This window comes from Amphibalanus amphitrite, unplaced genomic scaffold, assembly GCF_019059575.1.
Source record: "Amphibalanus amphitrite isolate SeventyFive unplaced genomic scaffold, NRLGWU_Aamphi_draft 000252F_arrow, whole genome shotgun sequence".
Classification (NCBI taxonomy): Eukaryota; Metazoa; Arthropoda; class Thecostraca; order Balanomorpha; family Balanidae; genus Amphibalanus; species Amphibalanus amphitrite.
Window position 1 is genome coordinate 317,659 of NW_024881747.1, and position 121,896 is coordinate 439,554.

Consider the following 121,896-nt stretch of genomic DNA (forward strand, 5'->3'; position numbering starts at 1 on the left):
ATTTCGAAAAATTATTTTCAAATCGATTTTGCCAAAAATTTCCACGTTAGATTTTGAAAATGTTCCAATATGTTGTGCCCCGGGGTGTCGGCTACCACATGATATGGGTCAGATATGGGGCGATTGAAAAGCACGTGCCACGTGCAAACGTGTTTGATGGGGTAACCTCCGGGAAAATCCGACATTGGCCAACTGGGGGTCCTATGGCGTGGAAACGACTTCAACTAGCGACACCAAATCAGTGCAGCCGGTGAGCAGATGAGTCCAGCTTGTCGCACTAGTGATCACGTGTCGCACGTGCTATTGCACGTGCCGTGGCACGGGGTCAATTTTGGTGCTTAAATATACTAGCATTGTGAAATGCAAGGAATGGGGGAAATATCCGTCAGACCGTCAGTTTTTATGATAGGGTCGATCTTAAAACGGGTTTAGGCACAGAATGAAAGGGGCTAAAAAACTGCTATCTCGGATTTTTTGTAAAATGAAAAATTTAAAATTCTGGGGAAATTATATATTCGAAAGGTGAAATTTCCCTAAATTTTCCCGTTTTTCGAGTTAAGCCGTCCACTGTTCAGAGACGGTGACACCGGCCGGGGTCCTCTTTTACATGCTGATGGCCACGTCGATGGGTCATCACGTGGCGTTAACGGTGAAGCTATCCGAGGTCCGGCACGTGCCACGTGGCCACGTGTTTGAGTCGCGTACCTCCCAGATTATCGTGTGTTTGCCGATTTGTGGCCTTATAGCACGAAAACAGCACAAGCCAGGAACGCTGAAATGGTGCAATCAGTGAGGGGACAAGTCCTGCTTACACCACCGGCGGTCACGTGGCAAACGTGCAAATTTGGGCACCTCCGTTGCGGAGATATTTTATAGTGAAATATTCAAATGAACATAACTTTGTCAGTTTAAGTCCGATTGGGCCAGACTTTGGTGGTTGGATGAATTGTTAAGCGACAGGAACGAATGCGCCACGTTTGTCGCAGTGCGCCACGTTTGTCTCAAAGCGCCATTTTGCCGCAAATCACAGAATGTGCTAACTTTATCGAACATGGGACGATCAGGATGCGCTTTGATTAAGGGATGGCTGCTTAAACGGCAAATATGAATGCACCACACTTGCCGCAAAGCGCCATATTTGTCTTAATGCGTCAGTGTTTTCGTTTTGTGGACGGCATGCGTTTTTTTGCGGCGGTGTTTGCGTTTTTCGGTGTTTGCGTTTGCCGGCGGTCGGCCGTTTAGCGTTTTTTTTTTGTGGTGTTTGCGTTTCGCGGCGGGCGGCCGTTTTTTGTGGCGTTTTGCGGTTGTCGGCGGGCGGGCGTGCGATGAAGGGGCGTTTTTTGCGGCGGTATTTGCGTTTTTTGCGGTGTTTGTGTTTGGCGGCGGGCGGGCGGGCGACGCGGGTGTTTTGCAATGTTTGCGTTTAGCGGCGGGCGGCCGTTTTTTTGCGGCGGTTTGCGGCGGGCGGCCGTTTTTTTGCGGCGTTTAGCGGTTTGCGGCGGGCGGCCGTTTTTTGCGGTGTTGCGGTTTGAGGCGGGCGGCCGTTTTTTGCGGCTGTTTGTGGCGGGCGGCCTTTTTTGCGGCGTTTTGCTATTTGCGACGGGCGGCCGTTTTTTGCGGAGTTTTGCGGTTGCCGGCGGCCGGCCGTTATTTGCGGTGTTCCGGTTTGCGGCGGGCGGTCGTTTTTTGCGGCGTTTCGCGGTTGGTGGCGGGCGATGCGGGCGTTTTTTGCGGCGTTTCGCGGTTTGTGGCGGGCGATGCGGGCGTTTTTTGCGGCGGCGGTATTAGCGTTTTTTGCGTTGTTTGCGTTTTGCGGCGGACGCGCGTTTTTGCGGCGTTTTTTTTGCGTTTTTTTTGCGGTTTTCGGCGGGCTTGCGATTGTTTTTTGCGAAGTTTGCGTTGGCGTTTATGGCGTGCGTTTTGCGCGTTTTGCGGTGTTTGCGTTTTGCGGCGGGCGGGCGGTTTTTCACAATTAAAGTCCCAACCTTCGGATCCGCAGTGCTGTTCGACAAGCGCTGCCCGGGCCTATCCGAAGGTTGGGACTTTTCAATTAAGAACAATCACTATTCTTTAGAATTGTGATTTTCTATTGAAAATCCCAACCTGAGCTACCTCTCTAGGGGGGTGTTTAGCGTTTCTGCCGCGATTTGGGTCATTTTGATCGCCGCCGAAACGGCTCGGTAGATTTTCTTGCCATTTTCAGCGTTTGGTCCCGTGTGGGGGAGCTACCGGCTGGTACCGGTCGCTTGAAATATAATTAACCCGTTTTGGGGTAATCGGCACGTGCATTTTCCCATAGGGTTAACATGGGGAAAAATTAAAAATGCGATTTGCGCAAAATCTGTTCAGTAATATTTGTCCACTTTTTTAGGGTCAGTTCTTGGGCTGGCACCTCACCTTCTGGGGGTAATTATTTAAAAATCATAGGGTACAGTTTCGGGTAATCGTGACGGACAGTTACCCCATGTTGAGCCTATGGCGATTTCGAAAAATTATTTTCAAATCGATTTTGCAAAAAATTTCCACGTTAGATTTTGAAAATGTTCCAATATGTTGTGCCCCGGGGTGTCGGCTACCACATGGTATGGGTCAGATATGGGGCGATTGAAAAGCACGTGCCACGTGCAAACGTGTTTGATGGGGTAACCTCCGGGAAAATCCGACATTGGCCAACTGGGGTTCCTATGGCGTGGAAACCACTCCACCTAGCGACACCAAATCAACGCAGCCGGTGAGCAGATGAGTCCAGCTTGTCGCACTAGTGGTCACGTGGCGCACGTGCTATTGCACGTGCCGTGGCACGGGGTCAATTTTGGTGCTTAAATATACTAGCATTGTGAAATGCAAGGAATGGGGGAAATATGCCGTCAGGCCGTCAGTTTTTATGATAGGGTCGATCTGAAAACGGGTATAGGCACAGAATGAAGGGGGCTAAAAAACTGCTATCTCAGATTTTTTGTAAAATGAAAAATTCAAAATTCTGGGGAAATTATATATTCGAAAGGTGAAATTTCCCTAAATTTTCCCGTTTTTCGAGTTTAGCCGTCCACTGTTCAGAGACGGTGACACCGGCCGGGGTCCTCTTTTACATGCTGATGGCCACGTCGATGGGTCATCACGTGGCGTGAACGGTGAAGCTATCAAAGGTCCGGCACGTGCCACGTGGCCACGTGTTTGAGTCGCGTACCTCCCAGATTATCGTGTGTTTGCCGATTTGTGGCCTTATAGCACGAAAACAGCACAAGCCAGGAACACTGAAATGGTGCAATGAGTGAGGGGACAAGTCCTGCTTGCACCACCGGTGGTCACGTGGCACACGTACAAACTTGGGCACCTCCGTTGCGGAGATATTTTATAGTGAAATATCCAAATGTACATAGCTTTTTCAGTTTAAGTCCGATTGGGCTAGAATTTGGTGGGTGGATGAATTGTTAAGCGACATGAACGAATGCGCCATGTTTGTTGCAGTGCGCCACGTTTGTCTCAAAGCGCCATTTTTGCCGCAAAGCGCAGAATGTGCGTAACTTTGTCGAACATTGGACGATTAGGATGCGCTGTAATTAAGGGATGGCTGCTTAAACGGCAGATATGAATGCAACACATTTGCCGCAGGGCACCATATTTGTCTTAATGCGTCAGTGTTTGCGTTTTGCCTACGGCGGGCGTTTTTTGCGGCGGTGTTTGCGTTTTTTTCGGTGTTTGCGTTTGACGGCGGGGGCCGTTTTTGCGTTTTTGGCGGTGTTTGCGTTTGGCGGCGGGCGGCCGTTTTTTTTGCGGCGTTTTGCGGTTGGCGGCGGGCGTGCGGGCGTTGCGGGCGTTTTTTTTGCGGCGATGTTTGCGTTTTTTTGCGTTTTTTGTGCTTGGCGGCGGGCGGGCGGGCGATGCGGGTGTTTTTGCTGTTTGCGTTTGGCGGCGGGCGGCCGTTTTAGCGGCGGTTTGCGGCGGGCGGCCGTTTTTTGCGGCGTTTTGCGGTTTGCGGCGGGCGGCCGTTTTTTGCTGCGTTTCTGGTTTGCGGCGGGCGGCCGTTTTTTACGGCGTTTTGCGGTTGCCGGCGGCCGGCCGTTATTTGCGGTTAGCGGCGGGCGGCGGACGGTCGCTTTTTGCGGCGTTTAGCGGTTTGCGGCGGGCGGCCGTTTTTGCGGCGTTTTGCGGTTCGCAGCGTGCGGCCGTTTTTTGCGGCGTTTCGCGGTTGGCAGCGGGCGATGCGGGCGTTTTTTTGCGGCAGCGGTGTTTGCGTTTTTTGCGGTGTTTGCGTTTTGCGGACGCGCGTTTTTTGCGGCATTTTGTGCGTTTTTTTTCTGCGGTTTTCGGCGGGCGGGCGATTGTTTTTTTTTGCCAAGTTTGCGTTGGCGTTTTAGGCGTGCGTTTTGCGCGTTTTGCGGTGTTTACGTTTGGCGGCGGGCGGGCGGTTTTTCACAATTAAAGTCCCAACCTTCGGATCCGCAGTGCTGTTCGACAAGCGCTGCCCGGGTATCCGAAGGTTGGGACTTTTCAATTAAGAACAATCACTATTCTTTAGAATTGTGATTTTCTATTGAAAATCCCAACCTGAGCTACCTCTCTAGGGGGGTGTTTAGCGTTTCGGCCGCGATTTAGGACATTTTGATTCCGAGAAAAACGGCACGGTAGAATTTTTTGCCATTTTCAGCGTTTGGTCCCGTATCGGGGAGCTACCGGCTGGCATCGGTCGCTTGAAATATAATTAACCCGTTTTGGGGTAATCGGCACGTGCATTTTCCCATAGGGTTAACATGGGGAAAAATTGGAAATTTGATTTGCGAAAAATTTCGTCAATTATATTTGCTGATATTTTTAGGATCGGATCTAGGGCTGGCACCTCAACTTTTGGTAATAATTATTTAAAAATCATAGGATACAATTTCGGGTAATCTTGACGGACAGTTACCCCATGCTGAGCCTATGGCGATTTCGAAAAATTATTTTCAAATCAATTTTGCCAAAAATTTCCACGTTAGATTTTGAAAAAGTTCCAATATGTTGTGCACCGGGGTGTCGGCTACCACGTGGTATGGGTCAGATATGGGGCGATTGAAAAGCACGTGCCACGTGCAAACGTGTTTGATGGGGTAACCTCCGGGAAAATCCGACATTGGCCAACTGGGGGTCCTATGGCGTGGAAACCACTCCACCTAGCGGCACCAAATCAACGCAGCCGGTGAGCAGATGAGTCCAGCTTGTCGCACTAGTGGTCACGTGGCGCACGTGCTATTGCACGTGCCGTGGCACGGGGTCAATTTTGGTGCTTAAATATACTAGCATTGTGAAATGCAAGGAATGGGGGAAATAGCCGTCAGGCCGTCAGATTTTATGATAGGGTTGATCTGAAAACGGGTGTAGGCACAGAATGAAAAAGGCTAAAAAACTGCTATCTCGGATTTTTTGTAAAATTAAAAATTTAAAATTCTGGGGAAATTATATATTCGAAAGGTGAAATTTCCCTAAATTTTGCCGTTTTTCGACCTTAGCCGTCCACTGTTCAGGGACATTGACACCGGCCGGGGTCATCTTTTAAATGCTGATGGCCACGTCGATGGGTCATCACGTGGTGTGAACGGTGGAGCTATCAAAGGTCCGGCACGTGCCACGTGGCCACGTGTTTGAGTCGCGTACCTCCCAGATTATCGTGTGTTTGCCGACTTGTGGCCTTATAGTACGAAAACAGCACAAGCCAGGAACACTGAAATGGTGCAATCAGTGAGGGGACAAGTCCTGCTTACACCACCGGTGGTCACGTGGCACACGTGCAAATCCGGGCACCTCCGTTGCGGAGATATTTTATAGTGAAATATTCAAATGTTCATAACTATGTCAGTTTACGTCCGATTGGGCTAGAATTTGGTGGGTGGACGAATTGTTAAGCGACAGAAACGAATGCGCCATGTTTGTTGCAGTGCGCCACGTTTGTCTAAAAGCGCCATTTTTGCCGCAAAGCGCAGAATGTGCGTAACTTTGTCGAACATTGGACGATTAGGATGTGCTGTAATTAAGGAATGGCTGCTTAAACGGCAGATATGAATGCACCACATTTGCCTCAGGGCGCCATATTTGTCTTAATGCGTCAGTGTTTGCGTTTTGCCTACGGCGGGCGTTTTTTGCGTCGGTGTTTGCGTTTTTCGGTGTTTGCGTTTGGCGGCGGGCGGACGTTTTTTGCAGCGATTTGCGGTTGGCGGCGGGCGTGCGTGCGTTTTTTGCGGCGGTGTTTGCGTTTTTTGCGGTTTTTGTGTTTGGCGGCGGGCGGGTGGGCGATGCGGGTGTTTTTGCGGTGTTTGCGTTTGACGGCGGGCGGCCGTTTTAGCGGCGGTTTGCGGCGGGCGGCCGTTTTTTGCGGCGTTTTGCGATTTGCGGCGGGCGGCCGTTTTTTTGCGGCGTTTTGCGGTTTGCGGCGGGCGGCCGTTTTTTGGGGCGTTTTTGTGGTTTGCGGCGTTTTTTTTGCGGCGTTTTGCGGTTGCCGGCGGCCGGGCGTTCTTTGCGGTGTTGCGGTTTGCAGCGGGCGGCCGTTTTTTGCGGCGTTTCGCCGTTGGAGGCGGGCGATGCGGTTTCTTTTTGCGGCGGCGGTGTTTGCGTTTTTGCGGCGTTTGCGTTTTGCGGTGGACGGGCGGTTTTTGGCGGCGTTTTTTTGCGTTTTTTTCTGCGGTTTTCGGCGGGCGGGCGATTTTTTGCGGAGTTTCCGTTGGCGTTTTGGGCGTGTGTTTTGCGCGTTTTGCGGTTTTGCGGCGGGCGGGCGGTTTTTCACAATTAAAGTCCCAACCTTCGGATCCGCAGTGCTGTTCGACAAGCGCTGCCCGGGCCTATGTTGACGTTTCGTCATATCTATTGACATTATCAAGACTAAATACGTTGCATGACATTACAATTATAGGCAATCAAGTAACACCGGTCCGGTCATGGTACACTTAATCATCATTATCAGTTAGATACAGGTAGCAAATTACAGTAAATCCCCAGGCCAATGCGAATATCGCGCAAGAAGAAAGGAGACAGAATACCTAAGCCGAAAAACAAAAAACAAAAACATAACGTGCTTACATTGAACACGAACTTCTAACACGTCACCTCGCAATTGACAGCCCTGTTATATGAACCACTAAATCACCTGGCGCCTAGTGGCGCTCCCTCATAGAGGGCCGGAAGCCAACCGACATGGGGAGGTGCCTTAACCCGCGCCCCGTTGGGCTCTGCCGAGCAACGCGCCCGGTTGGGGGGGGGCCATTTTGGCCCCCCCTAAGATCTCGAGAACCACGCAACATAGCGACAAGCGGTAAACGGCGTTGGATAGCCCCAACGGGGAACTACCTTGTGACCCAATTTTATTGACCTAGGTCAAACCGATGACGTCACAGGTCAGGTCAAAGGTCCAATTTTCACCGTTTACAGGCACTTCAAGAAATGCGTTGTAAAATCGAGTAAAATGCATTTCATTGAAAATCATCGATGGGGAAATGTTCTTCAAACACATTTTTTGCTATTTGAGGTCACTGGTACCAGGTCAGGTCACAGAGGTCAGGTCACGGGGGGGTCACATTATGAAAGTATCGTGTGATACATGTTTTATGGTCCATTTTACATGACAAATGCGATTATATGGGTCAGGCAGCCTTTGGGGCCAGCTTAGATCACGTTTTGGTCAAGATCAGGTCAAGGTCAGGTCAAGGTCAGGTCAAATTAGGTCAAATTTCAAAGTTAATATTTTTGCATAAAATGGGTATCGAATCGATGCAGCTCGTCACGGGGAGTTCAATGGTGGTCTTTGTTTTGCCGTAAATGGTCTAGACTCGCTAAAAATTGAGTTCAAAAATTTGACGTCATCATTTTTGAACAGTTTTTTCGCTATAACTTGGCCAAAAAACGAGATATCGATCTGAAATTTGGTATGTATATAGAAGAGCGCTGGGACTATCACATATATTCCGGTTTTTTCTAAATTCGGAAAAATTTTGGATTTTTTCAAAGTTTTTCTAAAAAAATCAATTTTTTGATTTTTTTTTTGGTCAAAAACCAAAAATTTTGAAAATCCGAGATAGCAGTTTTGTAGCGCCGCTTTTTGTCTACTAGACCATATAAAGAACTTTGAAATTGCTTGATAACTGTAGATTTGGTGAGCGTTTCAAGATTGCATGTTTTTTGCTCATTTTTGCTCGAACATGACCTCAGTTTGACCTCAATAACTCCTGACCTAAGGTGACCTAAGACTTGAAATTTGGTGTGAAGGTGTCAAATTGATGCCCGGGAAGGTACTGAAAATTTGGCGGCGCTGCGCGCCGCCGTTTTCTTGCTATTCAGGAAAAACCACAGGGGGGGGCCAAAATGGCCCCCCCCAACGGGGCGAGGGTTAACCCGGCCGGGCCCGGGGGGTAATCCCAACCACCGCAGCCCGGGGGGGGGCGTTTTTCGCCCCCCCCCTGTCTAACTCCGTAAATAAGGGAGCTACGGAAACAAAAGCGATACCAAACGAAAGGTCCTTACGAGACAATTCTAATGCACCTAAAATTTTGACCTCAGGTCAATTTTCAAGGTCAGAGGTCAAGGTCAAAGGCCAAAACCGGCACATGTGTAGTGATCTCAAAGTAAGCCTTCTAGAGGACGGCAGGCTGCATCAAACCGGCAATATTGGGTGTCAAACGAAAGAAGAGAATCTGAGGATTCTGAAAATGTGCTCCAAATCAAAGGTCAAGGTCAAGGTCACGCTCAAAATTGACCTCAAACTTGGCACTTTTTCGCACATCTTGCGTGCTAACTTCCAAGATGTATTGAAATGTTTTGAGGCTTATCAGTTCCCTATTTGTGGCTCATCTTACGATACAAGGCTGCTCAAAGGTCAAGGTCACAGAAGAGTATCCCTGCTAGAGGCTATTTCACTGATTCAAGTTAGTAATAATAAATAAGACAATTTTGCCATCCGGAAGCTCTAAATGAAGGCTTAGAGGAAAATAGATGCCAGATTCGTGATCAGCGGGTACAAATCCATCATAAACGACCTTTCATGTGTCAAGGTCAACCAGAGGTCATTCGAGGTCACATGAGGTCAACATGAAACTTGACCTTTTCCGAACAAAATGTATATCATTCGACGCGGCTTGACAAGGCGAATGCGATGGTACCACTGCCGTAGCTCTAGGACCATTTTTGTCGAAGTTATTTGCGAAAAACTAAAACCACATTTCGGGGTCGTTGACCTGACCTCTGACCTCAGGTCACCAAAACTATTTTTCTATGTTTCTCTAGGTCAAACGCTACACAGCCGTGCTCGTAATTTGTTATTATCTCTAAAACTCTATTTTTAGCAGCTATTTGAAGTTTGCGTCTGTGACGCCGATTTTTGCCGTGCAGGGGTCTAGAAAAATGGACCTTGTGACGTCATCAAGGGGGCTAGGTCCAAATTTTTTACTTCAGAAAATGTCAAATTGATGGGAGAAAAGGTACTGAAAGTTTCGCCTTCCTATCCCTAAACGTTCGGGAGTTATCGCAAATATTCGCCAGGGGGGGGGCGAAAAACGCCCCCCCCCCGGGCCCGCGAGGGTTAACGGGGCCAGCCAATGTCCCGACAGATACAAGGACAGTGTAATCAAGGCATATGTGAGACGGGCTCTGACTCATTGTTCGACATGGGAGCTCGTCCATAAAGAGATGGGAAGAGTAAAACAGATTTTGACTAACAACAACTACCCTGTGCTAGCAATCGACAAACACATACGTGAAGCAGTGACAGTGTACACACAAGGACGGCAGACCCCTGTACAAGACGCTAGTGTCCATAAACTTTTCTACAAGAACACAATGTCACCGGCCTACAAAGCGGACGAGCGAGTTTTGAGGTCGATAGTACGGCGACACTGTAGACCAGTGACACAAGGTGACCAACTGCAACTGATCATTTTCTACCAAAATCCCACCACCCGATCACTTCTGATGAAAAACAATCCGACGCGTGACACAGACCTCTTGAAATAGACCAACGTAATATACAGTTACAAATGCACTCTTGGAGACTGTGCGCTCCGACCAAACTGTAATTACATTGGACTGACCACAACCTCACTTAGTCGGCGCATTACGATGCATTTGCAAAGTGGAGGCCCAAAAACTCACAGTGACACTCACCACGGACATAGGCTCAGACGTTCGACGGCTACACATCCTGGAAGCCGTTTACATTCGTCATCGGGACCCGCTCATTAACCGACAAGTTAATGCAAGGGGCACCTTGGCCCTCTATGAGGGAGCACCACTAGGCGCCAGGTGATTTAGTGGTTCATATAACAGGGCTGTCAATTGCGAGGTGACGTGTTAGAAGTTCGTGTTCAATGTAAGCACGTTATGTTTTTGTTTTTTGTTTTTCGGCTTAGGTATTCTGTCTCCTTTCTTCTTGCGCGATATTCGCATTGGCCTGGGGATTTACTGTAATTTGCTACCTGTATCTAACTGATAATGATGATTAAGTGTACCATGACCGGTGTTACTTGATTGCCTATTGTAATGTCATGCAACGTATTTAGTCTTGATAATGTCATACCTCAAGAAACGTCTTCTTGAGAGAGAATATCCTCAAACAGTAGTAGATAGAGAGTTTAAAAAGCTTGATTCAGTAAATAGGGAACAGCTTCTTTCTGACCGACCGTCCAACAAAACTGAGGGGAGAGTACCTATGGCGGGCACGTACTCCAAATTCCTACCGAATATCAGGTCGGTACTCACAAAGAAGCAGCACCTACTCCACAGATCGCATAGGCTACGCGAAGTCTTTCCAGGTCAGCCTATGGTAGCATACAAACGAGGTAGGAACCTACGTGACATTTTAGTACATGCAAAAACTAGGCGTATTGTTTCTAAGAAGGGCGATAGCAAACCAGAGAGCTGCGGCAAACAGTGTGTCATTTGCAGACGGATGTACTCAAGCAGTGATCGCGTGAGGGGACCGGGGGAGGGGCGCGTGACGACGTACGATAGGACGATAGGATGTAAAAGTGTAAATGTTATTTACGGAATATGGTGTAATGTATGTGAGTGCGTGTGCTACGTGGGAGAGACAGGTGGAAATCTGTACGGCCGTATACAGAACCACCTATCATCCGTACGGGTGAGCAACCCGACCGTGGCGCTTCCAGTGAGGCACCACTTCTGCACTCCGGACCACAGTGTGGACGATTTACGCGTGGTGGGACTGGAAAGAGTGTGGATGCAGAACGTGGACTACAGGCGTGTAAGAGAGAAGAGATGGATGCATCTTCTAGGCACGTATGATGGAACGGCCGGTCTTAACAAAAGATTCGGCTAGATAGGGTGTACATGCCCCCCCCCCCCCCCCGGAGCGCGGACTCGTAACTGTGGCCCAAATCAGTGTATCGATGTACGAGTATACTGTGCAGTCACCTGGGTGGTAGGCTGTGCCGCACGGCTCCAATACCAGTATGCCTGTGTGGTAGGCTGCACCGCACAACTCGAGTGCATATGCCTAAATCTTAAGTATGTTGCTGTATGTAAAAATGTTAGTTTAATCATTTTCAGTGCTTCGGCTAGAGATTTTATTTAGGTAGGAAGTGGAGTGGAATTAGAGCACGTACTTTTTTATCTTCTGGTGATTTTTATGTTTATATGTCGTATTATTCGGCGCAGCGGAGAGGCCTGTATTTTCTGATGAAGCCATGAATACACATGGTGAAACGTAAAGTTGCTTTAATTTCTATTTAAATGGCCAATTGCTGATCTACTATATATATATATATATATATATATATATATATATATATATATATATATATATATATATATATATATATATATATATATATATATATATATATATATATATATATATATATATATATATATATTCCCGACCGGGGCTGGGAAAATGCGTTTTATTCACCGAGGTTTTTGTGCGGAGGACCGAGTGCCGGTAGGCACGAGGTCCGTAGCAAAAAACCGAGGTGAATAAAACTGCATTTTCACAGCCCAAGGTTGGGAAGAGATTTACCACATGCCGTACCGGCGTAACAGTTTATATTATATTTGTATTTTTATTGTGGGGCTGCGTTAAGAATGAAAGATGAAATTCCACACTTTAGCTGAGGATGAAGATGGCGAAGCGCCAGAAGTTAGAACAAAGAAGTACCTACATACCTATATGGAGTCCAGCAGGAGTGAGGAAACCGTGAGGAAAACTGAAAATTGGGTGAAACGCTGAATCAAATACGTCTTGAAGGGATCAATAAGTTAGAACAAAGAAGTATATGGAGTCCAGTGCAGGAGTGAGGAAATCGTGAGAAAAACTGAAAATTGGGTGAAACGCTGAATCAAACGCGTCTTGGATCCCAGCTGGAACAATATCAAATGTTTCATTGTGGCACGTTAAAGGGACCCTCCCACCTTCAGAAAAGTTTATGAATTGGCATGAAAGTGATGTCGCTCGGTTCAGAAAGAGCAAAAACGAATATCTACCAAATTTCACCGAAAAATATTCACCGGTTTTCAAGATATTAGACTTTTACTTTTGTTTACTTTTTTGGGATCTCCGCTGTTTCTAGCGACTTTATTTTAGAAGTGCGGCGTTTGCGGCAGATGTTGCGCGCAAATAGCATATACCACCGCGTGCTACAAAACGTTTTAGTCAAACATTTAAAAATCGTTAGATATTTGCGCTGACGTCACACATTCAGAGGGGTATTCCTAAGCATTAGCCCCTCTGAATCAAAATGCTGCAATTTTGAAATTCAATATTTCCGATTTAAGGCATTTCTCGATGTTGTGAGTGCCGAAACCGGTAATTGTGAGCCAGGGACCCCATTTTGGCTATCTCAACTCAAATCTAATGTTAAGGTGGGAGGGTCCCTTTAACCCGCGAGTTGCTGGGGGGGGGGGCGTTAAACGCCCCCACTTTTTTCGCCGGGCCATAGCATAAAAACGGCGCGCCGCAGGCGCGCCAAATTATGGGTACCTGTAGGGAATTGATTGAAGTGTATTGTGACAAAGTTTCAAAAAAATCGGTCGGAAAATTTTTGAGATATCGAGGCCTTAGTGACGTCATGATTTCTGAGTTTTTGACCAAAAACGGCATATGTTCAAAAAATCATATAAAATCACAGAATAGACATACAGACATGCCGTAAACGCCATTAGACTGCCAATACCATGAACAATCAAATGGCTATCTTCGATTATTGATTATCGTTCCGCATTTTCCAAAATCTTGAACTGAATCCTGGCAATTTCTCGTGACTACTTCACGACCATGATACATGCTTTTCTTAAATTAAACTTTTTGAGCCAAACACGTACACATATGATAAAATGAATGTCACCATCGTGTTCTACGCCCCAAATTACCCATAAAACATGTGTCACAGGCTGCGCATATCAGTTTTGATTTTCGGGGATATGACACAGCTTGTCTCCCAGCTGTGTCACATGTTCTAGCACATATTATTAATTCCAGTCTGGCCTCTCACACAGTCCCGCGACCTTGGAAAATGACACTAATCCATCCTATCCAAAAGAGCCCCAGGTCCACTGACACTTCAAACTACCGGCCCATAGCTATCCTTCCTACTATAGCCAAAATCACAGAGCGAATCGTTTATGAGCAGCTCTATTCCTACTTCACCGAACATCACCTTTTCTCCACATGTCAGCACGGGTTCCGCACAAACCACTCGACAGAGACAGCACTCCTCACCATGACTGACAGGATGTTTGAGGCGATGGACCGGAGGCAGGTGGCGTTGCTGTGCATGTTGGACTTGTCCAAATGCTTCGACGTCATCCCTCACGACCGGCTACTGGAGAAACTCCAACAGTATGGTGTCGATACTCGCTGGTTTGCTAGCTATCTCGGTGACCATTTTCAACAGGTTGTGACGCGGACACCGGACGGTCGTAGCATGCTCTCTCAACCATTGGCCAACCCCATTGGCACCTACCAGGGATCCGCCTTGGGCCCCCTGTTGTACAGTGCATATGCAAATGACATGCCGTTGTTTCAGCCTGAGAGTGTCTCGCATGCCACGTGTCTAGTGCAGTACTGTGATGACACTCAGTTGGCCGTGTTCGGTAGCCCCCGGGACGCTGACGCTCTGGTGGCGTGCATGGAGCAAAATTTAGCAGCGCTCGCAGTTTGGCTTCGTAAAAACGGTCTCAAAGTTAACGCAGACAAAACTCAATTATTGGTCATCGGCACACGCCAAAACACACGGCAACTTCCACCCATCACGGTCGATTTTATGGGCGCCACCATAGAGCAGTCACCGACGGCGAAGAACCTTGGCGTCACATTTGATGCACACCTGTCGTTTGACACTCACGTATCCGAGGTTGTGCGCCGCTGTACAGGAGTGTTGAGTGGCCTCTGCCACACCAGACACTACCTACCCAGGGACACGCTAGTCACGCTCGTGCAGGCTTTGGCTGTGTCAACGATTCGGTACGCCATCAGTGTTTACGGTGTATGCGGTGTCACGCAGACCAGTAGGCTTCAGAGGCTGTTGAACTTCGGCGCTCGCGTTGTCTCGGGTCGCCGAAAGTTCGATCATATAAGTGACGTCATGAGAGAACTGCGATGGCTCTCAGCTGAGAACTTGTGGCGATTTCAATCAGTCATGCTGCTGAAGAAGATGCTCGCCACGGGACAGCCCGAGGTTCTGCGTGCTAGTATAGCGTGTCGAGGGAGCGTGCATGGCCGCGGCACTCGACAAGCCGATCATCTGGACACGCCTATGATCCGAACGGAGGCCGGCCGCCGTCGATTTCTGTATAGCGCTGTGACCATGTATAACAGCCTCCCAGCAGCACTCCGCGAGCTAGGCCTGCACAGATTTAAGAAGGAGTACCGGGCGATGCTGCTGAGGGAACAGTATGGCGATGACTAGTTCTCCCTGTTTAAGAAGAACACTGCATGATGAGGTATATTTTTACACGCTGTATGGTCGTATATCGTTTGTCTGTCCTGAATGATGTGCATACGATTCCCAATTCCGTGATTATTGGACACGACTGCCAAGAACAGCCATTGTATGATGGAAAGGACAGTCACGATGTGAAATAAATAAATAAATAAATAAATAAATAAATATGTGCTTACCCGGTTGACCTGACCTTGACCATGACCTATGCTTGACTGACCCCTACATGGAGCTGACACTCTTGTAGGCCTTATATGATGGATTGTGCACCGTTTTGACAGAGTTTATGACGAGAGGCGCCCATTGCGAAGTCCTGAAGTCCATGCTACTGAAAGCCCGATTTCAGGTGTTTGACCTGACCTTGACCCGACCCGTGACCTCAAAATTCATCTTTAAAGTACTCATCTAAAGCGTCTCGTCGCGTTCTTTCGTTTGCCGCCTCGTGCGTTTCGCTGCGCCTATTGGTTCTCGAGTTATCGGCTGGGGGCGTTTAACGCCCCTCCCCAGCAAACGGCGGGTGGCGAAATACCCCAGCAACTGCCGGGTTAAGATGCTCTCGCATTTGAATTGTTTTTTTTTTGCGTGCATTATGTAGTAATAATGACTATTCTGACCATGTTCTGCAGCAATAAATAAATTGGCAATGGAACGACACCCTTGTTTATAGTTGAAGTACGTTGCCAGCAAAAGCATGAAAAGTAAGTAAACACGCAGTCACTTACTTTTGCTGTTGCTGTTAGTGAACACACAATCCGTAAATATCTTCTTTGGAATTGGTTCTTCCGCTCAGAATATTCAGTAAAATTTTGTCTGGGAAAATCAAAAAGCCCTAGGGCCGAATCGTTTCCCAAATACCTTCAACATTAGCCGAGGCGGGCCGAAGCCATTTCCCAAATGCACGTGCTAATGTTAAAGGGATATCTCGGCATGTGGTAATATATATACAAATGTTGTTAAATGCTACAGCGTTTTCAGCGTTCGTGATTTTTCGAGATGATCGTTCGATGTTTCGTATGAGAGCTCGAGTCGATGTTTCATGTCCGGCGAGTACTTCTCCAAAGCTCATGATTGTAAGTAAATATATCCACAGTTTAAGCATCTCTTCTATTATTGTCGACGTTTCGTCACCCTTATGACATTTTCAAGACATTCATACATGACATACAATTGCAAACATATACAGTATTCATTCAAGCAATGAAGATTAACCCGCGCCGTGCTGGGGGGGGGGCGTTTTTACGCCCCCCACCCCTCAGGTTTTTCGCGAATATCTCAAAAACGGCGGCGCGCAGCGCCGCCGTTTTTGGTACACGTGTTCCTACATCATTTCCGCACATGTTGTGAAAATTTCAGACCTAGGCCGTTCAAGGTCAGGTCACCAGGTCACGTCAAGTGACCTTACCTCAGAAAAAGTTCAAAGGCTCGCTATAGCTACACCGACTGAACGATCACTTTGAAACTTTCAGCGATTGATATGAGTAACAGTATGTATAAAATGTATATCTCGGATTTTTGATATCTGTGACCTAAGGTCAGGTCAATTTTGCGACCTCTCCATTATAAGTCAATGGGAGAAAATTGAAATGCGCCTCTTTTGGACGAATATTGTTCAAAACGCTCTCAAACATCGGTTCATAGGTAAACATGACACACTGAATAGGAAAAATGCACCAGTGACCCCTCTGTGTGCCCCTGAGGTCATCTCAGGTCATGATTGGTCGCCAGCAGTTTTTTGGCTATAACTTTTGATAGAGACGTGCTAGAGCGGTGAAAACACGTCAGATGTGTTCAGCTCGACGATACGGATCGACTGATATGCAACATGACCCTTTTCGGTCAGGTCATGACCTTGACCTGAGGTCAAATTTTCAAAATGACCTTTCAAGGTCAACGAATAGTTCATTCGACGCGTCTGGACGAGAGGAACACGATGCTGGCAAAAGTAATGTCATGGCGCTTATGAGTCAAAAGTTATTGACGAAAAAACGTTTTTCGTAAAAACGGCTATTTTTGGAGTTTTTGCCCTCTGGAGGCTAAACCGTTGACCTGAGGTCAAATCTGAGAACATTACTCAGAAAGGTCTGTAAAAGGGCTATCGAATGCGCTTTTCCGCGGCGCTGTAGCTCTATCGGTTCCCGAGATAGCCGCTGGCAGTTTCCAAAATGTTGAAATAGTCAACATTTTACCTTTGGTGACCTCTGGTGACCTGACCTTTGACCTGACCCAAAAAATGACCGAAGTGTTTTCGTCCTTATTTTTGACGCTCTTTCGATTGCCGCTTACCGCGTGTCGCTACGTGGCCCAGGAGCCGAGTTAGACGGGGGGGGGGCGTGAAAACGCCCCCCCCCAGCACTCGGCGGAAAGTTCAGGCCACCAGCACGGCGCGGGTTAAACAATATTATTATCACAATTATTAGGTTTCTGATGACACGGGATGGAAAGGAAGTTCACAGGGTTCAATGTCAAATTTGATTTTTCTTGTTTAAAAACATGCACATAACAAACGGTACCTTCTCCTACGAATGTGTTACATACAGTTGTGAATAAACAATAGGGGAGAGTGGGGTGGGTTGTATCAGTTTTTACTCCGAGACCCATAACCTCGTAACTATCCGTGATAAACTCATTATTTCCATACTTCCTTGATTCTTCTGCTTTTTTGTGCAAAGTAACTTTTCCGCTACCTCTACCAGTTTTTCTTCTACGGTCTCCCGAATAGAACAATGTTTTTGATACAACTTGCCCCATGGCTTGGGTGAGTTGTATCACATGGTGGGGTAATTTGTATCACTATTTCACGTTTCAGGGAGTGTGCTTGCTACTAGTTTTGAACATAACAACAACATTAAATGGGGTTAATACAATGTATAGGTATGCTCAAAGGCTTCACTTTATTAGACCAAACTTAGGTTAATGCAATCCGAACGAAACGTCAACAGACTAGACGCAAAAGTGGCCCGTTAAGAGCAAAGAAGCCAACACATTGTGCCGAAATGGAACGAGCATTGACTAGCTACCTACAAACGCGAGCCAGGGCTTAGCTTTCGCGATCAAAAGCAACATACCCATACATACATACCTACATACATGTTACAACATACCCCACCCGGCTCTGATACAACATGTACCTAGCCGTCATCTTGGAAAAAACATCCTCGTGCTAAAAAAAAACAGCAGACAGCTGGAGAAATCCGTTTTCACTCACGCAGCCTTAGAACCTACCCTCACCACCGCTACGGAGATCTTTCAAATTCGTGCACATCTAAATGCCCAGAACACACATTTTCTTGCAACTTATTTTTTTAGAATGACATTAAAAAAAACATAAAATCGGCTCTCACCTCGAGACGCGTCCACTCAGCCACAAGACAGAACAGGGAAAGATGGCGCCCGGAAAACCTCGTCGGCTGGTCGTGTCGCGAGCGCCATCCATTGGATAAGTTTGGCACAATTCGCCCTGATACAACTTGGACATGATACAACTCTCCCCGCTCTCCCCTAAAGATGAACAATGAGCATACATATACACAACAAGCAGGGTTCTTATTAAGGCTACCTGGTGCTCTGGTCTCTGGGGAGCCTAACTTAGGTCCTCCTTGGACCTAACCGCGGCGTCCCCTCGAACAGCATGAGAGTGCCTCTAGCATTGACCTGTCGATTTATGGTGGGGTCACTGTCGCGAATGTGTATGGCCTCAAGTACATGTAGTTCTCTGACATTGTTGGATCTGTCGATGATGGTGGTGTTCTCAAGCATGAGTTGTCGAGTGAGCCGTTGGTCGAGTACGTTGGAGTAAGTTGTCGAGTGAGCCGTTGGAGAAGTACTCGCCTGACATGAAACATCGACTCGAGCTCTCATACGAAACATCGAACGAACATCTCGATTCTCGAAAAATCACGAACGCTGAAAACGCCGTAGCATTTAACAACATTTGTATTGAAAACAATCTGCTTCCGAAGTACACTGATATATATATATATATATATATATATATATATATATATATATATATATATATATATATATATATATATATATATATATATATATATATATATATATATGTGTATAAGCAGGCAATATATCTTCTTTGAGACAAGTTTGGTTGAATACGATCGCGTATTTGTTTTTTATCACTTTCTTTTGAAGCTTTTCTTTCTTTCTTATCACTTTCCGGTCAGTTTCTGGCAGCTGGTGTAAAGTATCTCCAATGTTCATACATGCATTATATTGATTTACGTTTTGCGACGCGTTTCGAAGTACTCACTTCGTCATCAGGCATTTACACTTTACACTCTCATCACATTTAACACTTACATTATATCTAAGTTACTTCATACATTTTTGTTGACCTTAAAACAAATGCGATGTGACCTATGTCAAAATTCAGTGCACGGTTGTTCGAATCTAGTTCGAAAATTCAAACGTGCTGCTTCCATCATGCAACATCTCCATCTACTACCACCGATCTAGCAGATACTAACGTATCAGAATGAACGAAATGTCTCGTTCACTATACACTGAACAGTCCCCTCCCCCCCACACACACACACTTCACCATCACCTCCTATCCTGTCAGCGTGATCCGTCCCCTGTGTTCGCGCTGATCACACATGGACGGGCAGTGTTCTAGGATGTAGGCGGCCTCGAGGATCCTCAGCTTCCACATGTTGTTCTCCCTGTCCAAGATGCTTGTGTTGTCCACCATGTCCTGTCTTGTGATGCGCTCACCGTGGGCACGCTGGGAGTGTTCAGCTGGACCACCCGCAGACAGATGGTATGAGAGTCGGCGGGACAGGGTCATCGTTGTGCTGCCTATGTAAGACGATGTGTCTCGGAGCTTGCAATCTCCTTTTTGACAATTGTATTCAGATGCCCATCAGGGAACCTGTATCGTCAGATCGACGGCGTTGCAATGGGGTCCCCACTTGGGGTGCTCTTTGCAAACGCATACATGTGTGCGGTGGAGGACAAGGTGCTCTCCAAGCTGGACAACAAGCCTGCTTTCTACAAGCGCTACGTTGACGATGTGTGCCTACAGGTTGAAGACGCTGAAGCTCTAGAAGTTGTGAAGAAAACATTCGAAGACAACTCCGTCCTCAAGTTCACGTACGAGATTGAAGAAAGAAGCAGACTCCACTTCCTTGACGTTGACGTGGACACAGCACAAGGAGGCAAGTTTGTCACGCAAGTGTACAGGAAGCCAACTGACATCGGCCGTTGCATGAACGCTCGCAGCGCGTGCCCCAAACGCTACAAGACTGGCATGATACGCACATACGTGCGCAGAGCCATGACACACTGTAGCACATGGGAGCTAGTGCACCAAGAGCTTCAACATGTCAAGCAAATGTTAGTAAACAACGGCTACTCCTGTACAGACATTGATGCCGAAGTCAAATCAACACTGGACAAATACCAAGCGAGACAGTCACACACCAACGGCAGAGAAATGACAGGTGAAGACCAGCCCAAACCCAAGTCGCAAGTTCACAAGCTGTTCTACATGAACCAGATGAATGAGGCCTACCTGAGTGACGAGAAGGTGTTGAAGAGCATTTTGAAGAAAAATGTGATTCCAAAGGAAGGGCATGAAGTCAAACTGATCGTATACTACAAGAGCCCCAAAACATCCAATTTGGTGATCTGTAACCGCCCCAAAAGAAGCTGCCTGCAAGAGACGCATGTTGTCTACAAATACAATTGTCAAAAAGGAGATTGCAAGCTCCGAGACACATCGTCTTACATAGGCAGCACAACGATGACCCTGTCCCGCCGACTCTCATACCATCTGTCTGCGGGTGGTCCAGCTGAACACTCCCAGCGTGCCCACGGTGAGCGCATCACAAGACAGGACATGGTGGACAACACAAGCATCTTGGACAGGGAGAACAACATGTGGAAGCTGAGGATCCTCGAGGCCGCCTACATCCTAGAACACTGCCCGTCCATGTGTGATCAGCGCGAACACAGGGGACGGATCACGCTGACAGGATAGGAGGTGATGGTGAAGTGTGTGTGGGGGGGGGGGGAGGGGACTGTTCAGTGTATAGTGAACGAGACATTTCGTTCATTCTGATACGTTAGTATCTGCTAGATCGGTGGTAGTAGATGGAGATGTTGCATGATGGAAGCAGCACGTTTGAATTTTCGAACTAGAATCGAACAACCGTGCACTGAATTTTGACATAGGTCACATCGCATTTGTTTTAAGGTCAACAAAAATGTATGAAGTAACTTAGATATAATGTAAGTGTTAAATGTGATGAGAGTGTAAAGTGTAAATGCCTGATGACGAAGTGAGTACTTCGAAACGCGTCGCAAAACGTAAATCAATATAATGCATGTATGAACATTGGAGATACTTTACACCAGCTGCCAGAAACTGACCGGAAAGTGATAAGAAAGAAAGAAAAGCTTCAAAAGAAAGTGATAAAAAACAAATACGCGATCGTATTCAACCAAACTTGTCTCAAAGAATATATATATATATATATATATATATATATATATATATATATATATATATATATATATATGCAAAATTCATTAAACAAGACAGCATATTGTGCATTTATGAGCTTCTTCCGAGTAGTCTCTATGTTTCTAACAATCCTTCTGTCATCTTCTGGAAAACATTGGAGAATGGTACCTATATTTACATGTAACGTTTCGTTAGTCCTGCTAACATCTTCAGACATTATAGGTACGGACACGCATAGCAAAACAATCACAATTACATAGAAATGATACATTCGAAATCGTATCGTAGCTTCGATCATAAAAGGAATAACATTCAAAATTCAAAATTGACACGTTTTATAACTATCATCCATCGTATGTGAATGGGCCTATTTTCTTGAGGCGCCTCAGATAAAAATAACTGACATCACACACCTAAAACAGAAACACCATACATGGAGATCTACAGTCTTGGCAGGGGCGGATCCAGAAAATCTCCAAGGGAGGGGCCATTAGAAACCAGGAGGCCCCCCCCCATAATCCCACCTGTTGGAGGCCCCATCTTCCCACTTGTTGGGCCCCCCCCCCAAAAAAAAACTGCGTCTATTGAGCTTATCTAGCTGTTCAGGCAACATCTCAACATCTGTGCAGGCTTGGAGGCCCTCTGTGCAGGTTAGGAGGCCCTGTAAAAGTGGTCATCTCTGTGAGTATAAGAGACCTCCAAGTTATGAAAAGCTTTACCAATCTTCTAACAAAGAAGTCTTCTCAGCTAGTCTTCTAAGAAATAACTAAGTGGGTAGGTTAAAAAAAAACTCATCGGATTTCGGCCACTTTATTTTCAGGAGGCCCCCTTTTCAGCTTTTTAACTTTTTAACTTTTTATTCTATTTTTGAAAAAAATCGGCCAAGGGGGGGCCATGGCCCCCATGGCCCCCCCCCCTTGTATCCGCGCCTGAGTCTTGGCACTAGAGGCTGGCTATCACACAGCGAGTATATATATATATATATATATATATATATATATATATATATATATATATCGATATGAGATAGCGTCGTCACTCGTCAGCAGTTGTGTTGTTATAAAATTAACAATTGTATCAAATAGTCGTTCGAATAGCCGCACAATTCCAGCGACTTATTGCAAACGGATTGAGTGACACAACCGAATGATGTAAACGAAAATTTTGTGTCAGCACTTCAAAACTTATGAAAATCGGCTATAAAATGTAATCAAGAATTAGCTAGGAACATGGAATGAATCACAGCACTGACATTTCCGAGTCTTAGGTAGGAGTCTTGAAGATTTTGGCGACTCCGACTCCGACTCAGGCTTGAACTGCCCGCTCCAAGCGGGTCCGACCTCGCAGGCATTCTCAGAAAGGTACCCCCCCCATTTTTTCTCGACTCCAAAATCTCATCAGATCTGTTTCGATCTCAGGGGTGCCGGTTCGAGGTTGGGGGGAGGGGCAAGCTGCCCCGCTTGCCCCCTCCCCGTGGCGACGCTGATGACCAGTACGGCGTGCCGATTATTCGGCCGCCCCTTCCAGCTCGCGCCGCTCCGTCCGTCTCGGATCTCTGTTCTCGGAAGCCGCAGGTGGCGACTGCCGCGGTGTCTGGTGCGCCAGGTGCTGACTGGACAGACGGTGAGGCCGGCCGGCCGGCCGGGCGCCGCCTCCTGTGGTCCCGGCCCGGCCGCCTGTCCCGCTCAGCTCACCGGCGCCCCGCCCCGCCTCTCACTCGCGCCCGCCGATCAGGTTGGGGGCGCTGCCGCCAGGTGGCAGGCACGGCGGCGGCCGTGTCGGCTCGGTCCCGTTCCCCCGCCCGCCCGCAGTCGACTCGGGATTTGATTGCGGGTGAGCCGCTGCGCACTCGTGACACGTGGCTGCAGCGGTGGGTGGCGATAGATCTACACCTCTCCCGGTGTTTAGACTGCCGGTGGAGAGACGAGCAACGGCAGCAGCCCACCGGTGTCGCCGGGACGCGGCGGCTGAACCGGCCGGTGCCCGGCAGCGGGCCGCCGGCAACCTCAAGGTGAGTCCGGCGCGGCGCGTTTGAACAGCCCCTGGCCGTTGGCCGACGGCGGTCAGCTGGGCCGGTCCGCGGCACGTGAGCCGCCGCCGACCGCCGGCGCCGCTCGCACTCGGCAGATCGGGATCACCCAGCGGGGCGGGGATGGTCTGGGGTGATCTCCACCGGCCCACACGCGCTGGCTGACCCACTTTGGTGGTCTAACTGCCGTCCGGTGACCTTGAGCGGGCCGGTCCGCCGTGCCGGTCAGGCCAGCGCGGCGATACCCGACTGTGCGGCGGACGGAGAGGCCTCAGCTGTTGTTCCTGCGGTCTGAGTTGGTGTTAGCTCCGTCACCGTCCCGAGCCATCCCACCGAGCCGGCCGCTCCGGTCAGCCGCGGGGCGGGACACGTCAGCGGATGGGAATGTGGAGCCGGTCAGCTCGGCTGGGGCGGAGGGTCAGGCGCGCCCAGCTGAGCCGGGAACAAACAGCTGACCGCGGCTGATCCGCAGTCCACAGCTGACCGGAGCTGACCGGAGCTGGCTGGAGCTGAGCCACAGCTGACCGGAATTGAGCCACAGTCCACAGCTGACCGGAGCTGAGCCACAGCTGATTGAAGCTGATCCACAGTCCACAGCTGGCCGGAGCTGAGTCACAGCTGACCGCTGCCTACAGCCTGCCAGAGCTGAACCACAGCTGACCGGAATTGAACCACAGCTGACGGCAGCTGAATCACAGCTAACGGCAGCTGAACCACAGCTGACGGCAGCTGAACCACGGCTGACCGCACGCTGTCGCAGCTCAACACAATCATGTCACTCAACAGTCACGGTCACCCACGGACGTCACATGGACGGACGTGCTCGGACTAAACTTCCGTGACGTGACCGAGCGTGACGGGCCAGACCGCGAGCTGACGTGTGGGGACGAGGGCGCCCGGTGGCCATGAAATCACGCCCCATTTCACAGTGTGACCGTCAGAACGGTTATCACTCAGTAACGCCAGCTGGCGCTGATTAATATGTATATTGGTACGAATACGTTGCGATGTGAGGCGACTGCATGGTAGCCCATATGACGTAATCGTATATATTCCATGTTTTTCTCTTTTCCTTTTAAATTTATTATCATTTTATGACTCTCCCACTCCTCGCGGCCTAGATTGATATTTGGAAATACCCATACGAATAATGAAGATGTAATCGTCAATTTTTATTTTTTATCATTTGCTCCAGATCTTTGTCGGATTAAAAGTTTGTCGGATTAAACTTCCTTTGGAGAGTTTAATCCGACGATGTTCGTGACTCTTGCATCGCACTCTACTTCAGCCTACCCGTGCCGCATGCCCCACAGAGTGCCGATAATCGATAAGTGAAGGACGATGAACTCTAAAAATGTCAGCTAGTTGGATTGCTTTATCTGTGCTAACATATATCTCTGAATGGGTCAGCCCGACTTCCAGGCTATAAGGACATGTCCAGTACCTAATTATCATTACTCCGACGAATAGATAAGATATCGGATAAGTAAAAAGCTATCATCTATACTAAGCATTCATAACCGTCGGATTGTCTCAGCGAGGAAGACTAACTTCTCCCTCAGCTGACTGCCGACAGTCTCCCCTCTCGCGTGGCTCAGGCGCGCTTGCCTAAGCCTGAGAATCCCCACGCCTGCATTGTTTTGTTCGTCGTGTCGTGTGGCCCATCTTGTGTCATGCCAACACGCGACGGAGCTCTCGGATTGCCGGCTCGTGCCGACCTGTCTGGGCTCTGCAGTTGCACGCCTTGCAACACGATACTGCACTGCTGGTTATCCCGCACGGTAGCCGAGTGGATAGGAGCACTGTGGATTGGATATAGGAGACCTCTAGGTATGGCCTGGTAGCTGAGGTGATTGGAGCCCTGTATGCGGTGATGTGCGGCCGGTATCACTGGCTCGGCAGAGTCCTGTGTGGCGTTTGGGAGCGGAATCACGGCTGGTTGTTCTGCATTAGTCGCGTCCGAATTATACTGTCTGTCAAGAATTGAGTAGCGTGGCCGTGGCGTCGTATACCACCTCGCTCGCTACTCGCTAGTATAGGTAAACGTGTGATTTGTAAGTGTAGGTTGGAATACGCGGAAAGCCGCGCTGCCGTCCGCCATCTTCCACAGTCTGCATCTCGCCCTTGGCACTCAGTGGTGCGCGCGCCCAGTTCCACCTGTAGCGCTGACGAGCCTGCGTCCATTGTGACGGCTCGAGCCAATTATCCCGCCGAATGTCTCAGATGTGAACTGACTCCGACTGTCGAAGCGTGCTGTCGCCTATCGTGCCGTGCCGCACTGTCGCTAAACCATCCGCTATCGCCTTAGCGACGCCCCGTTAGCGGCTGCCTCTGTGAGGAATTTCACGGGATCAGTCAGAGTTCACATCTTCTCTGATTGGGTTCCCTGTAGTGCGTTGTGATCAATGACCCTTTGAGGCGACTGCTGGAGGGTAGACGGCACGGCGCTGGGGTCAGACGGGCAGACGGTGTGACCCGGGCGGCCGCCGCGGTGGGACGAGGTCACCAGGTGAGACGGTCGGCCGGGAGGTCAGGCACTCAGGTGCCAGGTGGGGTGTATCGGCTTAGAGGTGAAGTGTGAGGGCTGAGTGATCTTGCCGATGAGCTTCTGCCGGGACAGGGGTATTAGACAGTCGTAACCCTTTCTCTGCCATTACCAGTGGCAACCCTCTGATGCTTCTCGATGTTGTCGGCCGTAGCGGCCTATAATTCGGCCCGTTACCAGCCGGGAAGACCACACTCACTCCGGCAGGGGCGGGGCGGGGCGGACAAGGAAGAGAGTAGAGACCGTGAGGGGACCGAGATCGGGTCTCTACCCACTAGATTACCATGGCGAGGCGAACTAGAGCTAGGGGAATGGGGATACCCACTTAGCAGAGGCGGTGGGGCTGAGAGGACGTGCAAATTGTTATAAGGCAATAGCTATATGTGGTATGGACAATGGACATTGCGACCTTGATAGGAATCCGATGTTACGGTAACGACGGTAACGTCATTGCTCACTTACTCGTTTTTATCTAGGTGTTGATTTAATGCGATAAACACACCTCGGCTGCGTCCATTAGTGAATGTTTTTGTGGAAACGCGTCCCGGCATTACAACTGGGTGAGCTGGTGGACGAAACCACGCGCTATCAGGATTCACTACATTGAGCCATTGATATAGGGCCGGAAACCCCCGGAGGCCCAATGCGGACCCTTTTCCGGTACCAACAAACACACAGACATTAGCGATATAGGTACGTACGCCGCATTTGGGATGGTGACAAGGTCTGAGGACGAGGAAAATAATCGCATTGTCCGCGCCTCGCGATCGGGGTACCATTCCACCAATACAGACGCTGCTTTTACAGGTGGCGGCACTCGAAGATAGCGGATGAAACCATGGTTTCCATCTCGTAACGCACTTCTTGACCCGTGTTGTACCCGGGCTGCTGTTGGCCATTAGTTATTAAAATGGGCGCGCAAATGATTTTAAAGTAGGAGAAATCACGATTTGCCTACTGTCGAAGGATATGTGCGATTTGCTTGTGGCTATGGAAACGTTTAAAGAGAGTTGATCGTAGAAGTAGAACGTTGCGTTTCCTGGTATCCTGATAAAGGCCCTGTGGCTAAAGAACCGTGTAGACTGTAGATAATACGCCGAAAGAACTCTGGTGCTCCAATTCATTTCACATTACCATTCCTCACGATCTACTTATTAACTGTTTTATATGCTGATTCCGCCAAACATTTATTCCGCCTTATCGCTGCGGCCCACCGTGCCGGATCGTTATCAATTATTCTGTTCGGATACTCTCTCTGCGGCATACGATTAGCGGCGCGCCGGAGGCTGGTGCCGCTCCGGCTCTGCGCTCCGTTCGCCGACCTCGCCTCTGACCCCGGACCATTCGTCCGTTTCAGCTCCCTCGGTCGGCCTCCGACGGCCGGCACCATGAGCGAGTTTCGCGCCAAAGACATCGGTCTGCGCGTGCAGAAAAAGCTGGCCAGCAAGATCAGCAACAAGGCCGTCGCCAAGACGATGCTGGATGACGCCACCAGCCAGATCCTGGACAACCTCTACAGGCTCTGCAAGAACGTGGTAAGCTGTCGTGAAGCGCTGCTGCAGTCTCCTCTGTAGTTAGCACCTCGAATTGAAGGGATGCTCGAAATGCAAACGTTCATCAGTTTTCAACAAGTACTTTCGAGAGTAGGCCATTCTTGATGTTGATGGCTGGAGTTCTTACAAAAAAATAAGTCGGGTCTTAACCCTCGCACGACCAGGCCATTTCTCATAACACGAACGACCAGGGGGGGGGGGGTTGTTACGACCCCCCCCCCTGGCGTTTCGAAACGGAAGGTCGTAGAGCTTAGCGGAAAAAACCAACGGATTGCTCTCAACGAGATCTCGCGATTGGTGGTATATTTTTTGGTCCTAGGTCAACATTTGACCTACTTTTGACCGGTCAAAGGTCAAATTTTCGGAAAAATAGACTTTTTCAACTTTCGGCGGCGATTGCGGCAAAACGGTGGGAGATATCGACTTGAAACCTTCACTATCGTGTTCCTTGATCAATTCTCTATCGTTTGGTATGTATTTCGTTTCCCTAGCTCTAAAAATGGCGCGTTGGGAGCGCCGGAAGTCGGCAAGGTCACAGTCGGCGGCAGAAATTCGAAAAATCAAAATTTAAATTTTTGAAATCTGATTGTATTTTTGGATTTGGGAGGTCCATTTGCTCCCTATAGAAGCTAATATTGCTGCATATTCCCATTGAGGTGACAAGAATTAGCAAAATAGTGGTTCGGGCGCTTTTCAAAAATAGTACCGGACGCTGTTCCTCTTGTGACGTCATAGCTCCGTGACCTGACCTGACCCGGTCAAATTTCTTATACCATATGATAGCTAATACTTGCCCCAACATGCATGGGAAGTTTCATCACGATCCATCAACCGATGTCCGTACCACCGGCAGGAAACCTCGGGCGTTGGCACTCAGTTTGTGAAAATCCGGCCGGAGGCTGTACCTCTTATGACGTCATAACTCCGTGACCTGACATGACCCGATCAATTTTTTTCGGCAAAAGATGCGCAAAGGTTGCCCCAGAGGGTATTGAAAATTTCAGCCCGCTACGACAAGCCGTTTAGCGTGCACTTCGAAAAAACCTCAGGGGGGGGGGGGTTGATACAACCCCCCCCCCCTAGGCGTTCTAGGGTTAATTCTAAGTACATTTTCGTCAATCGAAATTAGAGTTACTATGCGCTTTATTCAGCGAAAGGGGCAAAATCCAACCTGAACAAATTTGAGCCTCGCCTAACTCAAACATGTGAATTATTCCCGGTTAATTCCATCGGTACGTTTCGGGACTAAATATTGAATGGTGATGACGTCGTTTGCTGTGTAATGTATTGTATCACTGCCATGGACAGAACCGCGCTTACTCGATATTGACATTAGTGACACTGAACAACAAGGGTTTCATAACAAGCGTTGACACTTTATACCATCGTTCGGACGTTGAGTACCAGCTGCATCCAGTGATGTCATCATAGTATGCTCATTTTGGCACACACAACATCCGGGTATTTACCGAGCACAAACAGAGAATGTAAATTGTAACGGTAAAAATTTGTTGAGCAGACTCAGAAGTTGCCAAAACTCATGTGACAGCTTCGATATGCTTCAATTTGAACTTCGAGCCGAATCGCTTAAAAACGAATTTAAGTGTCATGTGGGTGGATTAGTCCGCACATATAACCGCACGTTAACTTTGTATACCTACTGGGGTTGGAATGTAAACTCTTGCAATGTTTATGTTAAAGATCAACATCTCGCCAGGCCTCGGAAAAAGTAAACTGCTTATGTCCTCTTGGATGCTCACATAACATCATACGTGTAACATCTCGACATGCAACGGTAAATGCAAAATATTCGAACAATTGATCTAAGCCTCAGTGCAACTGTGAATGCACAATATTCGAGCGGTTCATCTAAGCCTCAGGGCTCAGAACCGCGTAACACTTTGCACCGTTATCGGCGTTTATTATCAGCCGATTGCCCTGTTTAAGTGCTATCAAATATATGTTTGATGATGAGACCTTATCGGTAAAACCACTCGCTATCGTAGCTGTTAGACTCATTCGAAACGTTTCTGGATGACGAAACGTTTGAATTGATGCATGTAAACAATTGATAAATCCATCGAGTGCTAAATCTCTATGGGTGGAGACTTCCACTGGCGTCCAACTGGCGTCTTACTGAGCAGACGTCCAAGTTGGCGTCTAACTTTGCGTCCTGTTGGACGGAGACTTCCAAGCTAGACACGTCAAAAGTTAGCCGTCGCCAGCTAGACGCAGCCACCGTCCAGCTAGACGCGTCATATCGCGTCTAGCTAGACGCGAAATGGAAGTCTCCGCCCTATATCGATAGTTAATTAGGTGTTCACTGGATACTGCACTTCGAAAAACTTCACTTCCAAGCTCCAACCCTGCAATGATTCCTTGAAGGTCCTGTAACGTTTACCTAAAGATAATCAGCTAAAACAAAACTTAATAATGACATGACCGGGGCGACGGTGTTATCTTAGATATGTTTCAACAGTTTCGGATATACAGATATGTAGCTCGACCAATTTTGACCTTATCCGGTGAGGTCATGCTCCTGACCTTTCATCAAATTTTAAAACATGGGGTCTTTAGTTAGGTATCTTGAAATTATTGTAAAGTCGACGCGCCTCGACGAGAGAAGCACGATGGCAGTGAGATAAAAACCATGCAATGATGAAGTAAAGTGTTATTGTTAAAAAGAAAATAGTTTCTGCGAATATCGCCCATTTTAACGGTTTTGCTCTCTGTATGGCTAAATTGTTGACCATTATTCAATTCAATTCTGACAACTTGTTGAAATATCATTCAAGTGAAATAATAACGGGCGGCTCTAACTGAGTTTGGTAGGTATTTATTCAAACGAAATCGTTCGCATTCATTTGTTGAAACCACAAAAGAAACCAAACCAAGCATATTTTTCTTAATCGTATTTAACAGATGTCCAGAAAGTTTTACCTAATCAAGCATTGTAATGCCCCACAGCTTGAATACATCGAGGTCACTGGCGTCGATGTTCGACCCAACTTCTCCGTATGTAGGTAGATAAAAAATAACCTGTCGCTGTTTCTAAAGATGCTGAAACGGCGCTATTTTTTCTTTCTCCTCTGCACTTGAATAATAACTGATGTTTTTTTCTGCCGACAGACGGGGAACAAGAAGGAGTCTGAAAAGGTCATAAAGAACCTCATCAAGGTGGTTGTCAAGGTGGGGATCCTGAACCGTAACGAGCAGTTCGACCACGACGAGATGGTGCTGGCCGCAAAGTTCCAGCGCAAGTTCCAGATGACCTGCATGACCATCATCAGCTTCTACCAGATCGACTTCAGCTACGACCGCAGCTTCATCACCAAGAGCCTGCTGGACCTGAAGGCGATGCTCTCCAGTCTGGTGGAGCGCCACCTCACGGACAAGACGCTCGCGCGAGTGGAGCACGTGTTTGAGTTTTTCCGCGAGCCCACCTTTCTGGACGCGGTGTTTGCGCGAAACTCTGAGCACCGCGAGCTGCTCGGTAAGATCACCAAGGACCTGAACACGATACTGGAGGTGTCGGAGGAGGAGGCCAGCTAGTGCGCCGCGTCGGCCGCCCGCGAGTCAGTGTCTGTGAATTGTGCCGCGCCGCGGGGACGGAGCTTCTCTCGCCGGTGGACCAGTGACTTCGGCCCGGGTGTCAGTGTGAGACCAGTGATTTTGCAAATAGAGCAGTTGTACACTGCTCTACTGAGATTACGCATGCGGACATGACTATGTTAGGTAACAGTCGTCTTTGTTCGTTACTTGATTGCCATTTTTGGACACCGAATGACCAGCGTTGGTGTAGCCGAACTATAAGTGTACCTACCTATAATGATCACTGACTTTTCGCGAGAAGCTCAATTTCGATAGGATTTCTAAATGTTCGCTTTCAGGCGTTTCGTCGTTTCTCTGTCGTGATATTGGGTTGTCTTGCATGTATTTATGTAAGAAACAGCAGAAATACTCCGTCTTGTTGCTGCTGCTCTCCATTTGCTTACCAAGTATGCTGAGGAAGGGGTTGTGACGTAAGAGCTGGCTGACGACGTGCGATCGTGATGAAATAGTTTACATTAGCAGTTAACTGTTAGAGATTGTAATATGCTCGGGGTGTTCATGTTTGCCGTATGGGTATTGGTACGATTCGTTTCATATCAAGCGTGCATTCCTATCACACCGCTTGCCGCCCCCGGCCCTTGGTAACCATACTCGCAGCGACGCTAGGTACTATGCAGTTTATTATTACGTACTGAATAAAACGTTTTTATAGGTAAATTTCTTTTTTTTTTGTCACAGCAACATCACTAGGTATTCACTAGTGGATATGAAGTGGGTCATTGGGGGCAAATGTCCCCTCTCGATGGAACAGCAGCGCATAAGAAATCGAAATCCGAGGGGCTTGGGTGAAGAAACTTCGGGGTATGCCGTCTGGGTACGAAAAGTTTCGTGCTCATATGTCTTCGGAAAATATCAAAAACATTCGTCAGGGGGCTAAAAACTGAACGGCGAGGATCATTCAGCTCCATTTCGGTTTGAAATGCTCTATAATTGCTAAAATGTTTGGAGTGGCAGCAATATCAAATAGACGGTTTCTCTCTATCTTTTTTTTTGCAGCAATATAAGCAGACAATCGCTCTTTGTATCGTGCTCGCCATTAATGTCTACAAAATAATTCTATGTAAACAATAACATGCTTTGTACCTTTGTTTTGTGAAAATGGCCCGTTTAAGCTCCTTGTTTTACGTTTTTATGCTTCTATTTCAGCATATTGACGGATACAAAATTGTTTTTATGATACATGGAGTGATGGGTGACTCTGGGTCACTTGAATACCTATCGGACTACATAAGGCAGGTCAGAAACACAAGAAGCAACGCTGCTTTTTTCTTGACATTGACGTTAGTGCCTTTTCTGAAATACTATAATAATAAGTTTGAAATTTGATTGTATTTGGAGTCCAAACTTTATTTAGAGTATCTCACTTTTGATCTGGATTTACATTCTTTTGGCATAAATTGGCTGTGATGTCATTTAATAATTTGAATTAGTGCTATTTTTAGGTGTGAGAGAGCTTTAATAGGTAAGTACTATTAATTTATGTGGTTGACAGACTGCCGCTTCAGGCTTAATCAGTTGTACCGGTCCATAGTAGAATCCCTCAACGTGAAGTTCGAAAAACTGCACCCAGAGCCCCCGACCCCGGTCCCACACAAAGTAGATTTTATTTTTATATGTCGTATGTGCACCTTTTTAGGGTTGAGTATGCCCAGCCATGGAGTGCTCCAGTCCTGCTCTCCTACTGTCATCATGGCTCAAGGATGGCTAAACTAAGGAGAAAATATCAGTTGAGGTGACGGTGACAGCGTCACAGCCATGCAGCGCTCAACTCTTCTAGTTCTCATTAGGTTCACTAGCTGAGCAGACACCTTTCCCTTAGTTAATCGACCATCAAAGTGACCACCATTTTCACAGGCGCATCCAGGCACTGAGGTGCACAACATGAACCTGTTCCCCAACTACCGAAGTCTGGAGCGACTTTGGACGCAGGTGAAGGGATTTCGCACAGAGATTGAGCGCCTCATCAACAACAGGACTGAAGAGGTGCATTTACTTGGTAAATAACTCCGCAGCGCCGCCAAACTTTCAGTACCTTTTCTTACATCAATTTGACACGTTCCCTGAAAATTTGAGCGAAATCCGTCGGAAAATTTTTGAGAAATTGACGTTTTAGTGACGTCATGTTCGCCATTTTCGCCTAAAAAACGGCAAAATTTCAAACGCCGCTAACATCTTCATTTTTAAAGGAATCAAGACGTAACAAAAAAGGTTAAACGTATTTCTACTTTGTCTATCAAATGGCTATCTCGTTTTTTTTTGAAAATTTTGGATTTTGGCCAAACTTTTTTTCAAAAAACTGACTTTTTTGGGAAAATAATTATAAAATCAAAAATTTTGAGTGTATCGAAAAAACCGGAATTTATGTCAGAGACGTGGTCTATGTGCACCTACATACCAATTTTTAGAAGAATCGGTTCAAAAATGTGGGAGTTATTAGAAATTTCATGACGTCACGACACACAAAAATTTTGAAAAATGAATTTTTGGGAAGTTCTAGACCTCGTACGGAAACAAAAATAGCACCATTCGATTCGCCGTGAAAAACTGCATCAGATAGACACCTTTTTAGGCCTTAACAACCAACTTCAAAATTTGACCTTACTTGACCTGACCTTGACCTGACCTCGACCTAAAATTCATCCAGATGTGGTCCATATCACCTATTGAGTGTGCCCATTGAATTCTATGAATAAAATGACCCATAAAGCATGTGTCGCACATGCCCTTTTCTATATTTTGTTTTTGGTGACCTGACCTGACCTGACCTGACCTGACCTGACCTGACCTGACCTGACCTGACCTTGACCTTGACCTCTGAATGATATTGTATGCAGCGAATATTGTCTTGGTAGCCTAAGAACACGTTTTGGGCAATCAGTCTCAGTCCATTCTTCGGCAACTACGGTGCAAGGCCGATACTGTAGAAACTTGCAATTTGTACCCTTGACCTGACCTTGACCTTGACCTCAAGGCTCAAACTTTAAATTAAGTACATGTTTTTAGTTGTTCGTGATGAGATCTTTCGATTGGCGTTTGAATTTTCCAAATCGGACCATCAGTTCGGGAGATAACAGGGGGGGGGGGGTAAAATTTACCCACCCCCAGCCCCGCGCGTTCGGCTGGAGACCCCAGCCCCGCGCGGGTTAACAATCGACTCCTAGCACGATCTTCTCCTTTAATCCATTATCCTGATTATTACCGATGCCATTTCTGCTACTCTGCTTCTGGTGGTGATTGCGGGTCCATAATCAATGCGCTGGTTTCACAGGCTACTCTCAGGGCGGCCTGGTGGCTCGGGGAGTGGTACAGAGCTGGGACAACCACCCGTTCAGCAGCTTCATATCACTCAGCTCACCGCAGGCCGGCCAGTTCGGAGGTGAGAGCCGAAGGCTGGACAGTTAAGGGGTGGGAACCGGCAATTTTCTGTGTTGAGAACCGGCCATTTGGGGGGGGGGGGGTGAGAACCAAAGGCCGGGCAGTTCGGGCGTGGGAACCGGCGAGTTTGGAGGTGAGCATTGCGATCCACCGACCGGGCTACTGGTGCATCTGACTGACCTGCGGAGGAAGGTCTAGGAAGGTGGATAGGTAGGTATTAGGTAGCGGTAGCTTACAAATCAGTTTGTTGATATTAAGAATGTATCATGCAATATTGTCGTGACTCGTCAGGTATTCAGTGACGTCTGCCGGTCGAGTTTGGTGACCGGCGTACCGAACTGAATTTGAAAGACTGGAGTCAGCGACTTTACTGGACTGTAGGCCACAGTGCTCAAAGAATGCATGGCGGAAGAAATGCTGAAAGCTGCATGATTAAATACTGCTCCTACGCAGCCTTGTTTCCTTATCAAAAGAACGCTTTTTAAATGGGTTTCTCCATCCAGTTTTCCCACCCACTGACTCGTTGTAATACTCCCTCAGATGGGTTCCTGCACCTGGTGTTTCCGGGCGCGGTGCGGGACGAGGCGTTCCGACTCTTCTACAGCAGGTTCGGCCAGCTGACCTCAGTCGGAAACTACTGGAACGACCCGCGCGAGCAGGCCGCCTACCTCAAGTACAGCCAGTTCCTAGCGCCCCTGGACAATGAGGTGAGGGGATAGAGGGATGATCGGCAGAGGTGCCAGTAGAGGGTGAACACGCGTGCCATGGGTTTCCATTATTCGACGTTCAGTTTGAATAAATGTCCACACTAGATATTTACTCGCTTTACGTACAGAAAACAAGCAATGATTCGGTAAAATCTGTTGATGAAAAGCTGGTCACTATCTGCACTAATCTTTCTTACGACATGCCGTGCGGCTACGTCGCCAGGTGTTCTCGAACAGCTCGAAGCGCTACCGTCGGAACCTGCTGCGACTGCAGAGGCTGGTGCTGATCGGCGGTCCCGATGACGGTGTCATCACTCCGTGGCAGAGCAGGTGAGCGCGGCGGACCCGTCCTCATGCGACCGCTCTGAGTCCTCTGACCCTCAGCCCTCTGAGCGTACTGAGCCCTCCGACCCCGCTCAGCCTGTCTATAACACTCCGACCGTCACCAGCTGCCCAACTTTCATCACTTGCCCTCAGCTCTCCAACTGTCCTCAGTCCACCGAACCTCCTCAGTCTACCGGTCATCTGCAGTTCTCAGCTCTCCGACCCATCTCAGCCATTCGACTTTCTTCAGTCCACCTACCCTCATTCTCTTTGATCAGGCCTCCTCTGGGTTCATCTCAGCACTGATCGGCCAGTCTGCCAGGAGCCGCTGCAGGTGGCGCCACTGCGCCCCGGAGCGGTACTTTTTCTACAGAGCTAATGCTGTTTTTGTCATACGGCCTACTCACCCCGCTCTGTTGATGACTTCCTAAAGAACTCGAGCTCTCTAGTTGGGATCGTGTGCTACATGCCTCCCACATTAGCATTTACGGGGAACCGACTTGTTTACGCGCATGGGGTCAATGCGTCACCATTGTGCACCCGGCCATCCAGGCAGGGAGGACCTGCTCGGGTGCACGTACTGAGTTGTGGCACGCGGCTGCATGGTTCGACGCTCAGCATCGCGAGGCTCACATAATTGCCTCATTTCTGGGGGTAGATGGTGGTAAATTGGCTCTGCCAATATGCATAAATAGCGTGAAATTTAGGTTCAGATATTAATGATCTCGATCGAGTGAAAAATGAGGACATAAAAGATTCGACCTTTTGCTGCAAGTTTATGGCCGTGTAACTCAGCTTTCAGTCAGGCTAGACTCGATGCCAACGCTTTGTAAATGCTAGGTATATCAAATAGCAGTCAACGAAACATGACCTTAGCAATGCTATAGCAAGCTAGAATCAAGCAGACAGCGATTTTACAAGTGCTGCATTGATGCCCACTATTTCTCTAACGGGCTAACTTGATTTTAACTTCATGTCAAACATAAACAATTCCAGAACATATTCTAATTTCACCGGAATCGAGCTTCTATTTGAGGCCCCGTCAGACGATAGCAAATTACCTTGTCAAGAGTACGTAGATATATTTGACGCCAATGCACTCAGTGGCGATGTTGTGTGTCCGAGTCAGCCTGCCTGTGACGGCCCGGCCGCTGCCGCCGTGTTTCCGCAGTCAGTTCTCGTACTACGACGCAAACCTGACTGTGGTGGACGTGCACCAGCGGCACGGGTACCGCGCCGACGACATCGGACTCAAGACGCTGGACAAGCGCGGCGCGCTGCGACTGCACACGTACCCGGGTATACACCACACCAGGTGGCACCACAACATCACCGTCATCAGAGAGGCCATCCTGCCCTACCTCGACTGACCGAACGCCGGTGCCCGGGGTACGGGTAACCGGTGTACTACGGGTGCCTGCGTAAACGGGTATCTGGTGTACCCGTTCACCCAATGTACGGGTGCCCGGTTTCCCAGCCTGATGCCTGGTGCCTAGTGTCCCAGTCCGGTGTGCAGGTGCCCGTTGTACGGACCGTGTTATCCCTATGGAAGCGTGTTATCCCTATGGAAGCGCCCTTTTGCACGTGCCGACGGCGCACCCCTGGTCCGATTGCGCCCATCTTTTGATACGATGGTCCGCCCCACCCAAAGTTTGTGCCCAGTAAATTTCATGTCGATACGCGGCGCCGTTCCGGCGCTTTAAGACACATAAGGCATGACACAGCGATGATGACAACTTATAATTTATTAATTGGCACCGGGAGCTGGTGGCCGAGCACGTGCCGCTGCTGACCCCCGACCAGCGCGCCGTGTTCGAGGAGGTCGGCCGACGACTGCCATTTCCTGCCAGTCAGTGATATCACGCCTTTCCGGCGCGTACTGTCTATCGATATATGTAGACTCCACGGACCGGCTTTTCTCCGTGACGACCAGTCTTCTCTGATGAGAACAATTGGCGACAGGTCGAAGGTACGCCTTCTCACAGCTATAATGTGTTCGATTTTAGGTATATGACAGGCTGTTGGAGGGGGGGGGGAGGAGCTGGGAGGGGTGTCACATTCCGGTCAGGGTCTCATCCAATCCAGCGAAAAAATATGCAGTGTGAGCATGACGTGTTTTCGTCAAATCCGTAACGGAGATACTGCGAACAGTTCCGGTAACATATGATTGGATGCAACGAAAAGCAATTATAAATGTTTGTTTCAAACACCATAGAAACTTTGACCTGAGCCGTCAAGTTTCATAAGTTAAACGCTGTTTTTAAATCTGTTTTACATTAGAGACTGATCGTAGGTTGTCTGTTTTAACTAGGCTTATTAGCCTAGGAATACAGAATCAGTAGTATACTGAGATGACTGAAATCCGTTCCCAACCTGACAGTTCCTCGTGCTCCAGCAGCGTTTTCAAATTTCGATATACTGGAAAGCTCATCTACCTGGTGCGTTGCCTCTATCTTTCCCGTACGCTGCCCTTCCAGGCTGTGGAATCGTTTGCTCTAATCCTCTTTTCAACACAGGCAGTTAAACGACCGGAGAGGCTTTGGTCCTTTACTCGCTCTACCAGTAGCCGTTTGTGGGCCATATGTCGGCAGGTACAGAACTCGGGTGGAGTTAAGCGCTCTGTTCGTGTTTATTTAGGGCTGAGAAGACCGTAGACGGCTGTGTTTGAGTTGGCTGAGGGAGGGCAAAGAGCTCCAAGACAAGGCTGACCCGAGCTGGTGTTTGTGTATCTGGGTGAGTGTGTTTGTGTGCGTTGCGTGGGGGGAGTGGGGTGGGCTGTGTTTACGATGCACAGTATGATTGGGATATGCTCCGTGAGGCGATTAACTAGCTCAAGGGCTCTCAAAGTCAGACTGCCATTGCTGGCACCCGGGTGTGATGTGCATTAGTATTTACGATATCAACCAATGCCAGTTATTGTACTGTGGTGCTATGCACAGTATTAGCAATACGCTACCTACTTGATATGTCTAATGCTGGTCAGACTGTGCCTATGCGTTGAATGCTGCCTTGATATCGAACTAAGGTGGAGATGTGCTCCTCCTGTGTCAGTGGTGGGAGGGTTTTCAACAGTGCTGGTGACCCTGATGTGCAGCTGGGAGTGGCGACCCTGCCCCGCCCGCGCCGGTACAAAGCGACCCGCCCTGCGCGGGTAGCCCGTGAACAATGACCGTGAACACTCGCTGTACAGCGAACGAAACTGAATTGTGACCATAATTGCTCGCGTTTCAGCGAACAGAGCTAATGGGTGACCGCAATCACTGGTTTCAATGAACTGAACGTTCGATTGAGCATCGATCGTATTGGGTCAGATTCTGGAACACCGATGAAGTGCAATGGGTGGTGTATTTACCACGTTACAAGTTATTGCCATGATCTCCGCCGGCCTGTATTATTTTAATGCTCTAACTTCATATAGGTACTTGACTTGGTAAGCTGCCAGGCAACCTCTAGCCGTCAGCCTTAGTTCGGCATGTGGCTATGTTGGGAAGAGGTTTCCAACCCACCCTCGTTTTGTCATTTACGTGTTTTGTAGTTTAGGAGCGTCGGCACTTAATCACGCCTGTTTATTCACTTAACATCATACTGTGTACTTAATGATCCTACTTGGATTAGCTGGGCTGCGTTATCTAATTTTAGATTTCGTAGCAACATTCATCAATGCAGTTCTGTATTATATATGAATACATATTTAATGTTTATCCGAATTTGTGTTTTATTAATAGCAGTATGTTACGGTGATAAAACCAGTCTGGACATTGACGGTCCACCGAGCCCGACGGTGGCTGAGTTTGGGGCGCGGCAGATCCCGAACCAGCCACTGCCGCAGGTCTTTGAACGAACGGCCGGTCGGCCCGTCACGGAAGGAGCGCGCTCGGGCTTATCGCTCGTCTCGCCGTGAGAAGGCTGTCGTCCTTCAGCTCGGCGATCCTCATGGCGATGGTTGCCTGGCAACCTGCCCGCCCGCCCACCAGTCTGTTCGGCCTTAATAACCTCTGTCCGTTTGTCTGTCCGTATGCCTGTCCAGTGTTCACCTACCTGTCTGTCGGCTGCCTGCCCGTCTGTCTGTCTGTCTGTCTGTCTGTCTGTCTGTCTGTCTGTCTGTCTGTCCACCTGCCTGTCTGTCCGTCTGTTCACATAACTTTCCATCCGCTGCCGCCTGTCTCTGTCCACCTGCCTGTCTACGGGCCTGTATGCCCACCTGACTACCTGTTCGTCCTTCTGTCCGTCCGCCTGCCTTTTCATCCGCCTGCCGCATGTTGCTGTATCCACCCGTCTGTACAATCGTCCGTCCGTTCTCCCGTCTGTCCGCTCGACTGTCCGCCCGCGCTCTTCTCCCTGCCGACCTTCATATCTCGACTGCCGCCTTCCAGGACTATTCCGGTTGTGCCGTCCCTCCTAAATAACCTCTACGTCGGATGGTCGGGGCGGCTAGAGCGCCTCTGAGCTCGAATGATGACCGTTGAGAATAATGAAATCACAAAGCCCCGGCTGTGTCTCTGCTCTGCAGCTGCGCTGCGCTGACTCGGGGGACCAGTGACACTGGTGGCCCGTATATTCCGCTCAGTGCGGCCTGCCCATCTTTCCCCGGTCCCGGCTGTCCAGCCCTGGCCGCTCGGCCCAGCCCGTGCCTCTCAGAACCGTCCATCCCTCCTGATCCCGCCTCGAGAGCGACCCCGGAGTATGGAGAGGAATGGGCCTGCCTCATCCTTGTGCGGTCCTTTGCTGTCTTGGCAGCCTAAAAGCGGGGTTAGTACGTACACCACAGAGGACGCAGCACAGGCCTCTAAATCAGCCGGTGCCAGGTGGCCGTCCAATTTTGGTGGACGGACACAGCGCGCGCTGGCTGTAATTACTCCCGGTGGAAGTTGTAAGCGGCTCGATCCGACAGAGCCGGCCGGCCAGTGTGGCTCCTAGCGGCCAACCTAATTGGCAAGGCGCCGCCTCCCCGACCGTGAACCGAGATGGAGTTTCCTCATCCAAGTTGTAACAGCGCATGTCTAATTGTACCAATTGTGGCCGTCATTTACATGAACGTGCCTGACTTCCCATTTTGAGACATTCCACAGTCTGATACAGGCTTGGCTGAAATTAGAAATGCGAGAGAAATATACGTAGCCTCTTACGCTGATCGTAACTTATCTGACGCGAGGCATTCGCATCACTCACTTTCTTTAGTAGGTATTGATAGCATGTTTCTAATTTTAAGACAAAAATGATAAATCGGAAAATGGCGAATCATCAATATCTACTCAATTCCGTTGAATATTTAGTTATTCTTTCATCTCTGGCTTCCTTGTGTCTGGAATGGCGAGGACGTGAATACGAGTTTCCTCGTTTCCCCCATTCTATATAAATGCTAATGGCCCTCCTGCGTCATTCTGCTGAAGGAGTTTCCGTGTCGCGAAGTGCGGTGTGGGGATGGGAGCCGGAGGGGGGTCCCTGGCTGGTTGTCGCGTGACCTTAGCCAATGGCCAGGCCGGTATGTATAATTTATATTAGTCGGCGCGGCGGCGGTGGGTAGCAACGCGCGGGTTTTTGTACCGGACCCTGGCGGCGCACCAGTGACCGTTGACACGGTAAGTGGGGCCACGCGTGACCGGTCGGCGGCTCTGACCGGAAATTGGCGCCCTCCTCTCACACGACCGCTCCCCTCAGCCGGCACTCGGGCCCCGGACACTGGTAAATGCCACACTAATGGGCGGGGTGACGGGGTGCTTTTCCTCGCAGTGCCGCTATTTTGGCATACTTTATGCTTCTCAACGCACGTCGCACATGTTATGAACATTTTAACCTAAGTCACTTCTTACAACCGCTAGTCTCTGCACCTCTTCTCTGTCGCCGCCCTCGAGTAAAACTCTTCTATCCATGGGTACTTTAACCCTCGCCGGACCTATCGGTTTTCTACATACGCGCCGGCCGAGGGGGGGGGGGGGCGGGTACGACCCCCCCTCGCCGTTTCGCCCCTGGTGGAGCTAGCGCGTCGCGGAAAAAACGAGCGTGTGCGCCGTTACGAGACGCAGAGATTGGTATCCGATTTTAAGGTCCTAGGTCAACCGGTGACCTCTGAGGTCAGGTCAAGTGCCCCAGGGTACGGTTCAGTTTTTGGTGAATAACTTCGCAAAAAACGGCCGCAGAGCCGCGATTTTGGCAGCATCGTGTTCGCCTCGCTCAGGCGCGTCGAATGATATACTTTTTGTTCGGGTCAGGTCAACTTAGGGTGTTGACCTCAGGTCAAGGTCAGGTCAGCACCCCCAGGTCACGAAGTTGGTTGAAAGAGGTCATGTCGCATATCATTCGATTCGGCAGGTCTTCCTGAGTCCATTGGTGCCTTTCTCGACTCGCTAGCTCAATTTGATCGGGAGTTATTGACGAAAAACTAATATGACCTTGATGACGTCATAAATGACGTCACGAAAGGTCAACATTGCAAAAGTGACGCACCTAGCCTTGCAAGGAGTGCATCAAATCACGATTCTGTGTGCTTGAGATAGTTGGAGATCGTTCCCGGCGCCAGAATAGCAGTTTTCATTTTTCCCCATTGACTTATAATGGTGAGGTCACGAAAATGACCTGACCTCATATGACCTTAAGGAAAAATCCGAGATATACAAGTTGTGAGACTCATAATGGATACTAGATCCTGCAAGTTTCATTTTCCTGTGACATCTCCTCTGGCAGTGAGAGCGTTGCGAAGTTGCGACATCTGAAGACCGTGCAGAGGTTCACTTATGACGTCATAGGTCAGTGACCTGACCTGACCCAAAAATGCGGTTGGTGTCAAAAGATGCGGCTTGGATCAAAGGTCAGGTATGCCAAGTTTCAGCTCTCTATCGCCAGCGTGTTCGGAGCTATCGCGAAAAAACCCTATGGGGGGCGGCACCCGCCCCCCCCCCCTCGGCCGGCGAGGGTTAAAACGCTGCCGCTGCCTTCCGAACATTTGTTTGAGAAAGAACGATGGTGTATTTACTCAATTTCTGCTCGTATCTTCGGAATACGCGGTTCATTTTGTTTGTGCGTTAGCCGCTTTCCGCCGCGCCCGTGGGCCCTGCGGTGCAGTCTACCTGCAGGCGCGCACTACCAGCGCCATCTATGGTGAAGGGAACCAAACTGTCTCGGGGACGGAGCGAGCTGCACGCGCAGGACGCGGCTAGTTGTGACTGTGAAATGAAAACACAAATAGGGTGACGCTTATCGCGTGTCCCACTGCGCTATCCAGCTGTTCACACCTCCCTGGGATGGGGCAAAGTCTGCTCCCCCGTCCAGCCAGCGTCGGAACGGATGACATAGAGATATGCTAAACGGTATACGAAAGCCCTCATCATGACGGATCCTAAGTTTCCCACTCCTTGCTGAAGTGGGTGACAGGGTTAATCTCAATTCATTTCATATTTATTTTCAGATACATTCGGCCCCTTGCACAGTCTTCTTTCTCTTATCTAGCCTTGCTCTACCACCCCTAGCCCAAGGAATAGTCCGGCAACCTTTCCTGAATGGAGTCTTATATTTGGGCGTATTCGCGCCACACAGCGAATATAGAAGCGTCGTTTCCGTTTCATTCTGTGGTTTTCTGTGGAAAGCCTCCGACGTCTTTTGAAATCACTAGCTTCGCCGCACTCTAGTGACCCGAAGGCGGCGTCCCTTTTGATATTGTTCAAACCTTGTTGCAAAAAGTTTCGATGATAAATTAAAGAAATATCATAGTTTGGATGTATCGGAACTATGATAGCAACTTGCATATAAAATGAAGGTTGTATTCGTTACAATTTCTCCATGTACCTAAAATAATGTTTTTATTTCTTTTTTTTGCCTCTTGTTCTGGTTTGTTGGATCCATTCTAAGTTAATTAACCGTCTTCCTATATGCTTGTTGAGTTTTTAATCGTTCTGTTATTAAAATGAAACACAATTTTGTAACTTAAATTCAATGGATAGAAATGATAAGCCGTCAATAATAAAAGAAAACGAAAGAAAAATGCCATTCGAAGAAATATCTCCTGGAGCACTCGATCGATGAATTATTTTAAACGAAAGTTGTGCTGTCTTGTTGAAATCTTTTTTTTTATAAATTTAGTCCGAACCTTTTGATGGGAAGGATTCACAAGGACAGAGTCACCGCTAAGCGAAGCTTGTTGCGATGACCCTGCCCTCTACCCTCCGATCGCGCAATTCCGATTCTATGGCAGAATTTAGAGTCCAAAGTTTAACGTGCGCACAAAGCCGCGCACGGCCGGTCCCCTCGCTGACTTCACCTGGCTACGGCCTGCCACCAACCGCAACCATACCTGTCAGGAGGCCCATAAATGTCGATCGGCAGTTTTACTTGATGGTTGATTTTTCCTTTTGCCCATGCGACAATCCAGTATCATTGCTCTACTGCCTCACATATTGCTGGGCCGGTCGAATATAGCTCATCTCAGACGGGGTTTTCACCTTTGGCACTAGCTCCCTCCAGTAAACATACAAAGGAAACGATTGGAGTGGACGTGGACCAAGACAAAGCGGGCGGACCGAGGGCGTTCCAAAACAAATGACGTCGAAAATCAGACCGTGCCGCGGGCAAACAGAAGGTCGTCTGGTGACCGGCGCGGCGTCCGGCCACCTCCTCTAACCGGTGCGTGGGGCTGGTCCCCACACCCTCAACCACGGCTGGGCAGTCGGCCGGCGCCCGTGGTCCATCCGCGCGTCCTAAGACTCGTCCTTTTTTGTCCGTCCTGAATTGGAAAAGCCCTCACGTTGTAGTTCATTTAACGGGTGACCATTTTTCTATTCGGTGGTCTCCTTTTTCCTGAGTAGTTTAAGGACCTGGGCTTAGGAGCAGAAGGAGCTGCGGGAAAATTTACATTTTATATCGGCCCGTGTGTGAGATACGTCGGTGAGATACGATGGGTGCATGCGAGATCGTACATACATCTTTGCATGGCTGATAGGGGCGAGAATTATCGTCAAGGTGGTGTATGGTGTCAGACGGCAGTCGTCCTAAGCAGCTGCTGTTGTGGGCGATGCTACATGATAAACATGGACTGATTGGTTGTCGGTGTTTCATGCGTCAGATGGTGGACTTATTTGTAAAGTCTGAGCAAGGGTGACAAGCAGTCTGAGCAAACGCGTCCCTTTCCGGTGGGATGCGTATGGATTGCATATTCCATAATGCGTTATGCGTATGAGATACGTATTCCGTATTATGAACGCAGATTATTGACATATAATCGTCGATCGTGGTCTTTGGCGGTCTTTCTTGAGATAGCCATTAAAGGGCACTGCCGGTCGGAGCGATATCATCCCAGGCTCGATCAGTACTTTTCCTCGTGTTATTGTAAGGCGGCTGGCGGTCAGCAGTGCTGCTCCTTCCCCATGCGTATACGACTCGGCTGTTCTCCGCCATACCAGACCTAGCGGTCCTAATTTGATTACCTTCCGCCGCCGGACAGTCGAGCGGAGGTCCATTGAAACCGCCGACGGTCCGCCGCATCCAGTGAAGCCGTATCGCTGGAACAATTTCCGCGCCTCTTTCAACTGCCCGGCCTGTGCACTGAATGGGAGGCAGGCAGTCGCGCCACCTGAGTTTTCCGTCGTAAGAGGCAAAATTACTTTAGTAACAGGCAGCAACTTAACGACATAGATACAAGGAAATGTTTGACTGCTTTCTCACCCATTCTGAAGACGGAAAGGTAGGTTATTATCCCATGTTTTTTTCCCTGGTGAAGTCGAAAAAATATGATGATACTGGGAATTATTTCCTGATACAGTTCCTCTCCTTCCTTCTTCCTCTGTCGTTCTCCATCCGTCTTTTTCGGTCTGAGATCACATCCCAGTCGGACCTTTGCAAACTTTGTAGGCGGAACTTTGCCAGACTTCGTTGTTCTTATTGCAATTCAATCTCACTTTTGCCGGAAAGGAAAATGAGAATAGCTGGAAGGTAACTGAGAGGTGTCTGTCAGAGGGAGATATCCCGAACTAAAAAGTTAACATTTTGAATAACTGCACCGCCCTAGTTCCTTGAGTAGGCTAACGCTGCCGTATTTAAATATAAATGAACTTAAAACTAGTTTTCAAAACAGTCGAATTATGTTTTTTCTTGTTAGATACGAAACAGTTTCTCCGTATCACTCACTGGTGTAATAAAAATATTTAATATTTATGGCTCCCTCAAACAAAACAATAATTTGTACCCATTCATATTGACCCGAGGCTCTCATTTTGTCACAAGCCGACCAACTATTGGAAAAAAAAATGTTTTGAGATTGTTACTAGTGGACCCAGCTAAATTAACCTATGCATTTTAAATCGCTACGGTATGGTAACGGGCTAATTCAGATCTGATCAGAGGACAAAAGCGTATGGTGTCTAAATATGTAGGATCACCGACAGGCGGTATAGACTGCTATTAGCGGATGTCTGTAGGTATGGCGTGTGGTAGGCTTTGATAAAGATAAAATATCCCTCAAACAGAGAGGACTATGAACATTATCTTTCTCAGCGTGCATTGAAATCTGAAGACGTTCCTGCGTCGGCTTTGTATGAGGATTTTTGCAGCAGCCTGTCTGAAGATAATCTACTCTACTCGAAGCCTCCATCAGCGAGTGAATGGACCGCCTGATTGACATCGTGCTGCAATCGCCTGCCATTGTGTTGCCGGTAATATTTCCCAGCTGGCGGTGCTTCAATTCTTATTTCAACCGGCGACGATGAATCGATATAACGCAAACAGGCTAGAGGGAAGTGATTTATTTTGTCGTGTCAGTCTAAAATGTGCTGGTATATTTGAGTTATGCAACGGAAGCCAACACAAACTGCGCGCTTTTCTCAGTACAAAGCAGCAGAATTTACGAAAAAATCGAACCCAACATCGATTCTCGTTGGTAACAACATTGTCTCAATCCAATCTGGTGCCATTGGAAGCGGTTCTATCGGATACAAACACAAAACACGTACACAGTGGCGGGAGAACGGAATGTCTGGCACTGTCCTGTCGGGAGCTCCGAGACGGTGTGTGCAGGGACAAACACGCGACACGACATAAACGGGTATACAGTGGGGCCGGGCGCGGCGAGCGGCCGCCCGGGTTATTACATTTCGCCTCAGCACCCGCAACCGGGGGCGCAGGGCACCGGTCGAGAGCGGCCACGCCGCATGATATATGGACAAAAAACCGAACCGGTATATACCTCTCTATAAGAAAATAGGACATCTGTGACTAGAAGCGGCGCAGCAGGCGCGGCGCGGTCGGGACGCGACTGTGCGTCTGATAGGGCCGCTCGGATGGCGCCGCCCGGGGTGTCGGCGGCCGACGGCGGTGACGTCACCAGAGTACCGGCGGTCTCTGTGTCTGTGTGTGACGTCACTCGGTGAGTTTGTGCCACTCGGCGATCTGACGACGCGGCGAGTTGATAATCTCGGACCAGTGGTGCGCCGCCGACGCCAGACGCTTACCCTCGGCTGGCGGCGAGCCGAGCTCCAGGCGGCCAATCACCTGAGGAGACAGGCAATGACGTCATTGGGGGCTGGCCAGAACGGCACCGCTGAACCAGGGTACCTATATGCTGAACCACTAAAACAGCTTCCACCGCACATTAATTTATCGGTGAGCTCGTCCAGCTGACATTTTGAATACATGATCGTTACTACAATAATTTAACTCCAGATACCTACATGGCAGTATGCTTAGCTCACGCCAAACTTAGGAATGCTCGTACTCAAGTTTGAAGTACCCGCATAGTGAGCACAAAACGATGCGCTCATCGCTTTAGTATGGCATATAATATGACCAGTATCATTGACAAAAGCCACCCCTCAGCTCTCTGAGCTCTGATCTTTTCTGTATCAAATTGCGAGCGTCGAAGCGACTCGAGCCGAGCTCTCGCAACCGATTAGCTCAGCAGTCGATGCTGTCTCAGCGATGTTATACTAAAGGCAAACAGCGGCCACATCGATGGACCGCTCTTGTGTAAATATGACCGGCATTCGTGGAAGCTCAGCTATAGGTGTGGAATCCACAGGCCGCTGTAAGCTGCCTGAACTGGTAGGCTAACCCGCCGCGCGCCTGTGTCTTGCGGTACAGTGTAGCCTTGAAATCTGAGGAGTCCGCGCTCCGCATAAACGGTGCTGCATCATCGCAACTATAGAGAAACTGCATGCGACTCATGTCATGTCATGTCATGTCATGACAAACCACTGCACTGGTAACTATATGTAGATACAGAATACAGATGGACTATTGCTGGATTGCTGATTTGTTGGCGGCATAGGAACCGCTCAGTGACCTTTTAAATAGATAATTTCTACTTGCGGATATTTGATGAGTTGGAAAATTCGGGCTACATTGACCATGGAAACTGCCCTCTCTTCCGTTACAATGAATGGTGCCATCTGTAAATGAAAATGGCCATTTAGAGTGACATATGTTGGGACATTTCTGACCGCAGTGGCCTTCTGTTGGGTCTGGCTCCAGAACCAATAGGGTTGGTGCTTGGTACTATTTTCAATTTCTATTTTATTCGCATGTGCATTTTTGTCGACACAGCATGTTTATTTAAAGGGACTATCCCACCTTCTAAAATGTTGTTAAAACCAGTTAAATTGTGCCCGACTTTATAGATTGGATGACCAGGAACACGGTTCTGGCATTTATTTTTCATTAAACATCTTAGGCTTCCCATATTCCAAACACAAACCTTCAAATATGTGACGTCACAGCCCAAAATTACCTCCTTCCCCAGGCCACATTACTATCATAAAGCTGATTCTTTTTACTCTGTAGGCACCACAACAAAGTTCAGACCAAGTTTTAAGCGATTTTTCAACGAACAAACCCATTTAAATCAGAATGACTAAACGAGGTGACGTCACACTAACGGTCGCTCCATGTTGAAGATAGGGCCTTGTACAAGGCCCATTTTCAAATGAAGGGAACGAATTTCTTCAACACCAAGAGGCCGCGGGGGTTGCAACCTAGATAGATAGTGGTTTCTGAACCTCGCCGCAAACTTGGCTATCTCAACTCAAACCCCATGTTAAAGGTGGGATAGTCCCTTTAAACTTACATCATTTTAAACATCGTATTTGATGGTGCTGCAGGACGCCCGACCACTCCGCTAATGACTATTTGCCAGTTAATCTCGTGTTGGCGTGCTGTGTGTGGTGCTGTCCGTGTGCCGGCCTGTCCATTAGTGTGGGCTGCCGGCGGCCCGGTGCCGTCGGCCCACCCTCGATCGGGGTCAGACTCGGCCTTACCTCATTCTTGGTGACTCTGTCCCAGTCGAGTAGCATGAACTCGAGTCGCACGCCGGTCAGAGAGTCGCTGCCAGGCGGCAGCTCAAACACAAACGACTCGTTGAACACCGGGTTCAGCGTGCGCTTCTTCACGTGCGTTTTCTTCTTGGTGATCCGCTGGCCGTTGCAGATTAGGTATATTTTCACATACGGATCTGCAAAAGGATTTTTGCTTTAGCACAATATATCACTAGAAATACGCACACATTTGTAAAAACTAGGTGACTCGCTATTTTCGGAGTTGTGTAATGCATGAAAGAAGTACCTGCTCATTCAATCGCGGCCAAATACACGATACAACACACAGCTGTTTCCTTGTTATGTGGCCACGCTGTCACACCAAATGGGAATTATGCTTCATAGCGCTCATTACCATACAAATGCTGCCGGAATATATGCGGGGCGGCGGTAATATAGGCGCCGGCGCCATCCGCCAATAACGGCGCATTGGGTGCTGTTTGCACGGCATCCATCTCCCGTCAGTGACCATCAGCGGCAGTAAATCAATTACGGAACACTGCAGGGGCGCACTCAGGATATACACCAGGCGCGAAAAATCCAGGAAAAGCCAGACCGAAGAGAAACCGCGGCGGCGTCAGGAGTGCGCGGTCATCTCTGAGAGAAGCCATCGCTACCCAGAACGGGGTTTTGTCTCGGACGGGGCTCGGAGCTGTTTCGTGTTTGGCCGGCGCGGGCTGCGGTGGGCGCTGAAGGCCAATAAAGTCCGCCTGTCGCCACGGTAACCCGTTGGTGGCGGCGGCGGCGGCCCACGACGCGTTATTGGGTATGCATCGGCCGCGGGCGCAGACTGGCGCTAATTAGCACCAATTACGGCGGCTAGGCCCGACCGCGGGTCTCAGAGGCGGGACCGCCACAACACGCTGGCCCGATGGGACGCCTCGCAGGGAGAGGGGGGACCTGCAGCCGCTGGGCCCAACTATATAGACGCCCCACATGCACAGCACAGGCTGCCCGTTACTCCTCTCCGTGGACCCGACCACTGGGCGTCATAGGCGGGACTCATACCACTGCTCTGAGGGCTGGATATCACCAGGAGGGGAGAGGAGGGGAAGGTCAATGGCAGCAATGGGACGGCACTTTATCAGTCAGCTGCTGGGTGCAAGTTGGCACCAGTTGAGCCAAATTGTTCCGAGAAGCCGTGCTGTAGTTTGGATGTCACCTCATAAAGACAGTGGCGCCGTAACCAGAGTACTTACGCTGCAGCACAAGTCTGCATTTCACCGCCTGCGGAACTTTTGCCGGCGGTTTTCTGTACAAGAACTGCAGCAACAGACAGTGTAGTTTCCTAAACTTTGAAGTAGCGCCGCGAATCCCGGTTGGGCGCTCTCTAATCCGCTTCCAAGGGCCGGTCGATTCGACAGACCGGTCGGCCGGCCAGTAGAGGTTAGCTAAAGCAAAATTTATAGCGACACAATAATCCCGATTTATGTTCCTTTCGGAAATGGACCATATAAAATTAAGTAGGTCAAGATTTAGTACACCACAATTATTGTAGCGTTAATTTTAACGTTGCCCGTACACATCTCCACCGCTTTTTCAGGAATTTAGGAGCCTGGAGTTTCAATAGTGTCCCGTCAGCAGAAGATAAATAAACGATTTGTCTCGCAGCGTTGGCATTTGGCTTCTGCTGCTGCGATCAGTCTTCGGATATTGATGGGAGACCGGCTCTGTCCAGTCCGAAGTAGCGGACATAGTCTCTGACATTGTCTGCGCTGCCGGGCAGACACTGAGCTGCCTGACGCACCGCACAGCTCTCCCATAAAGGTGTCTACCGGCTGCCGCTGTCTCGGGCTGTGTATAACACGGCCACTTTATCCGTCCAGACTCAGAACAGCTGTTACCGACAGGGGCTCGCCTGTTACCGACGCGGTCTCTGTCCGATACAGCGTATACTCGCCACTGCCATCCGAGGTGACGCGAGCTGTCAGCTCTGCGGCGCCTTACAGTGGACCCTCTCCAGTCAGCCATTGTGCACAGACCTGCTGCGAATGGGGTAAGTGCGGATTGACCGCTCTGCCCCTTCTGTAGCTGACAGTGCTTGCACCGAACCAAGTGGGGAGCCACGGCTCGATCCATTCCTAGCTCTGCCGAGCTTACTGACGACTGTCGTTTTCACTGCGGACAGTTCTTTGACTGTGCTCCGATTTACGAAAACACTATCTGCAATCTGCATTCTTTGGCTTGGTTTTCACGCTTTTTGGTTAGTTACTGGTTTTGGGTAGGTAAGTTGTATTTCTGTCATCAACATGTGCGAATAATGTCAATGTTTGGTCAGTGGAAACAGTCTGGCCTAGTGGGGAGTCCTGATGAGTCCAGTGGCCAGCCCCTTTCTTATAACGCAGACGGCTAGTCTGGTAACTGACCTGAGAGGCCGGTGATGTCCATCTTGGGCAGGTTGCGAGCCTTGAGAACGACGGCAGTCAGTCGGTTGGCGGCGGGCTGGTGGCACAGCGACACGAGCAGCTCACCGCGACCCTGGCTCCTCATCTGCGGACAAACGTCATCTGCAGTCAGCCTCCGTCAGGTCGAACGCTGCGCTTGTCTGAACGCCTTTAAACCCCAGATATATTTACTTACATATGTACTCATACGAGCTCAGGCGAAACTTCTTTCTTAGATTTATTCCTTGTAGCTTCTTGGTATGTACCTTTGATAAAAAAAAAAACAAGTACCGAACACGGATACCGGACGGGGAACAAACATCCTTTCGGGACACAATAGCCCAGTTGATCCCGTCTGGAGATGTAGTGAGGTAGCCACTAGCTCCTGAGAGTGCGCGCAGCATGGTGTCGTTTGTCACGTGGAAACGCCGCGCTCGGGTGAAATTAAACCTGGCCGACAGTTATTAGTCCGGTGTTGTTCTGCCGGAAAACACAGCGTGCAGCGTTCAGCCGCCACCGCCGGACAATGGAATGGAGGTATGGAAGGAAAGGAGAGGAGAGGGAGGGGGGATAGGAGGAGAGGAGAGAGGGAAGGGAACAGAAGGAGATGAGGGGAGAAGAGGGGAGAGGAGAGGAAAGGAGAGGAGGTGAGAGGAGAGGCTGGGGGACGGGATGATCAAAATGAGAAGAAAAGTGCATGAAAAGGTACATAGCATATTAGCATATTCACAATTTTTTTTTACCGCGACACAAGCATTTCCAAATAGCTAAAATGCAAAACAGAAGGTACCGTTTGTAAGCACTCTGACATCTTTTTAAACGTTCGTCGCGAATTCCTATCACAGAAAAATGTTAGAAACTTAACTATTTAGTGTGCAGCGCTGGCGTCCAACGACGCTCTGCCATTAAAATATCATGAAATTACACACGCTTCCAGCTGCCACCTGAGCGCCGAATCAGACGCACCTATGAACATCACTTATGAGCCACATGGCGCCGTTGCCGTTCTAATGTGGATCCTCCATCAAACGGCCGCCAAGGAGCATGGTTTGGAGAAGCAGCATCGCGCCATCGTGGAGCGGCCCTAGAATTCGCGGCCCCTGCCAGCGGCCCATGGGAGCGCTCTATCAGCGCGCTGCGCCGGGATCAGGTTAAGGCACGTCAGTTTCAAACTCTCATCGACTACTTGAGCCAAGTTGGCCAGCGAGCGCGCTGTTAGGGCGATAGTCGGACGGCGGTCTGACCGCTCTGCCCGGAATATCAATGAAAACTTAACTCGGCTCCTTTCTGTGATGCTTCCAAATGAAGTGCAGCTGGAAACCAGCCTTGTTCACTTCAGGCCTTTACCATCAATGGCTGAAACTATCGAGCTTAAAACTTACGTAGCATTATCTCTAATGCAATTTAGATTGCAGCGTTAAGATTGTCTTACCACGTTAGATTGTTACTCGTTTTGTGATTTCGCGGAATATATGTAGAATCTACACAAAAGGGAGGAAACCTGAGATTCATCAGATTCTACCCGCCACATGCTGGACTATCCCGCGCCGTCCATTGTGTAACACATTAACACTGCTTTCACTGCAGCTGGAATCGTAAATTTAATCACAGTGATGTTCAATTTAAGAGGATGGCTCTGAGAAACAGCAGGCGGCCTGTCCATTGGATATGATGAGCACTGGGTGCTCTGAAAGTTTATATGCTACCTTGCTAGTGATGTGAAACATTGGCTTTCTTAATTAACATCACCAATAGCGAGAATAGCGTTCGTTTGATAGGCTGTACTCGTATTGTCATGCTTGACATCGATGTTCTTCCCTGAATACTGCTGCATACATGCTATAAGCTTCCCTGTCTTTCAGTTCTGAGTTTCCCTTACACCTACCTACTTTCTATCGATAAATATTAGCATTTGCTTGTCGAGATTGGCTGTCATAATCCACTGGTATTTGGCTATTGTCATGTCATAGGCTTGCACGATACACCGGTTTCTCAGTGTTGCAGAGAGCCGACCGTAACGACCTACAGAAGTCACATAGCACATTGGAGTAGCTCTAACGGTCCGCCGATACTACCAAACACCCCGGAAGGCGGCGGCAAGGGCAGCGTGCCGTGAATGCTAACCGACGTCACAGGGGGACTCTTCCCACAAGACTCCCTGACACACAGCGAGCCTTAGCGCTAACGACGCACCGACGCCCCATTTGGGCGGCTCAGTACCATTCGGTGGCTGAGACCGGGTCGCCGGGCCGTCCGGAGGGACGTGCCGTCTGGGGCGGTCACCCGGCCAGCCTCGACAGCTCGTTATTGCGGCGGGATATCGGCAGCCGCGGCACGTGCCGGGCCACCGGGGAGGGGCGCCGCGGCCGGCCGTCACCTCGTCAGAACAGAGCGCCGCACTCGACCGTGCCCTGATGAGCTTATCGCTGATTGTGGCCGTCATCGGTCGCCGCCGCAGACTGTGGTGGAGTGGAGGACGCTGGCGGGCGCTGTGCCGTCGGGTAGATGGTGCGCTGATCGAGACCCCAGCTGGACAGGAGGCACGTCTGGGGGATCAGAGCGATGTCCCTGGATCGGCGGATGTGTCTGTCGGATCAGAATCACGTTCGTTCACCGCCGGTGCTGCCTCGGAAACCTAACCTAACCTCGGAATGAGGAACCGGCCAGACGGGCAGCTGCTGGACGTCCCACACAGAGCCGGGGCTCGTAAGGTGGGGAATACAAATGTAATTTGAGAAGTGCTCCGGTAGGACCAGTAACCTTGCGCCACGTCTCACCTATTGGCCGTACGTCTGAACTCTGACGGATTAAACTTTTAGTTCGCTCAGCTTTATGGCAGCAGTGGCTGCGCTTTCTTCGACCACGCAGTGTAACTCCTCCATAATAAAGTTTTTCGACAGAAAACAAAACTTTGGAAAGATATCTTACTCACTTTCCGACATCGAAGCCTTGGAGAGCTATCGGCTACCGGTCCGAATTTTTCGCTTCCAATCGGGAGCCGCGCACAGTACGGTCGATATCGTTCTCGGCCGAGGCCGCTCAGCCGAGACCTCCAATAGAGGAGCGCACCGCCGGAAATTGAGAGCCCTGCTGCTCAGCAGACGGCGGTCGTTAGTGGGCCCGTGTTTTCCAGGGGACAGGCACCGGCGGCAGCGGGCGGCAGCGAACTGCGAGGGCCGTATGATCGGCCGCTGCGCCGGTCCCTGCCCCGCCTCAGCCGGCCAATAAGCCCGCGGTAATGACGCGTGTCATTCGCCCATGCCATCCGCTGGATCTTGGCGGCCAGCGCCGGCACATCGGTGCCTGTCCGAGCGACGGCAGCCTCTGTCCCTTTCTGTCTGTCAGTTAATCTATGTCTGCATCCCAATCTTGTCTGTCAGTCTATCGGATTTGTCTGTCTGTCGATCTGTCGGTCTGTCCGTCTGTCTGTCCGTCTGTCCGTCTGTCCGTCTGTCCGTCTGCCCGTCTGTCTCTCTGTCCGTCCGTCCGTCTGTCTGTCTGTCTGTCTGTCTGTCTGTCTGTCTGTCTGTCGATCTGTCTGTCGGTCTGTACGTCTGTCTGTCTGTCTGTCTGTCTGTCTGTCTGTCCCCGACTGTCTGTCTGTCTGTCCCCGACTGTCTGTCTGTCTGTCTGTCGATCTGTCCGTCGGTGCGACCTCCCACAGGCTCGAACGACTACCGCCTGTCGGAAACGCGTCCCATTCATTATGCACACTGGGAGCCGTGGTAGCCCCCTCGGGACCGACCGCTATCGCCCCGAGCGAGAAATGATATCAGTCGGAGCAATAGCTGTCCTCTCTGTCCCATAAGAGACTCCTCACGGCAGCAGCCTGCACACCAGGGGCCTCAGAGCGGAGCCTCTCCTGCACCGCTCCCCAAATAGAACTCCTTTTTGCCTCGAGAGACGCACTAATTGTTGTAACTTGCAATCTTGCCGAAAATTAAGCTGTACAGAACACTCATTTTCTGTTCGCTGGCAGCAGGTTAGTGTGCGGCTAAGGTCGCCCTGTTTCACCCCACCGTTAGACATCTAGGTCACCCGTTGCCGGATAGCTGCGATGGCGTCCATTCGTCAGGAAGTGGCAAGTGATGGATGCAGCCGGGTCTGCAAACTCTGCGACTGACCGCGGGCCGTGCAGTGGTCAGCAGATCCGGTGAAATGGAACACGGCTCTCGCTCTCTCAAAAAAGAATCATTCAACTTCCTCCGAGAAACTGATATATTTGTTGGTTCATGATAGGCAGAACAGGCTTCCGAATTGCTGTGGAAAGTATTTACCACCGTTTTGTAGACCGATCTAGATTTTTGTCGATGACATGTTGTACACAGTTTCATGATATAGCACTCGTAAAACGTGTTTCTCCTTTTGCAGCTCTCTATGATTCGACAACTTTCAATATTTCCTTTTCAAATAACCTCCAATTCAAACATGTACATATTCGTCGTGTCTGATACTTGGACCGGATGCAGAGCGCTGTCGTTTGGGAAGGGGGCACCGGCCCGATATCAGATAATACATTCGCCGCTCGGTCCGGGTCCGTGCGTGGCGCCGGGAGTGGGCGGGCCGGATCTGGCGTCGGTCCGGGGGTCGGCGGGCCCACACCGGATGTGCCGCCGTCATCGGCCGCGGATCGTCGTCACCGTCGGAGGCGGCGGGAACCGACGGGACGGGGCGCCGCGAGGACGGCGCCGTGCCGTGTCCTATAGACAGCAGTGTCAGAGACTCCGTCTCCACTGGGACCGGTCCACCCTCCTGAGACTGCCCCGGCCGGCCAGCTCGGGAGTCGGGATCGATGTACCCGGCGCGGCTTCCGTGCGACGGGCGGCCAACTGTCACCACAGAAAAACACATAATATCCGCCGGTGGTGAGTTGGAGCGGCCAAATGGCCGGGCCTGCGTCGGCGGCGCGCTGGCGTGTAGCCGGCCCGTCCGGACAGTCCGCGGGCGGGCCGGAATGGCAGCTCGCCTTCTTCCCTGGTAGGCGAGGTGGCATCACATTAACGCGCATCTCCTCTGACCAGCTCGCTTTTTCGGCTGGGCAACATCCTCCTTCTCTGGGTAACGCACCTGCTCCCCTGTGTAATGCGCCTCCTTTTCTGGGGGCTGGGTAACGCACACTGTCTGGGTGGGTATTTCACGCTTTGTTCATGAAAAATGTCAGTCCAGACAAATGTGTCTGGTCAGGTTTCACAACTCGCCTGGATACCGCTGCCCCACCGTCCAGCCTGGTTAAAGAGCATCTTTTGGATAATGCGCCTCTTCCAGATAGCGCGTGCCGTTAGGGTGGCAGGCTTTCATTCGAGCTCTGTAGGATTATCAGCGCGCCTCTCCGCAAAATCACATTTGCATTTTTATTTACGAATTTACATTTTCATTTGTTGCTTGAGTGAGATTTATTGGCCACTTCATGAGTGCCGCCGGGCGACGACGATGATGGCCGGCCTCCGTCCGACTGGGGGCAATTACAGAGCGGGGCAGCGGGTACGCTGAGCTGCAGAGCTGAGGAGCTATTCTCTCGGCGACCGCCAGCGGCAGGCGCTTCATGTGAACTAACTATGACAGTCCAGGCTGGCCGGTCAGCACCCTGACAACACTGCATCGAGGCGTGAGACACACCACGGTGGCTCTCAGTCAAAGAGCCGTGCCCAATGACGACCTTTTCACATACCAATAGTGCGTGCGAGAGACGGAACGGCACCAGTGAATGAATGGGCCGGCTGCCGAGGCGACAGATGACTGATAACAGAATCACTCGTCCTGCGAGACGCCGCCACTGAACCAAACTGGGCCGGATACAGACCGTTCGGCCATCGGCCAGAGACGCAGAGTTGTTTACCAGCCGTAAAGGCAGCACAAAGGAGTCTTGCCCCGCCGGCCACTCCAGCTTTAATCCCATTTCGGTTCGCCTCAACAGAAGGAAATGAACCTCCTCACGCGAAACAATTCCTAAATCCGCCACAAAAAGCGACCTTACGAGTCTGGGTGGAAGAGATTGAATCACAGTCATCTGACGAAATTCTGTCGGTATCTTTTGCCTGCCTTCAAAAGAACTCCACTTGGCTTGGAATGAAGACGATGCAAATTAAATATTCAACAGATTCGCAGACATTAAGCGTCTCATCCCTTGCCACTTGTGCCTCTGCCGTCAGTCCGCCTATCCGTCTGTCCGTCTGCCCGTCTGCCCGTCTGCCCATCTGCCCGCCTGCCCGCCTGCCCGCCAGCCCGTCTGTCCGTCTGTCCGTCTGTCTGTATGTCTGTATGTCTGTCCGTCTGTCCGTCTGTCCGTCTGCCCTCTGTCCGTCCGTCCGTCTATCCATGTGACCCATATTGATGTGCGCGGACTGATGTCCGTCTGTCCGTCTGTCTGTCCGTCTATCCGTCTGTCTGTCCGTCTATCCGTCTGCCTGCCTTTCTCACCAACCTTGATGGTGGGCGGTGTAATGTCCGTCTATACACCGGTCTGTCAGTCTGGTTAGTGGTTGTCCGTCTGTCCGTCTGTCTGTCTGTCCACTTGTCCGCCTGTCCGCCTTTCCGTCTGTCCGCCTATCTCCCTATCTGACCCACCTTGATGCTGCGCGGAGTGATGTCCCGAACCAGCTCGCACGTAGTGTCCTGCTCCGAGAGCTGAACCCCAGACATGGGGCACAGCACCTCGCCGATTACATCGTCACGGGAGTAGCGGTCGAAGCTCAGCACTACAAAATGCAGCGTGGTGCTCTGCGGGAAGACAAAACGTGGAGATGAGTTACTCAAATATGCGTCATATTGCGCCTATACCTCATATTGCGCCTATACCTACCTCAATGTATACTTGCATTGAGTGCATACACTAGCGTATTTATAGAGATCGCACAGAAGCAGAAGTATTGTGTTGAGTGTGTCACATGTATAATGGATTCGAACATTAGGTGAAGATATGAGTGCATATCTTTCACACAGTTTCATAACATAATTATTGAAATTAACAGACGAGCGCGTGATGACATTTTCTGGTTGATAGAAGTCGCCTGTCTATCTGGCCTCGCCTGTCTAGATGGTCTCTGAGCATATCAACTGGGCGTTATTGACCCATTGCCATTGGCAGCACGCAGAATCGAAAAAGTGACCTGCCATCATTGGATGGTTGGATAGCGATAATTGAAAAATGAAAAGTAAAATCAGTCATATCAAGAGTTGATCGGCTAAATGCCAGTCATGCATAAACATTCACATTTATACACATAAGAATGGCGCTCAAAGCGAGGCGCTCTTTGTTGAAGCAATAATATTTAATGTTTAAGTTTCTTCTGGGACATTACATTCCTAAAGGAGCTAATAAGAAGTAAATATTTATCGTGTATGCGAAGAGAATAGCTTGAAGTTTTACATTCATTTCGTCCCAAACTAAATGAATACAATTAGAGATGTCAATCGGATACCAACTTTTTGGTATACCGATACCAAACCCATACCAACTTGGTACTTGGTATTTCAATCGTAATGTGTTTGGTATTTTGTTGGTATCATAAACCCTCACTGATGTATAAGAGGCTAAGAAATCGGTAAAAAGTTGGTATTTCCCTCATTTTTTCAAGTTGGTTTGGTTTCGGTATTTTCCCGAGATTTTCGTTGGTATTTGGTTTGGTATCGGTATTCTGATTTTCTGTAATTGACATAACTAAATACAATCATCCACTCCTAAAGCCCAGTGAACTTCGTTAATGCACTTCAATATCCTGCTATGTAGGCAAATCAAATAAAACAAGTTTCGTTATAAATATGCTGCCTGTGGCACTAGTTATAAGCGGACATCGGTTTCTACACTATTTCGTCAGTTCATTTGATCGGATATACCGTCATGCTCTTAAAAGTTAACGCTTTAAAGACGCATAATTTCATCTAACAGCTAATGCATTTCTGATGGGAATCACGCAGCTGTCGGAGCCACCCTCAGTCTGTTTCGAGCAGAGCACCCGGCTACAAACTTCTCCCCAGCCCACCCACCCAGCATCAGGGACTGGCCGTTGTGTCTCACCTCGAGCTTGTTGAACTGGATGCCGTAGAAGGTGAAGTCCTCCTCATAGACGGGGTCGAGCGTGTTGCGCAGCACGCGCGTCTTCACCTTGTGCTGCCGCTCGGGCAGCAGCTGCAGCTTCACGTACGGGTCGCTGTTGGCCGGCTGCCCGCCGCGGGCCGGCAGTCCCTCGCACCGGGCCACGGTCACAACCAGCGCCGCGCTCTCCGAGTTGTACCTGACCAGACCGAGAGGTGGTGAACGAACTGCCCTGGCGGCCATCAACACCATTATGTCCTGACGTGAATATCCCCATAACGGGCGAGGCCATCGACCGTCCCACGGTCATTGAGACCCCGGCCATTCTCTCCTCGGAGCAGAGGTCTCCACCCTGCCCGCGGCACATTTGTCCGTTATTTATGAGTCTTCTCTCTCCTTCCCTCCTCTCCCTCGGCGAGCTCCGGCCCAGCCCCAGCCCGGCACTGTTCGGCTTTGTGCTACTAACGAGCGCTGATGATATTCGCGGCGCCCCCTGCGCGCTCCGACTGCACCGGAAGTGGACCGGAAGCGGGCCGGAAGTGGACCGGAAGTGATCCAACATCAAGGCTGATTTTGGATTGACTGAAGAAAGTCAAGGTCAGGTAGGACTCGGCGGATATTCGCCGGACCAGTGTCGATCTGGCTGCAGGCTAGGCCAGCTCATGTTATCAGCCAACACGCTTCTGGATGGGATGGATAGTATTGGACAGACAGGAGACACAATAACGACCGATGTGAGTGGGGAAAACCTTTCGCACTGGAGTGCACCTATCGCGTGGATCAATATAGCAGCTCGTCTCTAACTACCGACTGGACAGTGGAGTGGCCGTTATTGGCGAAGGGAAGGGACATTCGCTATTGACATCCGATGCTCGAGCCAAATGGCGGCTCTCCGAGAGCGTGGGAGCGTGCTTGAGTCGGTCAGGGCGGACACAATGGTGGGGTCGCACGTGGGGCCGCCGCCGAGGCTCCGACGGCCGTCGTGCTGACACCAGATCCTGACGGTCGCCTCGTCGTGTGGCACCACGCCAAATGACGGCCGAGTGGTTGTCTTTGGGCGCGCCGAGGCGGTACAGAGGAAAGGAAACAGGATCGACACGGGGCAGGGAACGGAGAGGGAACGGACGGAAACAGGGGGACACGGGACGGGAACGGACGGAAACAGGGGGACACGGGACGGGAACGGACGGAAACAGGGGGACACGGGACGGGAACGGACGGAAACAGGGGGACACGGGACGGGGACGAACGGAATGGGGACAGACACATTGAAGGATATCAGTTATCATTGAAGGAAGTCGGGCAGGGGCCAGCCGTCATCGACACCGAAACATAACTAAATAATATAAATAAATAATATAATTATAATTCGTATAATTATACACGAATTATAAATAAATAAGTAAGAAAGAACCAATAGAAAAGGAAAAAATACGAAACAAAACCTAGTAGCATTGGATACGACGGAACCGAAATGAACTGATGGAACTGACCTGACCCTGAAGTGCAGTTGGCCCAGCTCGGAAGTTTCTGGCAGTTCCTCCTGTTTGCCGGCCTTCTCAGGCAGCTCATTCTCGGAGAAGCACTTGATGGAGCGGATCTTGCTGTCCTCGGCGGGACTGGGCGTGTGGAGGACGGGCGTGTGGGCACCCGTGTCGGTGGGGGGCTCACCGCCTCCCTCCGAGCCGGAGCCGGGTGTAGCTGGCTTGCCGGTCGGACTGGGCGACTTTTTCAGATAGTGTCCCTGGCTGCCGGGGCTGCGGACGGCCGTGGGTCGACGCAGGCCCACCGGCTGGTCGGCAGAGCGCCGGTAGATGAGTTTGTGCGCGGCCGCGCTGCGGCGCCGGTAGCAGAAACAGGTGACCGCTGCCACAGAAAGCAGCAGCAGCGTCGACGCCAGACAGATGCCGATCAGCGCCGGCGACGAGACTGTGGACGGGGCAGAGCGAGACAATTCGGTCAGATACCCGGTACATATGAGAATGCGGAGGGCAGAGCGAGGCAGTTCGGTCGGATTAGTATCTGGTTCACATGAGACTGCGGACGGGGCAGAGCGAGACAGTTCGGTCGGATTAGTATCTGGTTCACATGAGACTGCGGACGGGGCAGAGCGAGTCAGTTCGGTCTTTTTTTATTAATTTAGTCTTCCCGGCATGCCTAAGGCAGCCGCCAGGGAAGGGGAAATTACTAAGGCTGGCAATAAGCCAGATCTTTCGTTTTACTTTACTTTACTGTCAGCTATTTAATTCTGACCCAAGCAAGAGAGAGAAGCAAACTTTACTTTAATTCGGCTCATGTGGCGTCCGATTAACAAGGCAAGGGTGTCCAGAAAGGGGTAGAATATTCATACTTGCTGCTGTAAATCTTGCTGCTGATGGTGTGAGGTGTTGCAATGTGTGATGTTTGTTGTGGGATGTATTTACCAGGAAAAGTCCTAACTAGAAAAAACCTGGTGCCTAAGTCAAGGGGCAAAAACTGTCGAGTACAGTAAAAATCCCCGCAATAGTTACGTTACGTTATATCTCTAATGTGGACAGTGAAAGTGTAATTGCGCAGGCTGTTCGCAGGGATCGGCCAAAATAAAAACCGGCCTACCGAGTGAGACAGCCAGCGGTTTATGGCAGCCGGTGTGACCCGGGTGCCCCAGTCATGTCCCGCCCGTCTTAGGGGTATTATTGCTTCCAAATTAAGCTTGATCCTCACTTCGCTCCAGTACTGTAGTGAATACCCTACCGAAGACTGGGTTTTACCGAGATACCCGGCTCGGCGAGCCGTGTGATAGACCAGAGGTTTGACATCCGGGGCCTTGTGTCATCCGGGAGTTTCAAACGCGCGGGTAGGGGATGCGGACGTGACCTGTGGTCGGTCAGCGTTCGGCGATTTTGGCCTCGGGCGCCTCTGACGTCAGAGGCATTACCCGGGGCTCGGGCGTAGCGCCCGGCGAGAGCGAGACGGGCCGCGCGGCCGCAACCGTGGTGCAGCTGGACGCGCGATCGGAACGGAATTCAGCCAGGACACGCATCGTAGGTCAAAGGTCAAGGGCACATGTGGCCGGCGGGCGAGACCAGCGGCCGAAGCACAAGTCGCTGTGAGGCGAGGGCAGTGATCCGACGCCGGCCCGGGCCTGCACGATGTCTGATAATGTTTTCTGCTCTACTGCGGGGTGCTTTGACTGCGCTAGTTTTAATATTGCGTGTAATAATCATAACCACAATATGATTTAAAACAATAATGTCAATATAATCTGAACATATATTATGAATATTTATCAGATAATCATTAACCCACGCCAAGCAGGTGCTCGGCGCCAACCACCCCCCCCCCCCACTAACTCGGCTCCTGGGCCACGTATGCGACACGTGGTAAGCGGCATTCGAAAGAGCTCGAAAATCTGAGCTCGGTCTAGGACATAAATCGATTCCCTGCTTCAGAAAAAGTGGAAAGGTTTAGCGTAAGTCCGTGTAGCACTCAAGTTGCCAAGCGTGCCAAATATTTTCTCACCCGTGACACGCCGTCGCCCATCCAGCGCTCCCACCCAATCATCGGCCTGACCACTGCACTGTGGCACTCTCATCATCCCTGATTGGATAGAATGTGACCCAGCTATGCGTCACGCCCACGTGTCCGCCATTATCACAGGTCACACCCGTGTCCCTGCCTCAGGCGCGGACTGACAGTCACAAGGTCCACGCACTGCTTCAGTCTGACACGCACCTCACCGGGACAGCTACCCTGGCGGTACGGGAGGGGCTCGGGAGGGTATTCAATGCAGTACTAGAGCCAGGCGCGAATCAAGCTTAATTTGGAAGCAATAGTACAACTTTGACTGGAATTGGTGGCTCTGGAGGAGTAGCCGTGAGGCATAGCTCGACTCCTAGGCAGCGATGTTGGTAGGGCTAGTGGTTACCCGTTGGAGGAATTCTCTGAAGGAAGATACGGCGTCCGTGGTGAGGGGGTCCGTCAAAATAGAAGCCAGCCACGGCTGCCCTGTACGCTTTGGATTCTGGGCGAAGGTCAAGGTCGTATAGTCGGATTTCATGGTCAAACCAGTAGAGGGTGGAGGGAGGGTAGGAAAGTCGCCTGCCGCTGGCATACTCAAACTTCAGCGACCCGATTTCAGGTGGAGGGATCTCACCCCTGGGACGTCTCTTCGGGATCAGGTCTGGATCGGGATCGTCGGTGTCGTTTCGGGGGCTGTCAGGCTGGAAGCTCGCCGTGTAGCCTCGGGTGAACGGCCTGCTTCGAGAGCAGCCGAAGTCGTCGGGGTCCGTGGTTGGTGTCGGTGAGTCGGGGGTGTCAGTCTGGACTTCGGCGGAGACCAGTCGGGCGGGTCGAGTTTGAGAGGTCGAGTCGAAGGTGGTCAGTTTGGTCGTTTGGGTGCTGGCGTCGGTCGTCTGAGAGCTGGCTGTCTCGGTCTGGGTCTGAATAGGGACTGCGGTCGCCTTAGGGGCCATGATCTCACCATCTGTCTGGACAGAGGCGTCTGTGTGAGCCAGAGGGGGCTGCGTCGTTCGGTGCTGGCTCTCGAGTGGTGGCCAGGCTGTGGAGTTGAGCGGCGGGGGTTGGAATGGCGTTCGCTCTCGAGTGTCTCGTTTGGTGGCTTTCCAGACGGGGCAGCTGTTTCGGTCCCATGCTGGGTGTGGACCAGAGCAGAGAGGGCACTTTGGGACCGAGGTACAGTCACCTGTGGGGTGGCTGTCCCTGGCAGAGCACTGCCCGCAGACAGTCTCTTTCCGTCGGCAAGAGCGCATGGAATGAACTAGCTTCCAACACCTACGGCATTGCCTTGCAGCTGGATCCAGGGTCGAACAGGGACGGAGAGGTACCCGCAGAGGAGCTTTCTTGGGAGGTCGAGTCCTTTGAAGCGAAGTCGAATCAGGGGGTTTGGAGTTCGATCTTTAGATTTCAGTCTCTGCACCTCGATAACACCCTGCGGGGCTAGTTCGGCGAGAAGCTCTTCGTCAGAGAGGTCGCTGAGGTCCGGACAGTGAATGAGACCCTGTGATGACATCAGGTTGGTAGCGAGAATAGCCGAAACAGGTTTTCCGAGCATGGTTTGGCAGGAGACAAGGGCAGAATGTCTTTGTTGAAGTCTTTGTTGAAGGTCGAGATGAGAATTTTGCCAGATCCGAGTTGTTTCGTTTTTTCAACTTCCGAGTCACAGATCGAGCGGATTTCCCTGATGATGGCGAACGGGTTCCCTCGCAGTGGAGTGCCATCAGGCCGGCTCATCAGGATGAGAGCGCGGCCTTCTGGTGGGTCAAGGTCGGGTGGGAGACGCGCCCCTGGAGGCGGTCCGGTCGAGTCCATGGCCATGATCGGGGTCTGTTACAGGCAAAGATAAATAGTCCGGTTCGTTATCACCGCTAGGTTTCCCCCGGACTGAGCAGTTAACCTAGATGACCTACCTACAGTCACATAGAGCAAAAAGAGCTGAAGGCTTACTCAAAGTTAGCGACCAAGGTCGTCCATGGACGACCCTGGAGCTCAGTGAGGACACCGTGCGCTAACTGACGTGAAGCGTCGAACTGGTGCGTGAATATCGAAGAATCCAAGGTTTGCGCAGGGGAATCCCGGTGTCAGTTCGGTCGGATTAGTATCTGGTTCACATGAGACTGCGGACGGGGCAGAGCGAGGTAGCGGTCAGATACCCGCCCGGTACATATGAGACTGCGGACGGGGCAGAGCGAGGCAACAGTCATACGAGAATGCGGGGGAGGGAATGCAAAGCAAGGTAACGGCGAGATACCCGGTACACATGGGATTGCTGAGAGGGCACAGCGAGATGACGGTCAGACTAGTGCTCGGTACACATGAAATTGCAGAGGAGAGCAGAGCAAGACAACGGTAAGAGCGAGCATTACTCTGATGTCTCCAAACAGACTTCAGCTCACAGTCTGAGGGCTTGCATGGAGAGCAGAGACAATACAAAGCAAAATATTGCATGCTTGATTTCTCTTAATTTATGTCTGCTATTCGTTTGCAAGAATGTCAAATATTACCAGTGGAATTTCCGCAGAGCGTCTCGCCATGGGTCGCCGGGCGGCGGACGTTTATATATGGTGGTCGAGATAGCCATTCAGCTGAATATCCTCACTGGTGTTGATCACACAGTGGATGCAATCAAGCACTTGTCAGCCGCCTCCGTTATAAATGCTCGTCGTTTATCAACACTGTTCCGCCAAGTGAATCAATTTGTTACGACTGTCCTCTATTTTACCATTAAACTGCGAGCCGCTGCTGCTTCCAACTTTCCTCTGACCCAGGTTTGGTAAGAGCGTTTGGCTTGCAGTAGTTTGTGGAACAACAAGATTACCTGTAAGTGCACTTCGTAAAGCCTATTAAGGTCTTCTCCCACAGCAAGACATGTGGCAGGCCGTCAACTGCCAAGGCTGGCGGAACACGAAATTCGAATCGATCTCGGCTCAAGGGAATTTCCCAGGGGCGCCACTTTGTCGGGCAGCAGTTCAGAAAAGTAGCACCCACATCCAATTATTGGGAGTCCGCTGTCAGCCTGCCTGGCCGGCGGCAGGTCGATCAGACTGATTCTACAATCGTCAATCCACACACGGGTGGTCATTCTGCTCGACCTAACAGCAAAAATGTTCAATTGAGCTCATTCATGAGTTGACAAATTAACCGTCTTAAATTACACGATCACGATCACCAATGCATAGCAGAAGAGACCTCAGCCCGACGATGGTGACATCAACACAATTGTCTGTCAGCTCGATACGTCCCATGATAGGTAATCAGATTTAGTGGTCGAAGTGTCATTTGATTCGCGTGACAGGCACTGACCTCATTACGTATGCGACACTCACTTGAACCATTTGCTGATCTTATTTGGGTAGTTTGACACCGCAGCAGACCATCGGCTCGATGCAACGCGATGCATTGTGACTTCGAGGTGTTAAGATACAGGAAAGTCAAGACTCGGGAGATAAATGCAACAACCCTTTGATGCCACCAGCATATATTCTATTTGTCGATGAGTTTTTCTAACGTCGTATACTTGACGTCATGTCAGCGTCTTCATTAGCGCATCGCACCGGCAAACTAGGTACGTCATGTATGAAAAACACCGTCAATCAGCAATTGGAGGTACTGGCTTCACGCCAATCTAAGATAATGATTAGTAGAACAGAGTCAAGTGTTTTGTTTGTATAGCGGCAGATAGCTAGAGACGGGTGCTAATGGCCTTAAACGTGCTGCCTAAGCTCATTCACTTACAAACTCGCTAAAAGCCTAACAATCCCGATATCTAGCAACTGCTACCTTTGTCTGTGGTTGTTTTCGTCCCAAACTTTTCACCCGGGCACTGAACGGACCATTTCACTGGTACCCAAATGGGCGTGTTTTCACTTGGCATCCCCGAGGGACATCACCATCAGAGCGGGCTATCAGATGGCAGTGTCAGATGACGCGTTCATCAGCCCCAGCGCGCTCCTTTTCACCCGTCGCCACCTCACCAGCAGAGGGGAGATATGAGCCTCTCCGCCGGCAGAGGAAAATATAACTCACCGTCTCTCCTAACAGCATTTATTTCCGACCAGGCTAACTATAGCGGCGGTGTAAATCCCTGACGGGCGATAGCCGGAGCGGCGCGCGACTCTGGATATCCATAAAGAGGCAGTTACTGCCGAGGACACGCTCAGAGACAATGCCGGCGCGGCGGTGACGAGCGGCGCCCAAAGGCCAGCCAACTTTCTGTCGTCTCAGCGGTGGCGATGCCAGCGCACCCGGAACAAAGCGTTCGGAGAGCGGCGCCCTATTGTAGTGGCACGCACTGCAGGGAGCAGGCAATGGGGAGCGGACCCTGACCAGGGTCCCAAGTCGCACCATACTGTTCCAGTCTGCAGCGTCACATACGGGCGCGAGCCATGGGGGTCTGTCATACCTGGCCATCTCTGATCACAGACCACAGCAGCCTGGTTTATACCGAACCACAGAATGCACAGATCACCACAACCCACCAAGGTTGTGCCACTGCTGTGACTCAGCTGTACACAGTCTAGTCTTTTCAGCCACTGGTTCAGACACACTCTGCGCTTTTCACTCGGTCCGATCACAAATTCTTACACATCTTGGTCTACCTAAGTTCGAACCAAAAGACTGCGAGTCATCCTGCCTTCCAAGACAGAATGAGTCACAGCCGACTCCCTGCCTCCTCTGCGTGCCGGTACCGGAAACCATTCGACTCGGTTCGACTCAAATGGAGCCACCGGCGCCAATGGAGCCATTCGGGGCGCCTGGCCAGTTACTGCACCGACGCCGGCGCCATAAACGATTTTATTGCGCTCTACATGCATAAGGAATATGCGAGCCATTTCGGTGCTGGAAGGTGGCCCACTGGGCCTGGATCCTGGGTCCTGGGTCCGCACACGGACTCCCCAAGGACATCGTGTTGATGGCATCCGCCGGAACCAGCCACAGTTAATTTGCTGGCGTCCCCAAATGTCACTGCTCGCGGTAATGAACGGAAAATTTATGTTAATTAACAATGGTGAGCATTGCTCCATACGGTAAATTAACGAGCCATATAGAGGCACGTTTCGACGAAAGCATTGTTTATCACACATAGCTGTTTCGGAGTTGGCAAGGCGTAGCAGGGGTTTTGATGAGATGTTTTCTTTATACATGTATGAGGTTTCTACGGGGGTTTCTTTTTGCACATCTGCTGACAGTCCAGCTTAACGCAAGTAAGGCCGCCTCTGAGGGTATCGCTGGTGCCTTTGTCAGTGGTGGAAAATTTGAGCCATATGCATCGTCTTATCTCTGAAAAAGGCATTTGATTTTTGTGATAAAATGACGAAATGATGCGCATTATAACATGTACAGAGTTACCTGTGCTAACGATTGAGGACGTAAGATCTACTCATGCGGCTTACCTGCAAATCGTGACACACTTGCAAACACTTCCAGCACCATTGTGAGTTCCCTAATAAACAAACACTGATCAAATATATATTGCACGCTTCAGTGTCACTAAATGTGCCCCAATGTTCACGTGAGCAATGTCTACACACGAATCACTTTTTGTTGCCGATCGCTCTCCTGTTCCCAGCATTCAGTCTCACGCAGTCCAAACTAGTGGCAGAGCGGTCTCACTACCGCTGGTACATGTAGTCGGCCACGTAGTCGTTCACCCAGTCCATCTTCAGAATCTTGTAGCGCACGTACTGTGTGAAGTAGGCCGTGGAGAAGCGCACAGCTGAGCGCAGGCGGCGCTGCACCTTCTGCATTGCCCTCCGCTGCGCCATCTTTCCGGACAGGTCTTTGAACACGTGCTGTGTGTCGCCGTCGGGCGGCGCCGGCTCTGCATCCTCCTGACTCTCATCACTAGAATCGGCGCCGGTCTTCATCGCCACAGTCACACTTATGGTCTGTGAATGTTTTAAACGCTGTGCTCTGTGGATGCGCAGGTATTTGAGTGATGCCATCTGTGTTTCTGTATTTCGTTCGTAAGATTTTGTTTTTGCTTTGTTTTCGGTCATTAACTTTAAATCGTATGGTAGGAGACAATTTCATAGATCTCAAAGAACAGACAAGCTGTCGCCACAGGATCCGATCCCTCAGTCACAGCGGCGACTGCGCGAATCAGTCGAGCCCTGTCGTGCGGGATAGTCTACCCTCTCAGGCACGACACTAGTGCCATCTCTCGGTAGCTCTTAGAGACTGGTATTCAGTACGGGGCGGCACCCATCAAATGCGTACTATTGTGAGATAAATTTTACAGGATACCCAAAGATATGACCGTAATAATGAATTTGGTTGTCCAAAAGGCCTCGCCTACTTTACCATTTGACCTCACCCAAATTGAAATCAAGCTTGAAGCATCCCCAATTCCATCCCTACGGCATGCTAGTGAACATGAAAGGTGGGTCAACAGCAGCTCGGTAATGTGAAAACCTAACGGCAAGACCATTAATCACGCTATCATCCAACTATAACGAGTTTCTGACAATTCCATTACCATATTAGTATGCGCCGGAGACCCACCATAACGGTGAAACATGTCGTCGAAATTCCGGCATCATATCTGCAGGCGAGCCGAACGGCCGTTCTCGCCGCGCCCCGCTCAGAATCCGGCGGCTAACTAGACCATTTCTAGTCATGTCGCGTCTTATCGCCCACAATTAAAGGAAAGCGTGTTCAAGTCCAGTGTCAACATGGCATTTTCTCTCAGCTGCGCGACGGTAGCAGATGTAACAGCACCATGATTAATGATTATGGAGGAGCAGTGGTAACTGCGGTGGTCACAAGGACATTTATTCCAGAGTGAATTTCAGTTACTTTTGTTTTCTTAGATTTTAGGAAATAATTATTTTAAGTGTATTCATAGCTAAAAGTTACTTTATTCGTGATAACATTTCAGGCGATTGTGGTGATGTAAATATACACCTTCAAAATGTTTTTAATGCTAAGTAAATATTGTGTACTTCAATTATTAAATTAAAATGTCCAACTAAAACAACAATTGCAACTGCTGATATAAAAGTACCCCAGTGTCAGTAAATGATCGTGGCTCATAACAATTTTCTATTTACCACTGAATAATACTTCTGGCCTTCTGGGTAAGTTTTCAGATTATTCTATGTGCAAAACAAAAACGCTTTACCTATTCGTCCAAATACTGCCAGCAGCACTTGGCACAGGAGCGAGCCAATGAATATGTAGATGATGTGTGCATTGCTGCCAACGAATGTCCGGCAAGCTCTCGACACATCAGGATGCTCTGATGTGTCTGGCGGGACCTGTTCCATGTGTCTGGTGCTCGATGTGTGGTGTTCCATGTGTCTGATGTGTCTGGCGGGACGAACCATCGCCATAGGTGGCTGATCAAATAAGGCATTTCTCTTACGGAATCTCCAGGACTCGCGAGTGCCCATTACATGGTCTTGAAGTTTTATTTTGTTTAAAGCAGCTGGAAGGTTTGGTAATATTTCATAATGCAAATGGATGTGTGAGAGAGACAACAGCCAACAGGACTCTGCGACTAGCTGATGCGTGTTTAAAATACCCTGCAGAATGGACGGAAGTCACCTGTTATATAACCACTGCTTAGTTGTGGACAAATTGACCATGTGCCTTGCATCCCTTGCAGAATGCTCTATGTAAAGCTTCGGACGGCTCTCTGGTACAAGCCTATGACTTTCAATTTTGATGCAATGGCGGCATGGTTGGAACTCAGATGCCATCTTTGACCTCCTAGCAGGCAGAGTACCACCTCAGTCCCACAGCCACAGACAGCACTAATTGTTTGTCAGCTAATCAGCAGACGAGGTGACCCACTCTGGTCATGTAGTCGCCGTGGGACGCCTGTCCGCTCCTGCGCGCAGTCTGACACTGTCCCGGCGCGCTGCTGGGTGCCCAGCACACATCAATCTGGCACCCGGATGCGGCGGCCCGGGAGTGCTGCTCCATAACGACCCACCCGTCAACCTGGGCCAATCGAGTTACGCGGACTGACACCGATATACACCCGCGCTGCCCTGCACAGTGCACAATCACCGGCCCTCTCCTACCGCGCCGGCCTACAATCATATGTGAAAAATTAATAAAAGGATAAATAAGTAAATATATAATATAATGTAACCATTGTAAGGAACCATCGGCAACTCTCGAGCTTGAAGTGTCAGCTTCCATCAGCATCATGTCAAGTCCAGCTGTTGAGTGGCTTGCCCTATACATTGTTTGACCACTCAGCCTGTGAGCTAGTACGGAATTCAACTGGCAGCAGCCCGCCACTCCAGATGTAAGCTAATGCACTGGAGGGTAAAAATAGACACCGAATGCCCGATACCTTCGGCGCCAGGAAACAATATATTTTCATTAATAGCCACCAGAACCCAAGAGCTAGAACAGTGGTCATGAAGGCGAAGTGTCATAGATGACCCCAATGTAGATTTCACTGTCATCAAATAAAAAGCTAAATTCAGTAAACAGTTAATGACAGAAAACAGCATACTGCAAAACACGAAGCTTTGGGCGAGGGTCTCAGCTGGCCTGTTCATTGCCATCCATTTTCTGTCAATTGCTTCAGGGATTCGCGTTCCCAGAAGGTTGGTCCCATCCCTGTGGTGCCTGCCTGCCAATGAACGAACGTCCCGCGTCTAATTACTCCGGGGAATTCGGCCTTACATCTCGCCTGAAACCTGGACCGGAGACGTCATCCTTTACCGGCGGCACAGGAAATCAAACGGCCAACGGCTTAAACGATCGAACCGAATATCGGCCAGTTCGGAATTTATTGATGATGCATGATTAAAACACAAGCGCTGACGTTTTATTAAACTCGTTCATAGCTTCTTCACATATTTTTTTTTTGCATCGCTACATTTTTCATCCCAGAGAGTGTTATTGAAAATCCGGTAAAATGTTGCGTGATAGATCTCAAAGCTTTGAAAAGGATTGCCGCATTTTTAGTGACAATTATTGATAAACAAAATCACATGGAACTTCAATAATAATTGCCCATATTTTCGAAATATTTCGCTCCAACTACTACTGTTTGTTTACAGCGTAGCCCGATATTAGCGTGAAACTGTAAGTTACCCATTAACATGCGCAGTGGAAGGGGGGGGCGGATTTCGCCCACCCCTCCTGTTTTTTGCCAATAACTCGCGCCGCAAACATGATATTAATGTGAAATTTTGGCTACCTGTCCAGAATTGAACTGCGGATCTTCTCGTGCAAGAAATAAAAAAATCGGGTCACAACTTTTCTAGTAATAGCGGTGTAAAGTCAAACATCCTGCCGCCGCGGCGGCGCGGCGGCGCGACGGCCGGCGCTAGCCGTTACGCGCCGCCTGAATTGTAGACTGTGCCGGGGCGGGACGGTCCCGTCTTTACATCGCGCTCCTTACCGCTGATTATATTCGATTCGCGTCAAATTTTGTGAGGAGACTAAGAAATGTACAGGCAATCTTATGGTCAAAGAATTTTGAAAATCGGCCGGTAACAACTTGAGTTATGAGTGTGTAAACACAAAATTGTGATTGCCGCGTTTCCCGCGTCCGCCGATCCCGCTTCAGCCGGCGACATCTTACGCTTAGCAGGCTTCTAACTGCCATATTTATTGTTGGATTAACAAGAAATTCACCATACATACTCACAAATGTATGTTCTTTCGTGTAGTGAAAGAAAAAAGAAAATCGTCCGGTAACTTTTTGAGTTATCGGCGTGTAAACGCAAAAAAGTCGCTAATATGGCAGATTTGAACACTTTTGACCTCATTTGACCTTGAAGATCCCTTTTTTCATGACCTAGGGTCATGAAATTCACACACAGCAGAGTTCCCCTGGGCCCCCACCTACCCTCCAAATTTCGTCTTTCTAGCTCCAGTGGGAGCTGAGATCTTAGGGGGGGGGGGCGACATCCGCCCCCCCCTTCCACTGGGCGTAGTACCTACTCGCAGCCCTTCCACTGCGCGTGTTAAAGAACTTTATTAATGAAGCTACAACACTCGCATTTTGCCGTTTCTTTTACAGGGACTATAGAAGAGATACACAAAAGAAAGAATACTTATGGAGCAAGTCACATCATATTGGTGAAGCTTTAAAGGGACCCTCCCGGCTCCCACCCTCAAAAAAGTTAATGAATTGGCGTAAAAGCGAGGTCCCTTGGTTCGGAAAGATCAAAAATAAATATCTACCAAATTTCACCGAAAAGTATTCACTGGTTTTCAAGATATTAGGCTTTTACTTTTGTTTACTTTTTGGGATCTCCGCTGTTCCTTGCAAGTTATTTGGAAGCAATAATTTGGCAGCCTCGAAGTGCGGCAGACGTTGCGTGCAAAGCAGTGTACACCACCACGTGTTAACGATAGTTTCAGTTGAAGGTTTAAAAATCGTTAGATCTCCGCTGACGTCACAAATTCTAAGGGGGTATTCCAATGCACTAGCCCCTTAAAATCCGAAAACTGCAAGTTTGAAATTCCATATCTCCGTATTAAAGCATTTTTTGATGCTGTGAGTGTCCAAACCGATATTTGCAGGCCATGGCCACCAATTTGGCTATCTCAACTCAAAACTAATGTTAAGGTGGGATGGTCACTAAAATAGATTTGTCTGACATTTGAAGGCGGTGATCCAAAGTTAGGTGAAAAACGGCTTACACTTTGACCTATTCATGGGCCTATTCATATCATGCTCCATTCCAAGGCCAAAATAAATCAGTTGGTGGAGAGAGCTCCATGAACATGAATTTGAGTTGGGATAGAGAACTTTAGCGTCGGGTATGGTATCATTGTGATTAATGAAACGTGGACCATCTGAAACATTCGCTATCAATTCAGTTCAGAGACCTAAAATATCTGGTCGCCCGAACTATTGTCAGGGATGTTTTATAACACATATCTTCAACATGACATTTCTCATCAGGGAAAGAACGCATGGCATCAACTATATTTATACGATAACAGCACACCTAAATATACGCCAGCTCCGTCAGGCGGAACGTGGGTGCCATAAATTGCCATTGTTTTCTACGAATAGCAGAAAATACCTGCAGTGAACATGGGCTACTGCAGTGCATTCCGATTTTAATGTCCAGATCGCTGCTGAAATGTGTTGCGGATACATACGAGTTTAGTAACACCCAAGTCCGGTGCAGGCCGGAGTGATGTGAACTCACGTTTTCAGGTGAAATAAGTTAACACCATTTACGACAGGTTAAGCGTTTCATCTAAGTTTCCGCTTATCTGACGTTTATGCCTGAACTACATAAAAGGGTTTGCGACAAGGTTTACGCATATGACATTTGATGAATTATATGCTTTGATGTTCAGCCATTTTCCTATTTAGCTAGCGTGCATGAAGTGAATTTCTTAATAGTATTTTTGTAACTTGTTTGGAATCAGCCTCATCAGAGGTGACTCGACTGAGGGCTCGCGGATTTCACTAAAATAGCAATTGTCAGTCTCACTGATCAGAGACGGCGAAAATTGCACAGTGAAGCAGTTGGCATCACTCAACTACCCCGTCAAACCGCCGGTCACCCGCTCAAACCGCGCGGTCGGTGGTGTGTGTGCGCGTGAGCCTCTGACGTCGCCGGCTAAATTCACCAATCTGAGCACCGCAACACACACCGTCTACCACCACCACTGCCACAGGAGCGGAGCAGCACGCGCCGCCCCGCTGCGAGCGCAGTCGACCGACGACTGGCAGTCCGAGCGACGCCCGAGCGGCGACTGGGCCGGCGTCGGGAGGGCCGGGGGAGGACCGGGGACGGGGGACGGGGACCAGGGACGGGGGGAGGGCTGGGGCCGGGGGAGGACCGGGCCGGGGAGGACCGGGACCGGGGAAGGACAGGGGACGGGGGAGGACCGGGGACGGGGAGGGCCGGGGGAGGACCGGGGACGGGGAGGGCCGGGGGAGGACCGGGGACGAGGAGGACAGGGGACGGGGGGACCGGGGACGAGGAGGAACGCGGACGGGGGGAGGACCGGGGACGGGGAGGACCGGGGACGGGGGCTGGGGACGGGGAGGACCGGCGCCGGGACGGACGGGGTTGGGGGAGGACCGGGGACAGGCCAGGACCGGGGACGGGGGAGGACCGGGGACAGGCCAGGACCGGGGACGGGGAGGACCAGAGACGGGGGAGGACCGGGGACGGGGAGACCGGGGACGGGAGGAGGACCGCGGACGGGCAGCGGGGCGCACTAATCGGGCCAGGAGCGTGTATGAGGCCGTCCGACCTAGTTATGCTGATGGTATGCGGCTAATGGGGATCATGCATGGCCCAAGCACGGTGCCAGACACCTGAGTCATTAAATGCAAATCCCGGTAGACGTGTTGAAAATGACCTCTGATGTAGTGCTACTAAGCCGTGTTGATGGGGTGTTTCGACATCCAAATCCCCACTCTTGTAGGACTTCCGCTACAGTGAAAACGTGCCGGCACACAGCCCTATAGCTATTGCTTGGAATTATCCCGCAATTTTTTTCGCATGTATTGCAAAAGTGTTCGCCGCATACATATCACTATACAATATTCATCAACTACACTAGACGCAATACTAAGACTAAACGCCTCACATCAGGAGCCATATAAGTTGGCAGTAATTTTGCTACCTCAGCCTGAGCCGGATGCTGGTTAGGCCATCCTAATGAAGCTATCTTATAAATGCTCGCCAATCTATGAGCCGATTGATCTTCGCGATTCTATTGAATATTGATAGACGACAATGATTATATGTTTCCAGGTAGTGGCAGCAGATTCACTCAGTCTGTTTACCAGAAGTAGATTCGTGGTGATTATCAAACCACTTGTTCGCGCATTGAAGACGCACAGTAGCATGTTCGCGGGTCTGCTGCTGCCTGCTGCGAGTGGAGCATTCCAGAAAGTGGCTTTCGGCAACTTCGTAGAAACCGGTGCTGCGATTAATTAAAAAAAATTGTTTTAGCAATCTAAATACACAATGATACGGTTCATAATAAGTTAGTCATTCAATGCCCAAATATTGCACTTTGGCTTAACAGTTATCTACTAGCATTAGCCGGCTAATTTACATGAATTTAACCCACGAGCCGCTGGGGGGGGGCATAAAGTTGCCCCCCCTTTACGTTTTGTGAAATATCTCCGAAACCTGATGAGCTACGAACGTGAAACTTGGCATAGCTTCAAATGAATACCTAGGCAATGTTTGAGGAAAGTTTGGTGGTTGTAGCACCTAAGATGACGTCACAGTGACGTCATAAAGTTTTGTCGTTTTCCGATATGGACAGTTTCTGATGACGCTGAGCATGAAACTCGACTGTAAATGAACTAGACAGCACCTGCTGTCATCCTAAAACATCTTACTACACTTCCATCTAGTTTCTGACCAATAATCGGCCCTTTATATTCAGTCCCATATATGCGATGTATCGTGAGGAATATGAGAGTCGCAAATCTATAATTTCACTTATGACGTCACTGTGACGTCATTTCAAATGGGATCGACACCAAATTTGGACACAACCTCGGCTAGGTATTCAGGTAGATGTGTGCAAAGTTTCGCTTCTCTATCTCTTCGCGTTGCGACGATATCGTCGCAGAAGTAAAGGGGGGGCAACTTTATGCCCCCCCCCAGCGGCCGGCGGGTGGCGCGGAGGCCCAGCGGCCGCCGGGTTAAACAAGCTTTTTGTTGCCATGATTGCCCCCCGTTATCCAGGTAACGTGTTGCCTGTCACAATTACAAAGCCTGGCACAATGGTAAAAGAACCTCTGCCGTGGATGCTGGGCGAACCAGCCTTACAGCGTTTCCACTTCCACTGCACCTCGCTGAATTTGCATGCTTCAAGCTTGTTAGCCCTTGTGTCTATTGCGATTTTATTGCGAGTCACTTTGATATAAGGTCTTGTTTGTTCTCCGCTTCTTTGTTGTCTCAAGTGTGTATGTATGTAAAAGCAAGATAAGCTCTAAATTCAACATCGTTACATAACCATGAGAGATACGAATATCTCTAGCATGACGTCGACAGGAAGCGTTTAACGGCCCTCTTTCAATGTTTCCGACGCGCCAAATCTGGAGGAAGGTGCGCATACTTTGCGTAACTGTTTGTTAGGTTTACAATCATATTACTGTTCGCTAAAGTCGCATAGGAAAATCTGACTGACTTCTTAGTGGTAAGGTTTCAATGGCGTCACAGGATTTCTCAATCATCGCTCAGAACCGACATTTTTTGGCTGATTCTAATAACTCTATTTTACAATATACATTAAAACTTTGAAATTTCTTATGGAAAAAAATCGAAAAGTTATAATAAGGCAAACTTACAGCACATTGCTTATGCTAGCAGTATCTGTAAAAATACGTATAGGTAGTAGGTACAGGTCTCGCGGGTTTTAGCGGTAGGTTTTGCTAAATTTGCACCTAGAAAATTTAGTGTACTTCCGGCTATATCCTCGTCGTCTTAAGCTTTTAAGTGTTGAAGATGCGATCGACTTGTTGGTTCATAAGCCGGCCATTATCATGTAAAATGGCTTCATCCTAGATGGATTAGTTTCTGAGATATAACCGGAAATGTAAAAGTGCGAAACCTACCGCTTAATCTCGCGAGAGCCGTATGTACCTATGCACTGCGTTAGTTAACTTCCCATTTTCCCTCACACTCAATCATTCGACAAGGCTGGGAATGGAGATGGAATAGGTATGTTAAAGGGACCATCCCACCTTAACATTAGTTTTGAGTTGAGATAGCCAAGTTTGCGGCCAGGCTCAGAAACCACCATTTATCCTGGTCGCAAACCCCGCAGCTTTATGGTGTTCAAGAAATTTCTTCCCTTTACTTGCAGGGTGGGACCAGCTTAGTCCCTATCTCTTAACCATTAGCGGTTTTCTGATGACGTCAGCAGTCATTTCAACGCCCGCCATTCCTTGAACCCGAGTTTTGCTGACCTTGAGCTCCCTTTTTTATCAACGTGAAATCCGTCGTCGGCGCTGAGAAAGCCTATTGCTTTTCATTTTAATTTGAATATTAGAAGATACCCACCACTGGAACTTGGACTGATATTATACCAAGGCCGAAGATGATCAAGCTGCCTGCTATATCTGGAGCTTGGTGTTCAACTTCAACATGGAATAAAAAACAAAATATCAAAGCAAACTGGATATGGTACTGCAAGTTAAAGTCCAAAGAAATTTGAAGAGCTGACAATTGACATTAATTCTTTTCCTGCAAGGTTTCCATATGGAGATCACACCATGAAGAAATATTTTTGATGTTAACAGTTGAAAGGGGATTGATCTTCCAGTTTTGACGAAAGACGCTGCTGACTGTCTTTGGAAAAGGATGTCGGCATGAGGTGCAATTGTGCTTGTGAAATGGTTATAACTGGTCTTTTCACAGTATTAAATTAAATGTGCCATTGCAGCCAAGTGTGTTATCATGTAAGGTAAAATCAAAACTACAATGTTGGTTTTACGAGCATTGAGAAGGCTGGTAGGTAACACCCAGCCTTCTCTTATAGGTATAGGTTTCTTATAGGTATCTTGGGTAACACCTGCCTGTGCTCGTAAATCATGCTGCCAAAGTATTCTAAATTAATTTTATCATACACTTTTGTTGTCCAGAATGGTTGCACTATTGTTTGGTATCATATTATTCCATGTTGATGTAAATATGGTAGTGTAAAGTCCGACCAACATGTTACCAGATTTGAAGCTGTTACGTTACCTAAGTACCTGTTTTTTTTACTGCCGTGGTGAATGTCACCTGGATTTTGTTTTGAGGCGCAGACCTAGTAACTCTGACTACTTGGGTTTGAAGCTATTATCTATTCTGTTTTTACTGGCCTGGTGAATGGCGACTGATGTTGTCCGTGGATGGCACTGAAACAAATTTTGAGTGTCATGTACAGTGTTTTAATACAATGCTGAGGGCTGAAAGTTGTCTTGTTTAGAGTGGTGAAAGTTCAGGATATGCCAGCCACCATGGTGGGTCAGAGTTAATGTGTTGCAGTCAGTTCGGCTTCGGCAAGCACACGGATGGGCATGCGCATCAAGACCTGCTCTGCCATACTTTCAGCCAATTTTACCTAGGTGTTTTCTTTTTTTTCTGCCAAAAGCTATGACATTGTGAATTTCAGTGCTGTGGCCTGTGTGTAGCTTTCAGGAAAGCAATTCTAAATAAAGCTCTGATAAAGTGCAAAATCAGCAATGCAGCCCTCTCATATTACATTTTCTACAACATCTTACTTGTTCCTTGCATGGAGAGAAAAATGCAATGTTATGAATTCGTTTATTCACATAATTTGACAAGCATGCAGTTACCTGCTACTATCACTGCACAAAACAGAGCAGAAAACATCAGTTGATCAAACACAAGACACAACAGAAGTTTACAACATAGGGCTGCCGAACCTGCTTCCTCCCACCACAGTTGATGCCATTTCCTAGCCTGGCTTGATGTGAGCACTGAATAGCTGCTTTGTCTACAGCTCACTACCATTCAACTTAAACTACTCTCTTTAAAGTAAGAGTGAGAGCGTTCAGTGTTCATAGCAGCTCGACAGACGACAGACAACAAACATCTTGACAAACCAACCAGTATTTGATTTGGCTAATGATTTATGTGCTTGTTGTATCATGGCCAAACTACTTTAACAGCAATAATCCCTGTTTCATCTTGATCTTGCTTTTATTTCCATTTGAACTCAGATCTTGAAACAATCATCTGAAGTGATATCAGATACTGGCTTCTGTTTCTCTTGAAAGCAAGTTAAAACAACAATGATAAACTAAGGCAAGAGATGTGAGTTGTGGCAGTAGATTTTTGATTCAACATATGTCAACCTTATATTGCTTGAGACCTCTGTGACAGACAAACAAATATTTATAGTTTTTTGATAGTTTGGATTCTTGGCTTGATTTAGCAGATCAGCTGTGAACCTTGACTTTGAAATCACATAAATGTCATGGTACCCGAACGAATCCTCCCATGACATTTCTTCGTAGCACAATTTTTCGTCCGCATTTCTTCGTCTACAAATCTTCGTCGGTGCATTTATTTGTCCCTCAATGCTTACTCTTGCATATATTTGCGTTGAAGAAGAAATGCGAGCCGATTTTCATATACCCTGATGCGAGACAAAGTAATGATAAGATAAACGCATCATTCGCGCAATATTTGTCGCACTTTGATACCAAACTATTGCTTCCAAATGCCGACGTAAAGAAAACCTTTATGTGACGTCATAGAAACAGCGGAATTCCCAAAAAGTAAACAAAAATAAAAGTCTTATATCTCGAAAACGGGTGAATATTTTCCGGTAAAATTTGGTAGATGTTCATTTTCGCTCTTTGTGATTCACGCTACATCACTTTTATGCCAATTCATTAACTTTTTTGAAGGTGGGAGGGTCCCTTTAATCCTATGCATCATGCGGAGCACGTGCTCCCCAATCCCTTGAGCACGGGCATACCTCCATTGTCCACGGACCATTTATATTTCTAATCTGGGGCGCAGCCGGCTCTGATGGCGAGCGAAGTCGGCCGACGGAAAAAGGCGCCAGAAAAGCCATCCGTCTCCCTGATGGCCGGGTTTATCAGTAATTGCCGCGGCGAAAAAGGTGAGTAGAAACAGAGCCAAGCATGCATGAAACCGCTGCTCACCGTCGCGATGATGGATACGGTGGGTGAACGGTGGAGCGCAATAATGTTGCCTGTGTGAGAGCTCGGATGTCGTTTAGATCGTTTCGGTCGAAATATTCCAAAATAGCTGGAATGGCTTCTTACTGGGGGAATTTAAACAGAATTTATGAATTTAATGCGATGTTCTAATGCTTGATATAATTTTAAAATTATGCAGATATAAAAATGTGTGCCAACAGTTTTTTTTTTGCCATCTAATTGATTAAAATTGTGACGGTATATCAGCATTACCTATATCTATTATATTCATATCATTCTATGCAACGAAAACATGTTTAAGTACGTCTAGTCTTCATGGCGTAATATATATTAGAGAGGTCTCTCACATCTCTGTAAGAGGGCGCCGGACGGAGACTCCTGCCGGCAGGGTTGTGTTCGACTAAAAAAAAAATTGCCGACTCGACTCATCATTCAACTTCAGAAAGCCCTGACTTAACTCTGACTCAAACAAGGAGCTGGTTTTTTCCCTTTACTCGGCTCATGACTCAAGCGGCTCAATGAAAATTATATGAGTTGACTCAAACTTGATTCAATTTTTTTTTGTTGAGTCAAGTGTGTTGACTCAAAATTGACTCAGATAAAAAAAAGTTGTTGAGCGGGGGGAGGGGAAAATCCGGCAGCAGGGCCAGGCCTAAGTTGTTAAGCGGGGGGGGGGGGGAGAATGAAAAGTTATATATTGTTTCTAGAAAGATAAGTCAGCTGGCTCATGTTCCTAAATGTTTTTGACTTAACTCAAAGTCAAAAGTTATTTTACTGACTCTTAACTCCGACTAAACTCAACACCTTAATTTTTTGGCTGACTCAACTCTGACTCAACGAGTCAACTATCTGACTCGACTCATGAGTCAAGCAAAACCCTGCCTGCCGGTCAGCAGCTGGAGTCGGCTGGAGACGCTAATCAGTAGGACTCTGGGGACCCCGTCAGCCCGGGGAGCGGGGAAGCCGACCAGCCGACCATCAGGGAAGTTGATGAGGCTCATTCGATGCCAATGGATGGCGCAGACGAGCCCCGGCCGTCTGATCAGACTAATATGCCGACACTGGTCAAAGTCGTTCTGCGTTATTAGGTCATCCGGCGTGTTACTCACTCCATTGATACCAGGGGGCGTCTTTCAGCGGAATAAGGGTAGGTATTCAGTTTCAGTATGCACGCCCCTGCTCACTGTACACCCCAATGTCGTGTCTGTTCAGGGAAGGAATAGACGGGCTGAATATGTTGAATGAAGATAATATTTTGTCCCGCCGTCAGCCCGTGCCGCCTGGAGCCTGGAGGTTCGCTGTTGCAGCCCGCCCCGTCCCTCCCTGCCGGTGAGGAGAGACGCTATCTTCGCACGTCCATCACCCTATCCATAGAGCGTCAATACAGCAGCGTGACAGAAAGGCGTGCTGAAAGCATTCATGACCATGACGTGCTGGTATCGAGTTACTACGATTTACGAAAATTATGTCATATTTTGCAAGGAGCTGTTTTGTGGTGCAAACATTAGGATTCTGCTCGGTTGTGCAAATCTACTCAAACGGAATGTTTGATAGCACCGATTATCTGATATGGGAATTCCGATCGACGGCATATAATTTTCCGACATTTTTTAGATGCCAGTATCATTTGTCAGATGTCCATGACGTTTGTCAGATGTTCTTTCATGCCTGCGAGGCGCCAAGGTTCAAGCTTATCTATCGATGTCTCGCGACCTCTGTGGGAAGAATCGTGAAACCATGTCTTGAGGGTGGGCCTCCACACAGTGTAGGTGGCGCTGGGGTCAGAGTTTGGGCACTCTGAGCTCACCGGCGCCATCTGCCCTGGAGAACGTCCCCTGGTCCCGTAGTCTCCTGTCGCATAGATGGCGCTGACTAGAGCTTCATCGATGAAACACCGACGTTCCCTTTTGCTGGAGTGTGATTTAGAAACCTACCACAATGAAGGTAGGTATTCCAAAAAGGCACCCTCAAAGAGAACGGTGTTGGGAACAGCGGTCTTGACGCAGCATATACGTCTCTGTTAGCGTCTGTCATTCCATGTGAATCCTTAAATGAAAAGTTACCTTTATATGAACATTGAGCAGTCATGTAGATCAATGCTTCTATGTGAGCCTTTAACCCTCGCCCATGTAGGGGGGGGGTTGGTGCAACCCCCCCCCTGAGGTTTTTCGGGAATAGTGCAAAAACGGCGGCGCGCAGCGCCGCCAAATTTTGGGTACCTTATGGGGCAAACCTTGCGCATCTTTTGATAAAAAAAATTTGACCGGGTCATGTCAGGTCACGGAGTTATGACGTCACAAAGGGAACAGCCTCCGGCCGGATTTTCACAAACTGAGTGCCAACGCCCGAGGTTTCCTGCCGGTGGTACGGACATCGGTTGATGGATTGTGATGAAACTTCCCATGCATGTTGGGGCAAGTATTGGCTATCATATGATATAAGAAACTTGACCGGGTCAGGTCAGGTCACGGAGCTATGACGTCACAAGAGGAACAGCGTCCGGTACTATTTTTGAAAAGCGCCCGAACCACTATTTTGCTAATTCTTGTCACCTCAATGGGAATATGCAGCAATATTAGCTTCTATAGGGAGCAAATGGACCTCCCAAATCCAAAAATACAATCAGATTTCAAAAATTTAAATTTTGATTTTTCGAATTTCTGCCGCCGACTGTGACCTTGCCGACTTCCGGCGCTCCCAACGCGCCATTTTTAGAGCTAGGGAAACGAAATACATACCAAACGATAGGGAATTGATCAAGGAACACGATAGTGAAGGTTTCAAGTCGATATCTCCCACCGTTTTGCCGCAATCGCCGCGGAAAGTTGAAAAAAGTATATTTTTCCGAAAATTTGACCTTTGACCGGTCAAAAGTAGGTCAAATATTGACCTAGGACCAAAAAATATACCACCAATCGCGAGATCTCGGCGAGAGCAATCCGTTGGTCTTTTCCGCTAAGCTCTACGACGCTCCGTTTTCAAACGCCAAGGGGGGGGTCGCACCAACCCCCCCCCTGCATGGGCGAAGGTGGCAGATCGCCGTTTACGGGCGAGGGTTAAACAACTATTTCAGTCAGAGAAGCTGTTTCCTTTGCGAATGTTTCGCCTGATACCTTTGATCCATTGTCAGGACGTACGAATCCTTCTCCTCCACACCTCAAGCCCCCTGTTCCGGGCTGGACGACCACTTTCATCTGACGTGAATAGCCCTTCAAGGGCATGCTCATGAGCGGTTGAGTGACCGTTCGTGGGGTGATGTGGTCCATCTACCGATAAGGGTTCAGCCTGGCGGCGAACTGCAGGGTGGCTGCCGATACCAAGGTCGCCCCTTATTTCCAGGCTCTTAAATCGTTTTGCTAAACCAAAAACGGTTGACCTGAGAATGAAAAATAAAAAGCACAAGCTTTGGCGTTTCTAATACAGCCTTGGATAGCACCATGGACCTTGTGTTTAAATTCCTTTGCTATTGGTAAAGCCCAAGCCGAAGGAATGAATTAAAACGCCTGGACAGCCAGCAGTCGACGAGGAACTCTGGTGAAATGAGTCGGAAGGCAGCAACTGGGTCGGAAGGGCGCAAATCTTCCTTTATGGCTGTCGTGCAGCTGACGTAAGTCACTGAGTGCCTAGTGTGAGAGGCGCTGAGAGGCCGTAAATGCACCGTGACACAATTTAATGACATATGTTGCGGGCCACGTACAAAGCCATTAGACGCGTCCGGCGACTTTTTCCGCGAGGGCCATTCCAGCGCATCCTTCACAAAGGTCAAATGGTAACGCTCATCATATACTAGAATGGTGCTAGGATTGGGCTCAGCAAATGATGAACAGTTTCCAATCCAATAAATGCTCGAGCGGCATGAAATTACGGCAAAGACATCCACAAGTGCAGATACGTAGACTCATTGGACGAATGATCCTATCAAACATCTTACCCAAAGTCTGTCTCTGAGAACGTCTTTTCGAGCTTCGGTTATATTAGTTCAACCACTGCATTTTATTGCAGTACAATTTGCAGATCCGTCAACTTTTGACACTTCACGGACCACACCACACCACCGCGATAATAAAGAGGCGTAGAGTGGCCGTCGAATTTTCCGGCGGCCTCAGCCACAGACTGAGTGACCTGACACAGCGCTCGACTCCCCGCTCCGTCACCTCTCGCCACAGCGACAGTCCGATTCAGTATCGGAGCAGACGTGCCTGCAACATCGCACGGCGAGTGGAGGGAGCAACGGCATCACAGGAGCACCCGGCGAGGCGAGGGTCTATGTGCAGATCGCAGGGAGAACGTGTGAGCCGGTGGGACTCGCCGTGCACAGGGATTACCTGAGGAGGGTCCAGTGACCACAGAAACACCCGGCGCGGGAGGGGCCACGCAAAGGTCACAAGGTCACTGGTCACAGGGCTGTGGAGGGGAAATAGCTAGAGTTCATGCGGTCAGATGAACGCAAAGAGCAGCGCGTCGTTATGGGAATAAAGGGCGGCACTATCCGCGGAACAGCGGGCATTTGGCCGATGGCGGACCGAACGAACCCCGCTGCTTCATATCGTATTCTGTGGAGATCTCCGGCCGACCACTGACGTGCATTGGAACTGTGCCAACTTTCATGGTCAATATGGAGCTGGTCGAGCCGCAGCGTGTCAAATAGAGGGTTCCACTTATGGCTCAGAGAGAAATGAATTGTTTGGAAGCAAACAAATATGAATATATATGTGCAAAGCAGAGACAATAACGTTATTCCACAAATCACTCTTTATTCGATATCATTTTACAGTTGTCTTTATTCGACACATCATGCTTAGCATTGTAACACTTTCCCTACACACACGAATAGCAGCAAAAACGACCTATTTAGATAGCTTTCTTATTAGCAAATAATGACCACGAAACTATTCTTTTTTATTCTAAGTAGAGTGTGTTTCACTGGTGGCTTCTCTTACCAACACTGTTAGCATTTTTATCCCGGTACCCATGACGGAGTTCTTTCCCATTGCCGAGCCACTCAGTGCGTCAACATCAGACCTCTCGCCGAGCTCCTCTCATTCAGAGATCCGGGCCTCGGCTCTCAAAGGACCTCTATTTGGCCCACACACCGGGTCGTTCCCCTGCCACTTCCAGCGATATAGAGCGATGTTTCGTATCGTACATACTTCCCAGCAGAAATAGCACGGGAGACTCCCATTCTGTTGTTGTGGGAAAGGGCGATCGGCAAATGAATATGATTGAAACATATCCAAGAGGACAAGACAAAACTGGCGAGCGTTTCCACCGCCTCAGGCAAGCAAACTGTCTCAGGTGAGCTGTTATTGAAGATTGCATTTTAACAAGCTGCAAATGCAGATGATGCATTGCGTACGAATTGCCGGCTGACCACCCACAGCTCACGTTGGCCGGACCACAATGTGTATAAATAGGCCGGACCATTCGGCAGGCGGCTGAGGGCAGAAAGAGACGCCTGCCAGAAAGAGAAGGCGCAGCGAAAGGCAGAGCACTGGAGGAAGACGGCTGCCCTTTGGCCGCCGTTTCCGTGTCGGCGCCCCAGGACGTCTCAGTCGCCGGCCGGCGGTCTGAGTCTCTGTGACGGGCGTGGGAGGCGCCGTGTCGGAGCAAAGGCGGTCTCGGTCCGTCAGATCCCGGTAAAACAGCCGCCCACGCGACCGAGGCGGCGGAACAGCGAGACCGAACCGGCCCTCTGATCGGTATTTCATGGTCCAGCGAACCACCGATACAAGGTGCGTGGTTGCTAGCTAGGTCGTGGGTTTGATGGATGATTCGAAAATAGAAGAATGCGGTCAGATTTCGTGAAACATTTCACAGCAATGATTGTACAAGTGAATGCAATATCTGCAGCTAATGGGGCATGAAGTAGTGGAATTGAATATCAATCTATTGGTCATGCGGATTGTGATATAAAATTGTTAAAGGGACCCTCCCACCTTAACATTAGTTTTGAGTTGAGATAGCCAAATTGGTGGCCATGACCTGCAAATACCGGTTTGGACACTCACAACATCGAAAAATGCTTTAATTCGAAGATATGAAATTTCAAACTTGCAGTTTTCGGATTCTAAGGGGCTAATGCATTGGAATGCCCCCTTAGAATTTGTGACGTCAGCGGAGATCTAACGATTTTTAAATCTTAGACTAAAACCATCGTTAACACGTGGTGGTATACGCTGCTTTGCGCGCAACGTCTGCCGCACTTTAGGTCTGCCAAATTATTGCTTCCAAATAAAGTCGCTAGTAACAGGGGAGATCCCAAAAAGTAAACAAAAGTAAAAGCCTAATATCTTGAAAACCAGTGAATATTTTTCGGTGAAATTTGGTAGATATTCGTTTTCGCTCTTTCTGAACCAAGGGACATCACTTTCATGCCAATTCATTAACTTTTTTGAAGGTGGGAGGGTCCCTTTAAATGGCATCGCAAGCAAATATCGCAAGGCGAGCTATTTGGAAATACATATCCATTAACTGAATCCTGAATCCTGATTCCAACAAATCCTGTCGTATTCGTGACTTTCGTCTTTTACATATGCTAACCTGCGCTGCGCTAGTGGTCTGAATTTTCCGTGTCGCACTGGGGGGGGGGGGGGGGGGGGGGCGTTTCACGCCCCCAGTCTAACTCGGCTCCTAAGCCACGTAGCGATACGCGGTAAGCAGCAATCAAAAGAGCGTCCAAAATCAAATACAGGACGAAAACACAGTCATGTTTAGGTCAGGTTGAAGGTCAGATCGCCAGAGGTCATCAAAGGTAAAATGTTGCCTATTTCAACAAGCGTAAAAGCACATTCGATAGCTCTTTCAAAGACCTTTCTAAATATTGTTCTCAGATTCGACCTCAGGTCAACGTTCTAACCTCCAGAGGGCGAAACAATAACTTTTGACTCAAGGCAGTCTCGACATTTATTTTGTGAGCATCGTGTTCCTCTCGACGAGACGCGTCGAATGAACTATAATTTGACCTAGAAAGGTCATTTGGAAAATTTGACCCCAAGTCAAGGTCATGACCAAAAAGGTCATGTTGCATATCAGTCGATCCGTATCGTTGATCTGAACAGACCTGGGGTGTATTCCTCGCTCCAGCATGCCTCTTTCAAAAAGTATCGTCAAAAAACTGCTGGGCACCTTTCATGACCTGAGGGTGCCTGAGGTGACCTCTGTGACATCAGGAGGGGACACAATTGCAATTTTCCGCCTAATTCAGCGTGTTAAGTGCACCTGTATCCTGATGTTTGAGTGTCTAGAATGGCGTTCGTCCAAAAGAGACGCGGTTCAATTTTCTCAATGGGAAGGTCGCAAAATTGACCTGCCCTTATATATATATATATAAGGGCAGGTCAATATTATTTATTATTTATTATATATATATATATATATATATATATATATATATATATATATATATATATATATATATATATATATATATATATATATATATATATATAATATATAATTATATATATATAATTATATATATATAATATATATATATATATACCTATATATATATATAAATAAAGTTATATAAATAAAGTTATATATATATATATATATATATATATATATATATATATATATTATTGCACTTTCACATTTCGAAAGGTTGCTCTGAGTTTTTATTATTTTGTTGACAGTCTTTCTGATATTTGTTGTGAGTTTAGGTAATAATTCATTAAAACTCTGAAAGTTAAAGCTTTATGTCCAACGCGTTTCAAGTGTATTTAACACTCATTTTCAAGGACTATGTATACAGTGACTCGAGGGGTTGCAGAATTGATCAGCAAAATATTTGAAAAAAAAACTATATTCTAAATCACGAGTACAAATCGTTCATCACACTTACACTAGACGCGACTAATTACACAAGGCACATGGTTTACATGCATTTTGCGCGAAAGTTCACTCACATTGCTAAATTGCCGAGCCAGTGATATTTGACTCAGCCGTCTATGATAACACATAGCCGTCTATGTTTGGGGGAAGTGTGGTTTGGTGCCCCAGAGTGCCAGTTTCTCCAGTCGAGCGTTCTTTTGCTCGTTGATGCTGGGGGCGTGATCCCTGATGTGTACGGCTTCGATGATCTCGATGCGTCTGGGGTCACGGTTCGTGTGGATGATTGTTGTGTTTTCTACTAGGTGTTGCCGTGTGAGTGTTGTGTTGTGTTTATCTCTCATGTGTGTCTTGATCGTTCCTGTTTGTTTGTGCATAGTGAGTCGTCTGGAAAGAGTGGTGCATGTGTAGCCAACGTAGTTGTTGCTTTGAAGTCTACAACCTTCAAAAGGGCAGTCATATTGGTAAACTACGTTGGTGCGCATCAGCCACTTTGTTTCTGACGGGTTATTTCGCATGACGAGATGTTTTGTTTTGGTGCTTTGGTAGTATATATGGAGTCTCAGGTCATCTGAATCATTTTTGCATTTGACGTTCTTTTTGATGATGTGATTAATGGTAATTAGTCGCGTCTAGTGTAAGTGTGATGAACGATTTGTACTCGTGATTTAGAATATTGTTTTTCAAATATTTTGCTGATCAATTCTGCAACCCCTCGAGTCACTGTATACATAGTCCTTGAAAATGAATGTTAAATACACTTGAAACGCGTTGGACATAAAGCTTTAACTTTCATGAGTTTTAATGAATTATTACCTAAACTCACAACAAATATCAGAAAGACTGTCAACAAAATAATAAAAACTCAGAGCAAGCTTTCGAAATGTGAAAGTGCAATAACATTTAACGCTCTGTGCTTAAAAGAAGATTTACTGCCGAATTTCTCTAATATATATATATATATATATATATATATATATATATATATATATATATATATATATATATATATATATATATATATATATATATATATATATAAATATATATATATCGAAATTCTGAGACAAATATTTTATAGATAATGTTACTCTTATTTAGCGCTTAAAGTTTCAAAGCATCCGTTCAGTCAGTGTGGCTCTAGTGAGTGTGGGAACTTTTTCGGAGGTAAGGTCACTGGATGTGACCTGGTGACCTGACCTTGAACGACCTGGGTCTGAAATTTTCACAAGATGTGCGAAAAAGATGTATAAAAAGGCGCGCCAAACGCCCTTCCTCCCGTACGGCGCGGGTTAAAAGCTTCTAAACAACATTACGTTATAAAGAATTAAAGATATGACATTTTATTGCAAGCATTTAATTTATAAGCATCAAAATACCATAATATTGTTAAGCAAGAAGCCGATCGGCAAGATTATTTTTTATATCGCCTTTTCTAATCGTCTGAAATCGATTTGGTTCATGTTTTTGATTAAAGAATGCAATGCAGATATATAAAATTACAAGCGAAATTTCTTTCTTCTCACTTGCTATTGCTTGCTGGTAATTTTAATGCAATTTTTTATATTTGGTTGTCATATTTCATATATCTCAGCAACATTAACATTACTAACACAACATTACTAACATAATATAGATATCATAGATATCAGAAGCTAAGTTTTTAGGCTCATGGTATGCCAGTAGGGGAAGTTGGGGGAACGCCGAATACTTTTTTTCTGACGCCCGTAGCACGCAAGGTAGACGACATAAGCTATTCTTGTTGGCGTCATTCGAGAGGCCAGTCTTTTGCCTTTCAAACATACCAGGCGCATTTGATGAATTCGCATACCGTTAAGCGCACAAACTAAAAATATCAAAGAAGTGACTTTTTCGGCGTTGCCCCGGACTGCGGGGAAAGCCGAAAATGGGAGAAATGATCTACGGGAATGCCGAAATTGATGTTTTGCTATTTTATCTCAAATTTTATCCAGAATTCGTCAAAGCTGACACGCGTTTTAAGAGCTTGAGGACGCTTGGTGCACACTGGCAGTTATAATTGTGTGATATAATAAGAAAAGGCCAGGTAAATCATTCCTTATGGTAACAGGCCGTTGTGTCGGTTAAAAGTGTACCTAATTTGTGTGACTAAAAATACGCGTTGCTATTCTACAGCGGTAAAGTTCACGTAGCGTGCTTTAACGCGCGTAATTGTACGTTTTCGGCATTACCCCACCAGCCATACTTTCATTTGCAGGCCCACAACTTTTCAACGTGCTGTATAAATTTCAAATAGGCAGCACACTTATGCAAAGACGTGCTGAAGATTACTTGACCGAATTGGCCAGACAAACGGTAGCATAATGAGTAGGAAATGCAGCTTCGAAGACGCATGTAGTACAAAGGAAACGTACCTTGAAAACGCTCTTGGCGCCCTCACAGCCGAAGTATTCCGAATGACGACTGGTAACAAACATGCGATAATTGGTAGTCACTTAAGCTTCAGAGCATCACTGACAGGTGGCATCCATGTCGTACGGTTTTCGAAATATCTCGAATTTCGGCTTTGCCCCAACTCCGGCATTGCCCCAACTTCCCCTATAGTAATTTGTCAAATACTGGATGCACGATAATTAAGTACAGCGACATGCGGCCTGTGCGATCGTGCCAGTAACTACGTTCGGCAATAGCTGGCAGTCTCCATGGGACAATTACGGTGCAGTAATCGTTAGTGATTAGTCCTGATTTACCATTCAGCAGATTTGCCTGCTGAGCTGCACTAGTGCACGGCCTACTTGTAATATATGCGCGTGGCTAGCTGAATCTATCGCAACCCCGGACATGCAATTCACTATTTAATCAAGGTAAGAGCAGAATCAGTATTTGTGAGGTTAATGTCGGCAGTCGCTCCAATAATAGTAACCACAGGAGTAACAAAAGGGATGCTATGCAATCTATATTCACTCCTAAACTTTTTTCATCACCCGAGACATAAGTGCAAGTGAATGCGCGTTTTAACAGCATTTTGTACTCATTGGACTCGGCTGTCACCCGTTTGCAATGAGTATTGCATGTTACATTGTAACTTACTTCTAAGATTTGTAAAAAGTTTAATTGGGACGGTGGCCCCAGTAAAAACCAATGAAATTCACTCCCCTTCAAGGACATGAACTATCTTTGTGTCTGTGACATCAATGATGACGATAACCGTGCTTATCCTATCTATAATCTCTGTGATCAATATCCATCACTCAGTACACATCACTACTTGCATGACCATTGACCATAGCAATAACAGATTCGCTGTTACATTTTCCTATTTCTTTACTTTTTTCTCACAGAAGCTGCGTAACATTATCATGCCTTGTATGTCCACCAGTAGCTCATTTCTACTTCCTAAGTATTACATAAGCACAAAACAGCTTTGTATAACTGCAAAGCCTTTACAGAGATAAGATGAGCCCTGCTTGGAATCAATTTGAAATGGCAATAATTCAATTCAGCCGATGCTGCCAAAGTGAGTTTGGCTATCTATTCAGCTGGATGAGTTGCGGGCAGTTAGTTTGAGTATGCAGTGGCAGACAGCCACACCACCCATTGCGTGCGCAAGAGTCATCAGCATCCACTGTTATCGCGCCCCAGTTTCACGATCAATGTGCGATAAAACTCGGGCGCGAGCTTTGTAGTTTTTGACGGCTTAACGCCAGCTAAACACACGACAATTCACGATCCCAAATCGCTGACTGTACCAGATCGATCAATGTTGGCCGCTCACTTCGCTTTTGTGACTGCGCAGCGCGAGTTCGACTCACAGTGCCATGCGGCACAGCATCACTTCAGGCGTATCATACTACTGCCATCTAGGGAGCTCTACTGTGAACAGCTGACTGGACACCAAAGCCTGTCGCAATTTCACTACGTTTAGAGCTACGAACACATAAATAGAACTAAAATGTACATTTGATATTGATATCGACCTGTTGGATTATGTAAGATCTGTCAAAAAACCGCACACTGAATTCATATCCCCATAATTGTAATGGAGGAAGTCCTAATCTATATTTGCTCTCTGAAAGGTTAAATCGAATTCATCACGTGACGCTTCCATGTCATGACCTATCCGTGACAGATGATCCGTGACAATCACTTTTTGAGACTCCGCTGTCACGCACTCTTCTCTGTACCTAAAACTTGAAACGGCACTACCTATCCATAGACCAACGGCGGTGTCTACCCATAGACCAGTCACGGTGTAGATTGAGTGCCATTCTGACGCTCGCGGCTCCAACAGTTTCCATTCTGACACCCTCTCTGAGCTGCGCTGCCCCCCCCCCCCCCCGCCCAGCCGCGGCACGGACTGGTCACCTGACCAACCCTGTGACGTCACGGTCACAGGCCGTCCGGCGTGCGGTCGATCGGACCACTTCGGAGCCGGCGGGCGCGGCCGCGGGCGGTCGCGGGTCAGGTCAGTGGGGGGCCGCCTGAATTGCACTGGCAGCGAGCTGAGCCCATCCCGGCTGCGGGTGTGACCTGACCTCGGTACTGACACCGGCCCAACGGGCCGATCGTCCGTCGGAAAGACACCCATCCCGGCGCTGAGGCCCGTCAATGCTGGATGCCGACGAGGGACGTGAGGCTCGTCGCACTTTGACCTTTACGCGCTGACTTTTGTCGAGGCGACATTGTGGCTGCGTCTGCCGCACTCTCAGCTTCGAGTCACGTAGCCTTATTGCTGGCACCCTGCGGCTTTCCTGAAAACGCCACGGGTTTCCGCCATCACAGCAGCCATATAAAGGAGACCGTATTACGACGATCAATAATGAATGTTTTGGTGAGCAGGGGTTCCATGTCATTTTTAGTAAAACGTAGATTGTCATAGATGTGTATGGTCTTTGAGTAGATGTTGTATGGCATAGTTTTATTCTTCACTTAGAAACTTACATTCATAGTGAAGCAATAAGCTTTGGTTCACTTTGCAGCTGTGCCCGAAAATTGCTTGACACATGCACGATCAAAGAATGCAGTGCTACAAATGCATTCCGGCAAATAAAACATAGCATGCTTAAATGTCAGGAGAATCAGCTCAATTTTCAAGCTTAACTGAATTCACAAAGGTGGGACTGACCTTTCGGTTAAATTTAGCTTGTTGTAATGTGGGTCCAGTTTTCTATTCACGCCCAAATACCAGCATCTGCGATGCTGGGCTCCGCATCGCGGGACCGCAGGTTGTTTGAGCAAGCACCTCTGTAACGCCGCAAAAACGCCCGCCGCCAAACGAGAGGATGAGCCTTGCACGTGCAGACCGGAGTGGGTGTGCTACGAACTGACGTGCACTGCACTCTACTAACCGGTCTCTAGCGGTGTGCCAAATTTGAGTGCAATCGACGCAGCCGTTTTCGAAATCTGGAAGCGACACCCTGCACGTGCGCACGTGCAACCTGGGTCCCAATTGACTTGTGCACGGCACTCTATTCGCCGGTCTCCAGCGGTGTACCAAATTTGAGCTTAATCAGCTCAGCCAATTTCAAGATCTGGAAGCGACCCCTGCACGTGCGCACGTGCAGCTGCCCCCCAACCGTGGCACATGAAAATACATACTAACTGGCTTGTTCACGGCACCCTACTACCCAGTCTCTAGTGGTATTCCAAATTTGAGCACAGTCGGCCCGGCCGTTTTCGAGATCTGGAAGCGTCGCCCTGCACGTGCGCACGTGCAAAATGGGACCAATCTGACCTGTGCACTGCACCCTACTCACCGATCCCTAACGGTGTGCCAATTTTGATCACAATCGGCCCGGCCGTTCTCAAGATCTGGAATCGTCACCCTGCCCGTGCGCACGTGCAGCTGCACCCCAACCGTGACACATGGAAATGCATTGCCCGGCGGTTGCCTTCATCCATGCCAAGTATCAGCGCAGTCGGCAAACTGACTACAGAGTAATTAGACTTGTTACCAAACTGACGCCTCTTCGTTTTGCACGTGGCACGTGCATAAGGGGTCACCCATACGTATCGAGAGTAGCACACTACGTGTGAGAAAGGAAGAAGCTATCCCACACAAAAGACCACGAGTGAATCGGTCAAGCAGTTGTGGAGCTATAACCTTTGCAAAAGCGCCCCCGCAACGGCCGACTGCTAATATTTAGCAATACCTAATCAGTGTCGCATCCGTACACGGGAGGTATCCCCGTCACCTGTTCGTATACTCTAATGTGGTTGGGTTCAAGTCACAGTCGAGCCCTGCTTTTTTACAACTTTTCTTGAAAACGGCACACCGTGCAGTGACGTTCTAAACATCGTGGGAAAGAGCATCGAAAGTTGTATATTATATCAACTTTTCACTTTTATATATGTGCAACGTAAAAGATTATTAAGCAACAAAGACGCTCCCATTGACTTTCCATGTTAAAAATTGTCATTTTTAAACAAGCTTTTAAAGAAAAAAACGATTTTGCACAGCTTAACGAAGCACAACAGCATATACTATGTTCCTTCCTCAACAACTCTCGAATGTTTGGACGAAATCGTGACACATAATGTTTTACAATGCACGAATGAAAATAGCTCTGCAAAATTGTCCATTAACTTAACATGGGACACAACAAAATTCCAACTTTGACCTCGTGCAAAGAAACGTTCCGAGATTCTGACGGGTAAACGGCGCACACTGGCGTGTACCGGAACGTGTTTGCCATTAAATGCCTGGAAGAAAACCACCTCTTTCTTGGCTCGTTTTTCCGCCATTCCCGATGACGCAAAAAGTGCCCCAAACCCCCATTGACTTAACATGGGGAAAATGGAAACGCACGTGCCACGCGCAAAAGAATTCTGAGCGAGTAGCGCCCACCACAAAGCCGACTGGGTCGAGTTCGGGAAGTCGTGCGAGGCAGCCCTCTCCGTTCCGGCCCCCCCACAGGCCACGGTTCAACTTCTGGCCACCCGATTCACCGCAGCAGTCCAGGACGCCGCGAAGGAATTCATCCCCCGGGGAGCTAGGAGAGACGCCAAACCGTGGGCACTCCACCCGGATCTCCAGCTGGCGATTCAGGAACGCCGGACAGCCAGAGACAACGTGAAGTCGGGAGACCCCCAATCGAGAACCCGCTGGATTGAGGCTAAGCGCCGGGCCAACCAGGTGGAGAAGCGAGTTACCAGGGAGCAATTCCGGGACTTCGTTACCACCGAGCTGAACCGACCTACCAGCGTGGGCCGAGTCTCCCGGCTCCTGAAGAAGTGGGAGGGTGCCGTGGACGACGACCACCGAGAGGGTGAGGCGATGCGGATCGGAGACCGGTTACTCGTAACAGCCGAGGAGAAGGCCAATGCGTTCGCCGCCCAGTACGCCCATGTCTCCCGCCAGGTGAGGGCGCCGAAGATCGACCGAGCTGCGCGACGACGACTGTCGGATCTCAAACCGCGTCGCTGCGCCGACTGTGACGGCGACCACACCGGGTGCTGCTCGCCATTCTCCGAGGAGGAGCTGACCAGAGAAATCCAACTTCTCCAACTGAAGAAGTCACCAGGACCAGACGGGATCACCAACGAGATGATCAAGCATCTCGGTCCGGTGGCGCACAGAGCCCTCCTCCGCGTGATTAACCTCTCGTGGAGAGTCGGGGAGGTCCCCCGGGAGTGGCGCGCGGCCACCGTGATTCCGATCCCCAAGGCCTCCAAGGACAAGCGTCTGCTGACGAGTTACCGCCCGATCGCGCTCACAAGCAGCGTCTCCAAGCTCGCCGAGCGACTGATACTAGCTCGGCTTGCGTTCGTGGCGGAGAGTCGCGGCCTTGTCCCTGACGAACAGGTGGGCTTCAGAGCCAAGCGGTCTGCAGAAGATAGCATTGGCCGGCTCGTCCAGAACGTCCAAGACGGATGGCAGCGGCCCAAGTATGACAGGCGTGCTGAGCGACCGGACGGCAGCACAGCCCAGAAGTACCTCCTCACCGCGTACGACTTCAGCCGAGCGTACGACGTGGTAGACCACAAACTTCTGAAGCTGCGCCTCCTCGAGCTGGGCCTCCCTCTGTGCCTGGTTCGCTGGGTGTGGAGCTGGCTACGAGACCGTCGAGTGCGGGTTGAGGTACAGGGTGCGCTCTCCAAGGAGCGGATCTTCCGCGCGGGCCTCCCTCAGGGAAGCGTCCTGTCCCCCCAGTTGTTTTTGTTATGGGCGGCAGGACTAGCCGAGGCCCTCCGCGCACCTGGCATCTCACCGTACATATACGCTGACGATACTGCTGTGCTCAGCTCCGGCAACACTCTGGAGACGGCGATACAACGCGCCCAGACAGCGGCTGATGCTCTAGCCGCCTGGGCACACCGAAACAAGATGTTGGTGGCCGGAGAGAAAACCCAGCTGCTAGTACTGTCGCAGAACGCCAAGGACGCCGTCGGGTGCACCATCAAGGTGTCAGGGAAGACGGTGCGGGCGGGCGACTCACTGGTGCTCCTCGGCATCGAGTTCGACCGCCGACTCCAGTTCGGAGCACACTGCCGCCGTCTGAGAAGACGAGTCCGCCCCCGCGTCGCCCACCTGAGACGCCTAGCCGGCCGCAGCTGGGGGCTGGACGAACAGGCTCTAAGAACAGTCGCCAACGGATATGTTCGGGGGGCTCTGGAGCACGCTGCCGCTGCATGGCTGCCCGCAACCGCGCCATCTCACGCCGAGCTCATTGAGCGCGAGATGAGGGCGGCCGCGCGGATCGTCACCGGATGCCCCCGCTCCACGCCGACACACGCGGTGATGGCGGAGGCGAGGCTGGCCCCCATGGAGGAGCGGAAGAAAGTCCTCGCCGCTCGGCTATTGGGTCGTGCCCTGGCGTTACCGCCGACCGACCCCCTGCGCAGGACAGCTGAGGCCTCGGCGCCCTCGCGGCTGTCTTCTGTGCGGGGGTGGCGAACGCTGGGCCGCCAGATGCTGGCTGAGGTGGAGGTCACCGCACCGATCGAGCCGGTGCTGCCTCCTCGCATCCCGCCGTGGGAGCGCGGAGGAAACGTCACCTTCTGCCTGGACGTGGGGCCACTACGAACCGGTGCGACAGAAGGAGAGAAGATACGGGCTGCCACCCGTCATCTTGCCGCTCTACCACAGAGAGCAACCTGGGTGTGGACAGACGGCTCCGTGGAGGGTGGCGTCAAGGACGGAGGCTCTGGAGCAGTAGTCATCTGGTCGGACGGAGAGGAGGAAGACCTGAAGACACCGGCCGGACGACACTGCTCCAGCTACCGAGCAGAGATGCTCGCCCTGGCGTCCGGGCTTGAGCACCTGCTCGACAATCCACGAGACCGTGACATCCCCATCGTGATCTGCACGGACAGTATGGCCTCCCTGGCTACCCTCCGGGCGGGGCCTACCGCGCAGACGTCACCGCTAGGCGTCAGGATCTGGCGGGCGCTCTCGCGGCTGTCCCGGGAGGGTCACCGCCCGATTCACGCTCAGTGGGTGCCTTCCCACTGCGGGATCGAAGGCAACGAGCGGGCAGACGCCATAGCAAAGGAAGCGGCGGAGCTACCACAGGAGGACATCCCCGTCGACTCCAGGACCATCTGCCGAGCAGTAGCCAGAGCCGCCAGAGAGGCTACTATCAAGAACTGGCCAGCCGGGTGGTTCCGGTCCGTGATGGGCGACCGCCTACCGCCCCGAGTTACCGGCTTGGAGCGGTCCAGCGCGGTGGATGTCCACCAGCTGAGGGCCGGACACTGGTCTGGTGCCCGGTCCTACCTGCACAGAATCGGTCGCTCCCCGTCTCCGATCCCAGGCGGATGCCAGGGGTGCAACAGAGATGACTGCAGAGAGTCCTGGTGCCCCCTGTGCCGGGAGGAGCCGGACAGGCCGGACCATGTCCTCCTCCGCTGCCCCGCCCTGATGGGGACGAGATCAAGGACGTGCTACACCATCCACCCGGAACCGGAGGAGGTCCGGGAGACCGCCGTGGTGGCGGCCCTGGCGGCGGCCGCCAGAGGCGCCCAGAGCCGACAGGCTACACTTCATTAGAAGCGGAGGGAAGAACAACAACAACAACAAGGCACAGTGATAACACCTAAATTGATATGCCGAGCATCTACCAGCTGGGTTCAGAGCAGTGTCCTGTATGCTAGGCGGAAAAGCTGTTATTGGAAACCTTTCAATATCACGCCCTACACGATCAGAAGGTAATAATAGAAGCCCTATAAGCACGTATGTAACTGTCACGACGGCTTTATTGAATTTGTATGTATTTTTCCAAGTTTGTTAGACAATATTTGTGTTCCCTGCAAGCTTTGACCATGGGACAAGATCTGAGATATTCTTTCACCATCAGAGCGGTGGAGTTGGTGTTTTCTATTTATGGTTTAATCGTATATGGCCAGCTAATATTCATTGGGCTTTCTTATGCCATGATAAAGTTGGAATACAAGCTTGATGCTATGTGCAATGTGCATTCAAACCTGTGCAATATGCATGGCATGGCACAATTATGCATGGCACACAGCTGCTTGATTTCACAATGATTCCAAGCTGTAAGAAGTCTTTCTCAGAAGAGTATGTACATCAATTAAAAAGCAATAGACGTTACAGGTTCTGCGCTTTGTATATTTTTTTTCACAAGGGCCTTGGATCGTGCAGGTGGAGTCACCTTCCCTCCCCATTATAGGCCAATCGGCGAGGCATTGGAACCACGCATTCTGCTGAACAGATTGAATATGATATGCCGTGCATTGAACAGTTTCCGGTGACGTACGTTCGTGTCCAGTCTTTACATGATAGTAGCCGTCTTCACGACGGACTATCCGGCGATCTGCACCTGATTGATTTGACCAAATCTGCACCTAATTTCTTTTACAGCAAATGTCTTCATTTTATGAATTAATTTCAGTGTTTTAATCGATAATGCTCTCAGATAATATGACAAAACAGGCATATAAGCAATTAGTGCAACCCTAGCTGATAGCTGCTAAGAGACACACTGAACCTGATTTGACCAAATCTGCACCTAATCTGTACCAGATGTGCACCAAATGTGTACTAGATGGCCGTCGTGAAAACGATAGTATCTTTGCAATTTCCAATACCTTACGAGTATTTGCAAACGATGGTTAAAGCTACTGCTCGTAGTCATCACTGTTTTTGTGTCTCTTTGTATACTTGTTAGGCTGTTCGAGGAAAGTTTGAAAGGGGATAGGAGTATTTCCGGCGCTAGCTCTGGGTCATACGGGAGCTCTTTTTTCATCTTTCACCACAGCCAATTTAGCGTTCGGATTACGGGTTCCCAGTGTACCGTCATTTCCAGCGAGTTACAAGACCCCTGTTGCGTCAGTTCATCAGACAAGTGCTCAGCAGAACAGCTGAACAGTCTGCCGACCAGCGGACTGATTGACTGCCGGCTGTAATTGGCTCTCAGAGGGGCGCACCAGCATCCCTGAGCGCTGGTAATGAGGCCAACCTTTGAGCGACTGCAGAGACAGAGCTGTGCTCTAAATTTGTGCACAGGCAATCGATGCATGTGTTTGGAATGACATTCTCTGTGCAACACTACATAGTTTTGGATTTATGAGGTTTTGGATTTATGGTGCCTCTTTTCCTCTGCTTTTGCTTTTTTAGCCTTCAGCTTGCCACCAAGCAAAGGTCTTCAGTTTTTGTATAATAGATGCTAGACCGTGAGCCGTGTCGAACTGAAATTTTGCCTTTTCAAGCATGATATAGCTGTCACATCTCCAGAGAAAAGAGCACTGTTCGGTCACAGCACCCACTGATTTCATCTAGCCTGTAATGTGACACTAATTGACCACCGGCAATCTTCGCCGACATCAAACAGCGAGAGAGAGCTAGTGACCATGACGGTCGTGGTGCTCTTTTTTTCGTGACCGGTAGGTTCAGATTTCACGCTCTCGGAAGCGTAGCCAGAAATGCAACCTGAATGGTATTTGGTAATCGAGTAATTGAGGAGAACAGCAAATAGTAAATACCAAACAGCCTCGAGCGACTGAGACATTGCTGCAACGGTGAACAGAGACACGAGACATCTTCTGTCGAACATAATTACCATGTGAAATTAAATTATTGTATACATATATTATTTAAAACAGCAAACGAAACAGCAACAGCATTGAGCAACTCTCCTGATCAGCGGAAAGGCCCCAGGAACGAAGTGACCAGCTCTTCGGCCAGAAAACCCGATATGTGACATACCTAAAGAGCTGTCCGTACCGAGAACATTGGAACTGTGTGACTTCCGAGTATTGGGGACCCCGGAACTGAGCGGTGCCTGGTCCGGCCCACGCCCCGTTCGACCAGCCCGTGTGCTGCCGCTCTGACGGTCCCCGGGGGCCATTACAGGCCAGCTGGCGTCATGACGTCATAGGTGGGCCGGCCCGGCCGTGCCGGTGGGCCGAGGGCTGTTCACGGGCCCTGTGTGCGGTCGGACCGCACACAGCCTCCAAGCTCCGCCCACTGCGTCCCTACGTCAGCCTTCCGTCACCGCACACAGCGACCGCTGTGGCCGGTCGGGACTGGCCACAGCGGACCGTCCACCGCACGCAGCCGTGACGTCAGAGCCGCCTACCCATCCCCTACCCCCACGCCTGCTGGACGCACCGCACACACCGCACGCAGCAGTGTGCGGTGCCCGTGAACACCCCTCCGGTGTATGTCCGTGGGAAGACAATAAACCGGGCACCAACGCAGCGGCTTCGCGGAATGGCACTGCGCGTCTGCTCAATGCGGGATACGGTGCGTCCGGTGATACGATCTCCGTGATGGAAATATACCTATACCCACACCAGACGAGAGAGGGAGAGAGAGAGAGAGAGAGAGAGAGAGAGAGAGAGAGAGAGAGAGAGAGAGAGAGAGAGAGAGAGAAGAGAGAGAGAGAGAGAGAGAGAGAGAGAGAGAGAGAGAGAGAGAGAGAGAGAGAGAGAGAGAGAGAGAGAGAGAGAGAGAGAGAGAGAGAGAGAGAGAGAGAGAAATACAGTTGGGTGAATTCGGAGAGTGAAATAACGGAGGAGAGAAAAAGTCAAGTGATTTGAGAGGGAAACAAAGCAAGACAAGAAGCAGGCGAGGGGCTAGAAAAGAGTGGCTGTGGTCCCACTGGCAGAGCTTTGTCCCGGTGCACCTACTCTTGTCGCGATCTTTTTAGGATCGCAACATGCATACTCGCATTAGTGCTGATTCATTTTCCATCTTTAATGGGAACACGTCAACATAGTTTGGTCCCTGACCTCCTTTCTCGGTGCTGACTCCAAAAATACACCGCCAATAAGCACGTACCGCGACAACAAGACAGGCGCGACAAACCGCGCTGGACAGGCGCGACAAACCGCTTTGGACAGGCTGCTTCCGACGCCGGCAATGGCGCTGGTGGTAGAAGTTTCGACGCGTTGTTTGTCTGATGATTTCTCGCCATCAGCCTCCCGTGACCAGTGACTCCTTCCTGTCAGGACCGCTGTGATCTCTGACCTTGAACCTGCACCGAGGTCGGGTGCGATCGATGTCGGCTGAAGGAGATGCGGGTGGTGGATCGGCCCCTCTGCCACCCTATACCCTGTCCTGCCGTCAGGGACGCCGATAAACAGCCAGCCGGCGCCACAACACGGCCTAAAACACCTGCCGGAACGGACGTCACAGCCGACACCTCCCTCCCTGTAGGAGCCCAGAGCTGACGCTGGATGGCCGAACTGCAGACTTGGGCTGGTCAGAGAAACCGTAGACAGCAGCACAATCGCCGCCTTGGACATTGATTCAGTACACAGTTCTTCTCCAGAAGATGGCCATATACAAGATCTGATCTGTGGGGTGACCTAATAGCTTATAACGAACTGATAGGCGTTCAATGTTCATGCAATAGTTATCGATGGTTTGTGACAGCTTGGCGCTGTAGACTGAGATCTGGGCTCAGAGATAATCGGATGTACAAAAGACACGACCCAAGAGCAAGAGACAAATATGACCCAAAGATCTGAAATTAATCTCCTGTTGTTAAAAACCAACAAACATCACGCGTTGGGCCAGCCGATGGGCTAGGCTGAACCTCACTGTATCAAATTCAATTGGCTGAATGGAAGCCGCTCTACCCGACCAGAGTCAGGCATTGACCTAGCATCTGGCCAGCCGCCGCCGAGTTGGGACAGGCTGGCAAAAAGTCGTAATCAACTTTTCCAGGAGGCACGGGACCGTCAGGGTCTGATGTTTCAATGACGCATAGTGTTTCCTTCTGATGTTCTCTCTTCCATATAATGTCGGCACATATCCATCATATAAGGGCCGGGGCAGACAAGGTTTCATACAGCACTGCACACACATATTTTGGTGTGAGCTTATCTGGATAATTTGAAAGAAGTTATCGCAATTTTTGCTGCAATTATCAACTAAGCTAAACATGCAAATAGCATGACTAAAAATATCACGGGCTCAGCTGGTAAGAACCGAAGTTCCGTGCATGTTATTACAATTACCTCCATGGAAAAACAATTTCATAATTCTTGAAGTATGCAACAATCAAAAGTCGTAGGTACCCTTGCCGTGTTCTGGGGCTCAATATTGCGTCAGATCTGTTTTTGACATTGCATCTTCTTGAAAATAAAGTGTCAAGATCATTACTCAGTCGAGCATCGGCAACAGAAGGTTGTCATGATTACACAATTCATTGAGATAGTTGCGGGTGAGTATTAAACAATAAATGCATTTGTAAAATGCATATTTACGCCTTTTTGTTCAACGGTTTGCCAAAATGATTCTTTTATGAATACGCATCAACCCTTGCCGGCCGAAGGAGGGGGGGGGGGGCGGGTGCCGCCCCCTATATAGTTTTTTTCGCGACATCTCCGTACACGCTGGCGATAGAGAGCTGAAACTTGGCATACCTGACCTTTGATTCAAGCCAGATCTTTTGACACCAACCGCATTTTTGGGTCAGGTCAAGTCACTGACCTATGACGTCATAAGTGAACCTCTGCACGGTCTTCAGATGTCGCTACTTCGTAACGCCCTCACTGCCAGAGGAGCTTTCACAGGAAAATGAAACTTACAGGATCTAGTATCCATTACGAGTCTCACAACTAATATCTCGGATTTTTCCTAAGGGTCATATGAGGTCAGGTAATTTTCGTGACCTCACTATTATAAGTCAATGGGGAAAAATTAAAACTGCTATTCTGGCGCCGGGAACGATCTCCAACAATCTCAAGCACACAGAATCGTGCTTTGATGCACTCTTTGCAAGGTAAGATGCGTCACTTTTGCAATGTTGACCTTACGTGATGTCATTTATGAAGTCATTAGGGTCATATTAGTTTTTCGTCAATAACCTCCGAGCACATTGAGCTAGCGAGTGGGAAAAGCCACCAATGGACTCAGTAAGACCTGCCGGATCGAATTATATGCGACATGACCTCCTCCGACCAACTTCGTGACCTGGGGGCGCTGACCTGACCGTGACCTGAGGTCAATACCCTAAATTGACCTCACTCAAACAAAAAGCATATCATTCGCCGTGCCTGAGCGAGGCGAACACAATGCTGCCAAAATCGCAGCTCTGCGGCCTTTCTTGCGAAGTAATTCACCAAAAACGGAACCATACCTTGGGGCACTTGACCTGACCTCAGAGGTCACTGGTTGACCTAGGACCTTAAAATCGGGACCTAGGACCTTAATATCGCGACGCGCTAGCTCTGCTAGGGGCGAAACGGCGAAGGGGGGTCGTAGCCGCCCCCCTCGGCCGGGGCGTACGTAGAAGATCAATAGGTCCGGCGAGGGTTAATTTTCATCCCTTCATCGGGCTGGATTCAATAAGCACAATAGGGATAGGTATTCATAGGCGCAGGAGCCGGGGGGGGGGCAGTGGGGGCAGCTTGCCCCCCCCCCCAACTCTGGGGCTGTGGGAGCGATGCCCCCACAGCTTTGAGACGGAATACCACACTTTTTTGCAAATGTTTTCTTTTTTGTTGAAAAAGCCAAGGGATGAAGATGAAAAATAAGTGGCCTAAACCGGTGAGAAAACTATATTTGGGGGTACCCTAGGTTGATCTCTATTATGGTGTGCCCCCCAAGTCTGAACGTAGACTAGTTCCCGCGCCCCTGTAGGTATTATCTAAGTAGGATACTATGCATGCTACGGAAAAATTCAGTCTGTCAGCCTGCCAGGTGCTGCATCTCATCCCGAACACGTCGGCATCGCGGCCGTGACCGAGAGCGGGCCGTGTCCGGAGTCGCGGCGCGTCGCAGTCCGCAGCGCCGCTCGATGCGCACCTAATTAGGCCGCGACCCGAGGGCTGTCACCGGTGTGGAACTACCGTGACCTTTGCGGGCCCCGGGGTTAATCACCGCAGTCGTCAAACACCGCCGCCAGAGGAGAGGTCCCCGGGGCCGGCGCCCACACAGGACGCACGGTCTGCCGAACGGCGCCCATTACGGCAGAGGCCCAGGGGCTACTGAGGATCCCCCTGAGTCAGAAACTCGGGAATAGCCGAGACGAGCTTCCGCAAGAGCATCCCTAGGCGCATGAGATAAAGGAACTTACGAACGGCTCCCTGGGCGTTGACTGGAATCCATGGGCAACAGACACTAGACAGTATATGATGAAGAAAGCACTTTCTCACAGTATCAGTGTTCCATCAGAGGCTGAGCGTATATCTAAAGCTCACCCGAAACCGATGCGGGTAGAACCAGGCAGCAAGTGTTCTCCGGTAACCCACAGTCATGTCAAGGTCAGAACTTCAACGATCTGTTAGTATGCTTGTATTCGAGTACCCACAGGCCAGGCCAATTTCTGCATTGCAGGATGTTGTAACTTGTATGCTCCAATGATTTCAGTAATTGACGTAAAACCGAACTTTTACTGCCTTTCGCGAGCCCGCAGTGTGGGGCGCTTCAACTTGAGCCTCAGAACTCAGAATTCAGAACAATGTAATGCTATCGGCACATGCATGGAATAGTTTCAAGGGGTTCCACAGATAATTGCAGGGTCGGCGCCCGGCGGTACTCTTTAAGTGATATGGGTGTCCATTATTTTAAAATCGGTTGATGCTCTCACAGACCTATTTGAAAAAATATGTCAAGAACTCAGGTGCTTCATACTTCAAGGCACTTCAAAATAAAGCACCAAGTGATGGTGGCTACTTCTAAGCCACAATCTGCAGGGGCACAGCTGAGTTTTTACTATTTAAGCTTGGTTTTTCCATATGTATGTGTAATGATTCGAGCGTTCTAAGGTCCATAGCTGTTGGCGCTCTTGCAAGTATTTGAAAGTCCGAAATTGAAAAACGGGTGTCACACTGATCTGAATGATCTCTCACAGATGACTGGGGAGGAGATGTCAGCATCATACCCGTTCTCTCAGAGATTCCTAAATGTTGGCTAACTCTGGTGTTAAGGCGTGCACTGGTAGAACCAATGTACGACCCCCCGCACGAGGGGCAACAGAATTTGTATATCACGCCAGAGCAGCACATTTTTGGAACTCTATCTTTGTGTTTGAAAAAAGAGCCAATCGTAAGTTGGTTCCTCAGGACGATACGAAATTGGGCATAAGGGTAGAAAGTAGTCAGTATATCGGTAATAGCATGTTTTAAAGCTTGAGACTGTTCTCCAAGGTACGGGAAAGTCACGTATTTGCAGAGCTTGGGCACATCAAAAGATGCTGGTACCCGATCGTATTGTTTGTTGAGGAATTTCCTCACTTCGAAATTGATTAGAGGAGCAGGAAAACCATTATTTTTGAAGAAAGTTCTCAGGAAATTAAGTTCACAGTCAAAAAGTCGATAACTGGAGCATAACTTGAAAGCTCTGTGGATGGCCGATTGCAGTACTGCCACCTTGATCGCCTTGGGAATAAAGCTAAAAAAACTTAAACCTAGTCCAGTGAATGACGGTTTCCTGAATACAGAGGTTACGAATCTGTCCCCAGACCTTGTGACGTTCACATCCAAGAATGGAAGTGTACCGTTTGTTTCTACTTCCCTAGTGAACTTTATCCTTGGGTGACGGCCGTTCAAGTATTGTAAGAATCGGTCGATATGCGAGGGGTGGTCAAAAATAAGAAAGCAGTCGTCGACATACCTGCGATAGTAGCTGGGTTTGAAGTCCACGGGGCAATCATCAAGCCATCTTTTCTCATGAAAACATAAAAAAATGTTGGCAAACGTAGGTCCTAGAGGGAGCCCCATTCCAACGCCATCTTTTTGCTTGTACAGGTCACCATCAAACAAGAAATACGAGTTCAGAACAGCAAGTTCGAGCATGGATTGGAAAAGACCCTTTGCGATACCGACGAATGTATCTTTGCCATCAAACAGAGAGTTAATGCATATCTCAATGGTTTCTCGGACCGGTACATTCGTAAATAAACTCTCAACATCAAAACTAGCCATGGTAGAATCTGAGCCTAATCTGATAGATTGAATATCGGATACGAACTGATAGCTATTTTTTATCGTGAACTGGTTCTCAGTGAGAGCTGAGCTAAAATGGGCACCAAAAATTTTGCAAGCTTATAGGTAGGCGTTCCACATGCGGCAAAGATCGGACGCATAGGAGTCAACAGCTTATGGACCTTAGGTAGACCATACAAAATTCCAGGGGTCGAGCCGGATACATACAGGCTGTTATACGTTTCAGATGAAATCGCGGCACACTTCTTCAGTTTCGCCAGCACTCTGTTCACCTTATCCTCCACCTGTAGTAACACTTTCTGCATGGGCTCCTTGATCAGAGTAAACTTAGAACAATCAGATAGTATACGTTTGACTTTCTCTTTGTAATCAGCCTTATCGAGAACAACTACACCCCTCCCCTTGTCTGGTTTCGTAACAACAATGGAGTCATCAGAAGCAAAACTTTTGAGCAGCTTAACATCGTTTTTTGACAAAACAGGTGAAAATACCTTGGATGGCTTAAAACCATGGTAGAAGTTGTAGGCAATCGTTCGTAGCCTTTGCTTGACGTCTTGGAACTTGAAACGTTGAGGAAGTTGAAGATTCGAAAGAGAAGATATCAGCCGTTCAAAGCAGAGAAAGTAGCTGAAGAAATCCAGTCGCCACACCGGAAGCTTAAATTCCAGTCCGAACGCTAGCAGAATCTTGACTCTTGGGGGTATGACTTTGGATGACAGGTTGTAAATGACTTGATCTGGGTCACAGGGCTTGATAAAGCCTGCTATACCAAGGCGTTGTAGCTTCCGAGAGTGAATAAGTTCATGTTTCTTGACAAAGTCAGACAGAATGTTTTTAGCGTCGCTGACGAGCCAGAAGTACTGAAAGAACGACAAAGTTCCATGTAACGACCGTCGTATGGAATCAACGTCTCTTTTTAAGATCCGTAATCTTCTTTTCTTGTAGTTGATCTCATTGTCTAGAAGTTCAGTTTGCCATGTTCGATAGAGTTTCGAATGTTGTAAGGACTTTCTGTACAGTTTAAACCGTAAGAACTTCGGAAAGATGTCATAAGTTTTGCAAGTTTCTAAAAACGTGATGTCCAGGTTGCATTTGGAATATGATAAGTTCCAAATGCAAATATGATATTATGATTTGGAATATGATTACTGCCTTGAGCTGTCTTTTGGTGAAGTTTCTTTTACTTCTACGACCAAAACATGAACGACTTTTCGATCATATCAAGAGATCACACAGAAGATCTACGTTCAAAGACGTTTTCAAACTGATCGATCATGAGAAGAAGGCCGCAAAATGCAACCTGGACATCACGTTTTTAGAAACTTGCAAAACTTATGACATCTTTCCGAAGTTCTTACGGTTTAAACTGTACAGAAAGTCCTTACAACATTCGAAACTCTATCGAACATGGCAAACTGAACTTCTAGACAATGAGATCAACTACAAGAAAAGAAGATTACGGATCTTAAAAAGAGACGTTGATTCCATACGACGGTCGTTACATGGAACTTTGTCGTTCTTTCAGTACTTCTGGCTCGTCAGCGACGCTAAAAACATTCTGTCTGACTTTGTCAAGAAACATGAACTTATTCACTCTCGGAAGCTACAACGCCTTGGTATAGCAGGCTTTATCAAGCCCTGTGACCCAGATCAAGTCATTTACAACCTGTCATCCAAAGTCATACCCCCAAGAGTCAAGATTCTGCTAGCGTTCGGACTGGAATTTAAGCTTCCGGTGTGGCGACTGGATTTCTTCAGCTACTTTCTCTGCTTTGAACGGCTGATATCTTCTCTTTCGAATCTTCAACTTCCTCAACGTTTCAAGTTCCAAGACGTCAAGCAAAGGCTACGAACGATTGCCTACAACTTCTACCATGGTTTTAAGCCATCCAAGGTATTTTCACCTGTTTTGTCAAAAAACGATGTTAAGCTGCTCAAAAGTTTTGCTTCTGATGACTCCATTGTTGTTACGAAACCAGACAAGGGGAGGGGTGTAGTTGTTCTCGATAAGGCTGATTACAAAGAGAAAGTCAAACGTATACTATCTGATTGTTCTAAGTTTACTCTGATCAAGGAGCCCATGCAGAAAGTGTTACTACAGGTGGAGGATAAGGTGAACAGAGTGCTGGCGAAACTGAAGAAGTGTGCCGCGATTTCATCTGAAACGTATAACAGCCTGTATGTATCCGGCTCGACCCCTGGAATTTTGTATGGTCTACCTAAGGTCCATAAGCTGTTGACTCCTATGCGTCCGATCTTTGCCGCATGTGGAACGCCTACCTATAAGCTTGCAAAATTTTTGGTGCCCATTTTAGCTCCTCTCACTGAGAACCAGTTCACGATAAAAAATAGCTATCAGTTCGTATCCGATATTCAATCTATCAGATTAGGCTCAGATTCTACCATGGCTAGTTTTGATGTTGAGAGTTTATTTACGAATGTACCGGTCCGAGAAACCATTGAGATATGCATTAACTCTCTGTTTGATGGCAAAGATACATTCGTCGGTATCGCAAAGGGTCTTTTCCAATCCATGCTCGAACTTGCTGTTCTGAACTCGTATTTCTTGTTTGATGGTGACCTGTACAAGCAAAAAGATGGCGTTGGAATGGGGCTCCCTCTAGGACCTACGTTTGCCAACATTTTTTTATGTTTTCATGAGAAAAGATGGCTTGATGATTGCCCCGTGGACTTCAAACCCAGCTACTATCGCAGGTATGTCGACGACTGCTTTCTTATTTTTGACCACCCCTCGCATATCGACCGATTCTTACAATACTTGAACGGCCGTCACCCAAGGATAAAGTTCACTAGGGAAGTAGAAACAAACGGTACACTTCCATTCTTGGATGTGAACGTCACAAGGTCTGGGGACAGATTCGTAACCTCTGTATTCAGGAAACCGTCATTCACTGGACTAGGTTTAAGTTTTTTTAGCTTTATTCCCAAGGCGATCAAGGTGGCAGTACTGCAATCGGCCATCCACAGAGCTTTCAAGTTATGCTCCAGTTATCGACTTTTTGACTGTGAACTTAATTTCCTGAGAACTTTCTTCAAAAATAATGGTTTTCCTGCTCCTCTAATCAATTTCGAAGTGAGGAAATTCCTCAACAAACAATACGATCGGGTACCAGCATCTTTTGATGTGCCCAAGCTCTGCAAATACGTGACTTTCCCGTACCTTGGAGAACAGTCTCAAGCTTTAAAACATGCTATTACCGATATACTGACTACTTTCTACCCTTATGCCCAATTTCGTATCGTCCTGAGGAACCAACTTACGATTGGCTCTTTTTTCAAACACAAAGATAGAGTTCCAAAAATGTGCTGCTCTGGCGTGATATACAAATTCTGTTGCCCCTCGTGCGGGGGGTCGTACATTGGTTCTACCAGTGCACGCCTTAACACCAGAGTTAGCCAACATTTAGGAATCTCTGAGAGAACGGGTATGATGCTGACATCTCCTCCCCAGTCATCTGTGAGAGATCATTCAGATCAGTGTGACACCCGTTTTTCAATTTCGGACTTTCAAATACTTGCAAGAGCGCCAACAGCTATGGACCTTAGAACGCTCGAATCATTACACATACATATGGAAAAACCAAGCTTAAATAGTAAAAACTCAGCTGTGCCCCTGCAGATTGTGGCTTAGAAGTAGCCACCATCACTTGGTGCTTTATTACGGAGCGAGCGAAGCGAGCGGAGTCTTACGTAGAATAACGGAAATTTCTGAGTATGAGCGGCCGGCCGGCCGGCCGGCCGGCCGGCCGGCCGGCCGTGCGGACGCTTTTGCGAGGCTTATATCTCAGCAACCACTTGACCGATTTACATGCGGTAATTTTTGTAGGGTAGCTTCATTCCTTCTACCAAGTATTGGACTATTCCCGATGCATGTGGGTGACCCCTTATGCACGTGCCACGTGCAAAACGAAGAGGTGTCAGTTTTGTAATTGTTGCAATATCTCGGTAACTACTTGGCCGATTGCGCTGAAAGTTGGCATGTAGGTAGGCACCCACTAGGCACTGCATGTCCATGTGCCAGAGTTGGGGTGCCGCTGCACGTGCGCACGTGCAGGGGTCGTTTCCAGATCTCGAGAACGGCTCGACCGATTGCGCTCAAATTTGGTACACAGTTAGGGACCGGTTACTAGGGTGCCGTGCACAAGTCAGTTGGGACCCATTTTGCACGTGCGCACGTGCAGGGTGCCGCTTCCAGATCTCGAGAACGGCTGGGCCGATTGTGCCCAAATTTGGCACATCGCTAGAGACCAGTCAGTAGGGTGCCGTGCACAAGTCAGTTGGAGGTACCCCCTCGAAATTTCGCACGTGCAAGACTCACCCCCTCGCTCGCTCCGTTAGTCGCCCCAAAAGGCGCTATACTGGTTTTGAAGTGCCTTGAAGTATGAAGCACCTGAGTTCTTGACATATTTTTTCAAATGGGTGTCCATTATTGTAGGGAACAGTACCGTTGGTAATTAAGATTGACGATACCAAGACTGGTTACAACTCACAATTACATCGAAGCAAGCCATTTAGGCACATGGTCTCCAGTGAGCTGCTCTAGCCAATATTATTCAACTGATTTAGTTGTTACAAACTCCAGCTGTAGATCAGTGTGGAAACATGAGAATACGTCAATTTATCTTCACCACAACCAAGATAAAAGTCAAACCAACTTGTGAGATGATGAATGCTTTTGAAAGTGATAGCGACGACATACGATGATCTCTCAATGCCACGACAGGAATAATATAATGTTGTAACTGTCGAGGACTTAACTCCACAAGAAATCGTTCGGGTCGGAGCTTTCGAATTGTAGTGTCTGTTCATGGTGCGCCTTGCATCCCGCAGGATACGTAGTTACGATTGGGGTGCAGTTCAAACATCATCTCTCAGCCACTCTTTGGTTAGAGTCTAGAGAGAACATTCACTGCTCTGTTCCTTCATTATCATTAGCGACAGAGGCTATCAGCCTAGTGTTTGGACTTGATCTACTTAACAGTCTTAAAAAAATCACACTTGTTAGAGATTAATGGTTAACACATTTAACCCTATTCCTGGCGGGCTCCGCCGGGACAAGAAACTGGCGGGGGGGGGGGGGCCGATTCGGCCCCCCCCTGAGATCTCGAGAACGAAGCAAGATAGCGACAAGCGGTAAACGGCATCGGATACGCATGGACAAGGTCTACAATTTTTACGAAGGTCATTTTCAGGTCAGGTCAAAGATGACGTCACAGGGGTCGAAAAAGTCAAAATGGCGGCGCTAGATATGGAGAGAGTTTTTCTCGAATAACTTTCGAATTAGTCAAGATAGGAACAAACTAAGGGCATCATCGTGATCCTCTCGTCAATCCGCATCGAATGATATATATGTTGACCTCGAAAGGTCAAGGTCAAAGGTTGACCTCAGGTCACGTGACCTCGAGGTCATCATGTATATCATTCGATGCGTCTTGACGAGCTGAACACAATGAGACCATCCACGCGTCTGTATCTTGTTCCTGTACGGAGTTATTGGCCAAAAACCTTTGGTGACCTTTGATGACGTCACATGACCTCACAGCTGCCCAACAGCAAAACAGACCTCAAGGTAGTGAAGGTTGATCGTATATGAAGTCATGTATGGTATATGGGGCCATTCCGACCCGTTTTAGTGGTAAAAACAGGGAGTTGATTTTTCCCCCATTGACTTATAATGGGGAGGTCGCGAAACTGACCTGACCTTAGGTCACCGATATCAAAATTCTGAGATATACAAATTGCACATACTGGTACCCTAACTAAAGCCTGAAGAGAAGAAATTGATCGGTCAAAAACTCTAGCTCTGGCGTGATTGCAAACTTTTCTGAGGTAGGGTCACCAAACCGCCTCTGGTGACCTGACCTGAGGTCAGATCAACTCAAAATTTTCAGACATGTTGCGTAGAAGCCTTTTAGGAAAAGTCAGAAAATTTGAGCTTCCTAGCTCAACGCGTTTGGGAGAAATAACCAAAAAACCTCAGGGGGGCTCCTGAGGCCCCCGCCAGGAATAGGGTTAAAGCCTTTTTAGTTGCTCTTTTGCTATATGAATACGTCTGTGAGAGATAAATTTGTATGGGTCGCGGACGTATTGAAGGACGTCTGTGCACCTAAAAACAATCAAATCACTTCGGTAACAAATTCCCAGCTCCAACAGAAAAAAAATTAAGAGCCGTTTTGGGTCACACAGCCAAAATAACCGGCAGTATGACGACAATATGTCGGCGTCTCTCATCCAACGGTCTCAAACTGTAATAGTCACTTTGATGCTAAAACGGGACTCAACGCACTGAGAGCGATCTGAGCGATATGGGAGCACATAACAAGACCCTGTCTATTTATACCTTCATCCAATAACATCATTCCAGTGATCGATAGGCTGGTCAGAGACCATTGGAGGTCTGCTGACGGATTCAACGTCAGTTTTCTAAATACTTGCAATACGGGCATTGCAAGTTTCTTAGTTGTTTCTTAGTTGTCCGAAATGCAGCCAATTTCGTTTTCTGATGAAGTCAGTACTAAGATAATTGTGCGACACAAGATTTGCTGCTCAACTCGAGGAAAGTTCAGTGATAACCCCTTCACGCATATTTTTTCTCAGGAACTACAAATAGAATGCCCTGCAGGATTGCATAATGATTGCATCCCGCTCTTAAATGAAACTTTGCCCTGACTCTTCCAGATCTTTAAAGCAACAGCAGTCTCCTCCATGCCCTTGCAGATCTGAGCTATCGATCTTTAAAGGTAGTGTGCCAGCTTTCCTGGACCGTATGGAGTTAATGGCCCAGATAAGGAGAACCGGATTTTTAGAACTTATCCATACCTTCAAAACTCATGGAAACTTCTTAAAGGAAGGGTGCCACCTTTTGGACACAACGCAGTTTTTACAAGATTAGCCTCACATGAACCTAAAAACCGGCTTCACTTACCTATGCTCGAGACGGTCAGCATTGAATCCGCACGTGAAGTTATCATTTGCGAGTTTTGCTGCCAGCATTCGGGCAGGCAAAAATCTTCAGCACTATTTCCTCGTCGTGTTAAGGGTATTTTATAAAACATGAAATCAGCAAAGGTATGTATAAAAGTTATACTTTTGAAGCATGTTTTATCATTTTGAAAGGGTATATTTTTTCTTTATGGTATACACTTAAGTTTTAAAATTTTAATTGGGAAGTTTTTCTAGTAAGTTGCATGAAGGGTGAAGGGTTCCATAGATCTCTTAAGCATTGTAAAGGAAAAACCTTTACTCGACTTATTTGATGTTCTTTAACTGTTGGCAAATATGGCCAACAGTTACCTACTTGGTTACCTACAACTTAGTTCAAATCATGTTATCTTCTTCCTTTTTATTTGTTCATCTTTTTGTCTCAGTTGCGCCATCAATGCAAATGGCAGCATGGGTGAAACTTTGACATCACCATTGGGGTCCCAAACGTCCAAGGGGGCCTCCATTTAGTGGGGGCCTCCAAGCAATTAGGGGCCTCCAATTGCGGAAGCGGTAATTTACGAAACACGTCAGGGCCTCCTCTAAGAAATTTTCACTGGGGGACCAGAGGCTCAGAAGCCAAACCTAGGGTACCCCCAAATCCAGTTTTCTCATTGGATTTAGGCGACTTATTTTTCGTCACAGCCCGGATGCCATGATTTTTTTTTTTTTTTTAATATTAATAAAGAAATGGTAGGTCACCTGACCTTACTCATGGATCCAGGCCAGCAGGATGACATTGTATGTAAATATCCCCCGCGTCGACCGAAATCGACGAAAATTTCTGGCTTTTTCACTTTCGACAATAAAACAAAAACCCTTTATTATAAAAAAAAGAATTTAACGGCACAGCATTGCGCAAGGAATCTAACCGACCCCAGAAAGTGTGAGGGTTAACCCTAGCCCGCACCTGGGGGGAGGGTTGCCACCAGGGGCGGAGCTTCCTATTCAGTTGGTGGGGCGGCTGCCCCACCAACTTGCCGTTTTGCCCCACCAATAAGCGTTTTGCCCCACCAACTTAAGCTGACTTTTAGGATTCTGTTGCATACCTAACCAATCTTTTTCGCATTGGGGAGCTTTGAAGTGTCTGTCTGATGTCAAACATTATCTCTGTAATGAAAAGAATCGAGTCAGTGTTGCACTTTATCTAGCTCAACAATTGGACACTGTAAGTTTGACTAGGTACTTTATGCCCCACCAACTTCCCTGGAAAAGCTCCACCCATGGTTGCCACCCCCAAGTTAGTTTTTCTGCTCTACACTGAACATTTTTTAAGCTAGAAATCTGATTTTTGGATAGCTGCTTTTCTATCTTTTCTCAGCGTCCATTGAAAATTTCAAGTTTCTGTGGCTTTTGGGTTTGGAGATATGATCTTGTTCTTCAGGTCATGTCATGACCTAAATGACTGATACCCAATATCTTACGTTGGCTATGGGCCTTGTGAGCTTTTGAGGCACCTTGATGTCCGTAGTTGCGGCGCCCGCCACGGGCGGCGCTGGCCCGGCGAGCGGCGGTGACCCGACCGCCAATCTTACCTCCCACCTATCATTGAACATGTTGTTCTGCCGTCTGCGATGTACAGATGTCAGGGTCAGGGTACATCAGTACATACACAGACATACACAGACATACAAACACATATCATTGACCTTGACCTAACTTGACGTGAAATGACCACAGCCAGCAAATTAGTCGGATAGTGTGACAAAGAGCTGTTCTAGCTGGCTTAGCACCAATACGGCAGCGTCATCGGTATATGATGGGTTGGCCCGCTGCTTGTGTAGGTATTTTATTCGACATCACCACAATTTATTCAAACAAAATTTTAAGCTTCGCAGTCAAGAGCAACATATTCTTTGGGAAGAGACGAATCCAATGATACCAAATTTTACCTCATCAAGCAGTCATTGACCTTCCAGGTCAGGTCAAACTAAAGAACGTTGCTGTTTGGGGTCACCGTTGCCCGTTGGAATATCACGTGCGCTGCTCATCATATACCGATGACGCTGCCGTATTGTGGTGCCAAGCCAGCTAGAACCTCTTTGTCACACTATCCGACTAGGTTTTTGCTGGCTGTGGTCATTTCAGGTCAAGTAAGGTCAAGGTCAATGATATGTGTTTGTATGTCTGTGTGTGTGTCTGTGTGTATACTGATGTGTGCACCGATTACGAATGTGTCCCTATAGCATGAGATCATGAACTGAGCTTTTACCAAATATACAAATATAACTTCACGAAAGTAATATATATGTTTTCAAATATAACCTTATGTTCAATTATTGCGAAATGCAAAAGGTTCCAAAATTAATTACAAAATGAATATATTTCGGACACTGTCCTTCTTCAGTTCAGAATTGCAAATTAAATCCTATTTAATTTGCAATTCCGAACTGAAGAAGGACAGTGTCCGAAATATATTCATTTTGTAATTAATTTTGGAACCTTTTGCATTTCGCAATCATTGAACATAAGGTTATATTTGAAAACATATATATGTCATAATGCTGTTCATACAAGTACTTCGCCATTTACTTGCAATTCACGAAAGTAAATTCAGCTCGCCTAAAACGCAAAATTTTTAGATGACCTAGGCTGACCTTGACCCTGACCCTAGCGTCTCTACATCATCGAACAACATGTTCCATGATAGGTGGGAGGTAAGACTGGCAAAAAAGGCCGAAATCAAGGTGTCAAAAGCTCATAAGACCCATAGCCAACGCAAGATATTGGGTATTTGTCACTTGGGTTATGAGATCACCTGAAGAATAAGGTCATATCTCCGAAACCAAAACCACAGAAACTTGGAATTTTCAATGGACGCTAAGAAAGGATAGAGAAGCAGCTATAGCTATACGAAACATCCGACTTCTAGCAATCAAAATGTCGAGTGCAGAACAGAAAAAAACCCTGGGGGGGGGGGTGGCAACCACTGCCCCCCATGTGCGGGCGAGGATTAAATAATTTGAATATCAGGAAAACAATTTATTCAAACAGGTATTCCAACAGAGTCCCGCTTTTTATAGGTGACCTCCGATTTGTGTACCTGGCCTCTAAGTTGCCCAGGGGCCTCTTATTTGTAGGTACATACAGAACAGAGAGCCTCCTACTTCGACTACTTGCACAGAGAGCCTCCTTTTTGTACATAGGTACAGCTAAGCTTCTACAGGTCGAGCGCCGGCCTCCTATTTGTACGTACAGCAGAGAACCTCCTACTGTTACAGAGGGCCTCCTATTTGTCTAGGGGGCCTCCTATAGCTTAATGGCGCCTCCTATTTGTCCAAGTGGCCTCCTATTCGTCTAGGGGGCCTCATATTTGTCCAGGAGGCCTCCTGTTTGTCCAGAAGGTCTCCTATTTATCCAGGGGGCTTCTATTTTCCAGGGGGCCTCCTCTTTATCCAGGGGGCTTCCTACGTGTTCAGGGGCCTCCTATTTGTCCAGGGGCCTCCTATTTATCCAGGGGTCTTCTATTCGACCAGGGGTCTCATAATTGTGCAGGGGCCTCTTATTTGTCTTACCCGTTCTTTTACCCGCTCTTTTCATCTGTTTTTATTCGTATTGACGCAGTGTGACTCGGGTGCGGAAGAGCCATTGTATGGTGGATGTACCTATGAATACATTGATTGATTAATTGATTGTCCAGGGGTCTCCTACTTGGGCCTCCTATTCGTACAGAGGGCCTCTAGCTCCTACTTGTCCATGGGGGCTCCTATTTGTTCAAGAGGCCCCCTATTTGTACAGGGGGCCTCCTATTTGTCCAAGCGGCTGTTATTTTCCTAGGGGGCCTCCTATTTGCCCAAGAGCCCTCCTATTTGTCCAGCGGGCCTCCTACTTGTTCAGGGGGCCTCCTATTTGTCCAGGGGGCCTCCTATTGGTTAAAGTAGCCTCCTATTTATCCAGAGGGCTCCTATTTTTAGGGGGCCTCTTATTTATCCAGGGGCCTCCTTCTTGTTCAGAGGGCCTCCTATTTATCCAGGGGCCTTATATTCGTCCAGGGGGCCTCCTATTTGTCCAGGGGGCCTCCTAATTGTCCAGGGGGCCTCCTTTTGTGAAAGGGGCCTCCTATTTGTCCAGGGGGCTCCTAATTGTCCAGGGGGCCTCCTTTTGTGAAAGGGGCCTCCTGTTTGTCTAGGTCTAGGGCCTCCTAGTTGTCCAGGCCCAGGGGCCTCCTATTCGTACAGAGGGGGCCTCCTATGTCCAATACTTGTCCATGGGGCCTCCTACTTGTTTAGGGGGCCTCCTACTTATTCAGGGGGCCTCCTATTTGTCCAGGGAGCCTCCCATTTGTCCAACAGGGCCTCCGATTTGTCCAAGGGGTCTCCTATTTATACAGAGAACCTTCCATATGAACATCGGACCTCCGTTTGTAAAGTAGCTGGTGCGTCTCGGGGGCCTCCACTATTGGGGTCCCAAAATGACAATTGGGGTCCCAAATGTTCGCACTGGGGTCCCACATGGGACCTCGAAAGTATACAAAGTTACACCCATGAATGGCAGAATGATATGTTGCCATGACAACAGGATATGCCAGCCGTCCTAGCTGCCACATCAAACGACCTTGAGTTGTAGTGGTGATGCAAACAACGATTTTTTTTTTTTGGCCAATGTATTAAATGCAATGTTTCGGTTTTTTGTATATTGTGGACGCGCTAACCACGTCTAAAAATTCAAATAAGTAAAATAGATTCATAGAACAAAAATTTCGGAAGGTGGCACCCTTCCTTTAAATTCTTCAAATTTTGAGTACCCCAGTGCGAAATTCGCCCCGACGGGTTGTCGGTCGTACCCCAACCACATTTCACACCACTATGAACAATAAATGCACACACTGAAATCGCTATTACCGATATGCTCATCCAATCAAGTTTCGATAAACCCGTTCATCATCATCTCCTGCGGTTTCGAACACGCCTGTTAGGTGGTGCGGTAGACCGCACCCAAAGCCAGGGCCCCGGTAACGTGAGGTAGCCGAGTTGGGGCAGCGTGCGCTGACCCAAGCCGGGGCCGCGCGTCCTCCCGGTGTCATGTGATAGCCCAGGGCTGCCCGCGGGGATGCGGTAGACCGCGCCCAAAGCTGCGGCCCCGGCTTGGGTCAGCGCACACTGCCCCGACTCGGCTACCTCACGTTACCGGGGCCCTGGCTTTGGGCGCGGCTTCTGCTCATACTTTGTGGTGCGGTGGTGGTGCGTCGGGCCGCGCGCTCTGACTTCGGCCAAGAAAAATGCGTCAGCTGATCATTGTCATTTCTGCCACTTGCGTGTGGTGAAATGGGGTCATAACTTAAGAGACGGCTTTTTCATATCAATTATTTTACATAAAATCATATTTCAAACCATAAATAATGTTCGACAGCCAAATAAAAGAAATAATACCAATACAGGCTTACAGTTTAAGGCTAGACATTGTGTTGTCTACGATTAGACAGCTGATAACTCATTCCCGTACGTCGTAACTCTATAATGACCTTTGCTTATTGTCACATGTGTGCCGCATTCGCGATTGTTGCCGACGCCTGTTTGCAGGTCAGTCCACTACAGTTGTTATAAATATCGAAAAACCGATAAACTTTTAGGCGAAAAAGGCACTATTCCAGGCCCATTTTTGATTTTTTTTGCGATAATAGGTAAAAACAGAAGCTTCTTATCCTAGGAAAAATAAAATGGGAAATCTTTTAAAGGTGGCACACTACCTTTAATCCATTGATCCATATCGCGGATCGATGTGAGCCAGGCCCGGTCAAGGCTCCCCACGCTCCAACAAAGACCGCCAGCCGTCTCTGCAGAGACTTCCGTCCATCTGCCGTCCATCGGCTCTTACCATACGTTAGGCTGAAGGCTCCCCGTCTGGCTGCCACAGCCCTCCACCCGCCCCGCCGAGTGGCCTGTCCCACCGGCCAACAGCCGGTCTTTCTCACCAGCCGATGTGCCGATAGCGTCGGGCGAGTGCCGTGCTCTGGCCAATAGCCGGCCGATCGACCGTGGACGGCCGAGGTGACCGGAGGTGACCCCGCCCGACCCCTTGGCGCTCAGCGCGGTACTCACGGCTCGCCGGCGTCTGCAGCTGCTCCTTCAGCACGCTGTCCAGCCTGGTCATGGCGCTGATCTGGCGGCCCGGCCGCAGCGCTCCGGGATGAAGGACGACACTGGAGCGGGCGCCGTGCCGCTCGGCCGGGCTCCGCGCCGCGTCGTCGCCGCCGACGACCCCCGGCCGGCCGCCCACGCGTCGTCGGCGCCGCGCACGAATCAATTCGCAGCTCGGATGTGACGTCATCGGACAGCTGACGGCGGTCATCGGCGGCTCTGGTTGTGTCAGATGACAGGTGATGGCGGTCATTGGCGGCTGGCAATGTCAGGTGACAGCTGACGACGGTCATGTCTGGCTGGTGGCTAATGGCGGCTGGCAGTGTCAGGCAGATGACAGTGGTCATTGGTGACTGGCTGGGTCAGATGACAGCTGACATGTTAGATGGTAGTTCACGGCGGTCATCGGTGGCCGACAGGTGACCAATGACAGCTGACAGTGTCAGATGTCAAATGTCTTCAGCGAATGAGCTCAAGCAAGCTTCGCTAGTCAACCAAGCCAGCAATCCTCAGCATCGACTCATACCATCCTGACGAGTTGCATGCAACGCATGCGAAACGTTCCCGCGCAAATAAGAGCATACTGATACCTAAGCTTGCAAACGCTCCAAGATCCCCCTTATGAAGCGGAACGATTACGTTCAATATATTATCGTAAAGCATCCTTTTTTTAATAGTAAATGTGAAGAATTATCGAATAAGATACAGAAGGATTACTTAAAAATGATCCATTGTCTTTTAAAACTATCGATGAAAACAAATATCTTCAAATAGATGAGCATCCTAGGTAAGTACAAAAAGAAATGGGTAGGCACACAGTACTAACACCAAAACACAGACCTTGTAGATAGGTCACCTGTTCGTACTTGCACATAAACCATTGGATGTAAGGAAAGAAGACACTATACATGACATTTTCACCAATCCAACAAATGATTTGAAGGACTTGAGCGTAAGCGTCGCGATAAAATGTTCACGCCTTCTCAAAGAAAATGCTGGAAGTCGGAACAGATCAACAGACAAGAGGCAGTACCAAGCGAAGTGAAAATTTGACTATTTGCGAGTCGCCAGTTGCGATAGGGAGAAGGCTAGCGCTGCCTGTGTCCGCCGGTCGCCTGCTGCATCTTCAGCCCTCTCCTTATTCATCCTCGATCTGCAGGGTCACCCGGTCGACCGTTCAGTCAATCACTGTCGTTATGGTAGCCAAAAGAAACATAATTTTTTCACAATTATCTTTCATTCCAATCATTTTTGTCGCCCTACGAGATCCAATAATTTTATGTGGCGTTATTCGTTTACTATATCACAATATCTACCATTTTCACCATTCATTGCAACAATGGTGAGCGTGGTGACCGAAGATGTCATGTAACTATAATGAACAATTAATTTGCGAATATTGCAAGTTAAATAAACTAGGGTAGTGTGGGGTAATTTGAACATATTTTTACGTCTTCTCCATTGTACCAAATTCCAGTTCAACCCTGGATGAAGAAAAACTGCTTCAGTAGCGCAAGCGTCACTTGCTTTCACCATGCAAGCCTCATTTTTGGACGAGCCGAGCATACCTTGAATAGCATAGCCTCACTTCTCCACCAAGTCACGGTGTGTTCAAATTGCCCCACCGTGGGGTAATTTGAACATACTGCCTTTACCTGTCATAAAAACGATAGTCTCGCCAGCACCGATGTTGTTTGACCCATAAACAAATAGGCAGAACAATTCTAAACATACCTTCACTTGAAAAATCAACACAACAGCAAAAATAACAGTTGCAGAGTATCAATATCTGCACGCTGCACACCGGTCAGTTGACAGAATTCGCCCCTTTTCAATTAACAGAACGTCTATCATTTTTGTTCGATAAAAACTCTCCCAACCGTACTACATCTGTTAAAGTGGTGCCAATCGAAACCTGGACATTTGGAGTTCTGATTTTGTCCAATGTCCAATTCGGAATTGGTTGGACAAAGGTAGCAGACTGGACAACATTGGACGATGGCTTGCTACACTTCAGCGCTTTTTATAAAGTAATCGTGCATAGCATTAATTGGCGAATGGAAAGCTTGTTAAGCTGTCAATATAATGAAAACTTTTCGGCTGGTAAAATTACATGATAAGCAATATAAATGACGGTTTTGAGTGTTGATAGCTGCATAAATTTTCGGACATATTTGGACAAATAGTTGACTTTAACATTTTTGGACGGAAAATCAACAAAAATGCCGGACATTAGACGGATATTAGACGTAAATTTTCTTAAACTGGCATCACTTATCTGCTA

The 121,896-nt window shown here is 48.7% G+C and overlaps 3 protein-coding genes across 5 annotated transcripts; 2 read left to right on the top strand and 1 right to left on the bottom strand.

The window, feature by feature from the left end:
* The first annotated feature begins 23,016 nt into the window (after positions 1 to 23,016).
* Positions 23,017 to 31,792, top strand: LOC122386455 (tumor necrosis factor alpha-induced protein 8-like protein). The gene is made up of 3 exons (XM_043375650.1): positions 23,017 to 23,407; positions 27,328 to 27,505; positions 30,653 to 31,792. The coding sequence occupies exons 2-3, from the start codon at positions 27,359 to 27,361 to the stop codon at positions 31,073 to 31,075; spliced, it is 570 nt and encodes a 189-aa protein (XP_043231585.1). The 5' UTR covers positions 23,017 to 23,407; positions 27,328 to 27,358; the 3' UTR covers positions 31,076 to 31,792.
* A 225-nt stretch (positions 31,793 to 32,017) lies between these two features.
* LOC122386456 (lysosomal thioesterase PPT2 homolog) lies at positions 32,018 to 39,248 on the top strand. Of its 2 annotated transcripts, XM_043375652.1 has the most exons (7): positions 32,018 to 32,047; positions 32,282 to 32,371; positions 32,990 to 33,131; positions 34,404 to 34,511; positions 35,051 to 35,217; positions 35,441 to 35,547; positions 36,713 to 39,248. In XM_043375652.1, the coding sequence occupies exons 2-7, from the start codon at positions 32,309 to 32,311 to the stop codon at positions 36,909 to 36,911; spliced, it is 786 nt and encodes a 261-aa protein (XP_043231587.1). In that variant the 5' UTR covers positions 32,018 to 32,047; positions 32,282 to 32,308; the 3' UTR covers positions 36,912 to 39,248. The 2 variants fall into 2 exon arrangements, with proteins under 2 accessions (XP_043231587.1, XP_043231586.1); XM_043375651.1 differs by lacking the exon at positions 32,018 to 32,047 and having other exon boundaries at positions 32,194 to 32,371.
* Positions 39,249 to 46,253: 7,005 nt separating this feature from the next.
* LOC122386457 (synaptotagmin-4-like) lies at positions 46,254 to 119,724 on the bottom strand. Of its 2 annotated transcripts, XM_043375655.1 has the most exons (8): positions 74,337 to 74,411; positions 68,138 to 68,657; positions 60,740 to 61,175; positions 59,229 to 59,445; positions 57,779 to 57,931; positions 51,197 to 51,320; positions 48,774 to 48,967; positions 46,254 to 47,013 (listed from the first exon to the last, which is right to left on the bottom strand). In XM_043375655.1, the coding sequence occupies exons 2-8, from the start codon at positions 68,175 to 68,177 to the stop codon at positions 46,882 to 46,884; spliced, it is 1,296 nt and encodes a 431-aa protein (XP_043231590.1). In that variant the 5' UTR covers positions 68,178 to 68,657; positions 74,337 to 74,411; the 3' UTR covers positions 46,254 to 46,881. The 2 variants fall into 2 exon arrangements, with proteins under 2 accessions (XP_043231590.1, XP_043231589.1); XM_043375654.1 differs by lacking the exons at positions 68,138 to 68,657; positions 74,337 to 74,411 and adding an exon at positions 119,574 to 119,724.
* Between the last annotated feature and the right edge of the window lie 2,172 nt (positions 119,725 to 121,896).

What these genes read in the sequence shown, in the direction of transcription:
- LOC122386456 (XM_043375651.1), top strand. Translation starts at nt 32,234, where the DNA reads ATGGCCCGTTTAAGCTCCTTGTTTTACGTTTTTATGCTTCTATTTCAG. An exon ending in TATCGGACTACATAAGGCAG is followed by an intron (nt 32,372 to 32,989) that starts GTCAGAAACACA and finishes CCATTTTCACAG; the next exon opens with GCGCATCCAGGCACTGAGGT. An exon ending in TAGCGCCCCTGGACAATGAG is followed by an intron (nt 35,218 to 35,440) that starts GTGAGGGGATAG and finishes CTACGTCGCCAG; the next exon opens with GTGTTCTCGAACAGCTCGAA.
- LOC122386455 (XM_043375650.1), top strand. Translation starts at nt 27,359, where the DNA reads ATGAGCGAGTTTCGCGCCAAAGACATCGGTCTGCGCGTGCAGAAAAAG. An exon ending in ACAGGCTCTGCAAGAACGTG is followed by an intron (nt 27,506 to 30,652) that starts GTAAGCTGTCGT and finishes TTCTGCCGACAG; the next exon opens with ACGGGGAACAAGAAGGAGTC.
- LOC122386457 (XM_043375654.1), bottom strand. Translation starts at nt 119,625, where the DNA reads ATGACCAGGCTGGACAGCGTGCTGAAGGAGCAGCTGCAGACGCCGGCG. An exon ending in GCTGCAGACGCCGGCGAGCC is followed by an intron (nt 61,176 to 119,573) that starts GTGAGTACCGCG and finishes CCCCGTCCACAG; the next exon opens with TCTCGTCGCCGGCGCTGATC. An exon ending in GGACATCACCGGCCTCTCAG is followed by an intron (nt 48,968 to 51,196) that starts GTCAGTTACCAG and finishes ATCCTTTTGCAG; the next exon opens with ATCCGTATGTGAAAATATAC.